At 46.5% G+C, this 134,833-nt stretch overlaps 4 protein-coding genes and 1 pseudogene across 6 annotated transcripts in view; 2 read left to right on the top strand and 3 right to left on the bottom strand.

Moving 5' to 3' along the window:
• The window catches only part of Pde6a (phosphodiesterase 6A), a 66,193-nt gene extending 54,842 nt beyond the window's left edge, over positions 1 to 11,351 (bottom strand). Inside the window, exons 1-2 of one of the 2 annotated variants that reach the window (XM_021150535.2) lie at positions 10,878 to 11,351; positions 642 to 794 (exon numbers count right to left, since the gene is read on the bottom strand). In XM_021150535.2, the coding sequence (XP_021006194.1) occupies positions 642 to 794; positions 10,878 to 11,351 (627 nt within the window). The remainder of the gene's footprint in view (positions 1 to 641; positions 795 to 10,877) is intronic. The other variant, XM_029471997.2, reaches the window with a different exon arrangement.
• Positions 11,352 to 21,406: 10,055 nt separating this feature from the next.
• Slc26a2 (solute carrier family 26 member 2) lies at positions 21,407 to 38,748 on the top strand. Its single transcript, XM_021150720.3, has 4 exons — positions 21,407 to 21,591; positions 31,353 to 31,488; positions 33,552 to 34,274; positions 36,332 to 38,748. Exons 3-4 carry the CDS (start codon positions 33,576 to 33,578, stop codon positions 37,850 to 37,852), a joined length of 2,220 nt encoding a protein of 739 aa, XP_021006379.1. The 5' UTR covers positions 21,407 to 21,591; positions 31,353 to 31,488; positions 33,552 to 33,575; the 3' UTR covers positions 37,853 to 38,748.
• A 19,703-nt stretch (positions 38,749 to 58,451) lies between these two features.
• Hmgxb3 (HMG-box containing 3) lies at positions 58,452 to 104,548 on the top strand. Of its 2 annotated transcripts, XM_021151164.3 has the most exons (21): positions 58,452 to 58,900; positions 63,172 to 63,307; positions 64,077 to 64,251; positions 67,738 to 68,235; positions 69,822 to 69,920; positions 73,059 to 73,190; positions 78,390 to 78,536; positions 78,633 to 78,808; positions 80,693 to 80,865; positions 81,000 to 81,097; positions 83,908 to 84,006; positions 85,831 to 85,980; positions 88,843 to 89,144; positions 89,860 to 89,987; positions 94,573 to 94,704; positions 95,346 to 95,530; positions 98,578 to 98,797; positions 99,859 to 99,992; positions 100,642 to 100,758; positions 101,944 to 102,153; positions 103,239 to 104,548. In XM_021151164.3, exons 2-21 carry the CDS (start codon positions 63,174 to 63,176, stop codon positions 103,692 to 103,694), a joined length of 3,765 nt encoding a protein of 1,254 aa, XP_021006823.1. In that variant the 5' UTR covers positions 58,452 to 58,900; positions 63,172 to 63,173; the 3' UTR covers positions 103,695 to 104,548. The 2 variants fall into 2 exon arrangements, with proteins under 2 accessions (XP_021006823.1, XP_021006822.1); XM_021151163.3 differs by having other exon boundaries at positions 78,390 to 78,808.
• LOC147000308 (large ribosomal subunit protein eL37-like) lies at positions 73,446 to 76,125 on the bottom strand (annotated as a pseudogene).
• Positions 104,549 to 104,685: 137 nt separating the features above from the next.
• On the bottom strand, positions 104,686 to 129,957 carry Csf1r (colony stimulating factor 1 receptor). The gene is made up of 21 exons (XM_021151165.2): positions 129,812 to 129,957; positions 126,000 to 126,257; positions 125,369 to 125,653; positions 123,793 to 123,929; positions 123,016 to 123,175; positions 120,928 to 121,114; positions 118,704 to 118,819; positions 118,448 to 118,568; positions 118,138 to 118,328; positions 116,776 to 116,891; positions 111,587 to 111,713; positions 111,335 to 111,439; positions 110,995 to 111,105; positions 110,149 to 110,311; positions 108,064 to 108,152; positions 107,852 to 107,949; positions 106,904 to 107,026; positions 106,712 to 106,823; positions 106,017 to 106,116; positions 105,600 to 105,708; positions 104,686 to 105,508 (listed from the first exon to the last, which is right to left on the bottom strand). Exons 1-21 carry the CDS (start codon positions 129,858 to 129,860, stop codon positions 105,344 to 105,346), a joined length of 2,922 nt encoding a protein of 973 aa, XP_021006824.1. The 5' UTR covers positions 129,861 to 129,957; the 3' UTR covers positions 104,686 to 105,343.
• Positions 129,958 to 134,833: the final 4,876 nt, after the last annotated feature.

The raw sequence follows: 134,833 nt of genomic DNA, 5'->3' as shown, positions 1-134,833 counted from the left end.
CTTACTTTCTCTTTCTCTTCTTGCTAACTCCCCAGCACCATGTCTGCCTGCATACTGCCATGCTTCCCACCATAATGACAATGGACTAAGCCTCTGAGCTCTAAGCCAGTCCCAATTAAATTTTTTCTTTTATTAGAGTTGCCATCATCGTCGTCGTCATTGTGGTGTCTCTTCAGAGCAATAGAACCCTAACTAAGACATAAAGTGATTTGTCCAATAAAACAAGATTTCAAGAGACCCAGACCAATCACCTCTCCATTCCTAACACGCAAATTAAGTGTCTGCACTGTTATCTTCCCCTGCCTCTCTCAGAGACTAGCAGGTAAACCCTACACCCCTCTTTCTCTCTCTTTTAGTTCTGAGACAGGGTCTGATCTGTAGTATATGTTGCCCTGGAGCTGAAGCTCATTATGCAGGCCAGGCTATATAGTTATAATTACGGGTATGCACCAAACATATGACAATACTCCTGCACAGCTTGTCAAATACTGAAATTACAGGCATGGACCACTGTGCTTGGCTGTCCCCCAGCCTTATATTTGGAAAAACTAAAACCAAGCCAAATAGCAAGGTTGGAGAATTCCGTGAGCTGGAAGAACAGGCCAGCATGGCCTCCTCAGAGGTATCTCAGGCAGCCTTACCTCTTCATCTCTCTTGGTGAAGTGGGGTTCATCTATTTTATTCACAGCCATGATTATGGCTACCACATCCTTCCCATTCATGATGGGGGAAGCCAGGATGTTCTTGGTCTGATATTCTGTGAGATTGTCCACGAAGTCACAGAAATGCTCATCCTGAAAGAGTCAAGGACAGAGAGACAGATGAATACAAAGAACAGGGAACATCTCAGAGACCCTGCTGACAGGGGGATGATGGAATCATCTGTTCCCTTTTAGCAAGTTCCTGGTGACCTGAGGTGACCACGTACACCTCCAGCATCCATTAGAAAAAGGAGGGGGGGGGAGGAGGAGAAAGAAGAAGAAGAAGAAGAAGGGGGAGGAGGAGGAGGAGGCAGCTTGACAGGCACTCCATCAAGGGCCATGGAGGGCAAACACATCAGGGCAGTGAAGCCCAGTGGGAGCTGTGAGGGAGTTAGAGGCATTACCATGGTGACTGCCAGTGGGCATGGCATGTGGTACTCTACGTCATCCCTTCATCTTCAACCTCCCAACAGCCTACGAGAGAGGGACCAATAGCCTATCTCAGAGAAAGGAGATCTGCAACTCAGAGTTCACGTTGTGACTTGTGAGCGCTTAGAACCTGTCCTCAGCTCTGCTCGGCTCACATCGTCTCAGAGAAGCTACACTGGGGTCCACCTCATTGAACAAAGGCTTTGTTATTCTCAGCTCCACCCTCTTGTATCTATTTGGACACCATCTCACTACGTAGTGCAGGCCAATCTCAATCCTCCTGCCTCAGCCTCCCATAAGTGCTGGAATCACAAGCATATATTTTCACCTTTTTTGTTGTTGTTGTTGTTGATATTTTCTTTATTTACATTCCGAATGCTTTCCCCTTTCCAGGTCTCCCCTTTGGAAACCTCGTATCTCATCTCTGCCTCTATGAGGGTGTTCCCTCACCCACCCACTCCCATCCTCCTGCTGTGGTATTCCCCTACACTGGGGCACTGAACACCCTCAGACCTGAGGGCCTCTTATTTTCACTTTTTATAACAAGCTGGTTACCATCTACACAGTCATTTCAATGGTCATTCCCATCCTCCAGATCCATATGAAACTCCACTACACATCAGGCCTATACCAAGTGGCTAAGATTCAAGGTCTTCACTGATGAATCACCAACAGTAAGTTTGATTGGCATCTTGACTGGGTTGAGAAATGCCTAGGAGCTCAGTGAAGCAAACCTCTGTGTGTGTGTAACTTCCCAGAGAGGATTGCCAAAGAGGGGACACCGGCCCTGAATGTAGAGCTGGACCAGCTAGAGTAAGCAGCAGGGTGGGGAAAGCTGACCCGGGACATTCTTTTTCTCTGCTCAACAACCGCCCTATGAACTGCCCTGTCCTTTCACAATGTCCCCACAACAGACTACCAGCCCCAAACCATGAGCCAAAGCGATCTCTCTTTCCTTCAGTTAAAAATATTATGTATTATCGTTAAGGGAGAGGCATGGTGTTTGTGGTGAGGGACGTGTGCCAGGGCTCATGTGGCAATCACAGGATAACTCTGTGGAGCAGTTTCTTTCGTTCCACTTTCACATGGGTTCTGGGGTCAAACTCAAGTAGCCACCAAGTCATGCCAATGACCTCTTCTCTTGTCTCTGTCGCATATTTGGTCACAATAGCACTAAAGTAATACAGGCCATAAAAGCTTAGCTGAAAAAATGTAGCACACAGAGATCCACACATCCTGACTCCTAAACCCAAAGGCACCCGGAGGGATCGTTAGAGGCTTTGGTACAGTCTATGTGGTCAGGGAGAGGAGACACAGGCTGGATTGTCTATCGTCAAAAGAACCCACCTTTCTGTCTCCAGTACCATGGATACATTTCCTGACTGCCATGCCTCATGGGACCTGAGCCAGCCCAAATACAGTGTGCACTGTTCTGAGAAGAACGATTCATCTACACAGCCAATGCTAGAACTTTTCTACAACTAAGGTGGCATCATTTTCCCTGTAGCTCACTTTCCTGGTGCGGTGCTCTGGATGTTGGGATTTCTTCCCAAAGACAGTGAGATTCAATAAATAGGCAATGGCATAAGGTCAGGGAAGTTGACTCGGCCCAGTGAAGGGTAAAGGGATTAAGATAAACCAGTCATGCTCCACTTGAATTATCAGTTGGGGGTTAGAAAAGGCTAGAAGGCAGCAGCAGCCATGGATGGTTTTCTGTGTCACTCTCAGAAGACCCAGATGAGGGCCTGTGTCCAGGGTTGGGCAAGCTCAGATTCATCTCAGTTCAGCTTTGCAATATTCACCTCCAGCAAGGGAAGCCAGAATTTGGGCCGCACTTGCTCTAAGGCAGATGTCTGTCTCTAAATCTGCCAGAACCCTCTTTTCCGGTGTATTCGTCACGTTTCTCATCGCTGTGCTCAAATACCTGACAAATGCAACTTCAGGGAGAAAGGGCTTATTTTGGCTCCCAGTTTGAAGGGACACAGTCTGCCATTTCCAGGAAGGTGTTTTGACAGGAGCAAGGGGCAGCGGACCACATTGCAGCAAGCAGAGAGGAGAAAATGGCTATACTCTGTTTGCTTTCTCCTTGGTAGACTGTCTGGAACGTCAGCCCATGGAAATGATGCTGCTCACATTTAGGGTGTGTCTTGCCACCTCCATTAATCTGACTGAAATACTCCCTCACCGACAAGCGCAGAGGTCTGTGAGGTGAGTCTAGATCCTGTCACGTAGATTACCATCACACACACTGAGAGTGCCCAACCAAGGAACTCTTCATGGACACTCCGTCTCCCAAATGACTGGAGTCTACATAAGCATTGCCAACCCTGTATTCATCCCATAGTAAATACCCCAAACTACCCTGCTCATGTGTGTGTGTGTGTGTGTGCGCACACACACATGCACGCGCATGGAATTGAGCTGGAGGTAAAGGACAGCATCTGTCTCATTCCCTTGAGACAGAGTTTCCTATTGAACACCAAGCTGATCAATTTAGCTAGGTTGGGTGGCCACTGAGTGCTAGGAATCTGTCTGTCTCTGTCCTCCCAGTGCTGAGGTTGTAGACACAAATATCTGACATTTTGTGTGTGTATAAGTGCTGGGGATTTGAACGCGAGTCTTCATGGTGGTAAAGCAAGTTCTCTTACCTACTGAGCCATGTCCTCATTCCCAAACCAGTGATTTTAAAAGCCAGGCATAAGAGACTTACTTGGTTAAGGAAGGTCCTGAATCCTTCATTCACTCAGGACTGACAGAATACTTTCTGAGTGACGCACTGCTCTGAACCCTGGGGCCCCAGTAGAGAACGGGAGACTTTTATTCTGGTAAAACATAGTTAAATAGAGGAGACATGAAAAGAAAAAAGAAAAGAGGGGCCTGGAAAGATGGCTCAGCAGTTAAGAGCACTGGCTGCTCTTCTAGAGGGCCTGAGTTCAATTTCCAGCAACCACGCGGTGGGTCACAACCATCTGTAATGGGATCTGATGCCCTCTGCTGGTGCATCTGAAAACAGTGACAGTGTACTCATATACATAAAATGAATACCTCTTTTTAAAAAATAAGAGTAGAGTTCAGCATTTACCCTGCAGCCTGATAGCATCTGCTCTGAAGGATCCAGGAATACCTTAATAGTGATGGGCGGGTGGTAGATTGAAGCTGTTCAGGTTTGAATGGGAATCAGGAAGGCTTCTCTGAAAGGTAGCACTGAGCTGGGGGCCCAAGGCAGAGGAGCAGGGGTGTGAGCATTCATTCTAAGGAGGGGCATAACTACAAAGTCCGGAAGGTAGGGATGGGCTTGGAAGATATGGCAGTTTGAATAAAAATGGCTCCCATAGGCCCATAGGGAGTAGCACCATTAGGAAGTGTGGCCTTGTTGGAGGAGTTGTGTCTCACTCTCTGCTGCCTGTGGATCCAGATATAGAACTCTCAGCTCCTCCTCCAGCACCATGTCTGCCTGCATGCCACTATGTTTCCCACCATGATGAAAATGGACTCAACCTCTGAACTGCAAGGCAGCCTCAATGAAATGTTTTCCTTTATAAGAGTTGCCAGTGGTCATGGTGTCTCTTCACAACAATGAAACCCTAACTAAGACAGGGGACTCAAAGAAAAGATCTGTGTACCTGAGGCATTGAGAGGGAGGGGAAGAATGGAGGGCACAGAGTTGGAGTGGCGAGCCTCAGTATTCTTTCATTCATTCATTCATTGTGCAGGAGAGCTTCTATGTGTCTACAGCTGGCTTATAACCCTAGTGTGGCCTCAGACTCACCATCTTCCTGTCTTAGCCTCCTGAGTGCTGGGATTTCAGGTATACATCACCATGCCTAGATTTAAACTCTGCTTCTCATTCCCTATCCCCAGTTTCTCCTCTCAAACACTCACAGTGATAAATTCTGTGGGACCCATGGCAGGATCTGTTAATAGAATCCATTACGTATTGAATAATAATGGTGTGCTCTGCTAAAAGCCAGACGACTTACATACATTATCAAATCTGCCAAACATAGCTGCTCCTTCTCAATCGTGGACAAGTCCCTTGCCTATAAGTAGCGCAGCTGCTTACCTGTTCATTGGGTGTTGGTTTATTCACTGGTTAATGGGTTAATTCATTCATCCATCCATCCATCCATCCATCCATCCATCCATCCATTCATTTGTATTTATTGAGCCTTGGCTCTGTGTTAGGCACTGGATATGTCAGAGTCTGTGTGGAATTACCTTTATTGCTAACTAAGATAGGAAGACCTGTCCACTGTGGGCAGCACTATTCCCTGGCTGGGATCCTGGACTATGTAAGTAGAGAAAAAGCATTCAGCAGCAAGCATCCGTTTATCACTCTCTGCTTCATGACTGTGAATGTGTTGTGACCAGTGCTCAAACTCCTTCTGCCTTGATTTTTTTCCCCACCATGGTGGGCTGTACCCTTGACTTCACCATGATGGACTGTGCCCTTGAACTGCAAGAGAGCATGTGATGGCTATTTCCAGTTGTCAACTTGACTATATCTGGAATGAACTCCAATCCAGAGATGGAAGGCACACCTGTGACTCAGATCTTGAGGCTGGAAGACACAGGCTTTTGATTCTGATCTTGAAACATAGCATCCATGAAAAGCTTATGTCTAGGCAAGGTGGTACATATGTTTAATCCAAGGAGACAGAGGCAAACATCTCTGAGTTCAAGGCCAGCCTGGGATAGAGCAAGTTCAAAGAAAAGGACAGCTTAGGTCCAGGCATGGTGGTACACACCTTTAATCTGGGCCATACCTTCTGCTGGAGGTCTACATAAGGACAATGGAAGAAGGAAGGCTTTCTTCTTCTTCACCTGCTTGCACTTACTTGCCAGCACATCTGTTGTATCCTACTTCCTCAAGATTCCAGGTTATACAGAAGACCAGTTGAAACATCTAGCTTTGAGAGACTGAGCAACTACTAGATTCTTCGACTTCCCATTCACAGCTGCCCATTGTTGGGTTAGTCGAACAGCAGACTGTAAGTCATTCCAATAATTTCCCTTAATAAATAGAGACATTCCATAAGTCTGTGACTCTAGAGAACCCTGACTAAGACAGAGCACAAACCCTTTCTCCTTTAAGTTTCTTTTGTCAGGCTGTTTTATCACAGCAACAGGAAAAGGAAGGAAGACAACTGGTCACATGAGGTTGCTCTCTCTGGGTGTCATGGCATGGTGGGATATCATGTTCAATGGGAACCTCCAGTTCAAACCACAGTGTGAATCAGGATGGGCAACAGAGATTGAGAAGCTTGCCTGAGATTAGCTTCAGTGGTTACGTAGTACACTACCTCAGTTTCCCCTGAGGTGAAGTCAGAGTGATGGTTTAGGTTTAAGGTTTCTCTCCTGTCTAGTGTGGCCATTTCTGAGTCTCCAGAAAGGAAAGAACAGAGGTAGACTAGATCTGAGAGACTGCAGGTGATGGTTCTCTCAGCTCTAACAGTCCTTTCTGTCCTGAAGTCTTCAGAATGGAATTGGTTGGTGTTGAAGAGGGGCTGCCCCTTATTCACTCACGCATTGAGTAAGTACCCTACTCTACCCCAGGTACTGGATGAGATGTCAGGGACAAACAGTAAAGAGGCGAGCTGAGGACAGACACCTCTTGGAGTAGGAGACTTCAATACCTCACTCATTCCAACAAACAGGAACATTGGAGCTAACTGATTTAATAAATCAAATGGACTTAACAGATACTTACAGATTATTTCACCCAAACACAAAAGAATACACGTTTTCTCTGCACTTCATGGAAATCTCTCCAAAATTGATCAGTCACATACCAGGACACAAGGCAAGTCTCAACAGATACAAGAAAATTGAAAATAGCTCTTGGTATCCTATCAGACCACAATGGATTAATACAACAACAGAAACAGGCTGCCAGGTTAAATCTGAATTTCAAGTAGATGATAATTATTTTTAATCATAAGCATATCTTAAGTATTTCATGGGATATACTTTTACTAAAGCATTCCCCTTTGTTTATTAAAATCCAAGCTTAGATGATCACCTTCCATTTTACCTGTCAATGCTGACCTCATCTTTCATAACAAGCACAAGAATGAGCAAAGATTTGCCATGGGATGCGAGCACGCAGGAGAGCCCCTGGAAAACAAGTTTGCAGCTTCACAATGAAGCAACTGTAACCACCCCCAGACTCTCTAGGGCAGTGAAGGCTCAAAATATAACTTTAAAGATATTCAGAGACAACTCAGACCCCAGTCCACACCATCTTCTCCCTCTCCACTAGTTACTCGGCTTCTTTAGAAAGACCACGTCCATCCCAGAGCCTAGAAGAGAGGGAGATTTCCCGTGTATGAGAGCAGCAAGCAACATGCAAATGCTAAGCACTCGGGACTTCCTGGTCTTGGCTGAACTTGTGTGCAGGTCTGAGTCACTCACACCCAGGGACACTGCCCCAGACTTAAAGACTTCTGGGAAAGCCTGGGTGTGGCTGCAAGGATGAACTTTGAGAGCTGAACAGAAAATAACAGATCAGCACAGAGGCTCATCACGCTGGTAGGCCTGAATCTTCTGGAATCAGACCTTCTCAAATCCTCAAGTCCACAACGCCAAGGCCTATGAAGGGCTTAGCGCTTCCAGAGACTAAAGGAATCTAAAAGGAAAACTCCAGAAGGAAAGGTTAGATTTTTTTTTTTTCCCCATAGTCCACACAGATGTGGTGTGGCTCTGTCATTTAGAATAAGTCCTTACTGACAGCAATGGGATTGTAATAAGGGACAGGAACTGCCCATGTAGGCTTTGTGTCAGGAGGCTAAGGAAATAGCTTAATGGATAAAGCACTTGTTGTACAAGCTGGATCCAGAATTCAGAGTCTCAGACTCATGTAAAAGATGGGTAGGTATAGCAGCCCACCTGAAATCCCAGCATGTAGGAGGCAAAACCATAGTACTGTCAATGTTTTATATAATAAGAGGGGAGCCCAATTAGGCTAAATGATTTGCCTAGGCTATGTTCTAACAAGAGCCACACCCAGCTCTGACCTCAAGACATAAGGTCATAACTCCTGAAATATGATTAGAAATAAACTATCTTAAGTAACCCTCCATCTCCTGACCTCATTTTACACCTAAGGAGGAGGTATGGGGTTATCAGAGGGTTCGAGCCTGGGCTCAAGGTCAGTGTCCCTGAGTTTAAATTCCATCTCTGCTTTACACCCGTGTGACCATGAGCTAGAGTTTCCATATGTCATCTGTAGGCCTGAGATAGTGAGATACTACACAAGAATCTGCGAAGGTAGAGTGTACCAAAGACAAGGGAAAAGGAGACAAACAAGTGGGCACACAGGAAGCGATTATCCTCATGCACTCTGCCTGGTGTTGGTGTTTTCCAGAGAGCTAGTTTCTTGGTAGCCTAGGCTGGCCTGAGGCTTGACCTTGTAGCTCATGCTGACTTAGTATGCTCAGTGGTCCTCTAGGCAGCTGGATATTTAGGAGAAAGACCAGGTGATCACTGTTTGATGTCCCCCTTGAATTCGTGTGTTAACTTGGACTTAATGCTTACTGATTTTGGTGCAAGCCCCTTATTAAGACCTTTGGAGTAAGGTTGGAAAAAATGGATTTTGACGTTACCTCTTTTCTCCCCTCTGGAGTGTGTGTGTGTGTGTGTGTGTGTGTGTGTGTGTGTGTGTGTTTGTGTGTGTTCTCGTGCATGCGCATGCATGTTAAAGTACACTAGCCTAAAATTCCTTGACTTAGCTAGGCTAGTGGGTCATCTGCCTGTCTTTACCTCCCCAGCTCTGGGATTACAGATACATGCCACCATGATTGGTTTTTAAAATTTTTTTAAGTGTAGGTTCTAGGGATTGAACTTGGCTTCTCATGCTAGCCCAGCAAGCACCTCACTGTCTTCCCAGCCCCTCCTCTTCCCTTTTCAACCTTAAGACTATTGGTCTGAAATAAATACAGGAGTAAGATAAAGACAAAGTCACAAAATGTGCAGGAGGCCAGGCATGTGGCCCATGGAGGCCAGAGAATCTCCATGACTTCAAAGCCAGTCTGGTCTACAATGCAAGTTCTAGGCCAACCAAGGCCCTGTCTCAAAACAACCAATCAAACAAAACAAACAAACAAACAAACAAAAGGGACACAAAATATCCAGGAGCTGGACCTCGGAAATGGTTAAACATGATTCCTTAGTATGACTGGTGTAACTAGTAAATGAGGCCTGTGTGACCCTAGAGTTTGGGGATTAACTTGCTGTGTAATGAAGGGAAAATCACTGCAAAGTTCCTAGGCTTTAGGCTGTGTTTATTGACCACTAGCTCTGTGCCTGACATTGTGTGGGATCCTAGGATAAATATTGAGTCAATATGGTTCCCTGTGCCAGAACCTTGATTGGTGACTTCAGGAAGGGGACAACTCTGACAGAGGGTGTTCCCAAGGAAGAGACTGTTGAACTGAGATCTGAAGGCACGTGGGGTTGGCATGGACCAGGGAGATCAAGTGGGACTGCTTTGCAGCCTCCAATGATAATATAATGATATCCAGCAGGCACATGGATCAAAGGGATCTTTGTCAGAGTTTCCAGTAAAATCCCAGGAGCTGCAGGATTTGGTTGGTTTGGTTTGGGTTGGATTTTTGATGTGGAGGCTCTCTGTAGCCCAGGCTGGCCTGTGATTTGAATCTGTAGCCCAGGCTGGCTTGGGGACTTGACTCTGTAGCTCATCTCTCAGTGACCCTCTAAACTTCTGGGTTTTTAGGAGAAAGATCAGGTGATCAACGTTAACATTTTCAGCAATGGGACAATCATCTCTGTTTCCAGTTAGAAAACATGACGAAAAATAACGCTACCTTTGTGATACTTCTGGAAGAACGTGAAACTCAATCTAATTATGAAGGCCTATCAGACAACCAGGCGTGGTGGCTCATGCCAATAATCCTGGCACTTGGGTAGCTGAGAGAAGAGGATTGCCAAGAGTCTGAGGCCAGCCTGGGCTACACAGTGACTTCTAGACCAGCCTGGGATGCCAAATGAGTCTTTCTCCCCTTCCCTCCTTCCCTCCTTCCCTCCTTCCCTCCCTCCCTCCCTCCTTCCCTCCTTCCCTCTCTTTCTCCTCACCTAGAGTATAGTAAACTTTATCTAAAAACACTCCAATAAATATATGGTGGTGATGGTGGGGGTTCAATAAGCCAAAATAGAAAGGCATTTCTGTAAAATATTTGTGAGTTTGTCCAATTTGGCATAAAATATTTCTTCAAATACACCAGCTTTCCAGAAAACAGTCTCAGACAGGAGTGGACTAAAGAGACAGGGCTACATTAGTGTACTTGAGACACCTGGAAAACACTGGATATACACAGGTAGATGATGGTACTGTGCGACTGTTATGCTCCCCACATTCAACCATTGTACTGTGGTTGTGGAAGAAATGTCCTGCTCTAGAAATACTGACCAAAGGCTGTATGCTCAGGGCATGCCTGCAACGTCCTTCTAGCAGACCATGGAAATAGAGAGAGAAGCAGATATGGCATAATATCAATAATTGGTGAATATGAATAAAAGATACACAATTCTTTGTAGTATTTTAAATTCCTGCTAGTTTTGAGTCTTTTTTTTTTCTAAATAAAATGTTCTAAGTATTTTTTATAAATAGAGAGTGGTATCGCGCTATGACTAGCCCAGGTTTGGTGGCCAGCAACAGCCCAGCCAGCTTGGACTCCAGAACCCCAGAGAACAGTGCATTCGTACATCCATCTTATGGGGAAAGCGTACCTCTTCTGTGTTGGGGACATTGGCAATCTTTTTGGAGTGTGCGACGTGGCCCACGACACCCATGTCCAGAGGGAAGACAATCTCGGAGTCGGGCATCACCAAGCAGTCCTCTAGGACGGCATCCTTGTGGACATTGAAGAGCCTAGTGGCCAGCTCGGCGATGCCGTTGCGGGTCCTGTACATGAACAGGCTCATGCGGTCGGCCCGCAGGAGGAAGCAGAGCTTCTTCATGACATTGAATGTGCATTTCTCAGCCTGTAAGTTCTCCTGAACGTCCCGCAGGAGGTCAAAGATGATCTCACTCTCCTCTACGCTGTTCACATCGTGGTAGTTGCTGAAGTCCACGGCTGCCTCCTTGGCCCCGAGGAGGTCTGAGATGACCTTCCCCCGGTAGTGAAAGTTATAGTATTGTTTGGCAAAGCCAATATTTGAATCCAGGAACTTTTCTACCTCCTCTGCTGTCACCTCACCCATGGTGAAGACTCCCTTTAGCTGCTCCCAAGGAGAGGTTCAGGCTCTCAGCCTTTCCTGGGCAGTTTCCAAGCAAATTGAGTTCAATAGGCCCCACCTCAATCTGAGGTTCTCTGGGTCTTGTCTGCAAATCACAGGGAGAAGGCCACACAAGAGCAAGGGGCCAGCCAAGGGATTAAGTTATTAATACATCTTGAGAAGATCATGAGGATCAGCGTGTTCCAGATACTGCTGGGGCCTGGAAGAGAGAATGGGTGTGGCTCCTTTTCACCCTGGTCTGATAAGGGCCAAGAGGAGACATCCATACTGAACTTCACTCGTGCACTGCATGGGTTAGGAAGCAGCCTAACAGTTTCCTGTAAATGTATCCTCTCTGCCCTCGCTGGCTTTCTTTGAACCCATGACATCAGTTCCTGACAATGGCTGTTTAGGTTTGTTCCGACTTCTTGGACAATAAGAAGAGCTAACAAGTCTAACTACAGTCCTCCATTCGGGAAGGACTAGAGTTTGGACACAGCCACCTGCGAGCGCCCCTCATCCCCATCCCTGCCACTGGAACCTTCCAGCCTTTGGCTGTGATAAAATAGCCTGACAAAGAGCAACTTAGGGGAGAACGGGGGGGGGTATGTTTATGTTCAGTTTCAGGTTACAGCCCATCCTTTGTGGGGGGTGGGGGGGTAGGGGTGGGAGTGGCCTGGCAGCATGAACTTGAGACTGCTGGTCCCATTACATCCACAATCAAGAGGAGAGAGAGAGAGAGAGAGAGAGAGAGAGAGAGAGAGAGAGAGAGAGAGAGAGAGAGAGAGAGAGAGAGAATATGAATGCATGCAATCATTATCACTTGCTTGATTGCCCTTGGACTTGATTATCTATCCTTCCTTCTACAGTTCAGAACCCCTGCTTAGGGAATAGTATTGCCCTAAGTGTGATGTCTTCTACACCATTCAACACTCCCAAAAGACATGCCCGTATTGTCAATCCAGTGTAGAGAGACGATCCCTCACCGAGACAATGTTCCCAGGTGGTTCTAGGTTGTGTTGATTTGACAATGAAAGTTAACCACCCCACACGCATCACTTCTCTCCCTAAGCCTCTCAACTGTGGGCCATGGTTGTTGTCAGGCTGCCTGGATCACTGTACACAGGTATATATCATAGTCTAAGTTCTTCTTGGGCTTGGATTTTAACGATGTTTGAATTTTAGTATTTTAATGGCCCTTATAAAAACCAACACACCTTCCATAGTTACTCTTTTATTACAAAAATTTAATACATGCTCTGTAAAAAATAATGGAAAAGAACAATTAAAACCACATGTAGTCCTATTGCTCAGGGGTAACCTCCACTTAACAGTGTAGTTGTGGCCCTTTCCAGAGAGGCTCACCTTTAAAAGTCTATTTCCTTTCAACTTGCTCTTTCTCCTGGTGCTTTAATGTGCCTTTTCTGACTCTACCCTTGTGCTTTCTTGGGTTGTTAATCAGAAATGCACACCACTATCCGTAGGCTAGCAACTTCAGAGACTCTAGAAACACCAGCATTCTCGTCAGTGTGCCTCTCCTACACAAAAAGCAGTAGGAAAGAGCACATCTTCTCTGTCCAAACCTTATTTTGGCTTCCATGACAGCCCTATTCTGTGCCTATAGACACTGTGGAATGCATGATTATAAACAGTTGCTGGCCCTTGAACTTTGTAAAGGGACTTCATTATAAAGTGGATTACTTCCTTCGTCGTTGTAGAGTGTAATAAACTCTCGGGGGTATTGCGCTCATTTAGTACCATGTACAAAGGTGCCCCTCTCCACCCAATGATAAACATTGCGACTTCTGCACAGGTGAGATTCACAAAGCTCAGCTCAGCTCAGCATGTTTGTGGTTTTCATCCGTATCATCATGTGTGGGGGTAGGTCAATCATTATTGTTGCTCTTCAGCTTTTCAGTAATGGCATGAGCAAGTCAGAAATATTCACCTATTGTTTTTAAAGGGGAAAAGAAAAGGATGCCCCTTACTTTGACAGTCCATATGACAATCTGACCTTCTCCCAACCAGCTGCCATATCTCACTGGAACACTTTGTTCAAACACTCTTACCCAGTTCTGCACAGTCTGCAGACTGGAAAGTTTTAGTACTGCTTATCACGCCTCGTTATCTTAGCCCAAGGAAGCGCCACACCATCTTCCCTCGGTTCCTTCCCATCACCCCATCCTATCTCCTTGATTGTGCTTATTCCTTCTAGAAATTCTCTCAGCTTCTCTCTCTCGTTCTCTCTCTCTCTCTCTCTCTCTCTCTTGTCCTTCCCACTGGACTCTGTCCTCCCCACCTGACTGGAAGATTCACTCATGAGGGCAAGGACCTATCAGGGTTTGTCCTCTAGGTCTTCCAGGGTCACCTGGCACATCCTTGGTGTTCAGCCAAGTATATATATAGTATATGAGAGTATACTGTAGCTGTCTTCAGACACACACCAGAAGAGTGCATCAGATCCCATTACAGATGGTTGTGAGCCACCATGTGGTTGCTGGGAATTGAACTCAGGACCTCTGGAAGAGCAGTTGGTGCTCTTAACCACTGAGCCATCTCTCTAGCCCTCTACCAAGTTTTTGAAGCCATTTTTGTAAGCCATTTTTAAAAAATGTTTTTATTTAGAATTTTATATGTCCTTGACTACTGAACTTTAGAAAATATAGGATCACAAAAAGAGAAGATCAAAATTAAAATTCATTGCACAATTAAAGTTTTTTAGAGTACTTCCATATGCCAGACCATTACATGCTTTTTCCTTCTTTACTGACTATCATGAATGTCTTTCAAAGGTATGTCTCATTCACCGTAATGACTGCAGAACTGTCCTCTGTGCTGTGTCACTGTCCTCTACAGCAAGGGTTCCTAACCTTGACCCCATTGACCTTTGGAGTCCAGTAATTCTTCATTGAGGGGGGTTGTCCTATATACCAAAGATCCTTACCTCAGTCTCTACCCACTAAATGCTGGATGACTCCCCTGATTTTGTGACAATTAAAAATATCGTTGACATTTCCCTATGCCCCCTGAGAAGCAAACAAGTCTCCATAGTTAGATGTTTTGACTTCTTCCAAAAATATTTATTTTTTTATTTTTTCAAATGTGTATGTCTGCATGAATGTTTATGCATGTGTGTGCTAGTACCCACAGAGGCCAGAAGAGGGTGTTGGAGTCCATGAAGCTGGAGTTACAGGCAGTTGGAAACACCTGGTATGGGTGCTGAGAATCTAAGTCCCAGTAGGAGAATGCCAGCTTGTTCAGGAAGGTTTCAGAGAGCAGGACAATCTACTATAACGAAGATATAAGTTTCTGTAGGAAACTGGAGGAAGCTGGGTACAGTACACATGGCCGTGACTCTAGAACTCAATGGGGTTAAAGAAGGAAGATTTCTATTGGAAGCCAGCCTGGGTTTCCAATAGTAATCCATAGGAAACTTTGAGGCCAGAACAAGCTATAATATACAGTAAGGCTCTGTCTCAAAAACAGAAGGCAAAACAAGACAGAAGGTGGCTAGGCATGGTGTTGAATAGCTGCTATCCTAGGACTTAGGAGGCTGAGGCAGGGGAATGAGAAGTAGAGACAAGCTTATACCATTTAATAAGACCATGACATGCCTTCCATACTATGTTAGTTATTTAAAATTTCCAAACCTCACTGTGCCTACTTATAAAATTAGACTAAGTTTACATGACTATTCTGGAGATAAAATGAGATAATATAATACCATACAATAAATGAGATAATGTAATATATAAGACGAAGCCATGATGTGAACGTTAAGCTAAACCATACAAAACTGACAGAAATTTTGTTTCTTTACACAAATGGCAATGTGTTCAATGTGATAGTAATTAGTCAGCTATTTCTAGTTATTTTGACCATAAAATAATTGTTTCACCATATAGGTAGTGAGCTTCATGCCAGTGGTACCAAGTTCTATCTTAGTCACTGCTCTACTGTGAAGAGACACCAGGACCAAAGCAACTCTTTTAGAGGAAAGCATTTAGTTGGGCTTAGGTTACAGTTCCAGGGTTTAGTCTATCATGGCAGGGAGCATGGTGGCATGCAGGCAGTCACTAGAGCAGAAGCTTGAAAGCTGTATCCTGATCAGTAGAGAGCCTGAGACTGGCATGGGCTTTTGAAACCCCAAAGCTTCCTCTAACACCTTCTCCAACAAAGCCACACCTTCTAATCCTTTCAAATAGTGCCACTCCCTGATGACTAAGCATTCAAATATATGAGCCTAAGGGATACATTCAAACATGTCAAGGCAAGGATCACCGTTTATACCGGAAGCTGGGCTAGGACAGCAGTAAAGAGGCTGTTGCAAGAAGGAAATCGTGTGAGCCATGCTGTGTGATGGGAAGAGGGCGGCCTGAGATACAGTGGTAACCTTGGCTAATTCCACGTCACTGGGATTCTCTAGGCATCAGCCAGTGTCCCTGCATGGGACAATTCACTGGTGGTAGGTGCTGCTTTAGCTTGCATTTCCTGATAAAAGACCTTTCTCCCCTGGACTTGTCAAACCCCACCTCCTCCAGGAAGCCACAGAGGCATTCTTCCCTGAGAGCATAGCTGCCTTTAGAGCTACTGAACAACCTTTCAGGGCCTCCGCCCCCACTTTACACACACCGGCTCACCCTCAAATGTCACCTACTCTTACCCTTGACCTAGAGTTGATGTCAATTCCTGTCTGGCCACATGTTACTTAATTTTATTCCAGCTAGATGAGTTTCCTGCTGGGTTTGGAAATTTCTCTGTGTTTTACCTTGAGGGTCTAGCCTGGAGACATGTCTTGCCAAGGCTTGCCCTTATTTTCACCTTGCAGCATTTTTTTCCTCCTTAAGCTCAAATTCTCAAATATATATGTGTATATATATATATATATATATATATATCTTTTAAATTAGGAACTTTGGGAATATCATAGTTTTCTAGGACAGCAATAAAGTCCTTGAGACTGGGACTTGCAAAGAACAGAGGTTTGTTGAGGTCACAGTTCTAAAACGTCAAGAACACAGTGCTTTGGTAAAGGCCTTCTTAGCTCTTGGCTACCATGGACTGGGAGTGGAAGGGATGAATACAAGAAACCAGAGGTTTTCAAGAGCTTGGTTTACTTGTTTTAGGGGATCTGTTGCTTAAGAGTACCTCAGAAATGACATCCTGGACAAGGAATGTTCCAGGTATCTATGCCCCACCACCACCCCCTCAAGGTCCCACCACCTCAGCCCCACCACACTAAGGACCAAGGTTCCGGCATATGAAACGCATTCATAGCAACTCTCATGAGGTGCAGCCAAAACAGATCGTAAGTACACCTTTGACAACAGCCCAGAAAGACGGCAGGTGAGAGCACACATTTAGTCAGCATCCAAGCCAGAGAGAGCTGAATTGAACCCTGTTCCTTCTGTGAACATTTATTTTATTTTATTTTTTTTTACTTTAGAGGAAGTTACTTAAACTACTGCGTCAGTTTCTTTATTTGCAAATGATAGATAACAGTGACATTTATTAACAGAACTGCTGCAAGGCTGACATATTGAACAACAGACAGCAGGGTCTCAGTAAACACAGCTATCAAAAATGATCACGGAAGCCAAGTGTGAGGCAGTGTTCATTTGCTTGCTGTTGCTGTGATAAAACAGCCCTGGCCAAAAGCAACTTAGGGGAAAGGGGCGAGGGGGGGGGGGGACGACGGGGGGGGGGTGCTTATCTGGCTTCCACTTCCAGGTCACAGTCCCTCATTGAGGGAACTGGAGCAAGGACTGCAGCAGAAGCCACAGAGGAGAGCTGCTCAAAGGCTCCTGCTTAGCTCCTTTCTGCATCACAGCCCCACCTGCATAGAGTGGGCGGAACCCTCCCACATCAATTATCAATCTAGGCAATGGCTCACAGAACAGCCACAGGCCAGTTTGGCTACAGCAGTTCTTCACCCTAGGTTGTTTGAAGTTGAAAATAAAGAGTAATGAGGACAGACAGTGACAGATAAGCCCATCTCTCTAATATTTTCTTATTTTTTTTTGAGATAAGGTCTTATAACATATAGCCCAGGCTATCCCTTGTCTGTCTCCCAAATGTCATCTCACCTGGCTCTCTTCCCTCCTCCCCTGTGCTCCTCCCCTTTAGACTTCTTTGGAGACAGCGGTTCACCTGTTGGTTCACCTGCCTCGGCCTCCCGAATCCTAGAGCTGTGCACTAGCATGCCTGGCTCCTTTTATTGAAATAAACTTTTATTATTTTCTCTCTTCAAGGTGCATGGATCACACAGAGGTACATTTTCATGATATAGGAGATTTGAAAACTGCAGACAGATAAGAAGAATACAGCAGTTGTTGCCCAGAGACTTATCTTCCTTCCCCTTTTCTTCCCTCTTTTTTCCTCCACACCCTTTCCTTTCTTTCTAAAAGTGACTCACCCACCTCAGGCTATCTTCGAACTCACTACATAGCTGAGGATTCTATGGCTTTGATCCTCCTGCCTCTGGTGCTGGGATTATAGGCATGAGTCACTATGCGGTGCTGGGGATTGAACTCAGGGCTTCCTGCAAGTCAGGCAAGCCCCCAACTGAGCTACATCCTTAGCCCCCATCTTTCTTTCCCAATTATGCAATTTTTAAAACGAAATTGTGTTGTACAATACTTTGTTTTTGGTTTTGGATAGGTTTTTTGTTGTTGTTGTTGTTTTGGTTTGGTTTTTTGAGACAGAGTTTCTCTGGGTAGTCCCAGCTATGTGGTAGAACTGGCTCAGTAGACCGGGCTGACTTACAATTTAGAGATCTACCTGCCTCTGTCTCCTAAGTACTGGGATTAAAGGCATCACCCACCACTGTCTGGCTTACTTTCTAATTTCCTTAATCAAACTCTTGACCAGAAGGAGAACAAGTCCATTTCTAACGCTGTAATATGTTGTCATGGCTATCTGGCAGAGCTCAATCAAATAATTCAAAAGTCAATATTTTAATGCCAAGATCACATTTCACTTCAAGTGTCCATCTCCTACAGTTCTTAGCCTGTGTTCTTGAAAGCAACCTGGACTCTGTAGCTTGTGACTGCTTATTTTCTGTATCTAAATATTTATAACAAGCGATGTGAACTCCTTCACAGTGGGTATGAGAATCACATTTCTATTTTTTCTCCAAATCAGATTTTATATATTCCAAGTGCCCACCCCACAGTGCTGGCAGGACATTCGATCCCAATCCTGATAACAGGCAGTCCACCTTATGATCATGTGACGCTTTGCTTGGCCAGCCCCATAAGAACCTTCTGGCTGATACTCCACGTTGATGGCATGGTCCCCTGAAATGCACTGAGTCTTCTCTCATCTGGGGTTCGGAAGCCTTGCAGTGCTTGGCCTTCCTAGTATAGGACCCCCATTCTCTGGAGTACCAACAGCACAGGAGCATAAGAGACGCAGCTACCTCTCCAGTGAAGGAAAATCCCAAACCCATTTCATTCAAAAAGCCTGCAAAGGTTTTTTTCCTTGACCATAGAGAAGGTTCTTTAATTAAAAAAAAAAAAATCGTATTTTTTCCTAGCTAGTTGGCTTTTCCACTCAAAGGAAAATTTCTTCCAAGACTAATCATGGAAATGGTTGCTTTATTAACCCTAAGAATGTTGCTTTTTCCCCCTATTATCTAATAGCCCCAAGTGGTCCTGAAAGGCCACACCCCTTTTAGGGACTGAAGGTGAGGGGTGGAGGGGAACTATCTATAGTTATATAAAGAACACTAGCAGAACAGGGGCAGAGACCTTGACTCAGGTGCCCAGTACCAAAAAGAAAAGAAAAGAGAAAAAAAGTGTCCGAATCCCTTCTGAACATCAGTTAAATCTTTACATTGTCTTTAAAAAGTTGCAACATTGTATTATGTGTAGCCTCAACTGAGCACTGATGAGATAAATTGAACAGGGAAGGCAACAGAGGAAGCCGCTGTTGAAGGTGTCTCTAGAAAAGGACAAAATGAATTAGTAAGAGGGACTGTGAGAGAGACTTACTTTTCACTGATGAACATCCAGGACTTTTACACATCCAAAGGACATGCTATCCTCTAAACTACATCCTCAGATTCCCGTTAATCTTTAGTCTAACTTGATTCTGTGTCAACTATTTTTAAAAGCAATGAGACTGACTTTCTTCTTTTTTTTTTTTCAAAACGGAAAACAGCTATATAGACCATTAGGACCAAACAGATCATTAAATAGTGAGTCATCCCAACATCAGAGGGCTTTAGAATACAGTAGCCTGTCCCCACTGGGTGATCAGGAAGTGCTGAGGGAGGAAATCCTGATATGGTCCTTAAATGAAAAGGTTCTTTGCCTGCTCATAATGCCCAAGGCTAACATACATCGTGAGTTACTCTTTGGTAGAGATTTTTAGGGAAGAATACATTGTAACTGATACTTGTTGCTCTCAGGCTGCCCCGCCCAACTTCCAGGACCCGAAGGGCAAATGTTCCGGCTTAGACAGGAGGTGAAAGAGATCTAGGTGCTAAGTGGCCAGGCTGCTGACCCGTTGTTAAAGCAGATTATTAGGGAGCTCACGCAGCTCAGCGGCAGCCTGGAAACTGGTTATCTTCTCCTGGTGACGGGAAGATGGGTATTCAGACCAAAGTCCAGTTCCCTGGAATGGTGAAACGGGAAGAAAAGCCACAATAGCCGGGAACAGTGAAATGGGAAGAAAAGCCACAATGGCTGACCTACGGCTTCTTTGCCTCAGTCCCTGGCACTGGACACAGTTGAGAGTTTTTCGGTTTGGGCATCTAATAGCTTCTTTCAAAATCCATATCTGTCCCACCACGACCTATTGGTGGCAATACTGACAAACAATATCTTCATGAATATTGTGACTCTCAATTTCTTCATCTGTAACAAAGATTGACACAGACTGACAGAAGCTAAATTTGGCCAGTCTTTACTGGTTTCTGTTAAGTTCAGGAATGAGAGGAGATTTTTTATTCTCTAGGGTTGTGGTTTAAGAAAGTGGGCTTCGCACTCAGCTGTGACGGGGTTATACTCAGTCACTCATTGCCTACAGGACTGCAGCAATCCACCTGCTGTCTGAGTCATATTCCTTCACTATACAAAGGGAGTCACAGCCAGCTGTGGTGGTTCACAGCTGTAAGCACTGGGAAGCAGGGTTACTACAAGTTTACTGCAGAGTGAGACCTTGTCAAAAACAACAAACAACAAAACCACAACAACAAAACACATCCAACCAACCAACCAACAAAAACAAAAGATGAGGCCTGTTAGATGGTTCTGTCTGTAAAAGTGCTTGCGGGCAAGCCTGACATCCTAAGTTTGGTTCCAGGATCTACATGGTAGAAGAGAGGCGAGAACCAATTAGACCTCCACACACATATCCTCTACCTCACCCCTACAAATAAATGTAATAAAACCTTTTAAAGCATTAGATATTTTAAAAGAAGAAAATCAGAATGCAGTAAGGACTTCCTTAAGCTCTGAGGACTGAATAAAATGTGTTGAGCTCTGAGAGTGCACACCTGAACCCCGGCACTTGGCTCGTAGATACACAAATCTCTCTCCTCCGAGTAGAAGAAATGAACATTTGGTGTAGGACCAGCACAGAGACCCTTTGATTTTTCTCCTTAACAGTCATGGAAAGGTGTCAACAGGGGTTGGGGTGAAATTTCATATTTATCTTTACACTTCCATTTACAACTTTAAAAGCACTCTCTGGTTTTTGGCTTTTGGGTGGAGAATGAGTCCTGCGGCGAGAGCCTGTGGCCATTCGAAGCCTTCAGAGGCAAGCTGGACTCGAGGCGCGTCCCCACAGGCCCGAGGATCTTCGGCGACCCAAGAGCTCCAGCCCAGCGCAAGCCCGCAGTAGATCGCGGGATCCACGGAAGACTCACAGACATTGATGTGTGGCTTGTAGTCCAGAACAGCCAATCGGGAAGAAGCAAGCTGCCGAGGGGCGGGGCTGCCGCCGGCGGGCCCCGGTGATTGGCCAGCGGCCATGCCGCCACGCCACGTGACTGCCACGCCGCGGGCCTTGCCCAGTTACTTCCGCACCTTTACTCCGGTGACTGGGGTCCGCTGCCTCCTCCTCGGGGCCGGGCCATGGGCGGGGACGGTTGCCGGGGTATTAAAGGGAGGCTCGGCCGCGGCTGGACTGCCTGTATCCGTGCGGCGGCGATCCCGCAGCCCAGTCTTGCGGGAGGACGCGCCGCGGGAGCCCGTGTACGGCGGCCCGGAGCGTTAAGGTGAGGACGGGAGGCGGGAGGGCAGCGCCGCGGTCAGCAGGGCGTCTGCAGCCGAGACAAGGACAGGTGCTGACCTGGAGAACCTGCAGTGGCCCAGGGTTAGCCCGGCCACCTCGGACCTGATGTGTCCGGGCTGGACCGAGGCGCTATCTCCACCTCCCACTCCTAGTTAGAAGCAAAAGTGCAGAAACCCTTTTTACACGTATTAGAGTTTGGATTCTTTCAGTAGTTAGGTGGACGGACACGCAGAGACGATACCTAAAATGACTGAGTAAATCCCTAACAGAGCTAGTAAGTGAACCCTACCTCTCCCCAATGCTGCGTCCTTTTCTCTCACAAATCCCACAAATTGGGGTTCACAGGGCTGTAAGCGTTCAGACACCAAGTTCCCTTTTTGGCACTATACTACTGCTACTTCTCCTCTTTGCTCTAGGGCTCTCTTTGGGTGTAGGGGTGCTGCGAATTGAACCAAAGTCCTCCTCCAAGTATTCTTTTGAGCTATACTCCTAGCCCTAACTCCACGATTTTTTTTTTTTAATGAGACCTCTAGAACTAGTGTGATATAGTGTTGGATATAGAAGAAATTTTTGTTTATGGAATTTAAATAAGTAAAAAGTGTGGGATCGTTTAGGAATGTTAAGGATTGCAAGAGACAGAGGCTAATATCAATTATATACTGCATAAACATGTCTCTCATGTACCATACTATTCTGAGATCTTCATTTTTGGTAGTCACTCCATTTTACAGGTCAGAAAATTGATGCCGAGTGGTTTTCACCCAGTACCATCAAGCTGTTAAATAGTAGTAGCTGGGATCTGAGTGGCTATTGATCTTGCCTATTGATTTGCCAGCTGTGGTCCCAGGCTCGCCAGCTCAGCATCACCTGGAATACAGAGCCTTCTGTTTCCTGTGATTTGCAGGGGCAGGCCCAAGAACCTGCACTTTTATCTGAAATCTATGCTGAAAAATCATTGTATAGTACTGGGATGTGCTGCCTCCTAGAGGAGAAGCTAGAGATGGACATATCTGGGGCTTTGGAGATCTCCAAATTGTATTTTAGGATAAGTTTTTAAAAGTAGACATTATAAGCCTTGAGTGAGCAAAACCCCAAGTAGATGCTTAACAAACTATAGTGTTTTGATGCAGGCTTGGTTTTATGTCTTATGGAAAGAGGTGCCCGCACTTGGTGAGTTAGATTGAGAATAAAGGCAGTGCCCTTTTCCCCCCCTGCAAAGCTCTTAAACCATCGATGTCCACTTTACAGACACTTGTGAAGCACTTACTAGGTGTTATGCAGGCAACTGGGGTTACAGCTTAAACAGAATGAGTGGAGGAGCTGGAATGATGGCGCAGTGCTTGAGAGAATTCACTGTTCTGCAGAGGATGTGAGTTAGACCCACAGGGGATGCCTCACAACCACCTGTAACAGATGAGGTTCTCATACCCTCTTCTGGACTCCAAGGGCACCTGTGCACACACGTGTGTGCGTGCATACACACACACACACACACACACACACATATATACACATAATTCAAATGAATCTTTTTTTTAAAAGATTTATTTTATTTATAGAGTACACTGTTGCTGTCTTCAGACACACCAGAAGAGGGCGTCAGATCCCATTACAGATGGTTGTGAGCCACCATGTGGTTGCTGGGAATTGAATTCAAGTCCCTGCTCTTAACCGCTGAGCCATCTCTCTAGCCCAATAAAAAAAAGTTTTTTTTTTAATTAAAAAGGCATGTACACTATATAGCATGCACATATACACACACAACTATAAATTTATTTTAATTCTTAATTAAAATATATCATTTCCTCCCTCTGATTTTTTTTTCCCTTCAAACCCTCCCATGCCCCCTCACTTATTTTCAAATGCTTGCCTTCTTGTTCTTGGTTACTGTTACATATATCTACAGATGCATACCTATATTAGCTCAGTGTGCTGATATAGCTGTAGTGTGCTGAGTCTGTTTAGTGTTACCTGTCTATGTGTGATTTCAGGGCTGACCATTTAGTACTGGGTAGTACATTTGGAGACTCATCCCTGGGGAAGACTAACTCTCCCACATTCAGCATTCCTCAGTTACCTGGGGTTCTTTGTCTAGGAGTGGAACTCAAGTGAGAGTTCCTCCTTCTATTGGTGTCATCCTTATTCAAGTCTCGTTTAGGCAGCCACCCTGTTGAGGTGTCATTTCTGTAATGCCGGTGGTCTCACAGCCCAGTCCCCAGTCCTCTGGCCCTCTTTCTGCCCCACCCCCTCCCATGATAGCCCCTGAACCTTAGGTGCAGGCGTTGTGTTGCAGATGTGTCCCCTGGGGCTCTACACCCCACAGTTAGTTGTTCTCTGCCTTTTGACCTATTGTGGTTTTCTGTAATTGCATCCATCTGCTGCAAAGAGAAGTGTCTTTGATAAGGGGGGAAAGCTACACTTGTCTGTGGGCATAGGACAGTATCTAGAATGAAGTTAGGCACCATGCTGGATTGGTAAACTGTCAACAGTAAGTCCTTCTCTGAGACTGATGCCTTCACTAGCCCTGAGTAGTTGGCTAGTGTGATGGTTTGTATATCCTTGGATCAGGGAGTGGCACCATCTGAAGGTGTGGCCTTGTTGGAATAGGTGTGACCTGGTTGGAATGGGTGTGTCACTGTGGGTGTGGGTATAAGATCCTCACCCTAGTTGTCTGGAAGTCAGTCTTCCACTAGTAGCCTTTGGATGAAGACAGAACTCTCAGCTCCTCCTGTGCCATGCCTGCCTGGATACTGCCATGCTCCCACCTTGATGCCTTTATGATAATGGACTGAACCTCTGAACCTGTAAGCCAGCCCCAATTAAATGTTGTTTTTATAAGACTTGCCTTGGTCATGGTGTCTGTTCACAGCAGTAAAACCCTAACTAGGACAAGTTGGTACCAGGAGTGGGGTATTGCTGTGATAGGCCTGACCATGCTTTTATTTGAAAGAATGTGGATTTTGGGACTTTGGATTTGGAAAGCAGTGGAATGCTTTAAATGGGGCTTAATGGGTCATCCTAGTAGGAATATGGAAGACTTTGTTGCTGGGATTGATTTGAACTGTGTTGACCTGGCCCAAGAGATTTCAAAGGAGAAGAATTTCAGAATGTGGCATAAAGCCTGGTTTTGTGGTATTTTGGTGAAGAATGTGGCTACTTTTTGCCCTTGTCTGAAAAGTTTGCCTGAGGCTAAGGTAAAGAGACTTGGATTAATTGCATTGACAAAAGAAGTTTCAAAAAAGCCCGGCAGAGACTTTGTTCTCTGGTTAAGTCTTATGAAGAAAAGTTTGAACAAGCATAGCAAGCTTAGAAAGGAAAAATATAAAATATACGGTTTGAGTATTAAAGGAGTACCAGGAAGTGAAATAGAGCAAAATCTTGTGTTCTAGGAGATAAAGATTAAGGGAGTGGGACCTTGGGGCAAGATCCTACCCAGCTAAATTAGATCCAGGCATGGTGGTACACACCTTTAATCCCATGAGACAAGCATGCTGATCTCTACATTCAAGGTCAATCTACAGAGCAAGAACCAGGATAGCCAAGCTTAGCAGTGAAGGATTTAGAAAACATAAAGCTAGTGATAATGTAATAATACAAGGGGATCATGTTCTAGTTCCTGTAAGCAGCAGAACTCGGCAGCTTCAGCCATGTGCCTCTGGCTCTAGAGTTAAGAATGGAAGGATCTACTGGGAAAATTGATGCTGGTTAGCTGGAGCTAAGGAATTAGCGGTGATTAAGAAGAGACCAGCATCGTTGAGGTGAAATCTTCTGGAAATTGTTTTCTGGGATCACAAAGAAGCTGTGTTCCAGAGATACCCAAGGTTGTACCTCATGCTGCGGCTGGACTTGGTAATGTGTAAGAGTCACTCAGGTGGTACTGCTTGTGAAGGAATGCAGGGATCATGGAGAGAAGCTGAGGCTTAGCACTGTGAGAGGCAAGGGAAGCCCATTGGAGAAGGTGAAGCCTCAGCTGTAGTTGATGGCTCAGGATTGAAGGGGTCATGCAAAGGATTTGAGGCTTGGCACCCTGAAGAGAGCCTATGAGAGGCTATTGGTGAAGCCTAGTTGGAGTGGAACACCCCAGTGTATTGAAGATGTCAGTACCATGGGATGATCACCAAGAACAGCAGCCGTAATAGAGTGGATCAACCTGAGCATAGAGTGCTACAGAGGACAGAGATGGAGAAGTGATGCCAGCCCTTAGGCATCAAGTGGAATCCCCGACACTGAAAGAAGAAGATGTAACATTGAAATTGCCTTGGAGACTCAAAGATGTTAAAAATGCCAGAGCCATGGGATACATGCTGAGGAAAGCTGCTAACAGGGAGTGGAACCAGCCCAGGAGGAAGCAGTTTGTTGCAGTCAAAAAAGATGAAAAAGGAGTGGAGATCTGAAGACCACTTTGACATCAGCCATGGAGATGCAGAGTTTGGAGTTTGCCCAGCTGGTTTCCTGCCTTGCTTTGGGGATTACACTTAATTAAGTTGAATGAATCTCAGAAGAGACCTTGAACTTTGGACTTTTAACATTGTTGCAACTGCTATAGACTATGAGGACTTTGAAAGTTGCACTAAATGCATTTTGCATTATGCTATGTTTAAGTATGGTCCCCATAGACTCAAGTTTTTGAACAAGTCTATGGGGACCAGGGAGTGGAATGTGATGGTTTGTATATCCTTGGATCAGGGAGTGGCACCATCTGAAGGTGTGGCCTTGTTGGAATAGGTGTGACCTGGTTGGAATGGGTGTGTCACTGTGGGTGTGGGTATAAGATCCTCACCCTAGTTGTCTGGAAGTCAGTCTTCCACTAGTAGCCTTTGGATGAAGACAGAACTCTCAGCTCCTCCTGTGCCATGCCTGCCTGGATACTGCCATGCTCCCACCTTGATGCCTTTATGATAATGGACTGAACCTCTGAACCTGTAAGCCAGCCCCAATTAAATGTTGTTTTTATAAGACTTGCCTTGGTCATGGTGTCTGTTCACAGCAGTAAAACCCTAACTAGGACAGCTAGGTTTACAATATTGGGCATAGATTGCTCCTGTCAGCAGGCCTTACGTCCAATTAGACAGCTGTTGGTGACTCGCAAAGATGTGTCACTACTGCACCCCTAAGGGTGTCTTGCCGTGCCCATCATTGTGGCTCACAGGTAGCCCAGCTGGGTGCGACTGTTGGTTTTTTCCCTTCTTTGGAAGCTTGCATGGTTCTATGGATGCTGGTCCTCAGGGAGACTGCTGTCAGGTCTGATCAAGCTAGGATCCTCTGGGCCCTGTGTCTGAAGTGCACACCAATAGAAACTTACCTCCATGGGCAACAGCAGTCGCCTGTATTGTTTTGGGTGACTCTTGGACTCCATGACTTAGTTAGGGTTTCATTTCTGTGGAGAGACACCATGACCAGGGCAACACTTACAAAGGAAAGCATTTCATTTACAGTTGGCTTACAGTTTCAGAGGTTTCCCCCATGTCATCATGGAGAAACATGGCGGCATGCTGGCATACATGGTCCTGGAGAGCTGAGATCTTGATCCACAGGCAGCAGAAGGAGACTGTGTACCACACTGGGAATAGCTTGATCATAGGTGCCCCCACAGTGACACATGTCCACCAACAAGGCCACACTTCCTAATAGTGCCACACCCTATGGGCCAAGCATTCAAACATGAGTCTGTCGGGCCATACCTACTCAAACCGCTACACTGACTAACAAGTTGAAACCTATCTCCTGCTAGTCCCCTCTCTAGGGCTCCACCCCCTCCTCCTAGAGTCCTTTTTGACATTGCCAGTTTCTGTGGTTACTCTGGGTTATGTATACTCACACATGAAGATCTGGGGCTAGACACCACAGGTGAGAGAGAATATGTGGTGGTCTGGGTCTGTCTGGGTTACCTCCCTCAATGTAATATTTTCTCATTCCATCCATTTACCTGAAATTATCACAATTCCATTTTCTTTACAGCTGGATAGTATTCCACTGAGTATATGTATCATAGTTTTATTGTCCATTAATGTGTTGAAAGAAAGTGAGATTGTTTCCATTTCCTAACTATTGTGAACAGAGCAGCAGTGAACATAACTGGAAAGTAAGTCCTCCCTGAGGTCTAGCTATCATTATACCATGCAACATGGGAAGCAGCCAGTAGTCTTGCCCAGGCTAGACCCAGCTCAGGTCTTCCAGGTAAGCAGCTGTGTAAATAGGGTGTTGAATCCCTTCAGGCATAGGCAAGGAGTGGCGTAGCTGGGCCATAGGGTAGATTTATTCCTAGCCTTTAAAGAGTCCTCCACATGGATTCTCAGAGGGACTGGATCAGTTTGCAGCCCCACCAACGGACTCCTCCCCCGCCCCAACCCTTTCCAGCATTTGTTGTAAGTGGTTTGTTAGTGGTAGCCATTCTGATTGGGGTGACATTAAATCTCACAAGCTGTTTTGGTTTGCATTTCCCTCATTGCCGAGGGTGATGAGCATGATTTAGATAGTTCTTAAACATTTCTAATTCTCCTTTTCTTTTTCTTTCTTTCGTTTCTTTTTTTGAGAACTTTGTTCAGATTCCCAAGCCCATTTTTTTTTTAAATGGGTTGTTTGGGCTTTGTTTTGTTTAGTTTTGTTTTTGACTGTTTTTTTGTTTTGTTTTGGTTTTTTTAGTTATTTATATATTCTGGATCTTACCCTTGTGGTTTGAATATGCTCAGCCCAGGGAGTAGCACCATTAGGAGGTGTAGCCTTGTTGGAGGACGTGTATCGCTTTGAGGGTGGGCTTTGAGACCCTTCTGGCAGCCTGGAAGTCAGTCTGCTCCTGGCTTCCTTTGGATGAAGATATAGAACTCTTATCTCCTCCAGTGCCATGCCTGCCTAGTCACTGCCGTACTTCCTGCTATGATGGTAATAGACTGAACTTTAGAACCTGTAAGCCAATTAAACGTTGTCCTTTATAAGCATTGCCGTGGTCAAGGTGTCTGTTCGCAGCAATGGAAACTCTAACTAAGACTCCCTTGTCAGATATGTAGCTGGAAATTCCCTCCCATTCCATGGGTTTCCTGTTCATCCTGTTGTTTCCTTAGCTGTGCAGAAAGCTTTTTAACATTATGAGAACCCACTTGACAATTACTGACCTTAATCCTTGGGCAAATGCAGTCCTATTCAGAAAGTCCTTTGCTACAGTTATATCTGTAGGACATTGCCTGTGCTTTCTTCTACGAGTTTCAGTATTGCACGCTTCATATTGAGGTCTTCAGTCCATTTGGACTTAGGTTGTGTGCAAAGTGATAGATACGGGTCTGAGTTCACTCTTCTGCATGCAGACACTCAGTTTTCTATTTCTATTTCCACACCATTTTGAAAGATGCTGCCTTCAAGGTGTGTCTTCTGTAGGGCACATGCTTAGCATGTATGAGGACCTGGGTTCAAACCCCAACACTCCACTTGCTCACCTCCCAAAGAAATAGATGGAGATGTCAGGAAAAGGCATGGAGTCTGAAGGCTCAACCCAGCACTGGCTGCTTAATGTTGTTCATGACTGCTGATTGAACATGGGTACACAGGGGAATAAGAGGCTGTTGGGGTTTGCTCTTAGAGGGCGACTATACCAGTGTTTCTGTTTAGTAGTAGAGAGAACCTTCGCGGGATTCTGAAACATACATAAATATCTGTGTTTTCCAATAGTCTTAGGTGACCCCCAAAGGGGTCAAGACCCTCAGGTTGAGAAGCAGTGGACTCAATGCCTACTGAGACTTGATGAAAGGACTGGACTGCTGAAATAATGGTGGTAAATCACCAGGTAGGCTGTTCTTGCCCTTCGATCTTCTGGACAAGTAGGAAAGTAGACATTGATTAGTGTGGCAATAGGCATCAGATATGTGTCATGTCATGTTTAGGATGAAGATATAGGACATATTTCCAATAGCAAGGTAAGATACATATGTTTGTTTGTTCGTTTGTTTCATGTAGCCCTGGCCTCAGACTTAATGTATAGGTTGAGGATAACCTCGAACTGTTGATCCCCTACTTCTACCTCCCAAAGTGTTGAGATTATAGGTATGTAATATATTAGTTATATACAATGTATTTATTCAGCAGCTGCTGAAAGACCAAGAAGTAGGACTCTTTCCAGGACAATCCCTGTAAAGGGGCACTGTAGTCAGGTCTGCCCAGTTTAACCTGACGGTTATGACACAAATGGCTCAAAATGGATTATACAGCTTACTGGAGTCATGGCTGTCTCAAAGAATGTTCCATTGACGTTGGCTATGCGATGCTCTGGGGATCTGAAGTCTTTCTGTTGAGAGTTTGCTACTCCAGACTTTATAGCACATATCTCAGAGTTGATGGAGAAATTTAGAATCACTCTATTGACACTAGGCATCGTTCTCCAAAAATACTCTCCTCTCCACAAGTCTTGCCGTGGCAGAGACTTTGGGTGTCATTTGCTGCAGGCTGAAGTGCACAAGGACCCGAGTGGTGGTTGGTGTACACGTTAGCACACTCACACAGCCGTGAGCAGCAGGCTTGCAGGACACAGGCTTGCTTCTGTGCCCGGTCTCTACCAAGTATGCCTCACCAGAAAAACCTGTAAAGAAGCACTGAGCATTTGTTGCCAAATTCATCATAAAACCAACCTTATAATTTTTGAGGTTAATAAGATAATTGTATTTGTTTTGTCTGAGTGGCTGATTTGAGGTTTTAGACCGGACTTGAAATAGTGACAGCAAACGAGCTTCTACAGGAACGTAAGTGTATCACCATGGAGACATAGAGGAGCTAGCATGAAGTGTTTCAGTTTTCTGTGTCCTGGTTCTCTGTGTTATACTGAATCGTCCAGGATCTGATCATCAGCGTGTGGGCAGCGCTGTAATGCCTGAGCGGCATGTCTGTGTGTGCAGGGGACGAGCTCAGACTTCATGTCTTTTATACTTCGAAGGAAAAATATAAAAACCTGTCATATATGAGAGGAAAACAAGTAACTGTGTAAGTTTTAAAAAGCTGTGTCGTGAGACTAGGCATGCGCACTCCTGGGTCTCCACCACTGTGGATTGCCTTAGCTCTTCTTACTCCCCCCCCAATGCCTTCCTTTGCAAGTGTGTTAGGCTGTTGGGTCAGCATTGTAGTTCCCCGCTGAGCCACATACTCAGAGGACTGCAGCTCTGTAGTGTCTTTTTTAAACAAGAAATGACAGCTATAAGAATTTAATTATCGGGTCTAAAAGAAATGGCCTAGCAGACAAGAGCACTGGCTGCTCTTCCAGAGGAGTAAATTCAATTCCCATCACTGACCTAATGGCTCACAAGCTTCTGTAATTACAATTCCAGAGGACCCAATGCTCGCTTCTTAATTCCACAGCCACTGACAGCAAACAATGCACAGACATGCCTGCAGGCAAAGCACACACATACATGAAAGAAAATGAAAGTCCAGCTTAGCATGGCGATGCATCACTTAAATCCCAGCCCGTGGGGGAGGCAAAGGCAAGTGGATCTCTCTGAGTTTGAAGTCAACCTGGTCAATATAATTAACAGACCAGCCAAGGCTACATACTGACTAATGTGGATTTTTACTTTTTTTTTTTAGATTTCCAACATTGGTATATTTAAAGATGAATACTGTCCTAATATATCGTTTAAAACGGACCCTGGGGTGAGGGCTGAGCGTGCATGCCCTCTCACTCCCGCACATGTGGACACACACTGATCTCAGGTAATAAATTCAGTGTCTCCATCTTTTAAAGGATTCTGTTTTGATTGTGCATTCTAGGCGTAAAGTTTCTGCTTTAAAGACATCATCTTCAGGATTCCATCATTTCCATGACATGTGCTGTAATTCCTGTCTTTGCTCCTCCGTAAGTGATGTGTGGCTGTCTTCAGAAGTGCCCTCTGAGCAGCAGTGATTGGTAAGTGGCGGTGACAGTTGGGGGAGGGGGTTGCTTTTCTGCCTGTCCTTCTGGGTATTCTCAAGATTTTGGGACCTCTATGGCCTGTTCTCTGTGTTCTTCTTTGGGGGTTTTAATTCTGTGTTTAAATACTTATGCCACATACCAAACTCTTGGCTGTTCTATTACAGTTAACACGTCTTTGTTGTTGTTGAGTTGTTTCACATTTGGATAATTTCTATTGAGCTGTCTTTTGAGTTCATTGAGTCTTTCTTTGACTGGTGAGCCTGTCAAAGGAATTCCCCGTTTCTATTGTCTTTCTCACTTTTAGCACTTCTGTTTGTTTCATTCTTGGTTTACTTTTTCAGACATTTTTTTAAAATTTTGCTTTTATTTTCCTTAGCGCCACAGAAGCGAGGTTTGGATCTGGCTATTATTAGTTACAGTGTCTCAGTGTTTCTTTTTCTTACCTTAGAAAAGCCTCTTGACCAAAGGCTGCTCTAGGCAGGCTCAGGAGAGCAGGAAGTGAGAAGACAGACAGATGCTAAGTTAAAGACCAGCCCAGGGACCTGTTTGAGTTGCTCAGGGTCAGTTGTCCTCCTGATCTGACTTTCCTCCTAAAGACCATCAAAATAATTATTACTTTTCTCTTGCTCAACCTAAATAATGGGTAACTTTTTGCATCCCGTGTTTGTGAATAGGATGTGGACTCTTAGATTATAACACCTTGGTAATGATAGGTCTATTAATCCTGACAGAAGTTCTTTTGTTTTGTTTTTCAAGGCAGGGTTTCTCTGTGTAGTCCTGGTTGTCCTGGACTCACTCTATAGACCAGGCTGGCTTTGAACTCAGAAATCTGCCTGCCTCTGCCTCCCAAGTGATGGGATTAAAGGCGTGCGCCACCACTGCCCAGCTCAAAAGTTCTTTTTTTTTTCTGTCAATTCAAACTTCCCGAGTTGTCCATCTATTTTGTCTCTATTTGGCCACAATCACGATGTGTTTGTTCTTTGAGTGAACATTTCTGGGAACCTGCTAAAGTTGTGTAAATCTCGGCGATACACTTGGTGGAGATCACACTGGTGGACAGAAAGGCAGCCCTTCTGCAGGAGCTGCAGACGCTCCTGTCTCTGTTCCCAGGTACAGAATGCCACAGGGCACACAGAGAGAACTGCAGTCTTGACAGAGAGGTGGCCATGCTAGGCCAAGCTCAAATTGTGACATGTTCACTGGACAATTTACTCTGCTCCTTCAGGAGCCTGGTGGTGGTTATTGTTGTTGTTGTTTTTCCTTGTTGTAAGGCCATTTGTTGTCTTTTTGGTCTTATTGCTACCGTTCTGTTCTGTTCTAGTTCCGAGTGGTTGGTCGGTCCTTTGGTACTAGAGGAGCAGTTTCAGGGCAGAGATGGGGGGCCTCTTGTTTGTCTTCCAAGTGGAAGCTCTGGGCAGCATTATCTCTCTGCTTGGCCTGTGAAGACCATTGATAGCATATGGACAGGACAGAGGCTACCTCACCTCATACTTTTGCCCTGGCTGTGCTAGAATTCGCTCTGTAGACCAGACTGGCCCGGAACCCACAGAGATCCACCTGCCTCTGCCTCCCGAGTGCACCACCATTACCTGGCTCGGGGGATCCAGGAGGATGCACGGGAGAATCCTTAGTGGCTACTGTCTTTCTTTCTTGAGAACGTAATTGAGAAGTTCTGTACCAACTCATGATTTATCTTGACTTGCTGTTTATAGTCTACTTCTGGCCTTTCTCCCTCACCTCTCTCAGGCCAGGGCCAATGAGCCTCACTTAAGGAGTAGATATACACAGGTTGTCTGTCCCCAGTTTGGGCATAGTAGCCCATTCTTTTAATTCCAATATGAAGGAGGTAGAGGCAGGTGGAGGTCTGTGAGTTTGAAGCTAGCTTGATCTGCATGACAAGTTCCAGGTGAGCCAATGCTAAGAAAAAGCCTCCCCTCCCCCCAAACTGAATTCTTTAACCTCACATATGATAAGTATGACTGGTAATATATGTGAGCACTGAGAACTAGTTTATAAATTAAGATATATATATATATATTTTCCCCCCCCTGGGATAGGAAGTGAACCATCTGTCTCCTGAAATGTCTTCAGAAAATAAAGAGCAACATGACCTCTCACCGAGGGACTTACCTGAAGAAGCCTTTGGCTTCCCAGCTGAGCTCCCCCTGGAGGTCCAAAGAGGATCAAGCGCTGACTTGAGGCAGCCTGAGACCGGTCATCGCCGGAGAGCTTTTCATAGGATCCACATGGAACTCCGTGAGAAGCCAGATGCGAACATCAAACAGTTTGTCATCAGAAAGCTGCAGAAGAGTTGCCAGTGTAGTGCAGCCAAAGTCAGAAATGGGGTTTTTGATTTCCTTCCTGTTTTGCGGTGGCTCCCAAAATATGACCTGAAGAAAAACATTTTAGGTGATGTGATGTCTGGCCTGATTGTGGGTATCCTGTTGGTGCCCCAGTCCATTGCTTACTCCCTGCTGGCTGGCCAGGAGCCTATATATGGTCTATATACATCATTTTTTGCCAGCATTATTTATTTCCTGTTTGGTACGTCCCGCCACATCTCTGTGGGCATTTTTGGAATACTGTGCCTTATGATTGGTGAGGTTGTTGACCGAGAACTACATAAAGCCTGCCCTGACACTGATGCTACGTCATCTTCGATAGCAGTGTTTTCAAGTGGATGTGTGCTTGTAAACCAGACATTAGACGGACTCTGTGATAAAAGCTGCTATGCAATTAAAATTGGCAGCACTGTGACCTTCATGGCTGGAGTTTATCAGGTAAGAAATGGTGAACGTTTAGGCTCGGCATAGTAGCCGAGAGGTACTATGAGGTACTCAAGAGGTAGGGGCAGCGGCAGGGGAGGAGTTTGAGGCCAGCCTGGTTTCATAGCAAGGTCTAGGACTACATAGTGGGAGCCTGAAGAACCGGGGGAACAAGAAAGAAGGAGGGAGACGTAGCAATTGGTTATTTCTGGCAAAAGCAATCATTATACAAGAAGTCTCTGGTATATAGGCTGCTAGGGGTTGTAATAAGGCTACCACTTACTGAGTGCTAAAGAGATGAATGGTAGAGCCCAAAGCCAAACCATACATTCCACTGTAAAATAGGGCTCTTCCTAGACTGCATCTTAAGCAGCAACAGTCTTTTTCTTTTTTTAAAGATTTATTTATTTATTTTATGTATATGAGTACACTGTAGCTCTACAGATGGTTGTGAGCCATCATGCGGTTGCTGGGAATTGAACTCAGGACCTTTGGAAGAGCAGTCAGTGCTCTTACCTGCTGAGCCATCTGTCCAGCCCTGCAACAGTCTTTTATTATTAAAAGGAAAAAAAACCAAAAAAAAAAAAAAAAAACCAAAAAGGACCAGAAAGGGTCCTCAGGCCAACTAGTACAATTCTTATGTTGGAAACACTAGGTTTGCTTAAGATTATGTGTGCCTGATTATTGGCAAAATCACCATGAATAGTCAGACAAGAGGGTGGGCGGAAGGACAGGACAGGGAGCGGGGAAGGGCAAAGAGGACGACCAGGGTCCAGAGTGGTTGGCATTATTTGCTAGCCCCTGCCTTCCCTAAGAGTAGCTGCTTTACTGAGAGACTTCTGCTAAATTTAATAGTTCTCTTGGATTGATGAAGGGGGAGAGAAACTTGAGGACCATCACTTTAGCAGCCAAGAGACAGGATTATAAATTAAAACCTCCTTGAGTATCCTATAGAACCCACTAATCTGTTGTTATGATTATGTCCCTGCCTTTAGCATTCAGAAATCAATACCAGCATTAATGAAACCTGTTCTCTATTACAGGCATTTTGAACCAGGAGAGGAAGGGGAAGAATAGCTGGCTTTATTTGGTATTAGATGAGGTAGGAAAGACAGAAGGAAGAGGCAGTGGGTTATATTCCTAGAGTACACATTGACTTCTTGGTCTCACCAAGGAGAAAGAGGTAACAGGACCCTGAGGACGTGGGCAGGGAAGGATGTAGCGTTATTGCTAACTCGGATGCACGGCAGAGTGGGATTCAGTTTGGGTGTGAATTCTCGTTTTCCTACCAGTTAAATTTTACTTTCAGTTGTAACATGATCCATGCCTGTAATCTTAGCATTTAGGAGGTGGAGGCTGGAGGATCAGGAGTTTTGGGTCATCTTTGGCCAAGTTCAAGGCTACCCTGGGACCATGAGACCTTAACTCCAGAAATAAAAAACCTTCAGTTTAATGGTAATAATTGTTAATTTGGAAATAATGTTTTCTGAAGTAGAAGAATTTCTCTGATTTGAGTTTGTTTGCTTTTTGTTGACTGGTTGTTTTCTTTTGGTGTTTTTTGGTTTTTGTGGGGGGTTTTTTGTTTTTGTTTTGTTTTAGTTTTTGTTTTTGTTTTGAGACAAGGTGACTCCGTGTAGCCTGGCTATCCTGGAACTCGTTCTGTAGAGGAGGCTTTCCTTGCCTTGACCTCAGATCCACCAGTCTCCCCAGTGCTGGGATTAAAGGTGTGTGCCACCACTGCCTGGCTCCAATTTGAGTTTGTAGACATTTGTTTGGAACCTTGAAAACAATTCTTTTTGGAAGCATTCTGAATGGTGTTCCAGTTTTAAATTATTGTAGCAGGTAGGAATCCCAGGTCCTTGCTAGAGTTGGGCTAATGAGTTTGATCAGAGAAGCTTCCTTGCATGATCTGGAATGTATGACACCGGAACTGTAATGGAGGATTGTGTTTCTGGTAGCTCTGGCACTCTGGTGCTCTGACAGTTTGTGGCTGGGCATGGAAGGCTGAGCTGGTACAGAGCCGAGGAGCTCGGCCCCATTTCTGGCTAACGCTTGCATATGCTCCCTTCCAGGTAGCAATGGGCTTCTTTCAAGTGGGCTTTGTCTCTGTCTACCTCTCCGATGCCTTGCTGAGCGGGTTTGTCACTGGCGCCTCCTTCACCATCCTCACGTCCCAGGCCAAGTACCTCCTTGGGCTGAGCCTTCCTCGGAGTCATGGTGTCGGCTCAGTCATTACTACCTGGATCCACATCTTCAGAAACATCCGTAAGACCAACATCTGTGATCTCATCACCAGCCTTTTATGTCTCCTGGTCCTCGTGCCGACCAAAGAACTCAATGAGCACTTCAAGGACAAGCTCAAGGCTCCAATTCCCATCGAGCTCGTTGTCGTTGTGGCGGCCACATTGGCTTCTCATTTTGGAAAACTAAATGGGAATTACAATTCCAGTATTGCTGGACACATTCCCACTGGGTTTATGCCACCCAAAGCACCAGACTGGAGCCTCATTCCTAATGTGGCTGTAGATGCAATAGCTATTTCTATCATTGGTTTTGCTATCACTGTATCACTGTCTGAGATGTTTGCCAAGAAACATGGCTACACGGTCAAAGCAAACCAAGAAATGTATGCCATTGGCTTTTGCAATATCATACCTTCCTTCTTCCACTGCATAACCACTAGTGCAGCCCTCGCAAAGACATTGGTTAAAGAGTCAACAGGCTGCCAGACGCAGCTGTCAGCTATAGTGACAGCCCTTGTCCTTTTGTTGGTCCTTCTGGTAATAGCTCCTTTATTCTATTCCCTTCAAAAGTGTGTCCTTGGTGTGATCACTATTGTCAATCTCCGGGGCGCACTCCTGAAATTTAGAGACCTGCCAAAGATGTGGAGGCTGAGCAGAATGGATACAGTTATCTGGTTTGTGACTATGCTGTCCTCTGCTCTGTTAAGCACTGAAATAGGCCTGCTGGTTGGGGTTTGTTTTTCAATGTTCTGTGTGATCCTCCGTACTCAGAAGCCAAAGAATTCACTGCTCGGTTTAGAAGAAGAATCTGAAACCTTTGAATCCATTTCCACTTACAAGAACCTTCGGAGTAAGTCCGGCATCAAGGTTTTCCGCTTCATAGCCCCTCTCTACTACATAAACAAAGAATGCTTTAAATCAGCTTTGTACAAGAAAACTCTTAACCCAGTCTTGGTAAAGGCAGCTTGGAAAAAGGCAGCAAAGAGAAAACTCAAAGAGGAAACGGTGACCTTTCGTGGGGACCCGGATGAAGTTTCACTGCAGCTTTCCCATGATCCCTTGGAGGTGCACACTATCGTGATCGACTGTAGTGCCATACAGTTTTTAGACACAGCAGGAATCCACACACTGAAAGAAGTTCGCCGGGACTATGAAGCCGTTGGGATCCAGGTTTTACTGGCGCAGTGCAATCCTTCCGTGAGGGATTCCTTGGCCAGAGGAGAATATTGCAAACAGGAGGAGGAAGCCCTCCTCTTCTACAGTCTGTCTGAAGCAGTAGCTTTTGCAGAGGACTCTCAGAATCAGAAGGGGGTGTGTGTTGTCAATGGTCTGAGTCTCTCTGGTGACTGAGAGAGTCAGCCTGCGTCTTCCTGGTAACTGGGCAAGTTAATAAGAGGAAGACTAGTGTTTTGCCTGTTTCAGTGTGGAACGTTTTCTACTGTGAAAGGAGAAAGCGGTGCACACTTGAAATAGTTCTTTGAAGCTAGCCTTTCGATAGTCTCATGAGCTTTTGGTTGGGTAGAATCAAAAAGAAGTAAATGTTGTGGCTTCTGGCTTATGCAGATAGCATTCTTGGGGTAAAGTATAAATGGAATGGAACTGTAAAGCAGCCCCCAATTTAAGTGCCTTACTTAAGTGCTTTGCCTGACACACACTGCAGCATTTGCACTGCTCTAGAGAGGGGATGAAGAAAGGAGGCAGTGCTGCTGGTACAGAGACTGGCAAAGCACAAGGGCCTACGGAGCTGAGATCTGACCCTGCTGCTGTGTCTCTGGATTTTGCTCCCCAGACAGTAAGAGCTCTTGCTGATAGTTGGAAATCACCATTTTTCCTTTCCTTCATGCAAGAACTGTGCCATAGTCTCAAGAGAATCTGACCCTCACAGCCGGCCTGATACTATTGTACAGAACCCATATTGTAAACATCTAATGTGTTAGTCTTCCCTTTTCGTTTAGAATAAGTGGGTAAGGAAAGAGTTTAAAACAAGAATGGCAGTGGAAGTCTTTGTCTCTCTTCATCTCTGTCTTTGTCTTTGAGAACTTGTCTGCTGTTACGCGCTCTGTCTCACCTTTGACTTATTCTCGTGCTTCCCGTGGGAATCCTTGCTGAGTTGGCATCTCTGAACACCAGTGGCAGAGTTGTCAGAGAAATCAGCGTATTGGCTCAGCAGCTTCTTAACAGCACTGTGAATGGGCTTGTGGTGCACATTCAAGGAGAGATCGTAAAAAAAAAAAAAAAAAAAAGAATGAACGACAGTTCCCCTTAAGAAATGCCACCCTTGGGGACTGGAGAGATGGCTCAGTGAGTAAGGGCACTGACTGCTCTTCCAAAGGTCCTGAGTTCAAATCCCAGCAACCACATGGTGGCTCACAACCATCCGTAATGAGAATCTGACTCCCTCTTCTGGGGTGTCTGAAGACAACTACAGTGTACTAATAAATAAATCTTTAAAAAAAAAAAAAGAAATGCCACCCTTCCACCACTGGGGTATCTTAGGCAGTCTTTCTTTATAGAAGTGGCTGTTTGTGGATGAGTACAGAGGTGATGGGGTGCTTCCAAAAGGACATCCATCATTACTTTGCAGATGGGAAAGCAGTGTTGATGCTTATGGCCACGCACCCTGTTGGCATATGATAAATATTGATGCCAGTGACCACTTTTAATGCAGGACTTGGAGCCTTCACAGGGCCCTAGATGTACTGGGGTGTCATTCTCAGGAGCTGGCTGCAGGTTAGGAGTTGAGTAGTTTCTTCAGAAAAGGACTTCAACAGGTAAGAAAAGTTCTCCCAAGTGCGGAATAGAGGACTCACATGAGATTAAAACATTCAGCCAGGTTATTAAAGTAACAGTTTCTGAAGTGTACAATCATTTTTAGCCTGTTCTTACATGCAAAACAATTTAAAATATTTATGGGAAGCACTCTGTGTAACGAACCTACTGAGGTGGAATGCTTTCAGACATTTTACACATGAGAACTCCAGGAGCTGCCCCTGTGGTTCTCCTAGTGACAGAGCACGCCTGCTTGCCTGTGTGGGAAATAGCTTTCCATGATTCCAGTAAAAGCTTCAGGGTAGAAAATGTGCATTTCTGGTGGTTATGTTAAAATCCACACTGGACTCTGTCCTAGAGTTCTGCAAATATTGACTGCTGCTGGCTTGTTCTTTTGTCTCCCTAGCTTTATGAATAATTGAAAAATCACAGTATCCTAGCCATTTTTGAAAATCCCTCTTGCCCTTTCCTCAGGCCATGTTGGAATTAAGCCAGTTAGAGATGTTTAATACTCAGGGACAGACTGGTAGGGAGGTACATGGTCAGGAGTCAAGAGCACTTGCTGCTCTTGCCGAGGACCCAAGTTCAGTTTCCAGCACCCACATTAGGCAGCTCACAGCCACCTGCAACTTCAGCTCCAGGCAATCTAACCCTCTTCTGAACTCCATCACACACACACACACATTTTCTAAAGCACTTGTTTAAGATAACTGTATAATCTATTCAACACCAGCGTAGAAAAAGAATTTTAGTTGAGTGTTTGGAAAGTCTCTGCCCTCTGACATGTAAGGTCACAGTGTGGACCTAACTGGTTCAGGAGCTTTACATATGCATTAGCAAATTCTCGAGTTCTCTTCTGATTTGTGTTTGTCCCACAAAAGCGAACAGGAGCCAACTTTTCAGTAGCCATTTTAAAATGCAATTGCACTGGAGTCTGCTGCTGCCTTTCTCTTAGGGTTGATCTCTTCCTAAATCGAACATTAAAACTGTTTTTGATTGCTGATATTTGAAAGAATCAAAATTTAGAACCAAAGCCTAATTTACCACCAGCATCAAAAATCAACAAGCCATTTTCATTTCCTTTTTGATTCTTTGAACATATTTATAAAAGTTATCTTGCTCACTTTAAACATTAGAGTGTAAAATATTTCCTGGTTGTTTGCAGAGAAGTAGAACCCTGAATGCTGTTAAATGACTATCATTTATTTGAAATACAGAGTGTACATGTGTGTGTATTTTATGACAAGGTCTTAAATAGCACAGGCTGGCCTCAAACACGCTAAGTAGCCAAGGGTGATTGTAAACTGTTGGTCTCCCTGCTTCTGCCTCCAGGTGCTGGAGTTAACAGGTCCTAGGGATGGAGTAAGCTAGTGTGTATACAGACAGGCTATGAAAGGAACACAGTTCAGGGGAGTAAAAGGTTAGATCACCAAGATCTGTACTGTCCAGAAAGGAAGAGACCTGGCTGGATCTAGATCCTGGTAAACCCCACAATAAGATCAGAGTTCAGGAGCTTGCCTCCAAGAGCAGTATTGAAAGTAGGTTCTGTTTCTAGATGGGGAGAGTCACAGGTTCACCACAGCTCCAAAGAGCTAAGAAGCATTTGTTCAAGTTGTAGCCAAAGTCTGGGTGAGCCTATTCAGGAGTACTGTCCTCCCTGTGAGCTGAGTGGCTGTAGTGCTGTGTCTCAGACAGAATGAGACTGGCAGGTGCCGAGTTAATTCTAAGCAGGGTCAATGGGACAGGTATGATTTATATAAAGTCTTTCAGCACAGTGAATGGTGAACTTTGAGACTGCCTGGAAGTGATAGATGAGTTCATTAGACTAATGCTTCTGGCTACATTGTAGCAAAACCAGTGAGCCTCTGCAGGGATGTTCTGGCAGTTTGACATTTAAGAACATGTTACCAGGATTAACTCCCAAGCTGCAAAGGACAGAAAAGAGTAGGTTTGGGGACTAATGCCTCTTCATTTACGGCGATGGCTCGAGCTCTCCGCAACACCCATCCACCCACACACCGGTTAGTGTCCTCACTTCTGAGTTCTCAAGGAGGTGCTGTAGGGATAGCTGAAGACTCTTTGCATGGAAGTGAACCCTTCCGCATAGCCCCAATGTCTAGGAGTCTGGTGTCCAGGGGAACTTAGAAGTGCTTCATGGAGAGTACTTGAGCAGAGGGCAGATGGAGGCCTGAGGTGGAGGAGTGTCACTCTGGTATATGCAGGCAAGACTGAATCTCCAGAAAAGTGGAATTCTCCAGGTGAGAATCTTTACAGTTTTGCCTAATTCTTTTGTTCTCTAGTGCTCTTCTTGGACTCTTAATTCTGGTGGTGTTTTAATTTGGGCTTTAAGTTGGAGAGGATGAATTTTGCCGGGTGTGGTGGCACATGCCTTTAATCCCAGCACTCGGGAGACAGGCAGGCGGATTTCTGAGTTCGAGGCCAGCCTGGTCTACACAGAGAAACCCTGTCTCGAAAAAAAAGAAAGAAAGGATGAATTTCTACTTAGACTCAAAATGAGCACAGTGGCCTGTGAGGCACTTGACTTGGAGGCTGGGGCAGGAAAAGACTTCGAGGCCAGCCTGAGATAGCTGGTGAGACCTTGCCAAAAGAAGAGAAAAGAAAACTAGCTAGCTGTGGAGACCCATTTGTCCTTCAACTCTTTTATATATATATAAAGATTTTAGTAAATTATTGATCATAGTCCATTTGAGTGCTAAGTTTAAGCATGAAAATTATAATGGAACAGGACAAAACAGTGCACCAACTGGCTTGTTATAGGCTATTTCGTAAAGTAAAATACAATTGAATTATTTTGTGTTAAAAATAAATTTTTAAGGTTTTTATAAAAAAAGTAACGTGTAAATGGAGGCTTTAGATGTGAAGGGGGTATATTTAATAAGGTAATTTTTATCATGTAAGAACTATTTTTTTACCAAAAGTATTTTGTAACTGAAATTTTAAAGTAAATCTGCTAAGTACAATTCAAAACTCAAACATTATGCTAGTGTATTTTTGAGTATGTATTTTATACCCTATGACTTAGTTTAAAATAAGAGTGTATTGAAGTCTGCAGAGTAAGAGTGAGAGAGACACAGTGGTAGAGGATGCAGTGGTATTCTAAGTCTGTCATAGCTGCTAGGTCACAAAGGGTTTTAACCTGAAACTTGAACAGACTTACCTGGGAATAATCCCACACCCTGTACTGCATCACTAAGGAGAAATACAGAACCAAATAGCTCCTTCCTCCTCCTCAATGCGAATCATTTGGGAAATCGGGATCTGAGTCCTGATGCTGCCCTGGCTTCTGTGTCTTAGTGAGTGTAAGAATACCCACAAGCCTGGTCTGACCCCTTCGTAGCCTTGTGTACAAAACCAGACAATGTGGAGGAAGGGTTTAGTCGTCGCCAGCCTCTACCTGGCCTGCTTACTATTGGGAATGCATTTTATAGTAGGCTTTTTAATTCAAGTAAGTGCCTCGATGCTGATCCTCAGATCAGCGCTCAACCATCCTTCAGACAAGAATGAGGTGTTTCCTGTTGGGGGGAGGGAGTTGTTAATCATTTCCTTCTGGAAGAATATGTTTGTATTGCTTATTTTACAACGTCTTCTATGTGTTTGAGATTTAAGGGTGCCATTTCTTTTGTTAATAAGTTGTTGTAATAAAATATTACTTTGTAAATTATTTTAGTGCTGGGAGTTCTGACTAAAACATTTAGAGATTGATGGATTTGATTTAATTTTTTTTTAACTTTTATGCCTTGGGGTGTTTCTCTTGCATATATGTCTGTGTACCATATCCCTTGGAGCTGGACTTACGGACCATTGTGAGTTTCCATGTGGGTGCTGGGCATTGAACCCTGGTTCTCTGGAAGAGCAGCCAGTGCTCTCAATCACGGAGCCACCTCTCCAGCCCCAGTTACCAGTGCATTCGAAAGTGCTCTTAGTGTGGTGACACAGGCCTGCTTCCCCAGCACTCGGAGTAGAGGCAGGGGCAGGGAGACAGGACGGTCAAGGTTGTCTCAATAAATAAATAGTATCTCATTCACCTGTTCACAGGCATCTAATGATAGACAGAGTTCAATGCTGTCCCTCTGGGACTTGGTTACTCTGTTAGTGAACACAGAGCATTAGATTGCTTCAGGACCCCTCAGAGCTCTCATAGTGCTGGACTCCTGTGATATCAATCAGGAAGCCCAAATCTGCATGGTTGAGCAAGAGATACCCAAACTGCACTTTCATATCAGAGAAGAGATGAGAGTACCTCAGGATGACGGAGAACTTAGATTCCTAGTGGCACACATTTAGACATTGTACTGGTTTTCTGTCTCTCTGACACAGGGCCTCGGCCAAGTAGACCAGACTGCTGCTGCTCCTGTCTCAGCTTCCTTCATGTCAAGGTTCACAGGCATGCACCATCATGTCTGCCTGGAAGGCACTGGTGCTACCACTTTCTGTACCTGCTTCCTATGCCTTCTCAAATGAGCCAGTGTGGGCACAGGGCTACGGATGGTTTCTAGTCTTTTACAGCAACTTAGGTGTCCTATCCTCTTCCCAAGCCCATTAGCATTCAGCAGAGTGAAGGAGCTCACTATACAAGCCATTCTGGACACAGACTCTGCACAGCACCAAGCATCCTGGACCCTGTAGAGAACACTTTCATTCTTTGGTGTCACATTCATATAAACTAAAAAGAAATCTTACAGAGATTTTTTAAAAGGACTGCAGCCTACCTGTAACAGTAATTTATCTGCATTTATCCCCAGATTCTTAATTGTTCAGATTATAGGTATGTGCCAACACGCCTGTACTGGCTAGTTTTGTGTCAACTTGACACGGGCTGGAGTTATCACAGAGAAAGGAGCTTCAGTTGAGGAAATGCCTCCATGAGATCCAACTGTAAGGCATTTTCTCAATTAGTGATCAAGGGGGCTGGTAGTCTTGGGTTCTATAAGAGAGCAGGCTGAGCAAGCCAGGGGAAGCAAGCCAGTAAAGAACATCCCTCCATGGCCTCTGCATCAGCTCCTGCTTCCTGCCCTGTGTGAGTTCCAGTCCTGACTTCTTTGGTGATGAACAGCAGTATGGAAGTATAAGCTGAATAAACCCTTTCCTCCCCAACTTGCTTCTTGGTCTTGATGCTTGTGCAGGAATAGAAACTCTGACTAAGACAACACCCAACCCTAGTTAGGAATTACTTAACTTAAAAAATGACAACTCATCGGTAGTTCCTCGGTGTTTTCAGGATAAGCTCGAAATTTAAGAGGCCTAGCGACCAGACCTAAAAATCTCTGGCCTTAATTGGGCATGGTGGTGCGCCTGTCATCCCGGCATTTGGCATGGTGGGGTGGGATTTCCTGCTTGAGACCAGCCTGGGTTACATACCAAGATACCGTCTCCCCAAAAAGGAGAGGAGAAAGAAGACAAGCTCTGCCGTTAGTTGCACCTCTAGCCTTTGCTCTGCCATGCAGTCTTTGCCTAACCTGCCAACCACTCACTCACCTTAGGTGTGGCCAAATGGAACACCCTAGGTCTTTACACTGTTCCACCTTGAGTTGCCTGTCCTTTGCTCTTAGCGATATTTTCCTCTTCATCCTTTGGGCTCTGACTGCTGCAGTCCCGTGTAGTCTGTACATAGTGAGTGAAATGACGTTTCTCACTCATTCCCCCAACTTGTATAGCTGAGTTTCTTGAGGGTGGTAGTGCAGAAAGCAAGCAGTACCTATACTGTAAGATAAATTATTATTGCAAGCACAGGTATGTTTGCTGGACAGTTATTTCTTCAGTTCATTTAGGAAACATGCTACATTTCCAATAATATCCATAGATTGAAAAATAAGTCTTCAATGGAGAGATATGTAACCGGGTAGGGTAAATGGTCTCAGTGTCTTAGTTTGGGTTTCCATTGCTGTAAAGAGACAACTCTTTTGGTTTTTTGTTTTGTTTTTGTGGTCTTTCGAGACAGGGTTTCTCTGTATAGCCCTGGCTGTCCTGGAACTCACTTTGTAGACCAGGCTGGCCTCGAACTCAGAAATCCGCCTGCCTCTGCCTCCCGAGTGCTGGGATTAAAGGCATGCGCCACCACCACCCGGACCAAGGTAACACTTATAAAGGACAACATTGAATTGGGGCTGGCTTACAGTGTCAGAGGTTCAGTCCATTGTCATGGTGGGAAGCATGGCAGCATGCAGGCAGATATAGTTCTTTAGAAGGAGCTGTGTTCTACATCTTCATCCAAAGGCCACCAGGAGAAGGGTCTCTCTTCTGCACTGGGCAGAGCTTGAGCACTAAGAGCCCTCAAAGCCTGCCTACACAAAGACACACTTCTCCAACAAGGCCACACCTCCTAATAGTGCCACTTCCCATGGGCCAAGCATATTCAAACCACCACACTCAAACACAGTTAAAACTTAAGTTTTAGTCATCTGAACGAGGCCCACATTTTGTGTCTCCTATTTGCTTTCTTTTCCCTGACATCTCTACTTAATCAAAGCAACTAGGGCTGGATGTTCCTAAGGGTTCTTCAAGCTTTCTCCCTTATGTAGTCCACCTTTGCCCTCTAGTGGCTGAAGTATGCAACTACACTCTAAAGAAGTATGCCCTTGAAATAGTACTTTTGCATTGATTTTTCTAGAAAGATTAGATGATCACAAATTAAACAATAATTTAATAGACATAAATAGGCAAGCAATAAATCTCAGTTTTCTTCCATTTGGATAAGAGCCCAGCAAATAGAATTCCTAGAACACCGTATGGGGGGGGGGGGGGGGAGGAAGGGAATGATAGACAGACAGACAGACAGACAGACAGAATGCATATGCCACTGTGTATGTGTGGGAATCAGAAGGCAACATTGGGGAGCGTCCTTCACCCATGGGTTCTGGGATTGGTTGAGCTCAGACTGCTAGGACTGCACACAGCAAGTACCATTACCCACTGACCCACCTCACTGGGCCTCCCTTTTTTTTTTTTTTTTTTCAGTAAAAAAAAAAAAAAAAAAAAAAATAGGAACTGGAGAGGTGGCTCAGCGCTTAAGAGCACTGACTGTTCTTCCAGAGGTCCTGAGTTCAATTCTCAGCAACTACATGGTGACTCACAGCCATCTGTAATGGGATCTGATGCCCTCTTCTGGTATGTCTAAAGACAGCTACAGTATATTCATATAAAATAACTAAATCTTGTTTTAAAGTTTAAACACATATTTACTGTGTTCAGGGCACTTAGATGAAGCCTTTCTGATTAAAGTCCTGTCTGAATAAATGGAGGCAGGAAGCCGTACCGTAATTTTGATGGAAGGACACAAGTTTAATGCTATGCACTAGAACACATTATCAAACAGTGGGGTTTCATTTGGATTGGAAGTTATGATAACAGAAAACTTAGGCCAACCCTTTCCAATTGAGTACAGCCCTAGTGTAATGGCTATTTCTGATTTTCTACTTGACTATATCTGGAATGAACTACAATCCAGAATTGGATGGCTCACCTGTGATCCAGATCTTGAGGCTGGGAGATACAAGTTTCTGACCTTGGTCTTGGTGTGGAGATCTTGAGGCATAGTGGCTATGAATCTCAGGAGACTAAAGCAAAGAGATCTCTGAGTTCAAGGTCATCTGGGACAAAGCAAGTCCCAGATCCAGGCATGGTGGCACACACCTTTAATCTGGGACACACCTTCTGCTGGAGATCTACATTAGGACATTGGAAGAAGGAAGATGTTCTCTTCTTTGCCTGCATGCCTTGTGGGACTGAGCAACTGCTAGATCCTTGGACTTTCATCTACAGCTGCTGCTGACCATTGTTGGGAGTTGGACTACAGACTGTAAGTCATCAACAAATTCCCTTACTCTATAGAGACTACCCATAAGTTCTGTGACTCTAGAGAACCCTGACTAATACACCTCACTATATCCCCACAGCCCTAGGCAAGGCACCATTAAGAACGGGCTGGTTGCTCCTCTCACAGAGCTCAAACTAATTAAAGTGTTACAGGGTGGGGGCTGGAGAAATAGCTCAGTAGTTAAGAACACTGGCTGCTTTTCCAGAGGACCTGGGTTCAATTCCCATATGGAGGCTCACAACTGTTTGTAACCCCAGTTCCAAGGGATCTAACACTCTCACACAGACATATGTACATACAGGCAAAACACCAGTGCACTGAGAATAAATAAGTCATTTTAAAGAAGTGTTACAGAGCGCTGAGAAAACATCAAGGGACAGGATGTGGTTTCTGTTGATGCGGACTTCAAGAAAGCCTGGAGACGTCTGAAAGCAATGGTTCGCAGCCTGTGGGCCACGACCCCTCCGAGGGTCGAAAGACTGTTTCCCGGGTACCACGTAGCCTGCATGTCACAGGTTTACAATACATAACAGTAGCAAAATTACAGTTCTAGAATGACAATGAGATGATTTTATGGTTGAGGGTCACCACAACATGAGGACCATATTAAAAGTTCAAGTCACTAGGAAGGTTGAGAACCACTGTTGCAAAGAATTCAAAGTGTCTAGCTTGATAGCGAGCGGTGAGGCACCCAGGCAAAGGCAGGTAAGTGGAGGTGGTTACCGGGGAAGGACGACAGGGGTCAGCTCAGGGGACATCCTAACACTATCGTGCTGAGCCACCAGGCTGGAAGTGGAGGTTCAAGTCAACTATACAGGGTATAAAAACTCAAGAGGAATGGTCTGATTTGGTTTTTTGTTTGTTTGCTTCTTTGTGTTTGTTTTTGAGACAAGGTTTCCTTGTGTAACATCCTGGAACTTACTGTGTCGACCAGGCTGGCCTTGAACTCATAGAGGCCCACCTGCATTCTGACTGCCCAGTGCTGGGTTTATGCCACCACTGCTCAGCTGTGATTTTGTATTCTTGTAGGTACTTGAGAGCCAGCACAGAAAGTTGGTCAGGGAAATGGCAAGAACCCTAAAGAATTCGCAGAACAAGCAGTAAGGACCACAGAAGAGTGGGCCGGGAAGGACTTTGAATTAACCCTGACACAGGCAGAAGAGGACAGCACTAGATACAGCCATGGGCTCTATCCAGGAGACATTGTTTTTACTCACCAAGTGTTTAGAATCTAAAATGTAAGACAGTCATCAGCATACACACCTATAATCTCAGAAAGCTGAGGCAGGGGGACTGCCAGTTCAAGGGTAGGCTAGCTTGAACTACACAATGAGAACCTGCCTCAAAAACATTAAAATATATTCAGTACTTCTGTTTCAAAAGTTCATGTTGGCTTGTTAAAGAGAAAAAAAATCTAAACATCTACTGTGTTTTTGTTGACTTGCCTTATTCAATATGGAAGTGCTTTTATAATAAATCTGCTTTATGTGTCTGTTTCAATTAACAAACTGCAGAAAGAAAAATAATGGGTGTGGGTTTCTGAAAAATCCACTCGATTACCCATAAGGGAGACTGGCAGAACACCACCAAGCTGCTCCATCAGGATGGCTCGGGGTAAAAGCAGCTGCTATCAAACCTGGTGAGATGAGTTAGAGCATAAAAACACAAATGGCGGAAGGAGAGAACTGACCTCTGACCTCCACGCGTGCGCCATGGTAGGTGTGTACTCACAGGCAATAAGTAAGTGCACAAAATAAAGACAAAATAAAGACAAGCAGAGCCAGTGAGGTAGCTCGGGGTGATGGCGCTTGCTGCATATGTCTGACAGGACCCGGGTTTCATCCCCTGTAACCCACAGAACTTGTCCCCTGACTTCTGTGCACACACACACCCATGAATAAAAGAAAAGAAGTTTAAACAGTAAGGGCTGATGTGAGGCACAGATAGGGCTCAGCAGTTAAGAGCACTTGCTGCTCTTTCAAAAGGCCCAAGTTTAGTTCCCAGCACCCAGGTCAGGGAGGTCAAAGCTCCTGTAAACCCAACCCCAGGAAGTCCAGTGTCCTCTGGCCTCCTTGGGCAGGCACAAATACATACATACACATAAATAAAAACTTAAATATTTTTTAAAACTATCCTAACATTTTAATAGGTACTATACGTGCTCTCTCCGGATGAACTTGATATTTCTCTAACTTATTAGTAATAAGTACTAAGGCTATAAAAGATGTCAAGAAGCCGGGCGTGGTGGCGCACGCCTTTGATCCCAGCACTTGGGAGGCAGAGGCAGGCGGATTTCTGAGTTCAAGGCCAACCCGGTCTACAGAGTGAGTTCCAGGACAGCCAGGGCTACACAGAGAAACCCTGTCTCGAAAAACAAACAAACAAACAAACAAACAAACAAAAAGATGTTAAGAATATCTCTGTATGGGAAAACATGTGGATTTATATGACTATAAATGTAAACAGATATACACCGAGGGAAGAAGGTAAGTTCAGGTCGGTGTACTGCAGGGCAAATGTAACGCGTCTTCATCTTAATCTCCGTTACAGACTGGGTTACTCACAGGCATTAGGAAGCAGTGGGCAGAACCCAATCATAGCATGATCCTCCATCCAGCACTCGCACATACATCAGGTGCTCCATTGGAAGGCCAAAGGTTCACTTCTTGGGCACAAGTGGACTCCCTACTCAATACTTGGATGTCTATTGGGAGTATTCAAGAAGATTGTAGAGTTCTCTATTAGCAGAGGGGAGAAAGGAAGCGGTGGGTCTGGAATGAGCACAGCTTATGCTTTTTATTTTTATTTTTTTTTTTTTTTGAGCAAGTAACTGACAACAGAATACATGCAAACGGCCAGCTCCAGAAGTGTGAGGGTCCAGCTACACCAGCAGTTCTCAACCTATGGACCCAGGACCATCAGGAAGGGACCTATTTGAGAGGCAGAGGCAGGCAGGGATCTGTGAGTTTGAGGCCAGTTTGGTCTACACAGGGAGGCCATCCAGGGCTAGTGTCTGGGCTTTGGAATTATCCTCGGGTACTCCTGATGTGTAGGCAAGTTTGAGAAGCACGGTATTAGTCAAAGGAAAACACACAAATTGGACAAATTCTATTTCCCAAATTCTACTCTAGGAAGTTTTATTATCTCAGAGTACTGTGCATGCTGTCATAATAATATCCCTTTGTTTAAATTAATTCACTATCTTATATGTATTAAAAACACCATGATCAAGGCATCTCATAGATAAGTGTATTTTGGCATATGGTTCCAGAGAAATAAGAGTCCGTAATAGCAGAGTGGAAGGATGGCAGCTGGATCTGTGAGCTGAAAGCTCACATTAAACAGGAAGCAGAAGGAGCACAATGGGAAGCCAAAGCCTGTCCCCAGTGACATACTTCCTCCAACAACGCTACACCTCCTAAGCCTCCCCAAACACAACCATCAACTGGGGACCAAGTTTTCAAATGCCGGAGACCATAGGTTACATCTCATTCAAACCACAACATTAGTGTGGTGGTTTGTATATGCTTGGCCCAGGGAGTGGCACTATTAGGAGGTGTGGCCCTGTTGGAGTGGGTGTGGCCTTGAAGTAGGTGTGTCACCGTGGGTGTGGGCTTTCAGACCCTAATCCTAGCTGCCTGGAAGCAAGTCTTCTAGCAGCCTTCAGATGAAGATGTAGAAGTCTCAGCTCCTCCTGCACCATGCCTGCCTGGATGCTGCCATGCTCCCACCTTGATGATAATGGATTGAACCTGTAAGCCAGCCACAAGTAAATGTTGTCTTTAAAAGCCTTGCCTTGGTCATGGTGTCTGTTCACAGCAATAAAACTCTAAGACAATTCCTACTCTTCTTGATATGGGGTTCCATATTGCCCAGATGGTCTCCAACTCACCATGACCTTGGTGCTAGTTCCATCTCCTATACTACCAGGCCAAGATTACTGGTGCTGGGGATGGAACCAGGGTTTATGTGTGTGAACCAAACACTACACCACCCTTTCCTGTATTACTGTGTTAGGAAGGAATCCACAGTGTTGGTATCAGTAAGACTCTGAGTCTTTCTTTCCATTAAATATTTGTCTATAACATTTAGCTATGCAAAAACAGTATCTCTCACAGTGGAGAACTAAGTTTCTGTCCATTGAAGATGGCTTCTGTGGTGGGGTTGGGCCGCTCTGATAGGGAAACCTCATCTTCTCTTCCAGCCTTACCTGTATACACCATCCCCTGATCATCTGTGTCCATTTGCTCTAGCGGAATGACGAGATCATCTTCAGTGAGAGAGTCCTGGGAATCTACTTCACTTGGGACACATGTGGCAATAGCTGCTAAGTGCCAAGATGTTTTTTCAAAAGATTTTATTATTTTTGAGACTTTTAAATGTTACTTTTAAATGTTAAATGTTTATTCTGACTGCGAGTATATCTATGTGTGTTTAGTGTCCCAGATCCCCTGGAACTGGAGTTACAGACAGTTGTGAGCCATCATGTGAGTAATAGAAATTGAAACTGGGACCTTTGGAAGAGCAGTCTATGCTCTTAATCACTGAGTCATCTCTCCAGCCCCATCAATGCTAGAATGTTGTTTTAAGAGTATTTTCTGCTGTTTGGGTCAAACCTATTGTGGTAGTGTGAATGAAAATGACACCCATAGACTCATAGAGTGGAATTATTGGTGGTGTGGCCTTGCTGTGTTACTGGGGATGGGCCTTGATGGTTCAGAAGCTCAAGCCTGGCCCAGTGTCACTCTCTCTTCTTGTGGCCTGCTGATCCTGATGAAGAACTCTCAGCTTCCTCTACAGGGCCATGTCTGCCTGTGTGCCACCATGCTTCCCTCCATGATAGTAAAGGACTAAACTTCTGAAACCGTAAGCAAAAGCCAGCACCAATGAAATGTTTTCCTGTGTAAGAGTTGCTGTCATCATGGTATCTCTTCACAGCAATTAACCCTGACTGAATCAGAAGTCGGTACCAGGGACCGGGGTATTGCAATGATAGGCTGGACCATGTTTTGGTTTGGAGGAATAGGGAACACTTTGGGACTCTGGACTAGAAGTATGATTGGACATTTTAAGTGATCCTTAATGGACATCCTAATGGGCCCATGTAAGACAGTGGTGCTGAAGGTGCTGAACCAGGGGAGCCCAGCTCAGGAGGTTTCAAAGGAGAAGAATGTTAATATGTATTCTAGAAACTGGTTTTGTTCAGTCAGCCTGCACTTGCTTGAAAACTGTCATAGCCAAGCACTGTTGGCCAAGTTTTTCTGATTAACAGAGCTAGGGAGGAGAATGTCGTTGGCATGAATTTCTTGAAACCATGCCAAAAAAAAAAAAAAAAAAAAAGCCTGCTGGTGCCATCAGAGACTCCATTCCTCGTCCTTTCCCTCTGGGGTCCCACAAATGTCTCTTGCACTTTTTAAAAAAAATTGGCACAATTGTTTAAGAAAGTAGAAAGGGTAGCAGTGATGCCTAAGGCTTCCAAAACCTTCCTTCCCTCCTCCTGGGAGAACTGCTGAAGTTTCTTGTTCCCCTTCCTTGCCACTTGTAGGGGAGAAGGGGTGGGGCCACAACTAAGGGGGCTGTGGCTGCTCCTCCTCCTCTCACCACTGTGGAAAACTAAGAAACCTAGATGAGGTTTTAGAATGTTAAAATTTCTAGTAGGAAAAATCAGGAAAAGACAGGATTCATGGCACTGACTTTTGTCAGTAGTGGACTGCCAGCAGACTCAAACATTTAAAAAAGAATGGATCTTGAAGAAAATCTATTTACCTAAGTGTTCCAAGCCTGACTGCTGTGAGAATACATTGAAATAGGCTGCAAAAGTTTGCAAATAACAAGTGTGGTGGTTTGAATATGCTTGGCCTAGAGAGTGGCACTATTAGGAGGTGTGGCCTTGTTGGGGGAAGTGTGTCACTGTGGAGGTGGGGCTTTGAGGTCTTGTGTGTGTGTGTGTGTGTGTGTGTGTGTGTGTGTGTGTGTGTGTGTGTATACTTAAGTCTGGCCAGTGTGATCCAGACTCTTCTCCTTCTGTTGCCTTTGGATGAAGATGTAGAGCTCTCAGCTCCTTCTCCAACTCCATGCCTATCTGCACGCTGCTATGCTTCCTGAAATGATGACGACTGAACCTCCGAAAATGTAAGCCTGCTCCAATGTCTTAGTTAGGGTTTTACTGCTGTGAACAGACACCATGACCAAGGCAACTCTTATAAGGACATTTACTTGTGACTGGTTTACAGGTCCAGAGGTTCAGTCCATTATCATCAAGGCGGGAGCATGGCAGCACCCAGGCAGGCATGGTGCAGGAGGAGCTGAGAGTTCTACATCTTCATCTGAAGGCTGCTAGCACTATACTAACTTCCAGGCAGCCAGGATGAGGGCCTTAAAGCTCACATCCATAGTGACACATCCAGTCCAACAAGGAGACACCTGCTCCAACAAGGCCACACCTTCTAATAGTGCCACTCCCTGGGCCGAGCTTATAGAAACCATCACACCCAATTCAATGTTTGCCTTTATACTGTATAAATTCAAGGAGCCTTGTTTTATAGATACAAAAACAGGCCAGAGGAAGAGACTAGACCAGAGCCACAAAGATTTCTTAACTCAGACCACTGAAATATCTGGCATGGCATTGCCCTGCTCAAAACTCAGCTAAGAGGAGGACTTCAAATTCTCTAACCATCAATCTGAAATGGATTTCCACTGCAGGAGGATGACTTAGGTGTCACACATTCACTTTAATGAACATTTATTTATAGGTTCCAAGCAGTGAGGACACAGTGATGAACAACAGAGTGGAGTTATACATCCCAGGGAAGATGAAATGGAGGGAAACTGTTGATTAGCAGGTAAGTAGGCAATCACAGAGTGTAGTAAGTGCTATGAAGAAAATAAAGATGATGGGAGAGAATAAAAGAAAAAAAAAATCTGTCTGCTGTGGAGGTGTGAACCTGTAATCCAGCTACTGGAGAGGTCGGGGAAGCAAAGCCAGCTGGCAGTAAAATAAGTGAGACTATTTCAAACATTTAAAAGGCCAGGGGTGTAGCTCAGTGGTAGAGTACTTGTCTAGCATGCTCAAAGCCCAGGCTTCAGTCCTCATTACTGCAAAGGTGTGTATGTATGTATGTGTGTGTGGGGGGGTGTTGGAATGTATTTATAAAGTTATACAGAAGCTGGCATTTGAGCTGAGATCTCCACAGAGAGCATCGGGGCGGGGGTGGGGACAGTGCAAACAAGGACAGAGCATCAGCAAAATCTCAGAAGCAGGAAAGAGTCTAAAGTATTCTGAAGGATTTGCATGACTCCACGTTCGTCACAAGAGGGGGGAGTCAGAGCATCAGATGCTGTGGTAAGCAGCAGATCTTTACTCCGTGTGCGACAGAAAGTCACTCACATTTTTCAGGGAATTTGCTGAGAGAATGTTCATTCATTTTCCTTCTCATCCATATTTTCCCTGGGTTTCTCTGTCTCTCCTCAATGTAGCAGGCTCCTCTGACACTGGAAACCAATCCTCTTTCCTCAGCCTCTCCCAGGGCCAGGAGGGTCACTGTCCTGTACCACTATTCTCTGCCTGCTTTGCATCTTTAAAAAAATAAAAATCAATCTCAATGGGCAGTGGTGGTGGTGGCAGTGGTGGCGCACACCTTTTATCCTAGCACTGGGGAGGCAGAGGCAAGTAGACCTCTGAGTTTGAAGGTAGCCTGGTCTACAGAGAGAGTTCCAGGACAGCCATGGCTACAAGGAGAAACCTGGTCTGGAAAAACAAACAAACATCAATTTTGTTATTTTGTGGGCAATGGATGGGATATTTGGATGCTATTGCTGATGGTTTGGGTAGGAGATAATGACGGAAGTAATGGGTGAATGATATACTGCAATCCCTCTCTCAGCGTGCTTCCTGTGTTATAATGAACTTAGGCATAGCAGCACATGCTTTTAATCCCAGCACTGGGGCTACCAAGGCAGGAGGATTGGGAACAGTTAAGGCCAGCCAAAGCTAAATAATAAGACCCTGTCTCAAAATGACAGATAAGTAAACAAACAGCCTTCAGACTCAACTAGGGAGGGCACATTCTGTCTGATACGCAGGCTTGATCTAGTACTTACTGGATGAAATCTCTGTGAGGACATATGTAGTTTTAGAAGCTCAAAGTGTTCTCTGTTATGCTGAATATTTGAAAACTGTTGGAGGGTATCCCTTTCCAGAGAGAAGACTTCTCAGACAGGGGTTTAAGCCAATACAATGTCTGTATTAGCTAGAGACTACACTAGGTGTTTGGGAGCCCAGTATAGCTTTCTCATGGTGAGCTTTTAAGAACAAAAATCCATATTCTGAGTTGACATACTTCAGTTAACAAGAAGAGTTAGCCAGAAGCAGAACTAAGCAAACCCAGAAATCAAGGTTAATAGATTTTAGGTCTCTGTTCTCATGTTGGCAGATGCTGCTGTCTACATGCGGAGTTTTGTGGCCTGAATGGTACTTGCATCATGGAGTCAGTTGTGCTCAGGTCTAGAGGGCTACTAAGCCCCTGTTACAAATCCCCCCAGGGCCAGATGCCTCCCAAAATCCTTTTCAAGTTAATGTACTCAGCCTTAGATAAATGCTGTAAACTCAGTGCTTATAGGGGCAGGGTGGTGGCACAAGTGATCAAGTGAGGGATAAGCTACTAGGAGAAGCTGTAGACTAAGGGCCAGACCTAGAACTTTGAAGATCGAAAATAAATGCCTCTGCTGCTGCGTGTGGTCAGACAAAACACCATCCCACAGGAACAGTTTGGAATTTGTTTGTTTATTCAGTATTTATTTTTGCTGTACGGGGAAATCACCTATAAAATTTGGAGGCTAATTTAAGTGCAACTGGGAGTTCCAAGACTGTGGCTTAAAGAACTGGTGTCAGAAATAGGAATCCTAGAGTTAGGAGTGTAGCCCTGCAACAGGGTACGTCACAAAGCCCTAGGCTGGATCACCAGCACTGAATGGGGACAGGGTAACAACAGCCCAGATCAGATATGGGAAATTGGTTTTCAAAGACAGTGGCAAGTATTCAGGTGGCGCTGGCTGTTTTTGTGCCTTGGTGTGAAGTGAAGGAGTAAAGGGTAACTCTCACATTCTAGTGGATGCTGATGTCACTTACTGAGATGGGGACCACTTCCTACGTGAAGCACCTTCTACGACTCATAGAGCTCCCTTTTAGCAGGATGAATGTACATGCTCCAAATTGTGAGATCCAAAGGAAACTCCACTTTCCAAAACTCCAAAATGCAGTCCAGATATCCAGAAATGGGCTCAGTCTGGACTACAGGAGGATTTCTGGTAGTAAGAGAAATGCCAGAGTTTCTCAGGAACTTGTGAAGCCAGTTTCCTCCTACCAAAAGAAGTCACTTTGCTTATCACTGGCAGAAGGCACCACGGTGCCTATTAGCATATTAAAGCAGATGTTGACCTTCAGGCTCCCTCAGTGTCACAAGTGCTTGTTAAACATTTCAAAGTCCTGCTGACCCCTCTCACCTCTTCCCCAGCCCTAAACTCCCTCCAGCTTAAGGGCTTCCCTAAACCCAGGTACTCATTCCCCTTAGAACCCTGCTATGTTCATGCGAGCACCTCTCTCTCCGTTCCTCTCTTTCTACCTCCCTCCCTCCTTCCCTCTGGGTCTCTCTCTGAGAGTGTGTGTGTGTGTGTGTGTGTGTGTGTGTGTGTGTTCTGCTTCTGCTTTTGAATAAACTGACAATATAACCACCACTCTGTGGTATGGTTAAGGGGAAGGCTTTTATTGTAGATAATAAGAAAGAGAAGAGACAGAGGCATCTTGAAGAGTCTGGATCAGAGAGAAAGTAATAGACTGAACTTGGCCATCAGATTAGACCTGGCCATGAGAGACCCATGGAGCAGAGCAGAGAGGTTGAGGTGAGGGAAGGCAAGGTTATTGAAAACAGCAGGGCTATGAGAATGAGTGAGGCAAGTGGGGAGCCTCTGAGTTGGAGGGAGTTTAGGGTAAGGGAGGAGGTGATCAGAGTTAGGAGGCTGGAGAGATGGCTCAGCGGTTAAGAACACTGGCTGCTCTTCCAGAGGTCCTGAGTTCAATTCCCAGCAACCACATGGTGGCTCACAACCATCTGTAATGGGGATCTAATGCCCTCTCCTGGTGTGTCTGAAGACAGTGACAGTGTACTCACATTAAATAAATAAATAAATCCTTTTTTGAAAGTTAGGAGGCTAGCACCAACTTTGAAATGTTTAGCAGGCACGTGTGATACTGAGGGAGACTGGAGGCTAGCATGTGCTTTACTATGCTAATAGGCATCGCACATAGCCATTTGTCTCTTTTGCCTTTTGGAATCTGGGGAAATGGAGCTTCATTGAACCTGACACTTCTTTCACCCAGGCCCAGTCTGTTGGCTATGTTCCGTCTACCTCTTTCTCTGCTCTGGACTCTTCTAGGTGCCTCTGAACGTTCTCTCTCATATCTACAATAAACCCTCCACCCCCACTCCTCGTTTAGGAATGGTCATGTTGTCAGTTTATACATGAATGTCATAACTTGTTTTGAAAACTACTGATGAGAGGAGACATGGGAAAATGAAGAGACGAGTTGCCTTGGTCAAATCACTATCATCCTGTTTCGGGGGAAGAATTGTCTCAGGGATTGAACCCAGGGCTAAACACGTGCTAGGGAAGCCCTCTACCACTGATCTACATTCCCTGGCCCAAAGACAAGACACCAGATCAGACTTAGCCATGCAAAAGGGTCAATCTGCTGTGTTGGCTGTAGAGACCAGAGTGGAGGCAGGAAGCGCTGCATGAGGTCAGGCAGATGATGGTAGCTCGAGAAGATGGTGACAGCGGTAGGTGGATATGGGAAAGACTGGCACTACATTTGCAAGCGGCCTTGCAGGAACTTGATTAAGTGTGGCACAATCTATCTTGTTAAAATCCAGTCCAGTCCTACGTTCTCAGAGCTCTACACTCCAGAAAGTCACTATTGTGACTGCTCACTGGAGTGAGGAGGGAAACGCGATGCAGCACTAAGCATCAGTATCCAGCTGAAGGAAAGAGAACGCTCTGAAAGGTGAGGCTGAGCTCAGCCTAGCTCCGCCCCTGTTACCTGATTGTCCCACGGCCAGGCCCTTGGGCCAAGTGGCCTCCTAGTTTCGCAACCGCAGTCCCAGCTTCCGGCTCTGGGAAGTTTAGCCGGAAGCAGACTGCCTTAACGACCCCGCCACTCCCGCCGGCCCATCCAGCTCCTAAGCCTCCAATCGGTTCCAACAGAGGCCCGGTCGGTTGCGCTTGCGCGAGGGTCGCACGCAATCACGCGCGCCGGCCGCTTCCGGTGCGCCGCGAGGGCCGCCGGGACGGGTCTCCCTGGCGATCAGTGGTGTGCTGTCGCCTCTGCCACCAGCGCGCCGGTGCCGCGGAGACTCGTGTCCTTGCTACCTTCCTCGGGCTTCCCGGGGCCTGATCCCCGGGGCCCTCGGCAGGCGTCGGCCGAGCCTGTGCGCGAACCTGCGGCCCTCCGCTCGCCCTTCACGACCCCGCAGCGCGACTCGGACTCAGGGAGCGAGAGGGACTGTGGCGACTCCGCGCCGTGTGTCGCCGGGCGGGGCCGCGGGGCCGGGGCTCCTCCAGCCCCCGGGATGCGTGCGCGAGCTCTCGCCTCCACTTTCTCTTTACCGCTGTCACGCGTGGAGCCGCCTCTCGCCTACAGCGGGGAGCGCGAGTGCACAGATCAGCAGCACCCCTGTCGAGCCCCGGTGCCGGGTACCCCCGGGAATGTGAGCCGCGAGGCTCGCAAGCTCCTCCGGGTAAGTCCCCGCTCTCTAGGCTCACCCCGCCCCGCCGAAGTGCCCAGGCACCTGAGTGTGGGATGCCGCGGCTGCCTCTCCAGCTTCTGTTTGCCCGGTGCTATGCGGGGAACCATTCCCATTAGTCTCTAACTTAGGGACAGCCCAGAGAGGGAAAAAAAGAGCCCGTGGCTAAGTTGCTAAAAGCTATCCTCTGAGGTTCCACGGAAGGTTTGGTAGGGTAGTTAAAGTGTCTCATTTCAGGTGTGGCCTGTCTATTCTACAGATGAAAAAAGAAAGATTTAAAGAGGAAAAGTAGCCTGTTTAAAAGGTCGTATAGGGATCTGTAATAGTGCTATTCAACCCGGGGGGGGGGGGCGGGCGGGAGCTAAATTAGGGCTCAGACCTTAAGTCCTCCAAAGTGCCCTCTTCTTAATTTTCTTGCTTTGGTTTTTGAGACAGTGTCTCATGCATCCCGGGCTGGCCTCAAACTCAACTATTGTAGGTGAGGTGAGCTTTCAACTTTCTGTCCTGCTTCCGTCTCCTAAGTCCTAGGACTGTAGGCATTCCCCACCACACCCAACTCACGGAGCTGTTTCTAACCTTCATATTTTTCAGTATCTCTTTGCTCTACTGAGGCCTAGGAACTGAACACAAACTTACTTGGACCCAGATATAGGGCACTGTAGTCAAACAAACAGGAACCCAAGATGGTCTTTTCTTGTCCCCAAGGTATGGGCTCTTAACTTGGTTAGTTCTAGATGCTAAGATACCAGCTCTGGGTTAGTTGTGGCTGTTAAAACATGTTCCGTCCTTTACACGCTCACTCCTTAGCAATACTGCCTTGTTCCAGAGGCTTTAAAGGGCCAGGGTATCAGTTATATATAGGACAAAAAGTTTGATCCCCATGTTCTTGGTGTGCAGCTGCCCATAACCAATTTGCCTTTTGCTTACAGAGCCACATTGTGGGCTGTCTTCTTGGGTTTCACTGTGACTGTTAAGAAGCAAATCTCTTTTTTTTGTTTTTTTTTTTTCTTTTTCTTTTTCCTCTTTGTAAGGTTTTAGGGAAGGACGGCAGAAGAGAAGTCACTTAGAGCTGACACAATTAAGTCACTTAGAGCTGAGACAACTATAAAATAACTAAGGAATATGTTCTTAACCTGGGGTATATCTTTAAGATGGGGACTGGAAAGATGGCACAGCAATTAAGAGCATTAATTGCTCTTTTAGCGGTCCCCAATTCAGTTCCCAGGACACACATGGCAGTTCACACTTGTCTGTGACTTCTTTTCCAGGGCACCTGACACCCTTACACAGGCATACATGCCGTCAAAACACCAGTGAACGTTTAAAAAAACGAACAAAAAAACGGGACTGTAGAAATGGCTCCGTAGTTTTTTAGGTTTTCCTCCTTTTTCTATGTATGAGGGAGTGCTGTGCACATGCATACTCATGTGTCATGGATGGAAGTTTGCAACGTGTGGAGATCCAAGGTAATGTCCAGAATCTTACTAGATCACTCTCTTGTTTGAAGCAGGGTCCTTAACCAAAACCAGAGATGGACAACATGACAACTCATCCTCCTGGGGCCCCGTCTCCACTTCCCAAGACAGTTAGCATACACATAGGCTATCACTTCCACCCAACATTCATGTGGGCTCTGGGAATCCTGACTCTCACCCTGATAGCTGCTGAACAGGTGCTAGCACCGAAAGAAATACTTTTGACAGATGTCAGAATCCCTCCTCTACAGCACTCAGACACACAATATTTCACCCCCATTAAAAAAAAAAACAAAGCTATTTTACTTTGTGTGTATGAGTGGTTTTGCCTGCGTGTCTGTCTATGTACCACATATGTGCCGGATGCCCACAAAGGCCGGAAGGTGTCATCAGATCCCCTAGAACAGGAGTTACAAATAGTTGTGAGCTGTTGTGCAGGTGCTGGGAACTGAACCCGGACCCTCTGGAAGAGCAGCAGGAAACCTCTCTGGCTTTCCATACCTCTTTGAGACATGCACACGTGTATGTATGTATGCACATACGTGCTCACATTTGGGGACTGGGGAAAGAATGCCCTTGGTGTACGTGAAGGGAAGGTTTCACGAGCCCTTGTGAGTAACAGTGGGGGCAGGGTTCTTCCCTCCCAAAGCTTTGGCTCAGTTTATTCATCATCCTTCTCTCCTAGGAGAAAGAGCTGAGACTTAGGTACGAAATACACTTGACTCTGTTCAGGTGGTAAGAATTTCTGCTTGCATCCAAGTCTTCCGGATTTCCCCTTTCTCTTTTTCTCATCAGATATCATTTCTGAGGTCTAAGTGAGTTGTGTGTGGGCAAACATATTGGTATGTTTACTGTTCATGTTCACTGTCACAACTCCTTCTCCTAAGATTTGTTCTCTAGATTGACAAGAGCAATCGTGTTTCCTTCTCAAAAAATTCAGGTGATTCTGGGACTTCTCCCTCTAAGGATCGAGTTGGTGAGATTCCATTTTAGTGCTTGACCATACTTAGCTCTTCTTGAACTAGTCAAGTATTTTATGCTTGTCTTTTCTTAGACCAAAGAAACAAAACAAGAAAAAAACCCTAGCTCCAGAGAACTGTGTTGGTTTGTCCTGTTACTGTTTGTTTGTTTGTTTATTTTTGTCAGGGTCTGATATACTGTGGTTTGGCCTTGAATTCCTGATCCTCCTGTCTCTGCTTGCCAAATGCTGGGATTACAAGTGTGCCCCCAACACACCAGCAAGGGTGCCGTTTAGATCTGTGCTGGCTGACACTACAGCCATACAGTTATAGTTAAGTATACTGAAAATTAGTTCGTTCTGCCTGCGAGCCCTATTTCAGATTCCTAGTACGCATCTGTGATAGTGGCTACTACACTGGACAACATTGTCAGAGAACGTTTCCATCAGAGTTTGTTGAATAGTCCTAGTGTAGAAGATTGCCACTCAAGGTGAGTGGCACTGTGACATTGTGAAGAAGAGAACCAGGGCTCAAGTTTTGGATTAAAACCCTATTTTTGATATTTGGGCCTCGTGGGTGGGCGGGTTGTTAAATATCTTTACTACAGATGATGGTCCTTAATAATGAGCTCTTTCATTAGTGCAGTACTTGGCTGTTTCCCAACAGTTACGTGATCTAAATCCTTGGAGTCCTTCATGTAAATCTGTGGGAATGGGCCTCACTGGTGAGACAGTTACCACGGGTTAACATAAGGATCCAAGTTGAAGCTTCAGATGTTTTTAAATAGTGGCTGGCTCAGTGCTAGGCAGTCCCTGGGCTCACCAGCTAGCCAGCCCACACAGTGTGCTGAGCTTCGGGCCAAGAAGAGACAGACCCTGTTTGAAAAAACAAGATGGGCAGCGTCTAAGAAACCATACCAAGACTGACCTCTGGCCACCTCATGCGCACACGGACCCCTCCCATGCATGTTGTGCTGCTAGCTTTTATGTCAGCTCAGCAAAAGCTAGAGTCATTTGGAAGAGGGAACCTCACTTGAGAAATTACCCCCTACCAGATCATCCTGTGGGCAAAGCCTGTGATGTATTTTCTTGACTAAGATTGATATAGGGGGTGGTGGGGTTGAGCTGACTATGGGGGTGGTATAAGAAAGCAGACAGAGGAGCCAGCCAGTAGTAAGTAGCCCTCCTCCATGGCCTGACTCCCCTCAGTGATGGACTGTTAGGTGGAACCAAACTCTTAAGCTAAAGTCAGCCCTTTGCTCCATGAGTTGCTTTTGGTATTGGTGTCCTATTCTATTAGGTTTAATAGAAACCCTAGGACACACGTGCACCCACAGTAAAGCACCCTAACACATGAACACAAGGCTGAGAAAGGTGAGCCCACTATTTTTTTTTTTTAAACAAAGTTCCTATTATTACATGTTTAATTGAATCATTGGAACTTATTTAGGGCGGTGAAACTGTAAGGGTAGGGCCAGAACTTTTAACTCTTGGCCAGGCAATGTAAAAAGAAGTCTGGATCTTGACGAAGTTCTCCTTATATGGGACAGCTGTATCCCAGGAGGGAATGTAAAGGAAGGGTCTCAAAAACCTGTGGTACCAATCTTGCCTAAACAAAAGACTCGTTGGAGGCCTTTGGTTTTCTTATCCTCTAGAGCGTCTCACTCAGGAGGGCCCAGGTGGAGCTCTGAGCTCTGTAAGCATCAAGCACCACATGTGGAGTTTGGGAACCATCTAAACCTTAGACCCTAACGGTTGCTGATTTGCCCTGGAGTCTGCTGCTCTTTTACACTGGATACTTAAAACTCTGTGTTGACTTCTGTCTCCTCTAGCCATGGATGCCCCGTATGACGGTGCTGAGGTAACTGTCCTGATGGAGGAAATCGAGGAAGCTTATTACACTTCCCCTGGGCCGCCTAAGAAGAAGAAGAAGTATAAAATACATGGAGAGAAGGCCAAGAAACCCAGGTTAGCCATAGTATTTTGGTTGCTGATGATGCTTATCAACAGATTTGCTTGGGGAGCTGTGTTGAAGAAGACACAAGATTCATTTAGAGTGCATTTGTCAGAGTCGGCATTGATGTGGGGAAGAGAGACAGTCTGAGGGGCCATTGATATGGGAGAAAGGGCATTGACATAGTGGAGGGGGAGAAAGCGATAATGTGTGTGTGTCTGTGTGTTTGAGTGGTCACTGATGTAGGGCAGAGACTTGGGTTGCAGAGGGACAGAGTTTGTATATGTTACAAGACTGCTAGACTCTGTAGACTCTTTTGTATGTTATTTCTATTGTGCAATTACTATTTGAATATTTTAAAGAGGACATTATGAATATTTTAGTTAAGTGATGCCATGATTTCTCCAGATGTTCTACACTTCAGTTTCCTTCTGGCTGAGCTAACAAAACTGCACCACTTTGATAATTACCTGCTTTCTTGATGGGTTAGGTTTGGCCAGTTAGGTGACCAAAGGCAGAGTAGTGTAATGAGTGTGTGTAATAAGCCAGAGTAATCCGCCCCCACTGTCACCTTTGCCTGCGAGTACAATGACAGCAGCCCTGCATATTTGGCTGTATTTGATTATTTAGCGGGGGTGTTACAGATCTTCACCTGGTTTTTCTTGCTTGTTTAGAAACAGTGCTTTGAATGGAGAGCTTGGCTTTGCCTCGCTTTAGCGGCCTTTGGCTGGCACCCTGTTGCAGTGAGTGCGGCTAAAGTCAGGGAGGTTGTTGGTTCTGCAGGTCTGCCTACCTCCTGTACTACTATGACATCTACTTGAAAGTGCAGCAGGAGCTCCCCCACCTGCCGCAGTCCGAGATCAATAAGAAGATTAGTGAGAGCTGGAGGCTCCTCAGCGTGGCTGAGAGAAGTTACTACCTGGAGAAAGCCAAGCTAGAGAAGGAAGGCTTGGATCCGGTAAGTATTTTTTCCCCGGGTCCCCTTCTCCCTCATTGGTTTAATGGGTAGAGAGCTGGGGAGACCAGCTCCCCTGTTCTCATGACTCTTTACTTCTTGAAGAGCTGTTAAATTACCTTTCTTGAACCTGGCATTGTGTCTGCCTCCGTACCCATGATGTTCTCTCTGCCTTCTTTTACATTGCAGCAGAACAGAGAGCCGACATTCTCTGAGTTCTCTATGGTGAGCCTTTGGGTCCTTTTCTGAATTGTTCTGTAACTTGGAGCTCCTCCTGTACCCTCACAGTAACATTTTTCCTTTATGTAGTGGTTTACACAGGCATTTCTTCTGCACCACCTTTTCATGTGACTGACTGAGTGCGGCCTGCCCAGTTTACATGTGGTTGTGACTGGTGTTGTCATCACAGTCAGGAGGTAGCTTCATGAGGAGAGCAGTGGAGCCGAGCTGCTGTGTAATCTCTGTCGCTGTTGGTTATGAGCTGCACTGGAAGGAAGTGCAGGGTGACAGCCGAGGCTGCTGCTGGGGCCTAGGGCTTCGAGTCCTAGCAAGGGTGCACTTAGACTGATGTCTGTCTGCCTTGTGTTATCTTTAGTTCACAATGGCAGAGTACACTGATGACCACTTAAACTGAAGGTTCATTGTTTTGGTGTTTTGGGGCTGGTGAAAGAACTTAAGGTTTCATTTATAGTAGGCAAGTGCTCTGCCAGCGAGCTGTATGCCTCCCCTGGCTTGGCTTTTTAACAGACATTCCCACAGGAAACTCTTGTGATTGCTGGCCAAAATCTTTTGCCCTAAACTTTTTTTTTTTTTTACATTAGACATTCATTTCTAACTTCCTTTCTGAAAATGTGAAGAGCAAAGAGTCCGACAGCTGTGCAGTACCCGGACTGGATTTTTCCTTAATGGCGTCTCTCTGCCACTGCCAGTCAGATTCTCTGTCCTTGCTGTCTAGATATTCCTCCTCCTCCAGTAGCTTTGTGTCACCCACAGTCTGCAGGATGCTGGTGTATTCCTATCCCTAGATGGCTTGTTTATAACAAGTATGGAAGCTAACCTCAGCCAAGGCGGGACTGGGGAGGGAACGTGTAAGAGAAGTGTATCTATTCCGTGTGGCTTTCACAGTCTGAAATCTGTAGTCACAGCACTAGGGAGTTTAACTCACTGGCAGAGGATGCTTGGCATGTTTGCTATGAGTTCCACCCTTAGTGCCAACCTGTTTAAAAGAATAAAGGCATCAGTCTTTGTGTCTGGTAATCTCAGCTAATGCTGTGGTTTCTACCAAGATTTAATGCTGTAGTCATGTGCTTGGTGCTCATGTGCTTGTTTGTTTATGTGTACACTTTTTCACCACTACCCCCAGGACGCTAGATAAAGGACTTTCTCATCTACCAAAGGGAACTTGTAGCACTCATATACTTAAAGTATACAATGTAGGGCTGGCCTGATGGCTTAGTGTTGAAGGACAGGTGACCTGGGCTAGGCTCCCAGCACCAGTGATGCTGGGAGCCAAAGATGGTGGCTCACAGCATCTATGACTTGAGGTCCAGGTGAACTACCCCCTGCCCCAGACACACCTAAGCATACATGTAATGCATAGCCATGTAGGCAGAACACTCACACAGCTAAACAGATAAAATAGATAAAGTAAATCAGTTATGATCTGCTCCATAAGCTACTCTTCAGTAGATAAAAAATTCCAGAACTGGGACGGAGAGATGGCTCAGAAGTTAAGAACGCTTGGCTGTTCCTGCAGAGACTCCAGGTTTGATTTCCAGCACCCACATGGCCACTTACAACCATCTGTAACGCCAGTTCCAAGGGATCTGCTGCTCTTTTCTGACCTTCTTAGACACATGCATACATACCAGCAAAACATTTACGTAAAATAATTAAATCTAAAAAACTGTTTTTTAAAAATCCAGTACCGTGTGCTGAGCCATGGCTAAGGTTTCTGTACTGAGTTTTTGACTTCTTGATTGTCTGGTGTGCACCTTCACAGACTGTCACGAGTCCTCTGGCACCTGTCTGTCTTGGTGGCCCGTCGGCACTCCTGTAGGACCTGTGACTCCTGTGTCTAGTGCTGTTTGGTTTCAGTCAGGACCTCTCTATTCACTTGCCACCATTTAATCACACTGCCCTTGTGAGACTTCCGAGGTGTTTTGAAAGCGCCATTTCCCTTTCCCGCTCCAGTGAAAGCACACAGGACTCAGCAGTCCAGCCCACCTCCCTTCACACTTGGTCTGAGGCCTTGTTTCCTCTTCCCTCTGAGCCTTGGGTACTCCCAGCCACTCTCCCTCTGACTTTTCTAAGATGTTCTTGTAATTGATTTCCGTGTGCCTTTAAAGGGTGCTTTGAAAGCTTTTTTTTTTTTTTTCCATTAAACTTGGGTTTTTATTTAGCTATTCACTTTGTTCTGTTTCTCTTACTGGCTGACTTTTAAATAGAAAAAAAAAAAAAAACAAATCAAACACAGTTCTCTTTTGGACACTGATTGCTGTGCAGGGCTGTTTCTAGTACCTGACCTTAATCTTTAAAAAACAACAACAACAACAACTGGTCTGGAGTTCAGGCTTTTATTTCTTCGAAATTTTGTGTCTTTGGACTTTTAGCCTCATGAAGTTTGACCTTGATTTCCTCATGTATTAACTGGTAATACTAACAGTGCTGTTTTAAAGTTAAAATTAAGTTACAAATTTCAGTGTATTTCTGAGTTTTAAGATGCTAGGTCTCTTCCCCTGTACTCCCTTAACACATTCAGCTCCTTACCAGATAGTTCCTCGGCGTTTATCGTTTCTCTCTCACAACGCTTTCTTAGCTCGGTAACCTGTTTATCCCTGTAAGCCTAAATTACTGAGACCCAAATCCTGAGTGCCAGCATGTGTTCCATTTCAGTCTCTGTTCAGTTGCATTTCATGCTTTTTTGAGTTTTCATTTAAATTCAAAAATGAAATCTAATAATCTAGTAGGACTCAGTTCGGTATTTGAAAGAATCAAAGCTTAAAAGAAATTCACAAATTGCCAGGTTCCTTTATAAAAACTCCAACAAAAACAGACAGGTGGTTGCTAAAGGCTTCAAGAGGGAATAGAATGTGTTCAAGACTATGCAGACCTGATGTTCTGAGCAGGCCTGATGTTCTAGCTCAGTTTTAGATGCCAGGATCTGTGCCCCCCTCCAGAGTTCAGTGCCACACAGATGTAAAGCATTTGCCTTGGATGCACAAGGCCCCCAATTCAATGCCTAGCACTGCAGAAAGACCTAGCAACAGAGTCTAATTCATTTTACAGTTTCTTAGGCAAGTAAAGTCTGTTGATTCGAATAAAGATGGCATTGCTGTTGATCTTTGTGAATTAATCAGGCAGTAGAGTTTGGTTCGTTTTGCAGACAAAAAAAAAAAGAAAAGAAAAAAAGGAGCTCATAAAAATGACTTGATGAGCTGTTTAGCCATTTATCTGTGTTTATCTCCCTCTTGGTTCCCTCATTCTCAGAACTCTAAGCTCTCTGCACTGACTGCTGTGGTTCCGGACATCCCAGGTTTCCGAAAGATCCTTCCCCGATCGGAATACATCATCATTCCCAAGAGCACCCTGCAGGAAGACAGGAGCTGCCCGCAGCTAGAGCTCTGTGTGGCTCAGAACCAGATGTCCCCTAAAGGATCTGCTCTCATGTCTAATGCTTCCCCAGATGTAGTAGCCAGCCATGCCGGCATGGCAGAGCAGTGCCTGGCTGTGGAGGCCCTGGCTGAGGAGGTGGGAGCCCTTCCCCAGCCAGGTACTGTGCAAGAGATTGCCACCTCAGAGATCCTCAGCCACGATATGCTCTTGGAGGAGGCGTCCTTGGAGGTAGGAGAGAGCCACCAACCTTACCAGACAAGCCTGGTAATTGAAGAGACTTTAGTAAATGGCTCATCAGACCTCCCCACTGGAAGCCTGGCCGTGCCACATTCCCAGGTTGGGGAGAGCTTGTCAGTGGTAACAGTCATGAGGGTAAGTGGCTTTAACTGATGTCTTCTGCTTTGTCTGTATTCTTTAGAAGTCACGGTGTGGTTTTGAACAGAATAATGAAGGGTATAGGTATGGAATTTGTTTTGTTTTGTTTTTTGTTTTTTTTTACATTTAATTTATTTTATGCACTGGAGCTGTCTTTAGACACACCAGAAGAGGGCATCAGATCCCATTACAGATGGTTGTGAGCCACTGCATGGTTGCTGGGAATTGAACTCAGAACCTCTGGAAGAACAGTCAGTGCTCTTAACCGCTGAGCCATCTCTCCAGCCCATGGGTATGGTATTTTAATGTTTCTGGGCCTTAGACTTGCTCCATAGTTCTCAGTTTCTCGGGCATCTTAGCACCTCTCAGCCTGGCTTACTAAGATAACAGGTGAGGTACCTTAGGGGAGTGGGAAAGGGTACTTAAGCTGTCTGTGAGTCAAGCTTCTAGTGCCTGCCAGGATTTCGTGTCCTAAAATCTCTTTCAAAAAACCACAGTGATACCTTGAACTGTGTGTGAGTTCCTGAGTGAACTCTTGGCTAGAGATGAGAATAGGAGAACACCTTCTCTTCAAGGTCAGGGCTATGGAACTAGGAACTGAGAAACAAAGACAAATCTGGGGCCATTGAGAAGGCTCGGTGGGTAAAAGTATTTGCTGTCAAACATGGAAAGCCAAAAACTCCACAAGCTTCCCTCCTACCTCCCCAGGCTGTCATGTGAATACCCACATGATAAGTCAATTAAATGTAATAAAGTTTTTAATTAAAAAAAAAAGCAAGCCCTTCTCCACTGTACCAAGGGATTCTCGGCTAAGGTGAAAGTAAAAACTCACTGGTTATTACGCAGGGAAACTGCCACAGGTGACCTAGGTCTACCGCTCTTAACTAAAGTGTTTGCCCGGGTAGGCTAGCATCCTAGAGAAATGGGAGTCCTCTTCAGGATAAGATGACTGGGGTAGAAGCAAGCAGGTGCCCCAGAGCGCTCTGTCCAGCCCCCGTATATGTGTTCAGTATCTGTTTTCTCGGTACTGTCTCAGGATCATGAAGCATTGCCACTGGTAAGAAGGTGCTTTTTAAAAGATGTATGTGATGTGTGAGAGTTGCATGCATGCATGCCTGGGCACCACCTCTGTGCCCGAGACCCATAGAGCCAGAAAAGGAGTTGGATACTCTGGCATTAGAGTTCAGAGTGATTTTGAGCTGTTACGTGGGTTTGGGAAACAAATCCGTGTTCTAGAGGAGCTGTCAGTTCTCTTTACCGCAGAGCCATCTCCAGGGCCACTTGACACAGTGCGCTCCTAACATTCCTAGGTCGGAAGAGTGGAGTTTGCTTACAGGTGCTGATGTGGTCGGGGCTTCCTGACCATTACAGCTTTACTTTTCTCCCCTGTAAATGGCATCTTCTGTAGTCGTTTTCTCTTGTTTCTAAGTTCTCTTCTTAGTTTGAAATAACTGTCTATTTTGCCAAGCATATTGAATGTGAGCACATTGTTGGTGTTTTGTGCTTAATGCAGTCTTTAGTATTGCGGGTGACCTTGGGTGTTCTGCATCCTGTGTAAGCAACTGTCCTCTCGTTGCCCACAGGACTCCAGTGAGAGTAGCCCGTCTGCACCAGCCACTCAGTTCATCATGCTGCCTCTGCCTGCTTACTCGGTCGTGGAGAACCCTTCTTCCATCAAGCTGGTCAGTAGTGGGGAACTGGGGCTCCACAACAGTCTTTTCTATTAACGTTCTTTTCCGAGGTCTTACAGCCTTAGGACATGGCAGCCCGCAGTGGTCTTTGGGGGTTTCCTGGGCCACACATTGATGATCAGGAGCCTTGTAGGTGCAGCTCCAAGGTACTGTGACCTCCCCTAAGTGTACAGACTGAAACGCCCAGTTTTGTAGCTATGGCAAATTCTCAGAAGCATAATGACTTCAGAGCACTGGAGCCGCTGACCTGGTTAAGTGTTATCACTGCACAGCCCAGAGATCCTTGAGGATGTGAACAAGCCAGGATTCTGGCTTTTTGACTCAGTTGATGTTTTTCCATCAACCGAGGCGGGTTCTCAAGTACATCAGGGTTTTGGTGCTATTATAAGTAGCATTTTGAAAGTAACTATTTAGTCCCTATTAGTATGTGGTAAGAAAGGGATTTTTTTAAAGTTTGTATTTCATGCATGTGGGTGTTTGTTGGCATGTGTGACTCTGTACTCAATGTTACGGGTGCCTGTGGAGGCTAGGGGAGAGTGCTGTTTCACTTGGGACTGGAATTACAGGACCCAACCCAGGTCCTCTAGAAGAGCAGGGGTTGCTCTTGTGCTGGGTCAGCTCCCCAGCCCATGAAGTAGATCTCTCACACTGCATCCATGTCCCGCAAGTTGACCAACTCAGTAGTTCTAGTGGCTTATTTGTAGATCCACTGGGATTGTCTACATAAACAGTCTGTTGCAGATTTTGTTTAGTTTTTGTTTGTTTTTGTGTTCTTTGCAGTGCAGGACATAAAATGTGTTAGGCATGTCCTCTGTGGTTGAAGCTGCATCCCTAGCCGTTATCCTTTTCTTCATCATCTAGATCTTCTGCTGTGGTACTGAATAGATAGATGTGCTAAAGACAGGTACCTGGGTCTCGTTCTTTACCTTAGAGAGCAAGGGTTCAGTCCTTACTGTTAAATATGATCACTTAACAATAGAATTTTGTGTTGTGGTTGTCCCTTATCAAGTTTAGGAAATTTCCTTCTATTTCTGATTTGCTAGGAGTTTTTTTTTTTCTTTTCTGTCTTTTGTTTTTTAATCAGTGGTGTATGTTAGATTTTTGTGTGTTTATAGAGGTGGTATGGGTTTTCTTCTCTAGTTGGTTGAAGTGGTAGATTTCTTTTGGGTTTGTTTTGTTTTGAGACAAGGTCTCACTTTGTGACTCTAGTTAGCCTCCAACTTTGTAGACCAGGCTGGCCCGAACTCACAAAGGTCCACCTGCCTCTGCCTCCCAAGTGCTGGGATTTGAAGGTTGATAACACCACTCCCAGCTGGAGCGGTCAGCTTCATTGTGTATTAAATGCTAATGCTAACCTGCACTTCTGGGGTAAACTCACTTGTAGTCATCTACAAATATGAACTTGTAGTTCACCCTCTTACATATTTGACTTTTGGGGTTTTTTTTTTTTGTTGTTGTTGTTGTTGTTGTTTGAGACAGGGTTTCTCTGTAGCCCTGGCTGTCCTGGAACTCACTCTGTAGACCAGGCTGGCCTCAAACTCAAGAAATCCACCTGCCTCTGCCTCCCAAGTGCTGGGATTAAAGGCGTGTGCCACCACGCCCGGCTCACATATTTGGTTTTGTCTTGACTTCATCAGGGTATCGGCCTCACAGAGTGAGTGGGGAAACAGTATTTCCTAGATGAGCCTGTGTTAGAGCCTCAGTATCTCTTCCAGAATTGTTTAATGACCAGACAAGTCAGAGAAGAGCTTTGTGGACAAGTCTTTAATTTAAGTCTTAATTTTAAAACATGCACAGAAGTAGATTGCTTATTTACTTATTTGGAGTGTTTGAGATGGGGGGGTCTCAGGTTGGCCTGGAATTAACAGCAATTCTGCCTTAGCCTTGAAAGTGCTAGGATTATAGGTATGGGTCACTGGGTCCCATGAGTTTTTAGTACTTTTAGGTTTCTAAAAAAATTTAATTCATCCATTAGGTTGTTAATTTTATTTATTTATTCATTCACTCAGGGGCTCTAGTTTTGCTACATACTGTCTGGCCTCAGAGATGGTCTGAAACTTTGCTGTAGGCCTCTGTGTCCCTATAGCTCCTGTATTTTACATGGTGCAGAGCCATTAGACAGTGCTGCTCACTCAAGACGCCGTCCTACCTACATACACCGGAGCTTTAGTGGCCTCTATGTGCCTTGGCAGTTGAACATGGGAAATGTTCATGGGTGATTATTTTTGAGTAGGGAACTCCTTCAGCAACTCTCCCAGTCCAGACTGTCTTCTGAGTTTGTATTTTCAAGAGTTGGAGCCTTTGAGGTGGGAGTTTTGCCTTCAGAGGATCTTGGCAGTGTCCCAGGGTAGAGCTAAAGGTTTCTCTTTACCAGTTACAGCGACGTTGTCCACGTCTGCCTTGCTTTTTCCTCATCCCTCACTGTAGATCTGAGTAAGAGCCGTGGGCAGTGGCTGTGCCATAGCCTAAATACTAAGCTTCTCTGCTAAAGAAGTGGCCGTCACTTCTGTTCAGTCTCACCCAAGTTACCAGGCACAAGCAGAGTGCAGACACACTTTCTGAATATAATGCCCCGGATTCTAGCCCAGTTCCCAGTAGAGTCCCTGATCTTTTCTGGAGCCTGACGACTCGGGCTGTCCTCTCTGCATTCTGTTCTTAACTTGCACCAGAATTGCTCGGTGAGCTCTGCTTACTGAGCTATAGGTTTTGGGTTTGTTTGTTTGTTTGTTTGTTTGTTTGTTTTGCCCATAGGTTTGAACTACTTGATTTCTCACACAAAACAGGCCTAATGGCCTATAAACCACATGGTCATGTAGTCTAGGAATGGCTCCAGCTCTGATAGTGTTTTATAGAGCAATGGAACCTCTGTGTGTGTGTGTGTATGTATGTATTGCCTGCATGTATGTCTGTACCTGGTGCCCAAGGAGTCCAGAAGAGTAATACCCACTCTAATGGCATCGCTGAGAGATTGAATGAGCTTCTGATACAGTGTTGAGCACTATGGGCTACCCTATTCAGCTGCAGCCATCGCTGCTGGCACCTCTGCAGCCGTGGGGAGTTTGTTCTAAAGAGTCAGCAGAGTCTTGGGCTGGATTCTTGGTTTTAACTCTAGTTTGTTTGTGTTTACAGACTACAACATACACCCGTCGGGGCCATGGGACATGTACAAGTCCAGGTTGTTCTTTTACCTATGTCACCAGGCACAAACCACCTAAGTGCCCTACTTGCGGTAACTTCCTAGGAGGGAAGTGGATCCCAAAGGTAAGGTCTATTCCACAACAGGTCCCTAAGAACAGATGTTTTGTTTTTAAGTTAATACTGGCTTGTTTTAAACCTTGAATGTGTCTGTGATGCACATGGGTATATGTGTGCGCTCGTTTGTGTGAGTGAGAATGTGAGTGCATGCGTGCAGTGTCACACGTATGGAGGTCTGTCAGCCAGTGCTTTTCACTGTCTGAGACAGGATCTCTTGGTCCCTGCCGCACATTTCAGGATAAGCTGTTCCTCAGGCCCTGGTCTGCCCAGGAGCACTGGGATCGTAGCTGCAGGTCACTGCACCTGCTTGTGTGGGTCCTGGCCTTAGAACCCAGGTCCTCACAGGTCCTCACACTCATGCTCTGGCACCTTGGCCACTGGGGCCTCCTCTTTCATCTTTTTTCCAAGCCAGAGCATTTATGACTAATTGAAATCCTCAAGATGACCTGGATGCTGTAACAGCTGCCTTCTTGGGTTTAAGTGTTCCTTCACGGAGTCCATGTCTGAAACTGGGATGGATGATATACAGAGGTTCCATCTGCCCGGTCCCCGTAGTGTTTCGTCTCCTAGCCTCAGCGCTCCAGTTGGACTCCTTGTGCTTGGTGGGGCAGCCACATTTGCCACAGGTCACCTTCTGGAGGCAGTAGGCCTTGGGGCCACAGTGGCGGGCGGCACAGTGTGCGTCTTATTGCAACACTTTCCACAGGATGATGATCCTTTGTCGTTTTGCTTGTACTGCTAAGGCCAGAGAGATCCGAACCGAAGAGTCACCTTTTTCATTTCTAGTTAGTGTCGTTAGTTTCATTTTCATTACAGATAAGTCATTTTTCTATTCAGCAGTTTCTTTGATGAAAAGAAACAAAATTAAAAAGTTATCCACAATCTCGTTCCATCAAAAGAAAAGCCATTATTAAAGGTCATTTTCTTATGTTTAAATTATGTGGCATTTTTCCCTCTTACTTTATGCCACTGGTTTTTGTTTGTTTTGTTTTTTAAGTACGTTTATTTATCTTATGTTTATGGGGGGGGTCTTTGTGCCACACATGGAGGTAAGAGGACAACTTTGGAAAGCTGGTTCTCCTTCTGTCATGTGTGTTCAGGGAATCACATGCATTAAGCTTGGTGACAAGGACTTTAACCCTCTAAGCAATCTTCTTGGCCCACCATTAAGTATTCTTAAAAATACTACCTTTAGCCAGGTGTGGTGGAGCACACGTGCAATCCTAGCACTAGGGAGGTAGGCAGGATTGGAAGTTCAGAACCACCTTGGGCTCTGTAGTGAGTTCTAGGCTACCTGAACTTTGCTGCAAACCTTTCCCATAAGTGACTACTGTTCCCTGGCAGTTAATGTTGAAGTATGGCTGTATACCCTGTGTTGTAGCTGCATAGGTACTATTCTCAAGCTAGCTTCCCACTCTTTAGCCCAAGATCCCTTTTTAATGCTGCTATTAAAAATGAAAGTCCTTCACCTGATACTCAGAGTTGATCCTGGGTTTACCCTCCCTCCCTCCCTCCCTGCACCACCCCCCTCCTTTCTTTTTTCTTTTTCATTCATTTGAGAGGGTGTCATGTATCTCATGTTGACTTCAAACTGGTGAACTTCTAAACGTCCATCATGCCCAGTTCATGTGTGACTTTACCAGGTACCTCCTTCCCATTATCCCTTCTTCCCATATCTATCTGATAATATAGTCAAATGTAGTTGGATTTTATGTGCTTAAAACCGTTTTTTTCTGGTTTCCTCTTCTCACTCTGTTTACCCAGGTGTATTTTGCCAGCCGCACCAGGGATATTGACTTGTAGTCTTGGTCTCCCTTCACCAGCTCATACGGGCCTCTACAGTGCCCTGTTTCTATGCTTGTTCATGGCAGAGCATGAGCAGGCATGGGAGGCTTTTCGATCCCTTAGCTTCCAGGTTATTTTGTGTTTATAATTTTGGAGTGTTTGTTGTTTGCTTGGATTTTAAAACCTACTTTAATAAGGGTCCTTAAATACTCTTTAACCTCCCTGCTAGGCCACCACGCCCCAGAGGCAGTGGAAAGGAAAGGTTAATAGGGCAAAGGGAGATGTGGACCTGTTTAGTGCTTTGGAGCAACTCCAGTCTTCGTTATCAGGATATCAGCAGTTCAGGTCACACAAATTAGCAGCGGTAGCTGGATCCACTCACAAACACCATTCATGAATCAGCCACAGCATTTCAATTCAGGAGAAACCACAAGGCTACGTGGAAGAGGCCACTACTGGAATATCTTTTGGTTTTTCTCTACAAAGTCATGACTAATTATGATGAGTGAAGAAGGCCAGGTGAACCAGTGCCGTAGTATCAGTCAGTGAAGACCAGAGTCAGCAAAGCCCAAGGAAGACCAGCAAAGAGTGGCAATGTGAGCCAGTAACACAGTGTCATCCACCGTCTGTCCTGTTGTACTTACACCCTTTCCAAACATCACGTGTTCACGTAAGGATCCACTCCAGCAGAGCACCACATGCCCGTTTTCTAGGCAGCTTCCAGAAAAACACCAGGTGTCTGTTCTCAGCAAAGCATCCTCTCAGGACAGTTTCCATCGCATGACACAACTGAATCTCCAAAGAAACCAGAAATTTCCCCTTCGTTTTGTTTGTTCTTGAGATAGTTCTCGTTATGTGGCAAGAACTTGCTATGTAGAGCAGGCTGGTCGCAAACTCACAGAGATCCATTTGTACAGCCTTTCGAGTGCTGGGATTAAAGGTATGCTGTGCATAGTGTGTGTGTGTGTGTCTGTCTTGCGTGTGTACTGTGTGTACATGCATGTGTGTATCGCTTGTGCGCTTTGTGTGTGTGCGTTCACTTGTGCTCACTTCACCTCAGCATGCATGTGGAGATCATAGGACAGATTGTAGGAGCAGGTTCTCCCTCAAGGACTAAACTCAGGTTCTCCGGCATGGCCTTTACTCACCGAGCCATGTCACTGGCCCCCCAGATTCTGGTTTAACGTCGACTTTTCTTCATTAAATATGTATGCACTTGTGAGTACATGTGTGCCCCTTGACATAAGATGCCCATGGTTTACTTATCACCCGAGAACATTCTGTTTAGCTTCTTTATCTTGACTTCCTGAGTCAGACTTCTTTTCCCTGACCAACAGAGTAAGTATGAGAAGAAAGTGTAGCATCTATGTAACAGATCATTGTAGGTGTAAAGGCGGCTTTGGTTATCGGCTACTTCAATTGATGACACTTTTCTGAGGAAAATTAAAGAGAAGTAACTTGCTAAATTCCCACAGCTAATTATGTATGCAGCACCTTTTCCACTAAACCATACTTTCTCAGGTATCATGATCTTATTAGCTGCAGAATCTAAGACAGATTTTAATTTTTGAGTTAGGCATAAACTGTTTTTTGAAGTTACATGCGCACACATGACAGTTGGAAAATGATTGGCCCTTTCTTCCGTTGTCCTTGGGATCAGACTGGCTAAAGTTAGCCTGAGAAATACAGGCCCCGGTTCCCCATGAGTTAGTTGGAATAAAAGCTAGTGAGTAGGGCTGTGTGGCTCAAGACTTCATTTTCATGTGCTTTGACAGTGACTATTTTGCTGCGTGTGTTCAGTTCCACCTTAAAGCAACATTTAAGCAGTTCAGGTTGAGTCAATGACAAATGTGAAATTGTCTGGATAGTGCTTGTTCAATTTTTCTCATTATCTCTCCACTAACAGTTTTAAATAGCCTACTTGGTAGGCAGTGTACTGCTCAAAGATTGCATCTTAAGAGGTGAGTTTAGGCTGTTGGTTTTGGTTTGACTTTCCCCTGTGTTGCCCTGAATAGGCTCTGCCATTTACTTGGTCCTTAATTTTCATGCTTGTTCCTCCAGAGCTAGTCTGTGTTAGAATCTGAGAGCGCTGTGCTGTAAAGCTCCTGTAACCGTCACTGAAAGGTCATCTGTTTCTGGTCATTAGCCAGGAAAAGGACACTGTCCAGATGGATGGAGAAGTCTGAAGGGATTGTGGTTGAAACTTTAATGACATTAGCCACAGATAATGTATTTCATACAGCGTATAGGCAGGCCCTGCGCAGTGAAGAATTGGGCCACCCAGAGTGCTATCTTGCTTTGTCGGGTTTTCTAATATCCAGTGTCTTTCAGAACTGAAGTCAAGAGACCTGAAGTGACTAATGTCAAGTCCAATAGAAGCCAGAGGTAGTCAGTGCTGGAGCTGAGTCTCTAGCCACCAGCCAAGGCTTTTGTAGGGACCACAATTTCTCTTCCTAATTACGTATGGGCTTGGCAACTAATGCTTGTATTCCCTACCAGCAAGAGTCTAGTACACCTCATGGAGAACCCAGTTCTGCCATTTATGAGAAAATAATTCAGATAAAGCTTGCACTAGATCACACACATAATTAGGAGTGGAACCCATCTTTAGATTTTCTCTTAGTTCATGAATAGGACCTTTCATAAAACCTAATCCTGAGACAAGTGTTTAAAAAATTAGTATACATATTTGTATACGTGTGTATTTGTGTATAACTGCTGTTATTCCCACAGTTGTGCTTACTGAATAAAGCAGAGGTTGCAAGGACTTTAGAAGTAGATCTGACAGGCAGGAATGGCATCTCATGCCTATGTCTCATCATTCTGGAGGCAGAGATAGATGAGCTCTTAAGAGTTTGAGGCCAGTATGGTGTATGGATCTGTATAGCAACCTTAGGCCTGTAAACTTAGGCCGGTTAGAGCTCCACAGTGAGCCCCTGTCTAACTTCTGACATAATGAGCAGGTATGGGTTAGTTTGACTTTTTGAAGTTAGTGACTTATGTGTAAGTCATTCCTGTTGTCTCACCCAGAAGAATCTGGGACTAAGGTTTGTGCTAATGGAGTAAAAAGAGTGAACTTGAGCACATTGGGACAAACTGAACCTCATAGAAAAGCTCCCACGGCAAACCACGAGGTGCTACAGAGGTCAGCTCTTTCTAGATGGGGAGAGCCTGGCGATGAAAAAGAGGCATGTTGGGAAGGGCTTTTTCCACCAACTCCTGCGGTGTCCAGTGCTTGAGTGAGAAGATCCTGAAGCCGAAGCCTTAGATAAAGTCACTTTATACTCGTAATCTTAACTCTTCTCGCTGGACTCATTTCCTTATTTATTACCCATGTGTTTTTAAAAAGGGAATCAAAAGAGAATATTTGTCAGCTATAAAATGCCTTTATGCATACAAGCTCTTTTATTTTTTTTCTAGGAAAAGCCAGCCAAAGTCAAAGTGGAATTGGCTTCGGGTGTCTCCTCCAAAGGTTCTGTGATTAAAAGAAATCAGCAGTCTGTCAGCACTGAGCAAAACCCCTCTAAGGAAAATGCTTCAAAACTGACTCTGGAGAACTCAGAAGCTGTAAGCCAGCTCTTAAACGTGGCTCCTCCAGGAGAAGCGGGTGAGGCCAGAGAGTGGGAGGAAGTGATTGTCTCCGATGCTCATGTTTTGGTCAAGGAAGTTCCTGGGAATCGTGGTACAGCGGTAACTAAGATGCCTGTTGTCAAGAGTGGTGCCCAGGCTGAGATCTCTCTGGGGACAACTGAGAATGACAGTCCTGGACCGGACATACCGCCATCGGCTGAGGGGACCAGCACCTCCAGTTTACTCCAAGCTCATAAAAAGTCTCCAGGGTAAGCATGCGAGTATAATTACCTGTTATGGGGACTATGTTTAGAACAGCAGCTAAGCAGAGGCCCACGTTTGCTCTGTCAGGGATCCTTACAGCAGTCCCGAGAGGGGCAGCAGAGCCCAGAGAGGCTCAGCACCACTGCCTAGAGAGACGGCATGGTCTACCGACTGCTCCGCCATGCGGGCCTTGTACATCTTTTCTTGTTAGTCTTCCGAGCAGTAGTCCTCAGCTAGTCTTCCTAGCAGTGGCTAAGATCTCACTGGGACAGGTTGTGCACAGAGTTTTAAAAAAACCAAACCAAACCAAAACACAAAAACCCACATGGTTACCAATCCTGAATATGGAATAGAAAGAGAGGGCTTATTTTGGCATCCTGTGCAAAGATTCTTTGACTGGTGGTCAGAGACTCAGTTGGACCTGATCTCTGGCTTCTGTTTGACCTTTGGTATATAGTCCCTTGATGTCTTAAGACTAGTTGTGAAAGGCCTTGAGCTGTAAAGAATGTATCTCACAGATTATATGTGACTGATTATACACACAGGACAAATTGCTTGTAAAACATTCAGGCTGGCGCCTTACAAAGAGGAAGGCGGAAGTGTGGGCTTTTCTCCCCCTTTCCTTTCTTATTAGAGGCTTAATTGGCTTCTTCATGTAGTGTCGCAGGATCTGTCTCTCATAACTGAAGACTCCTTGCTCATCTCAGGAGTTCTCAGCTGGAGCAACTTTGCCCACAGGGGCTGTTGTGGCGGTGCTAGGAGGTATTGTGTTGTCACCGCTGCGAAGAGGTTTGCTGCTAACTAACGTGTCAGTGGGGGATGGACTGCTAAACATCCCGTAGCACAAGGGTAGCCTCCGTCCCTGGGGAACTGGCCTCTGTGAGACATCACTAGTTCCACATTTGGTTTCTAGTAGGATTCGTAAGGTGGTTTTTTTTTTTTTGATTGAATGACTAGGAAATATGTTCACATAGTCCATATTTTAAAAGTATAAAAACACATTTTTTTTAAAAAAAAAATCTCCTTTCTGTCCCCTTATATAGTCCTTATTTCCCAGGGTCAGTCAATATTTCCAGTTCTCTACTGTGTCAGGGATTATTTTAAACATAAACATGCATTTGTATGCATGTATTTTCTACGTTTTTGGATTTACTGTTATGTGTATGGGTGTTTTGCCTGGACGTGTCTGTGAAACCTGGGTGGAGTCTGATGTCCTTGGGACACCAGAAGGGAGCATCGGATCCTTGGAGGTGGAGTTGGAAGCTACCTTGTGGGCGCTGAGGATCGAACACGGGTGCTCTTCAAAAGCAGCAAGTTCTCTTAGCCACTGAATCTCTTTGGCCCATTTTCTACTTTCTGCACAGATGTTAGCAGTGTGTGTGTGCTGTCAAGTCCACACCCTCTCTTCTCCTTAAAACAGTATGTACACTCTGGAGATAGTGTGGTATGCCAAAGATGAAGGCCACGACATCAGTGCTGGCCTCATGGGAGCTTGATAGGCTGCAGGTAGCACTCGTTCTACTTAGAGGCAAATTTGAGAGCTGTACTGCCTGTTGTTATCACACACCGTAGACAGTGCTTTCTACTGGCATAGTACTTAGTTATTTGGGCTGTTGAGACCTTTTCACGGAGCCTAGCCTACCCTTGTCCTCACCGTGGAGCCGAGGATGGCGTGAATCCCTCAGCTTCCTTCTAGGATTACAGAGGTCTTTGTGATGACTCACTGATACTTCCTTCACCAAATTTATGCTTAAAACCTTCAGGTCAGCAGGTCTACAATTTCACTCAGTTTATCTAAAAGTGTTATTTGGATGTTATACTTTGGCTTCCTTCCTTTCTCCAAGTTTTCCGACTTTCCTTCATGGTTGTTTTTTTTTTCCTCCCTCCAGAGTTGACCTGTTCACCACTGGACCCAAAGCCCCAGAGCTGAAAGGCAGAGCACGAGGCAAGCCCTCCTTGCTGGCTGCAGCGAGACCTATGAGAGCAATCCTGCCAGCCCCAACAAGTGTTGGGCGGGGCAGCGGCGTGGGACTGCCCAGGGCCAGGCAGGCTTTCCCCCTGGGTAAGAGCTAGTTCTGACGGGGAGCAGGGGCTGTCTGGTGGTAAGGAGCCAGGAGTGGTGGTGGAGAACAGGAAGGAGAGAGCTGGGGAAACCGAACGGCTTTAAGTCACCAGGTTGGTTTCTGGTTCTCTCAGATAAGACTCCCATGGTGAGGACTTGTGGCCTGAAGCCAAGCACGCTGAAACAGCTGGGCCAACCCATCCAGCAGCCACCTAGCACTGGTGAAGTAAAGGTAAGACCAGTCCCAAAAGGAGTGCTGTGTGGACGTGTCCTCAGTGTTGGATGTTTGAGTCACAGGGCACAGACTAAAGGCAGACGCTGGTTTCTGCAGTAATAAGCCTCTAGGAGGAGTAATAAAAACTGAAATTTCACTTCTAGGTGAATACATACTTTTAAGCCTTTTATTTGGATATCTGTAAGTTTTAAAATAGACAAAAACAAAAGCATTTTATGAGCACCCATAAAATCTTTACCCATAATCACCTATTAACATGTGATCCTGCGCCAGGAAGCTGGCTCAGCAGGTAAAGGTGCGCGCTGTTAAACCTGACGCTCAGCAGGTAAAGGCATGGCACGTGCTGTTCCCACATGGGAGAAGGAGGCCACCAGCCTTTGCATGCATGCTCCTCCGTGTGCACACAAGACAAATAAGTGCAATTCTTTAAAGACTTACTGTATTTTTATTTATGCATATTATCTGTGACTATAGATTTGTACACTTGAGTGCAGGCATTCTTAGAAGTCAGAGGCTTAAAGGCAGTTGTGAGCTACTGATGTGAGTGCTAAGAACCTAATGGGTTAAGAGCAACACATGCTCTTAACTACTGAACTATATATCCATCCCCATCCCCAAATATAATTAATAACAACTTTAATTATGTGAGTCCCTGGAACTCACTTTGTAGACCAGGCTGAACTCGAACTCAGAAATCCGCCTGTCTCTGCCTCCCGAGTGCTGGGACTAAAGGCGTGCGCCACCTCGCCCAGCTCTCTTTGTGTATTTCTTAAGGACAGGGATATTCTTTTGCTAAATGGTAGTGTTCTGTTTTTAGATTCATACTCCAACTTGGTCTTTTAACTGGGCTTGATTCCCATTCCATATAGGTCAGGATCTTGCTGAAAGTCCAGTTGCAGGTGTGGCACACACACACAGTAATCTCAGTGCTTGACAGCCTGAGCTAGAGGATTGAAAGCTCAAGGCTGTATACACTGCACTGTGAGTTAGAGCCAGGGTGCACTTAGCAAGACACAAGCGGAGTGGGAGTGAAGGAGATGCATGCTTATCATGAAATTATCAAAGAATACATTTAAAATGGGAGAAAAGTGTAGAAATTTTTATATAAAAGAGGAAAATAACTTCTGTCATGACCCTCCTTCCAGAACTAACCATCTTGAAACTCTCATAGGCTGAATTTCAGTGTTCCAAGTCTTGTTTTTAATTTGTGTTCTTAAAAAAAAAAAAAAAAAAAGTGTATGTGTGTGAGTGTTTTGGAGTTACAATGGTTGTGAGCCTGCATGTGGTTGCTGGGAATTGAACCTGGGTTCTCTGCAATAGCAATCAGTGTTCCAGTTAACCACTGGGCTCTCCCAGTAAGGTGTGTTCCTAAGATGGTTTCTATAAACCACAGTATGGTTTTTAACTGTTTATTAGTTTGTGGCCTGTAACTTTTATTCAATTTGGTGATTTCCCCTATTTTATAATTCCATGTACTTAAGAACATGTATTTGGTTTTTAATTTTAAGATAGGATTTTGCTATATAATTCAGGCTAGTCTCAAACTTGTGATCCTCCTGTGCCGACATACCAGGTATTGGAATTACAGGTGGGTGCTACCATACTTAGCTTTCCCTGCTATATGTGTCTAGAGTAGTTTTTTAAATCCTCTGAGCCAGTATTTTCCAGACATTCCTGTGGTCCTCAGTGTTTTGTTTGTTTGGTTGGTTGGTTGGTTTGGTTTTGGTTTTTCGAGACAGGGTTTCTCTGTGTAGCCCTGGCTGTCCTAGAACTCACTCTGTAGACCAGGCTGGTCTCAAACTCAGAAACTCAGAAATAAAAGCTGCCTCTGCCTCCCAAGTGCTGGGATTAAAGGTGTGTGCCACCACTGCCCAGCCTACAAGTATGTTTTTATATTCCAGCTCAGTCAGTGCACACATGGAACAGTTAATGGAGGTGTGCCCTCCTGTGTGCTCACATTGGTAATTCCCCTTCCCACTTACAAAGTGGTGTCTTCAACCTTGTGACCCATAGCTCGAAAACTGTCACAGTAGAGATTGAAACTAGAAAACCCACCCACCATCTTTCTTCCATGCTTTTTGCTGGGTAACTTTCTCCGACTGCTGAATTTGTCTTGACAAGTTTAACTGGACAGTGTTCTGTTCATGGCCCAGTTGCAGTGACAGCTGCTGTTGTATATGGGTCTTGGGTACAAAGAAGTCCAGTGAGACTCCTGCTGTCACTTCAGTGCCTCTGTCACTGGACAAATCTTCAGTCCTTTGGTGAAGAGTTCCTTTTGCTCAGCAACATTGTTCAGTTTGAAAAGTCACATCTCTTTGTTTCTCATAAACCAATTATCAACTTAAATTCGCTGTTAGAGAATCGTTTTAATTTACAATGCCATATCTTTTCATTATATAAGTATTATATATACATTTATTATAAACTATTTGTAGATCTTGGTAAAGGGGGAAAACAATCTTCCATTTGTTTCGTGACAGTTTAGCAGATAGACCTCAGACTTCCTTCTGTGCTAACTGCATTTAATTATGTATTTATATGAACAGCTATTACAAATCTTATTGCCTCAAAGCAGGTGTAAATCTGTAGTTCAAAGCTACACAGAAGTGTGGCAACCCATAGACCTGAATCTGACATTCAGTCTTTGGTGTACTGGTGACTGCCAATAAGCATTCTTACGGTGCATTTGGAACATAGGTTTCTGTGGTTTGTTTTCAGAGGTTATTTCAAGTTGTTTCAGGACCCAGGGTCTGATGATTTTGTGTAAGGCACAGAGCCAACACTGACTGACTTACTCTGATCCACAGCTATCCAACTGCGCAAGCAGCAGGACCCCACAGTTGAAAATCGTAGAGGTCAAGCCTGACCTGTTCCCTCCATATAAGTACAGCTGCACCGTCACACTGGTACGTGAATGTGTCCTACTGCTGGGAAGTTGTGTTCATTTGTGCTTGAAGGTTTGTTGGAATCTGGGGAGCCAGGATGGTAACAGAAAGTGAGTGTATCAGGGGCAACAGCCCATCAGTGACACAATGGTAGTTGCTGGGGAGATGTGCTGTGAGTGTGTGTGTGTGTGTGTGTTTTCAGGTAGATATAAAGTATGGGCCAGGACATTTTTAAAGAGTAGTCAGAGATCAGAATCCAGTCTAGAGCTAATATGTTAACCTAGAAAGTGGGTTTTGGGACTAGAGAGATAGTTCACTGATTAAGAGCACTGCCTGCTCTTCCAAAGGATCCAGGTTTGATTCCCAGCACCCACATGACAGCTCAGAGCTGTTAGTAACTCCAGTACTGGAGAATCTGACACCTACTTTTGGCCTCCGCAGGCACCAGTCACACATGTGGTGGTGCACAGACAGACAGACATTCAGGCAAAACACCCCCACCCATAAACTAAAGTTAAATTAGAGCCAGGGAGCGGCGATGTTCCCAAACAAGCTTAGGCAGTAATACGCGTTTCTTCTCTAAAGCACAAAGATAAAACTAATCACCTTAGTGGGTCTGAGAGCTTTTGAAGCAGCCTGTCTGGCTCACCGCACAAGAGTCTCCCTGCCTCGATGTCGTACTGTTTCCAGAGCTGGGGTTGAACCCATAACCTTGCGCCATGACCAAACTGCACTACATACACCCTTAACACCTTTTGTTTTGTTTGGTGTTTTTGAAGACAGGGTTTCTCTTTGTAGCCTTGGCTATCCTGGGACTCACTCTGTAGACCAGGCTAACCTCAAACTCATATACAGATCTGCCTGCCTCTGCCTCCTAAGTGCTGGGATTAAAGGCGTGCGCCACCACCTATTCTCAGTGCTTTCTAAATGATTTTGAGACAAGACTATGTTTTTTAGGCTGGCTTTGAACTCACTCTGTAGCACTAGCCTAGCCAGCCTTGAAAGTGTGGTTGGTGTGTAAGAGACAAGAGACAGATTGACAGACAGACAGACACAGGGCCAGAGCCAGCCCAAGGTTGATGCCAAGACCTTTTAGAGGTCCCTGATACAGTTCATCCTGCTAGCTAATTTGCTCTGGGAAACCCCATTTCTGCCTTCCATTGCTGGGGTTACAAGTACACCACTTGGTATTTATTTGGATTCTAGAGTTCTGACCTCTGGGCATTTTACATCACTGCTGAGCCATCTGTCTCTTCCTTTTTTTTTTTTTTGAGGCAGGGTCCTATGGAGCTCAGGCTGGCCCTGAGCTTGCTGTGGAGTCATTGGGGCCAGCCTTGGATTCCTGATCTTCTCTCCCTTCCCAAATGCTGAGTACAGCTGTGCACTACACACCCAGGGGCTTGAGTTTCTGAATGTTGGAGTCAACTCCCTTGTTTCACAGATAGAGAAGGACTAGACTTGCATCTTTTACTGAAATAGAAAGAGGAAGAATCTTTAGAAATTAGGCTAAATCTGATTTGATTTGTCATTTCTTTTACATAATACCTGGCCATCCTGGGTTTTGGTTCTGTTCAAGTTCAGTCTAATTTTTATTTATTTATTTATTTATTTATTTATTTATTTATTTATTTATTGGTTTTTTTTCGAGACAGGGTTTCTCTGTATAGCCCTGGCTGTCCTGGAACTCACTTTGTAGACCAGGCTGGCCTCGAACTCAGAAATCCTCCTGCCTCTGCCTCTCGAGTGCTGGGATTAAAGGCATTAGCCACCACCGCCCGGCTTTCAGTCTAATTTTTGTAGTTTAAACATAGGTCTTGGCTTTTTTTTTTTTTTTTTTTTTTTTAGGATTTGGGCCTGGCTACATCAAGAGGACGGGGAAAGTGCAAAAATCCCTCCTGTAGCTATGTCTACACCAACCGACACAAACCTCGGATTTGTCCCAGCTGTGGTTTCAACCTTGCCAAAGACAGGACTGAGAAAACTCCAAAGGCCATTGTGAGTTCCTTCCCTAAACACTTACCTTGGACTTGAGTTGTGCTTTGGACTTTAATACATTGTTGGTGGTTACTGTCAGGATCAGAACCAGGTTGTAGGTTCTGAACTTGACAAAATACCTTCTCTCTGGGCCTTGTCCTCAATGCCAAAATGGGACTTGGTTGATGACCTAGTCCGCTTTATGCTTCTATAACAAAGTATCCTGAATTGGATAATTTAATACAGAGGTGGGTTATGTACTTACAGTTTTGGAGGCTGAGAATTCAAGAAGAAGGTGTTGGTTGAGATCTGCTTAGTGTCTGATGGGGGTTTTCTCTGTATTGTAGCATGGTAGAGAGAAGAGCTCACTTCATAACAAAGGTATCCTAAAGTAACTTGGGTCCGTTAATTTATCATGGATTAACCCATTTGTAAAGATAGAATCTTTGTACCTTTCAAGTTCCATATATGACCTGTACTTGCAACTCTTGTAATTAAAATTACCATCTCTTGGCCAGAGTGGCCTTCCGTCCTTCTGCTCTCATCTCTGGTTCCTAAGGAATAGTGTGACTCGGTCTCATTGCAGCAGGGAGTCAGGGAATCCGTGGCCTTCTAGCCCATTCTGATGATATGTACTCTTTCACGGCCATTCATTCATCCATCAAGCATATGTTCTATGCCATATGAGCCAGGTGTTCAGAGATGACTGCCAACTGCCCCTTCCCTGAGGCACTTTCAGTCTAGTGCAGGAGAAAAATAAGGAACCATACAATTACAGGCAGGGAGGGAGACAGAAGTTGTTCTTAGCAAAGAAAACATCCTCTTGTTATTTGGCAGTTAGCTTCTACAGAGGTCTATAACCTAGGTCTCTTGCTGGTTTGGAGAATCAATAGGCAAGCAGATCCCTGTGCTCGTCAGTCGGGGTCACTGACTGTATTAGTTACCTCTCCTCACTGCTCTGACCAAATGCCTGGCAAGAAGCACCTTAAAGGAGGAAAGGCCTAGCATGGTAGGGCATGTCTTTAATCCAGCACTTGGTGGATCTCTGGAGTGTGAGGCTAGCTTGATCTACGTAGTGAATTCCAGGACAGCCAGGGCTACATAGTGAGACCCTGCCTCAAAAAGAAAAGAAAAAAGAAAAAAAGAAAGAAAAAATAGAGGAGACTTTGTTTTGCTCAAGGTTTGGTTTAAGGGCTACAGTTTGTTGTGACCAGGAAGGTGGGGTGGCAGAATAGCCTGAGGCTGTGCCACTGCGACTGCGATGATCAGGATTCAAGAGGAATGCTAGTGTTCCCCTGACTGGGACCTTACAGCTTATGGGGTGTATTCTCTCCTTCCACCATGTGAGAGCTACTGGGACCAAACTCGGGCTGTCACAGTTGGTGTCCAGTGTCTTAACCTGATGAGCCATCTCTCTGGTCTCCTTTCCCTCTTATTGAGTAGGGCACTCAGCTTGTGGGTTGGAAGAAGGGGGTCTGTACATTTTCAGGTTGATCTTCCCTCCTCAGTTAACTTCTATGGAAACACCCTTACATCCAGAGGGGCATCTCCTAGGTGGGTTCAGATGAGTTGTGTTGACTGAAGATGACAGTGAAGGGCTGCATCAGGGAGCATGGGGAAGGCAGGAGGTCCATTCAGAACCCTGTCCCGGAAGTGTCCAAAGCTCTTCTTACCCTGGAGCCACCCAGCATTGAAGACAAAGACTTTCTGAGGTCCAGATCGATAAGTGTTGATACTTCCACTCCTAGTCCTCGCTGAGTCACAGGCACTTTGCTGCTTGGATGACTTGCCATATCTAAATGAATTTGTACAGTGGTGCTGAAAGAGCAGTAGAAAATGTTTCTTTAAATAGAAGAAATTTGTATTTTAGAGTTGCGGAAGCTGAAATATCCAAGATGCTAGCAGAACTCAGTGTCTGACTAGGGCTCACCTTCTAGCTTCTGTGTGGCACCCTCTTGCTTTGTCATCACACAATAAAAGGTACAGAGAGCTTCCCTGATACATTCGATTGGTTGAACAGCATTGGCCTTAAATCTGTGGTCTTCCTGTCTTGTCCTCATGAGGCTTGGCCGTGACTCATCACCTCCTGAGGTCCCACCTCTACCAAGTGGTATGATTTTGACATGAATTCTGGAAGGATATAAACCACCAAGATTATAGCACAAAAGACCCATTCCGGAAAAGTGCATGGTAAAAAAGCCGACTTTGAGCATCCTTTGTAGGAGGTGTGCAGACCTTTTCACTGGAGCAGGGACAGTGGCCTCAGTACCTCAAGATAGCGATGAGTGAACAGAACTTCCCCCATTCAATTCACTCACTCCCCCTGGGCTTGCCTGCCTCTCTGGAAGGTGGGTTTGGGGTTGCTGTCCATCTCTAACAGTGCAGTCGTGGTAGCCCTTAGGTAAGTCTGCCTGCATGTTGCAGTGCCAGCACCAGAACACTGTTTTCCATGCCTGGCAGGAGCAGTGAGCAGAGGGAGGGGATTCAGACCCTTGGATGTGGGTAGGAGCTTCTAGAGAATTGCCCTCATCTCTGCCATCTCTTTGCACGCCTCCTGCGATTGCTTGTATTTTTGTCCTCTGTTTCACAGATGAAGATACTAAGTTTCTGAAAAATCAGACTGCCTCAGGGTCCCACACGTATAACCACAGTGTCCTCCCAGTGAGTGGGAGCTAACAGTTAAGTCTGTTGCCAGGAGATATGCTTTATTGGTAGAAAACCTGAGTCCCAGAGAGCTTTTAGCAGTATGAGGAGTTATTAGCAGAACTAAGAAACGTTATTTCCCACCCTGAGTCATGGCCACCCCTCTGCTCTTTGTTCACTGATGACTCTCCTGAGGCCATCTCTAACCTCTGCTTGGTGACTTGACCTGCTCTTCCTCAGGAGGCGAGCTCACCACACCCCGATGTGCCAAGTACCACAGAAGCCCTGAACCCAACCCAGAGGGAGGTCCAGCGTCAGTCCACGCTGCAGCTGCTGCGGAAAGTCCTGCAGATTCCTGAGAACGAGTCAGAGCTGGCTGAGGTCTTCGCCTTGATTCATGAACTAAATAGCTCTCGACTTATCCTGTCCAACGTGAGTGAGGAGACAGTCACCATCGAGCAGACCTCTTGGTCGAATTATTATGAGTCTCCATCCACGCAGTGCCTTCTCTGTAGCAGCCCATTGTTCAAAGGGGGACACAAGTAAGCATCACCCCACTCTGCCCGTGCTGCCTCTCTCTCAGACAGCGTTACAGTTAGAACCTGAGGAGACGTTACCTTGTGCTCCCATAGATTTCCATCACCTGCTCAATGGCTGATGGGAAAATAATTAGCAAGTAGGGACTGGAGTTTGCTCTGAGGTTAAGAGCAATTTTTGCTCTTATAAGGGACCGCAGTTCAATTCCCAGCACTCCCATGGCAGCTCATAACTATCTGTAATTCCAGTTCCAAGGAATCTGATGCCCTTTTCTGACCTCCATGGGCACCAGACAGCATGCACATGGTATACATACATACATGCACATGGTGTGCATACATACATGCAGGCAAAACATACCAATATGATAAATATTTTTTACATTTTTCTTCTCTTGAATTAGCAGTCAATTTAGACATGCCTAAAGCTTGTTATCACCAGCCTGCCTAGGGTTTAGATTATATCTGGCCTGCTTAGCATAGAATTTGTTTGAGTTTGACGTGGAAATCACTTGAATCATATAATAACGTGAGAGTTAGAATTCCTTGTAAGTACAGTTTCAGAGCTTAGATCTCAATGAAATGGAGACATTCACCTAGAATATCTTGGAAACAAAGGTCAGCACATTCTTTTGCTGGTTGCAGAGTTTTGCTTCTGACCATAGCCCGTGACCTGCATAAAGAGGCTGATTTTTCCTTCTGGTTTTCTTCTGGGTACTAGCTCTCTGGCCGGGCCCCAAGAATGCTGGCTCCTGACAGCTAACCGGCTACAGGTGGTGACTGCCCAGGTGAAGATGTGTCTGAACCCTCATTGTTTGGCCTTGCACAGCTTCACGGACATCTACACAGGTAGGTGCCAACCTTCTATGTCCTCAAGCACCCCAGATCAGGTTTGGGAACCACCTTACTGGTCTGTGTTTGGTTCCTCCATCCACTGCACCCATCTTAGCAGCTTCTGAAGAATCGGTTTTGCCCTGACTGCCTCTGCTCCAGCAACAGTCAGGGGTTGGGAAGTGGAGCAGTAATAACCCTTCACAACCAAGTTAGTTTAAAAATAACACCAGTCGCCAATCAGTACTGACATAACCTTTAATCCAGCACTGGGGAGACAGGGGCAGGCAGATCTCTGAGTTTGGGGCCAGCCCGGTTTATAAGTTGAATTGTAGGACAGCCAGGGCTACACGGTGAAACCCTGTCTTGAGAAACCAATAAAATAAAATAAAATAAAATAAAATAAAATAGAATAAAATAAAATAAAATAAAATAAAATAAAACAACAGCTCTCAGCTCACTTTTAACTCCAGCCTTCAGGAAGCACAAGTGGAGTTCTGTAAGTTTGAGACCAGCCTGGTGTGCTTAGTGAGTTCTAGGCCATCTACTTAATGAGACCCTGTCTCAAAGCAGATCTTCATTTTAGGAAAAAAGCTGGTAAATCCACAAGTTAGAGAAACCAGAGTGATCCTACCTAAGGAAAAGCTCTTGCCACAACTCTGTTCTTCAGGCATGTTCAGTGTCTACAGAGTCAGAGCTAGAGAAGTGTGTAGCACTCTAGTTTCTCTGAAGAGAGCACACGGGGTATGTAGAGCATGCTATCTTAATTTAATGGTTAAGCATCAACTTCTTCCTCTGCCAGCGGATAGAGAAACAACCTCTTTAAAAAGGATAACGGGGACTCTGCTCTACAGTCTTTACTGTTGAAGAATTAATGCGTGTCTGTTTCTTGTGGACTCATTCTCAAAAGTGGCGTTGCTGTATTTCTGCTACCCTTTATTCACTGTGCTAAACTGTAGACAGCTTTTTCTTTCCTCTTTCCCAGGCTGCCTTTCTCTGGTTCTCTGGTCTCTTTCCCTGCAGCTCCCTCCAAACACATGGTTGCTTTCCTACTTTGTGGCTGGCTGACCTCCATGTCAGCTCAACTCCAGGCTTGGCTTCTTTCTCCTCCTGCGTTCTCCTATAGGCAGCTGCCGAGATTTACAACTTCCTGCCCTGGGGTTTTTCTTTAAATGCACAAATAAAATTGTTTTTAATTAAAGTTCTGTTTAAATTTACATAGAGTACCCAGCACTTGGGAGGCAAAAACAGGTAGATCACTGTGAGTTCTGGGCCAGCCTGGTCTACATAGTGAGTTCCAGGACAGCTATAACCACATTAACCCTGTCTCAAGAAATCAAAAAATAAAACCAAAACAAATAAAAGAATTCCTTTGTCGTATTTTCCGTGAGTCCTGGCAGATGTACTGAATCCCGAGGCAGTCGAGCCTCTTGTTACATTGAACTCACCTTGTTTGGGAGCTGTTAACTCATTCTTGTGGTGCCCTTCACTCGAGAGCAAATCTACTATATCATGTAAATATAGCAGCAGCTTGTGTCCCCTGACCCTGGTTCCTGTGTTTTAGTGTGCAAGAGCCTCTTTATCAGTGAGTAATGAATTCCCCTCCCTGTGGATGTGCCTGCTAGTCTGTCCTACCTGCTGACGATGTTTGATTGCTACCACGTTTTGGCAACTACAAATTTGCTATAAGCACTTGTTTACAGATTGTGTGTGAGCATGTATTTTCATTTCTTCTAAGGAAGTACATGATGGTCCAAATGGTAGGTATAGGTTTAGTATTATAGGTGACTGCCAAACCATTTTCCAGAGTGACTTTCCCTTCCATCACTGTGTGATCGTTTTGGTTTGAGCTGTATGACAGCACACAGTGGTGTTTTTAGCCCTCCCAATTATGTGTGCAGCGGTATTACATTATACTACCACAGTGACTAGTGGTGGATGTGTAGTTTTTGAAGTTTTGTTTTGATTTTACTCTTTCTCTGTGTATTTGTGCCATGGTGCGAATGTGGAGATCAGAGGAGACAACCTTGGTGTTGGTTTTCTTTCTACCTTGTTAGAGGCAGTTTCTTTTTGGCTGCTGCCTAGGACAGGGTGGGTCACCCAGAATTCTGTTGACTCTGCCTCCCATGTTCCTGTGGGAGAGCTGAGGCAGAGCTGATAGATGGCCATGCCCCCTTTACCTGGGTTCTGGGGATGCAGACTCAGGCCCTCAGACATGGCATTTACTTTACCCACAGAGATCTTCCCAGTCTTTAATGTGTTTTTAGCCTGGGGTTTGTTCTGTGCCCAGGAAGGCCGAAAAATCTCCGGGATAAAAGGTGTGCTACTCCATGCCCAGTGTCTTGTTGGTTTGTTTTCACATGGCTTCAAGGGTTGAGCCTAGATCAGGGCATTACTGTACTGATGGAGCTGCCCTCCCGGCCCCTGTGACTCATCTGTTTAATTGTATAAAACGATGTATTTATGTTTATGTCTTGTGTGTATATATGAGTGCCTGCATGAATGGCATTGGTACCAACGGAGACCAGAAGAGAACGTTGGATTCCCTGAAACTGATGGTGTAGGTGGTTGTGAGTTACAACATGGGTGCTGGGAACTAAACCCGGGTCTTCCGCAAGGGCAGTGAGTGCTCTTAACTGATGTGATGAGCCATCTCTCTCCCCAGCCTCTATACCTAACTTCATTTAGGTAAAGTGTAAGGTCCGGACATGCGCATTTGTTGCATATGAGTGGTCAGTGTTTGCACTAGACTTTGTAAGAGGGACAATCCATTCTCTGTTGATTTGCCACTGTTTCCTTCCTGAACCTCACTTGCCCTATGTCTACGAGACTGCTTCAAGGCTCCAGAATGTCCCATTGTTTATCTTTGCCAGTGTACACTGTCTACTTGTTCCGTCTTTTTGGTTTTTTGAGACAGTGCCTTAGGGTTTTACTGTTGTGAACAGGGACCATGACCAAGGTAACTCTTAAAAGGACAACATTTAATTGGAGCTGGCTTACAGGTTCAGAGGTTGAGTTCATTATCATCAAGGTTGAGCATGGCAGCATCCAGGCAGGCATGGTGCAAGAGAAGCTGAGTGTTTTACATCTTCATCTGAAGTTCACTAGGAGAAGAATGGCTTCCAGGCGGCTCAGACAAGGGTCTTAAAGCCCATGCCCACAGTGACACACTTCTTCCAACAAAGCCACACCTCCTAATAGTGCCATTCCCTGGGCCAAGCGTAATCAAACCACCACAGGGTCTCAATGTAGCCTTAACTCTCATGAAGTTTGCTATGTAGACCAGGTTGGCCCTGAAGTTGCTGAGATCTATCTGCCTCTGCTTGGATTAAGGGCACATACTTCCATAGTGGGCCCCAGTACACACTGCCTCTGCCCTGCAGCCACAGAACAAGTCCTGTCAGATAGCTTGAGTCCTCCAACTTTGTTCTTCAGGAGTCATTTTGGCTAGTCTGTTTATCAGTGTGTATAGTCCCACTAGAAACTTCATGGAAGCTTTGATGAATTTATAAACCAGTTTGAGGAATGTTGTTTAAAAGTATTGAGTCTTCCAATCCAAATATGGTCTTTCCTTTTTACATTTTCTTGTATTATATTTTTGTTTTAATTTGCCTTGGAGACTATTTTTCTATTAAATACCTTCTCATTAAGAATTTTATATTTTGTTAGACTTATATCTACATTTGTTTTGTTTTAAGTGTTAAGCAAACAGTTGGATCCAGCTGTTTGTTGTTGGTAGAGATGCTTGTATGTTGACTTTGTATACGGTGTCACCAAACCCAGTTTTATCAGCTCTGAGAGTGTTGGGGAATGCTTTTCTAAAGTTTGCCAATTACAGATTAAAAACTGGTATGTTGTTTATTGCTTTGTTTTATTTCTTTGATTAATCAATAGGGCAGAGATCTTTTACATAACCCTAGGATGACATTACTCTATTGTGAATTATATTTGTGAACTTTTTCATTTCCCTTGGCTTTTTGTAAGATTTCTCCCAGTTTATTGTCTTTTCGTGTGTGGTGATTTGGAGAACACCAAGGGTTTCATTTGTTTGGTTGGGTTTTTTGTTTGTTTGTGTGTTTTGTTTTTGGATGGCCAGAGCTTTGATGCTGTGATTTCAGCTTTCACCACTGTGCCTAGGAAGGCCCTCCCCACCCTGTGACCTCCGTGACTGGAGCATGTGCTCCATTGGTTTGTCACATTTGTGCATTTTGTTGTGTATAAGTGACCCTGAGTTGATCACATTTAAATTCACCTGAGTTTTTATCACCAGGGTGATCTTACGGCCTGTGTTAGGGTCCCCACCTTCCCCTGCTGAGGGCCACCCTGACGTCCATGCTGTAATTATGTAAGAGCTGGGGAGAATAAGCTGGAGATAGAGAACCCTTTCTTTTTTGAAATTGGGATAAAACAAAACATGTTACACACAGTGTTTCATTCAGTAGTGGCTTATGCACCACTTCATATGAGAGCACTTAGGTGCACTGCCCTCTTCTAAATGCATTGTTCTGTTTCGACTGTGCTGTGACTTACTCCTCTGTAGTAGACGTTCCTTTGCTTGCACTGTTGGTGCTACAGTGATCCTTTTGCTTATGTTAACCTGCAGGTCTCTTTAATGTGGGGAATAAGTTGCTAGTCAGCCTGGACTTACTTTTCGCAATCCGGAACCAGATTAAGCTGGGAGAGGACCCCAGAGTGTCTGTCGGTGTTGTGCTGAAGTCTGTGCAGGAGCAAACAGGTAAAGGTCTTGCCCTCTTTTCCAGTTCAGTCCTGAGTACGCTGACGAGCCTGGAGTTCCGAGTAGTACAGTCTTCATTCAGAGTTTTATAAATGCCAAATTGACTTTGGAAAATGTTTTCATGCATCCAGGGGCCTTTAGCTAGAAATCACAACTGACTTAGGATCATGTCCTTCAGTCCTAAACTTGGCTTTGTAGCCTGTTAGTCAGACTCAGTCTGTCTCCCAGTTTTAAGGCTCCTGTGGAGACCCAGGTGTAGGGACCACATCCTTTCCTACCTAGGAAGTCAGTCTTCTATCTGCAGTCCTCCTGTTTGCTCCTCACCTGTCCCATGTCTACAATCTCTAGTCCTGTGCTTTGTCTCAGGTGGGACAGATGAGACAGTTTAAGGCTTGGCTATGCCACCTGGTGGCAGTGTTGTTTTGAGCAGTTGGTTCTGTGTATCTATCTAGTCATAAAAGACGGCAGTACTAACTCCTGGTTCATAAAGAATTAAAATCACATAAGAAATAGCTAGGTAGTATGTTCAAAGCCCTCAATACCGACATCTAGTACCTAGACAGTATTACTGTTCTTGCTGGCTCCTGGCTGGCCCTAGTGCTTTTAGGGTCTTCTTCTGTGACTGGTTGCTGTCCTTCCAGAGAAGACCCTGACCTCAGAGGAGCTGAGCCAGCTGCAGGAGCTGTTGTGCAATGGCTATTGGGCTTTCGAGTGTCTCACTGTTCGCGACTACAATGACATGATCTGTGGGATCTGTGGTGTGGCCCCCACAGTGGAAACGGCTCAGAGGAATGAAGAGAATGTGCTGGCACTGAAGAGTGTGGAGGTAAGTCCCTCTCAGCCACTATAGCCACTTTTAAAACTGTCCTGTCACTTGGACAGCTTCCCTCAGGCTTCATGCTATCTCAAGGATAGATGGCTTCAGTTCTGTCTATGTGAAGCCAGTGACTTTTTCCTCCTACAGCCCAGTGTTTGATTTGAGAAACATCAGAGAGCAGCATAGTTTGGTGGTTTCTTTGTTTTGTTTCATTTGGGGTTTTTGTTGGTTGGTTTTGGTTTTTCGTTTTTGGTTTTTGGCTTTGGAGACATGGTTTCTCAGTGTAGCAGCCCTGGCTGTCCTGAAACTCACTTTGCAGACCAGGCTGCCCCCAAACTCACAGAGGTCCACCTGCTTCTGCATCCCTCGCGCTGAGACTGAAGGTGTGAGCTGCCACACCAGGCTCTGCTCTCCCTGTCTCTCCATTCCACACGCAGACTTACTTTTTGTGATGCTGGAGATTGACCCCAGAGCCGTAAGCATGCTAGGCAGACACACTACCTAAAGAGTTACACTCCTAGACCTTGTTTGTTTCCTTCACTAAGACTTGAACTGAAACAGTATAGGAACAGTATAGCAGGTCATGATGATGTAGGGAGTATTGAAGTATGTGAGGTTTGGGGGTGTGGGAGTGGACCCTACCTATATAGGCAACATAGCTCTTTAAGGACGGGTAAAGAGTGAAATGAAGAGCCACCGGAGGTGCTAGGCAGGTAGTGTGAGCCGGTATTGGTTCTGAACTACAGTCTACACGGGATGGTTTTGTAGGTTGTGATAAAAGTCCAAGGTACAAATGATCCCTGTCACAGTTAAGAGGACTTGCTGCTCTTGTAGAGAACCTGTGTTCATTTCCCAGTACCCACACTAGGCAGCTCACCATCACTATAACTCCAGTGCTAAGGGCTCTAGTGCCTGATCTGGCGTCTGAAGCACCTCACATAAGTGCACACACAAAAATAAATACATCTTCCTTTAAAATCAGACGTTTTAGTAGAAGAAACTAGAGCTGGTTATACATGAAAAATATAGATGCCTAAGTCATGAATAAAGTAATAGTGCATCCGGTCCAACAACAAATGGAGTAGTAATATACCCTGGCCAAACTTACTATCAGGGAGCAGAGCTATAATCTCTGTGTTTGCAGGTTAGATGGCTCAGTAGTTAAAAGCACTAGTAAGTGCTTGGTGATCTGAGTTACATCCCTTGGATGGTACTAACATGGTGGAAACCAACTACCACAACAAGTCCTCTGATCTCCACATTTTGCCCATGTGCGTGCGTGCGTGCGTGTGTGCGTGCGTGCGTGTGTGCGTGCGTGCGTGCGTGCGTGCGTGCGTGTGTGTGTGGTGACTTTCCTTTGATTACAGCAAGGGTATACGCTACTTGTGCTGGTCACTAATTGGATTAAGAATCACCATGAACACAAACCTCGGCATTTCTGGAAGGGGTTTCCTAGGCAGATCTGTAGTAGAAACACCCCCTAGCCGGGCTGTGCACGTGGGAGAGGGAAGCTGAGCACCAGCGGTCACCTGCTTCCTCACTGCTGGTGCGGCTCCATCGGCTTCTGTCTTAGGATTCTGCCACAGCCACAAGAGCGGGACTAATGCACTGGTATTACCTTGGCGTGAGGTTTCTGTCTCTCATTCCACCGTGGTGACTAGAGGGGTGGCTCATGAAGTGGCAGGTGCAGTGGGGTGAATAGCCCCAGTGTGCTCGGCATGATGTTTTGTCTTGGTTGGTTTTGTTTGTTCATATTCCTATCTTAGCCTTCTTGGAGTGGGCATAGCTTATACTTGCACATATTCTTATTGTATGCTGATTTCTGTTCAAAGGATGGAATGGCTAGGACTTGCTTCATTGCTTCAACAGAAACATGCCACCAGCAGCCTAAGGAAGGAAGGGTTGCCTTTGCCTCACAGTTTGAGAGTATGCCTCGTACAGGTTGAAAAGTGGTCTAGCATTTACATTCCGTGCTCGAGCTTGATCCAGGGCTGTGTATATGCTGAGCCAGTTCTTCACTGCCAAGCAGCACCTGCCCTGCAGCTAGTGCGTCAGCCACTGGCTCTGATCAGAGCAGTACAGCTAGAGCCACACTTGGAGGACCGTGTAAGGTGCCGTGTCCTCCAACAGCACAGCACAGCACAGCACATATAATGACCCAGAGATTAGTGTAGCCCTTGCACAAGGATGATATGTTAATTGAAGCAAAAACTAAACTGCTTGTAAGAAAAGTTGCACAGCACTAAGACTCGGTGGTAGGATGCTTGTCTGTGCTCTGTGTGAGGCCAGGTAGATGGTGTCCGTGACTGCAGACACAAGGAGGCCGCTTAACATAAATGCTGGGTGCCTGTAGTAGTTACGGCTTTGCTCCGGGAGGGGAGGTAAAAGCTGAGTGTTGTCCATGTCCTGGAGAGCCTGAAGAAAGGCCTCACGAGGCCCTGGCCGACCATAGAGTTCTCCTAAGCCAACTTCAGACCATAGAGTTCTCCTAAGCTGACTTCTGTTATTCTTGGTGGCTAGGAACTGAGACTGTGGTTTGAAAATTAAACCTAAGTCAACATTCCTTTCTTTTTCTTTTTCCTTTTCTTCTTTTTTTTAATTATGTGGAGCTGCATCTCGTGTAGGTGTGTGTAGGTGTGTGCAGGTGCCTTTGGAGGGCTGAGGCTTTGGAGTCTCTGGAGCTGGACTTACAGGTGCTTGTGAGCTTCCTGATGTTGGTCTGGGAACCAAACTCAGGTCCACAGTAAGAGCAGTAAGTGCTTTTAACCACAGGACATGCCGTGAACAGAGCTGTAGAAGCAAGGGACTTATTATTATTTGGTCTGGGAGGTACGATAGTGCGAGAGGAAGAAACAGTGGCTTGGTATTGAATTGACAAATTCAGGGGTATCTTGGTAGTGCATAGCTGTCAGGTTTTGGTCTCCCAGAGTCTTGATTTCCTGGTGAGTTATAAAGATCATACTGTGTTGTTACTAATCTGTGGATCATACACTTTGCCTGTTTATCTTTGTTTTGCTTTTTTCTTTTCCTTTTTTAAAATCTTGACCACATTGTAGTTTACCTGGCCTGAATTCTTGGGCTCCAGTGAGGTGAACGTAGAGGACTTTTGGACCACAATGGAGACGGAAGTGATTGAGCAGGTTGCATTCCCCGCGAGCATCCCCATCACCAAGTTCGATGCCTCTGTTATTGCTCCCTTCTTCCCACCACTCATGCGAGGAGCTGTGGTTGTCAACACTGAGAAAGACAAAACCCAGGACATGCAGCCAGTACCTGGTAAGACCATCTGGTGGCTGTTTGAATTAAGAGGGTGGGTCAGTCAAGGACTGTGCCTAGCTGTGGCAAGGCACGGTAGTATACACCTTTAATCCTGGCCCTCAGGAGACAGAGGCAGGTAGATCTCAGTGAGTTCAAGGCCAGCCAGCCAGGACTACGTGATAAACCCTGTCTCCAAAACTGATGGAAAGAAATAGTTTTGGCACTATGACGCAGAATGACACCTACACTCCAGCGTGTGTCCCATCTATAGGTAGAAGCTTACACAATCGGTGGTTTTCCTGTACAAATATAATACATCTGTTCTGTTTTAATTTTTAAAAGTCTAGAAACACAAATTATTTTATTAATTTTGTCAGTGCTCTATGTGACAGGCTGGTTGTAAACATTGTTTCTTAGTGTTAGCTAATGAGGCTTCTCTCCCTTACTTCAGCTACTTCACTCCTGAGCTCTGCCCCCTGTGAGCTAGGTCAGGGGCATAGTATGTGGAGAACAGTTTTTAAATGACATCATTGGGCCTTGTGATCAAGAACATTTACTGCTCTTGCAGAGGAACCAAGTTCAGTGCCCAGCACCCACATGGTGGCTCATAATCACTGTGACTCCAGTTCTAAAGGATCTGGTACCCTTTTCTGACCTCCGTAGGCACCGGGCACGTACATGGTGCATATATGTGTGTGCATGCACTCACAGATAGAGATAATCTAACATAATAGCTCCTCTTCTTTTTGTTGCTACAACATCTGAAACATCTGAGCTCTTGCTTCTGAAAACAGACTGTTGGTTAAAAGGCGAGCTGTTGTGGGGTCTTAGCAATGTCTGTCTCTGTTATCAAATATAGGTGCTTCAGGGCCATGGTCTAGTGAGAGCCTTCACTAGCATCTACATTTCAGTAAATGCTTCAGATATCAGTGAAGCACACACATACGTGCACACATGCTGCTCCTTGCCTGCCACCCTGCGAGTCTCACCTCCCCGTTCTCAGTCTCAAGCGTGAGGAACTAGCCGTGGTGTTGCTGTCAGTCAGCAGTGCATCCCATCAGCACTGTTCTGTGTTTCAGGCAACGGCAGTGCCTTGGTGAGACTGCTGCAGGAAGGCACCTGCAAGCTTGAGGAGCTTGGCTCCTACAGTGGGGAGGAACTACAGTACCTTCTGGAGCAGTGCGACATCCCCTTTAGCCCAGAAGACTCGAGGGTGAGTGTTGGGAGTGGAGACTAGGGCTGTGGGAGCAGGCAGCTGATCTCCGTTTGGTATGGGATGTAAACCCTATATGATTGGGCACATGTATCGGATAGGGGATCTGGAACTCAGGAAACAGATAAGCAGCAGCCTTGTGGTGTCTGAGCTCGGGTTTTTGATCCTGGTTCTTACTCTGTATGGTGGTAAATCACATTTTAAGCTTGTTAACCCCATTTCTAAAATCAAAACGACTGAAAACTGACATAGCTCTTATAAAGGACACTTCACACACAGACTGAAAGACTGGTTTTACGCTCATAAAAATGGCTGCTGTGAATGTAGACTGTTGCCGTGTGCATGTATGGACTCTATCCATACCTCACTTTCTCTACTATTGAAATGAAAAGATGCTTCCTTCAAATTCAGATTCAAATGGTAACTCCACTTGGAACGTTTCTCTGACTTAAAAAAAGAAAAAGGACAAGCTCAGGTCAGGCAGCCTCCTCCCTTTGGAGTGTCCTGATGTTAGCCTGTACCTAGAGGAAGGGCCGCTGAGGCCTCAGGCCCAGCAGCTGAAGCCTTTGCTTTGGGTTCAGAGGGTCGTTTGATACAGGATACCTTAGCGTTTGTGCCTGAGTTTTATTCATCTTTCCCTTCTCTCCAGGATCAGCTCTGCTTCTCCTTATTGGCTCTCTATGAATCTGTACAGAATGGAGCCAGAGCCAGACCTCCCCCAGCTCATTTCACCGGGGGTAAAATCTACAAAGTGTGCCCCCATCAGGTAAGGGGAGCGTCGGGCAAGTCTGCTGATGTTGAATTGCCCACAGAGAATCTGAGTGATCCCTGTGGGACTGGGACTTGTATCACTGTGCAACCTGGAGAGTCATTGCCATTTGTGGGGCTGGAGAGGAGGTAGGATGTATTAAACATCCTACATGGTGCTGGCCCCGAGCTGCCTAAATGTCCAGTGGTAAACAGCAGGGAGGCCATTTGTGTCTAGTTGTCCTCCTATTGTCATGGAGTTAGGTTACCACAGCCTGTGATGCTGGCTCCAGAGGACCCAGACAAAGAGCTGAGGCAGAGAGTGGTGGCAGACCTGCCGGCTTTAGGCAGCCAGAGAAGGCCAAGGCCTGGGGACAAAGGAATAGTCCAGAGGAGAGCCAGAGGGGAGTGGCTCCTGAGACTTCATTCTGAAGATGGAGTTGAATGAGAAATGGGGAGGTAAAGTCACTGCAGATACACAGCTGTGGCACAGATGGCAGAGTTGGCCGAGGAAGGTGCCAGAATGGAACCCCAGTTCACAGTGCTGTGAGAGCCAGGCTGAGCTGGCTGGAGAAAGAGGCTGAGGCAGCCAGTCACTGGAACAAAGCTGGGGGGAGGGGCAGCTTTGACACTCTGTGACAGATCAGCACCTGCTCAGGGCATGGTGCTGTGTGCCCAGTGTCACCTTCTGAGAAGCAGTGGACAGTGCAGGGACTCAGTGCTGTCCTGGACCTGTACTAGGGAGCACTTCCCGTGGAGGTGACGAGATGGACGGTAAAGCACAGTTCTCCGGTGCACTCAGGCCTGGCCTGGCCCAGCAGAGGCTGCTGGTTTTCAGCCCAGTGAGCTCAGCACACTGGTAGTTCAGTCCGGAGGCCCTGAGCCTTGTGTTCACATTGCCAGGATGGTTGGTAGGGTGATGGGGTCGGGTTCAGAGATGTTTGAGGTGCTGCTGGTTCTAGTTGTTCTTAGGACAAGGATGAGCTGGTGACTCTTTTAGAATCCACTCTGGAAGGAGAGAACAGACTCCTGAAAAGGCATTCCTTGCCTTGTGAGTGTGTGTGTGTGAGTGTGTGTGTGTGTGTGTGTGTGTGTGTGGCTTCCATCACCAGGCTGATCTTCCTTGAGGGAAGTGAATGAGGACTATTGCAGCTGTCTGCATGCTGCTTCCTTAACTCTAAATGATAGCCTCCATCTCCCGCAGGTGGTCTGTGGTTCCAAGTATCTTGTTCGAGGTGAAAGTGCCCGTGATCATGTGGATCTGCTTGCCTCTTCCCGCCACTGGCCACCTGTCTATGTGGTAGATATGGCCACACCAGTGGCCCTATGTGCTGACCTCTGCTACCCAGAGCTCACTAACCAGATGTGGGGGAAGAACCAGGGCTGTTTCTCTAACCCTACAGAGCCAGTTGTGGTAAGTCACCTCCTAAGATCTGAAATAAATCCATGGGGAATAAAAGAGATGTCTACCCACCCCCGATTATTAGGAGGGCCTGCCTGGGAACTGTGTCTGGCAGCCTTCTTTCCCATCGGCATTTGATGCACCAGCATGTATGTACTGCAGACACATCACTAGCTGACCACAGTCCGAGGCCATTGTGTATCATCTAGTGTGCTCAGGGTTTTCCAAACCCAGGTGTCATGTGTGAAAACAGGCTGCTTTCCAGAGAATCCAGGAAATTGCCACCTCTGGGAGTCATTGTACACACTGGCACCCTGAAGGGCACTGCTAATTCCTGAGTCTTAGACTTGGCTGTGGGTGTGCATGCCTGTTAGCCGCAGGTACAGTGGTCTTAGAAGAAGGGACGCTGCATCCAGAACCATGAGCTAGTAAACCTCTGTTTTTTGTTTTTTAAGATTTTTAAGGGAGGTGGTTCTGGGGTTCAGCACTGATCTTCTCTGACCCTCTCCTTTCATTAGAAAAGGAAAATAAGACCCAGGGAGGAAACTAGAGCTGGTGAGGGTCACCCGACTGCTGAGTGATGGAGTCCTTGAATTTGTGTGTTGGTGCAGTGTACCAGGAGGTAGTTCCTGCTACATGCATGTGCGCTCAAGGCCTGCCTTTGGCCTTGACCAGACAAGGCACGAGAACTGATGCAGGAGAGAAGAGTCAGAGGAAATGAGGGCCTCTACCCAGGTGCATTATGGGAGGTAAAGGCTTGGCTCTAGACATTCATTCTCCTTAGCCCTTGGGCTCTCATGCTCCAAGAAATTGTGGTAGAGACCCAAAAGTGTCTGAAGTGTCCCTCTGAGCCAGATCCTCCTATTCCTCTGGTGCCCGCATTGTCCAGGTACAGTGATGGTATAGCTCTGAAACCGTCCAGCACCTGTGCTGGGGTGACCATCTTCTTATGCCCATTCTTATATGAAGAAATGCGGCACAGGAGACACAGTGTACACAGCCTTTAGGATTTAAACGGGGCTGCCTGGCTTCTGGTCTCTCCAGCAAGGTTCTCCCTCAGTTATCCCTCTTACAGAGCAGCTTCTCTTCTCTTGTAGAGTGTGTCCTGCCCTGAACTCTTGGACCAGCATTATTCTGTGGATGTGACAGAGGCTGAAAACTCAGTGCAGCATCCAGTCACCAAGAGTGCAACACGTCGTATTGTCCATGCAAACACAAAGCCCGATCCCAGTGACCCCAGTGCTGGCCACCGTTGCTTATCACTGTGCCCAGAGCTGGCACCTTATGCCTCTACCACGGACAGCAAGCTCAGCAGTGTCCGCCAGCGGCCCATCGCCTTTGACAATGCCACCCACTATTACCTCTACAACCGCCTCATGGACTTCCTCACCAGCCGAGAGATTGTCAACAGGCAGATCCATGACATTGTGCAGAGCTGCCAGCCTGGCGAGGTGGTCATTCGGGACACCCTCTATCGCCTTGGGGTTGCTCAGATCAAGACGGAGGCCCAGGAGGATGGAGAGGAAGAGGAAGTAGCCTCGGTGGTAGAATAAGCCAGGTTTTTATGTACAGGGCCTGCATCATCTCTCTCAAGCCATAATCTGGCCCTTGCCCAAGGCAGTCCTATTGAGGGGACCTGCAGTCCTCTTTAGGGAGGGCCTCTGACTGCTGGAACTGACCAAAGAGCTTCCATTTCATGAGCACAGTGGGGCCTCGACCTCTGGGGCTCAGGAGAGGCGCTGGGAAGCCTCTCCTTGACCTGAGAGAGCACGTGGGGGCAGGACATGGTGTTCTTAAGGATCGGGTGCTGATGGGAAGGCCGGGGCCTGGTTGCCCAGACCACCACCACCCAGGGTCCTGCACCAGGTGGAGCAGCCATTGAGCTAAGCTGTCCCACGGGGAGGAGCTCTGGCTCCTGTCCTGTGGGCTTCCTAGCCTGCCTTGCTGGCTTATTTACTTTTGGGATCCCTTGGGGCCCTTCATTCTCCCTAAAGGAGGGGTGCATTCTCTTTTCCTCCAACTCTCCCTGTTCCCACACCTGAGGAGAAGGAACAGCTCCCTCCAGGACTCTCTCTGCCCCGGGTTTGGGGGAAGAGAATCCTTCCTCCTTTCTCTGGCCACTGCTACTGTACCCTACATCCTCTGGGTCCTCAGACCCTCACCACAGAGGGGATGTGGCCAGTGGTTGTGACATAGCTGACAAGCAGTAGGAAAACTCCCTTCTGTGAAGGGGAAGCAGATAGGGCCATAAGCAAACAGCAGCATGGGCTCAAGTGCCCGTGGTTTGCTTAGGGCCCAGGATTGGCCAAGTGCTATTTAATTTATTGAGAGGGTGGGATAGGTGGCTTTCCCTCTCGTTCTTCCCCCAACAAGAATAAAGTTTATTAAATTATCTGGTTTTGATGAAGCAAGAGCCTGTTCAGTGCTGTGTCCCTTGGCCCTGGAAGTGGGTGCTTGTTGGTCACTTGTCAGGAGGAATAGGTGGAAGGAGGCGGTCCTAGGGAGCTTGAAGGCACCTGTGTGCTGCAAAGAACCAGACGCTGCTGGCTGTGTTAATGCTGTTAGTTTAATGTTGACAGTTAATGAGGACGAGTCGGCTTGGAGAGGAGCACGCGGTGTTTGTTTGGTGTGGTCAGCCTTGCATCAGGCCCCATACCTTCCAGCCTAGAGTGACAGGGCACTGAGTAGAACACTTTTAGCTGCCGCTCAGTACAAGATCCAGGATGAGGCAGGACTATAGAGAGTGAAGGTCAAGAGTGGTGGCCACTCCTGTGAGCTTAGGAAGGGGCCACCTGCCCCAAGAAGCCTGTAGGGAGCATCTGTCAGGGAGTCAAGCCTTCAGCTTACCCACAGTCTTTGAGACCCTGTCTTTTGAGACATAAATCAGTCTTTCCATTGAAACATGAGAGTTTGGGACGGGTTTTTTTAAATGGGAATAAGATGGAGAAAGAGAACTAGGGGTGCACCAGTTGGCGTAGTAAATAGAGGCTAGCACTGTGAGAACCCCACTGGCAGTGATAGCCCAGGCTCTGGGAACAAACGGGGCCTCTGACCTCCCCAGACCCCTCATGTTCTCTGAAGTGTCAGAGCTGGGCCAAGCTGAGGGCGAAGTCCATATATATGTTCTCCCCATGTCGCCCATCCCATGGAGGAGGCCGAGCTGGGACGTGGAGAGCGGCAGGACTCGGCTCTCCCTCCCACTTCAGCAGAACTGGTAGTTGTTAGGCTGCAGCAGGGGCTGGGCGATGTCCCCTGGCTCACAGCAGGCCAGGTGCTCACTGGAGCTCTCCTCTTCTGGCTCACTGCTGCTGCCACCGCTGCTGCCACCACCACTGTCACTGCCGCTGCTTGGCAGGTTAGCATAGTCCTGAGGTGGGGAGAAGCCAGAAACAGCTGAAGTTTTCCAGACCTGGCCCAGCCTGCTCTAGCCAGCCAGGCATCTGCTCCATCCCTCTCACCTGGTCTCTCCTCTCTAGTCGGGCCTGTTCCTGGAGGAGGAAGCAGATCTGCTGGAAGGTGGGTCTTTTGGTAGGCTCCAGGTCCCAGCAGGACTGCATGATGCTGTATCTGGAAGCAAGACAAGTGTTGCCCATGTCAGCCTCCTCAGGCACATCCATCACCAGGGAGAGGTGTCTCGAGAAGGACCCCAGCACTAGTCAAAAGTAAGTATGAGGGCTAGAGATACGGCCCAGTGATACAGCACCTGTTAGCATGCTTGAGGCCGCTGGGGTTCAAAGCTAAGTAGAGAACCTCAATGCAATGAAGATGGAAACCTGGCGCTAGCACCTTGTACACAGAGACCAGGGCCGTGCACTCTTCCAACAACTACCGAAACCCTAGAACCACCCACCCCTGGGTTGAGTGCCTTTGCGTACATGTTCTTCGGTGCAAATACAGGCTGGGCCATTTGATATCCATCCTTCACCAGTTTGTAGAACTTGTTGTTCACTAGGATGCCGGGGTAGGGGTTCAGACCTGCAGAGTCCAAGATCACATAAGAGACCATACTTGCTTCCCGCTTCCCCAGCCACACGCTTCTCAGGCAGAGTGTAAAGGGCCCATCCCAGCTCGGACCCAGGGCTCCTTAGGTGCAGCGGAGTGCACTAAGTACCCTTGGGCTTTGGGAAAGCCACAGCCCTCATTACCAACCACACACAGTCCAGCAGGGGCTCTCGAAGCAGACGGAACAAAGCCTGAGTTGTGAATTGGAAAAGGGATCACTTGGTAGTACAGTTAAGGACTCAGCACAAAGGTGCTGAAAGTGACTGATCTTCAATAGCATATAGGCAGGTGTCTGAGGGGCAGTGGCATTCTGGGGCTACTGCAGGGCAGAGGCGAGTGAAGGAAGGACCCAGGAAGTGTACATCGGCCAGAGGGTCTGAATCCCACACAGGTGCTGCAGTGCTGGTTCAAGAGCCCTCACCATCCCATTGCTCCTGCCAGCCCTTGCTCTGTCTTGGACACCAGACATCTTTGAGTAGATTTCGTCCATGAGGTTCAAGACACCGATGGCATAAGCCAAAGACTGGTCAGCCCTAGGCTGCACCTGAAAACAGGTTTAGCAGCTCACCAAGTGAGAAGATCTCCCAGAGGAGGATGCCGTAGGACCACACATCACTCTGAACTGTGTAGACGCAGTCAAAGATGCTCTCTGGGGCCATCCACTTTACAGGCAGGCGGGCCTGACAAGACAGTACCATATCAGTCAAGGGCTCTCCACAGCCTGCCCAACCAACCACTCTCTCTCTCTCTTGGCACTCACATTGCCCTTGACAACATAGTTGGAGTCATTCATGATGTCCCTAGCCAGTCCAAAGTCCCCAATCTTGGCCACATGTCCGCTGGTCAAAAGCACGTTTCGAGCCGCTACGTCCCGGTGGATGCACTGAAGAAAGTGCAGAGAGATTATTAGTCTGTTTATCCTTCCCTGAGGCCTGAGGACCAGAGGAGGAGCATGAGGTCTTGGGTCTCTGTTGAAGTAGATGCAGGTTTGGGTAGTCTACTGTCTACTCCTGGCTAAACCTGTTGCAGGCCTGAGGTCTGAGACAATTTGATGTGGACAATTTAACATTTAGAAAGCCCCACAGCCCTGTTTCCAATGGCCCTCTGGCCCTCTGAGCCACAGGGCTGCTCCTGCCTCAGAGGCAATGAGTCCCTGTGCTGTGAGCAGCCTGTGGCCCACCTCATCCATAACACCAGCAGCTGCCACCTCCAAGTACACAATACCAGGTGCTTCCCCAAGCATTTGCATACACAATAACCCGTTAGACCCCTAAACAATTCCTGCGAATACCCAGTTTTGCAGACACAGACCCTGAGGCTTACAGAACCTAAATTGTCATAGCAAAGAGAAGAGCCAGAAGTCACACCATTGCCCCTGTAAACTGCTCTGAGGGTGGTGGTCTGAGCCCCAACATCCTTACAGCTCATCCAACAAGACTGTTTTATAAGGAGAAACAGCTGTTGTCTAGCTTGCTTGGCTGAGTGAGACCATTGTTAAGCCTGTTGGTGGCCACATAGGGAAACAGGCATACCAAGGCTGAGGCTAGACCTCCAGGAGTCTGCCCTGGGTACTGCTTCCTCCCGCTGCCTCCTGAGGCCCTCTGTACATTCCTCTTATTCCTCCGTTGCTTCTCACTGGGCCACCTCCCCTCCTCTTCCTCATTCCCACAGCCAGTAGGAATTCACCCTTTCCCCCACCCAGACTCACGTTTTTAGAAGCAAGGAAGGCCATGCCCTGAGCCACTTGGCTGGAGAAGTGGAGCAGGTCCCAGAGCTCCAGGGGCCGGCTGGCCTCTTTGTCCAGATCTGTAGAAGGCAAAGGCATCGGGGCAACCCTGTCACACCTTGCTGTTCCTCAGCCCCAGTTCCTGGCCCCTAGGCCCATTCACCCTTCTCTCCCTCATCCTGGTACCTCCGCACCTTGCTTAAAGAAGGAGTCACTTGAAGAAGTCGAGACAGGCCTCATCTCCACATAGGTGTCTATGCCCTGACTGGAGAAGCCACTGTCCCTGGGTAGGAAAGAGAAATGAGAAAGATCCCATCACTGCCTAGCCCAGGCATTGCCCTCTAGCTGCCTTGTGGATTCCCTTAGTCACTCAGCAGAGGGGAAGAAACCTAAAGGTCAGCCGAACATCCCTCTCTGATAAGGGAGGCCCTATGCTACATTCGACTTGAGCAATCACTGTGCCACGTTTAGCCTTCCCAGACACACCCTTTAGCCAGAGACACCCCTTTCTGTCATTAGACGGCTCTGCCTGCTCAAAGTTCTTCCTTGCTCCTAATGCCAGCATGCTCCTGGGATTTTCTTCTGATCTTCATCCTCAAAGGCAGGAAGACTGTTATCTCTAGCTGCCCCGCTGGGATGTGAGTCCGTCCCAGGCCCCTTCCCTGATCTCTCTGCACAGCATTGCACAAGTTAGCCTCTCATTCAAAGTTCCTCGAGGAGGGTGGCACTATGGCTCCGGGAGGAAAGGTACTGACTGCCAAGCCTGAGAACCTGAGCTCAATCCCAGGGAGCCATCGCGTGGAAAGAGAGAGGCCCAGCTTATCCATTACAGATAAATAAGGGCAAAATCAAAAAGTTTAAAATCACACAAGAAGAGGGCTGGAGAGATGGCTCAGCAGGTGAGAGTACTTGCTACTCATTCAGAGGGAACTGGGTTTGGCTCCCAGCACCCACATGGTGGCTCACACCTTTAACCCCAGTCCTAGGGTAGCAGACACCATCTTTTGGCCCATTGTGAGCAGCGGGAACACAGGTACACACAGACACACACTCATACATGTTTTTTTTTTAATCGCTTGGAAAGGTTTGAATATTCCCCATGACCAGAGCAGTCAACTCACAGCATTAAATTTGCCCAGATCTAGAGCAGAACTTAAATTGGCTCAGGGCATCTAAGCCCCAGAGAGTCTCATGTCCCTGTAGGTTTGGGTAGACAGGCAACACCCAGAAATACCCAGACACTTGCTATGGTGACAGGCCACCTGGAGAAGCACAGTCCTACCCCAACAGCCACTACTGCGGGTCAGCCAGACAGGCCTGGTTTGTCAGCAGCTGCTCAACACCTAAACTTTGTCCATGTCCTGAGGCTTCTAGGAGGAGAAACTAGGATCTCCCATTAGTGTCCATGGTCCCATCAGTCACCATCTCTTTGTTCTGGAAGCCATACTTCTTTAGTAGCATGACTTGGGATCCATAGGTCGAACCTGTTGCTTTGCCTGTCTATGCACTTGGAGAAGGGAGCCAGCCAAGCCACCTCTTCTCCCTTTAGCTCCCCAAGTCTTAGCAGCTGTACACTTCCCTGGTTCTGAGTGCAGCCTGATCCCAGCACTAGGGCACAAGCTACCATGACCCAATACTGAAACTCCAACTTAAAACAGCAGGCTTAGCCCAGGTTCCCCCTCTGCCCCATTCATGGGCAACATGAAACTTGTTTCTCCCCCTCTCTGCTTCCCCATATGGCTTTGTCCATAGCCTCTGGTGGCTTCCAGGAATCCCAGAACAGCAGAAAACCCTGAAGGTTAAACACTCTGTTGTCTGAACTGGAACTGAGGCCCGAGTGCACTAGGAACCTCGCCACAGGCCAGGATGTTCTGCTACCTCCATCCAACAACTAATAAACTCTGTTCTCACTTCCCCTCGGGGGTGTAGAGACACATCAGCCACTCCTCACTGGAATATGTGTCCTGTGGCCCCCGCAGACATACTGTGGGACAACCAGCATTTCCTCCAACCTCTGGCCAGGGATCCAAGTTTGGGCCTGGGAAAATCTTTCCACACATGAAGGTCATGTGTCCATGAACCCATCTCTCAACTTTGAGCCTACCATCTTTGTCCTTCACATTCCTGGAACATGGTAGGTATGCAGATATTTATGGAATGATGGAAAAGTGTGGTAAGAAAGCCTTAGAACCTGGGGGTAGGTATTCTTCATAGCCCAGATTGGGGACGGGGCTTCCCATCCTGGCTCCTCTCTATCCTGTCCTATGCCAGCGAGCTACCTGCGCACATATTTCTTCTCCAGGTGGATGTTCTTGTAGCTGGAGTCTCCCTCAGGGTCCTGACCAGGACTCAGGCTGGGTCCTAGCATAGCCTCGGCCTTCCTTCGGAGAAAGTTGAGTAGGTCTCCATAGCAGCAGTATTCAGTGATGACCAGGACAGGTCCTAAGGCAGCCAGAAGTGAGGGTGAACGAGGTGCACCACAAGGCCCCACTGCCCACGTGAACAGGGGTCTTTGGCCTGGGGACCAGTATACCTGAGTTCTAATCTTGCAAAAGCCAATGACAACTTACAAAGCTTTCTAAAGAGGAGTTTAGCCTAGCCTAGTGTGACTGTGCTTGAGGCTGAGACAAGAAGATCTCAAGTTTAAGGCCAGCCTGGGCTACATAGGAAATTCCAAACAAGCCTGGATTAAAATGAGGCTGTCTCTCCAAAAAGGGAAAAAAAAAGAAAATTTTACCTCAAAAATTCTTTCTTCAGAGGAGGCCCATGGTAGTTCATTATAGAACAAAGCCACTTCATAATGAAGAATAAGGGATGACTTATAGTCTTGGTGCATGTAAGTGTGGGGTAGGGGCTTCTTAAAAGCTGGATTTGGGGTTTCATGCTAAATTCCCTGTTAAGTGGGCTCAGGGGGCTACACATGGATATCTGCCTCAGCCATGAGCAGCTCTTGCTCTGTCTGAGTCCAGACTGGGAGTAACAGAGATTTGGAGGCAGGGATCTTGCAGACACTTGAGCAAATGAGAAGGGGAACTTGGAGCCAGATGTCCAGGGACCCTTGGATACTCAAGACCATGAGTCCCCCCCCCCAACCCCACCCCACCCCACTCCCATTCAGCTCTTACCTCCGTGAGTACAGGCTCCCAAGAGGTTGACTATATTCTCGTGCTGTCCCAGGTGACTCATGATCTTCAGTTCTGACATCAGGGCCTCCTTCTCATCAGCATGAGCCGTGGCTGGGAGATGGGACCAAAGTCAGAGCAAACAGGGGGGCCACCCAGAGACCCAAAAAGAGGAATGAGAAATGCAGGCGTGCAAATGGGAGGGAGGGAAGGAGGGAGAGAGGGAGAACCGATCCCAACGGGTTAGACATATGGGAAGCACCTCTTGTGACAGCAGAGCCAGAGTATTTGCAGCAGGTACCACTTCCCATCCCCCCATCCCCTCTGCATCTCCCCCACTCACACTTTAGCATCTTCACAGCCACCTTCAGCACTGCATCTTCTTTGCCCAGACCAAAGGCTGTAGCCTCCACCACCTTCCCAAAGGCACCAGCTCCTAGAGTCTTACCTATCACACACACATGGGCTCCTTAGGTTCCTAAGGCCCACAGGGTCCCTGCAGGCCCCATATGCCCTATGATGGGAGATCACAGAGAGCTAAGCGCTCTCTCTCTCTCTCTCTCTCTCTCTCTCTCTCTCTCTCTCTCTCTCTCACCAAACTGCAGGTTGTTCCGAGGGAACTCCCACTTCTCATTATAGGGCAACTGGGTAGGGTCAATGAAGGTGTAGCTGTTGCCTTCGTAGCTCTCGATGATCTTCCAGCGCACCTGGTACTTCGGCTTCTGCAGGAGGAAAGGGAGGCATGGGGCTGAGGGTCTAGCAGCCCGACCTTGCACCTCACCTCCCAGGAGCATGGGAGGACAATCCAGAAGCTGTCAGCCTGCTATGTGCTGAGAGGGACCATGGCATCTTGTGGACAGAGCATCCAAAACTAATCTGTGCTTGATTCTGCCTTACTATGTGACCTCCCCTCCTTTGTCAAGGCTCAGTCTCATTTAAAACTGTTCACTCAAAGACTCAGATGATTCCCAAAGCTCTCCCTTGATGACTCTGTATTTGACATTTCCTGGGCCAAGGTGGAGGAGGGTAGAAGTTGAGAACTAGCCACTCATCCATGGACCTGTCCACTTGCTCACCCAAATAGTTTATGTTCCTAGTTCTGTTTTGGGTGCTAGGGATTGGGCCAGGATCTTATATATGTGTAAGTACATACTATACAACTAAGCTATTCTCCAGCCCTGCTTTCATTTTCAATTCTAGTGAAATACACAAAACAGATAATGGACCATCCCAAACATTTCAAGCATATACCTGGGTGGTATTGAGTTTATTAGCAATGATAGGAAACCGATATCTAGAACTCTACTGACCTTGTAGAACAAGCTCTGCTGTGTCCAGTGAAGAGCACTCCCATACTCCCCCTCTTTCTAGCCACTGGAAGGCATGAATTTATTTTACTGTTCTGAGTATTTTGTATCAACAGTCACGTGACATCTTTTGGGACCGGCTCCTTTCGCTGAGCGTCATCTCATCATCTCAACTACCCTGAAGTCAAACTTTGCTCTCTTCTCCAGGCTGAACAATACAGCCTCCCAGACATTTTACTGAGCATGTATTTCTTTGTTTGTTTGGTTGGTTGGTTGGTTTTGGTTTTTTGAGACAGGGTTTTTCTCTGTGTAGCCTTGGCTGTCCTGGAACTTACTCTGTAGACCAGGCTGACCTTGAACTCAGAAATCCGCCTGCCTCTTGAGCATGTATTTCTATCATCATGCATGATCAACTCATTGTTAAACAAGGCAGCCTCTTGGCCCCATGGGGCTGGCATTTGAATGGCTAAAAGAGACATTCAACTTAAATACATAAATAGGGAACAGTCAGATAATGCCTCAAAAGACGTGCAAATAGTGTCAGGTCTGTTATTGGAGTGTCTGGACACTTTCTGATTGACATTGAGGCTACAGGTTGAAGCCACATCTGGTACTGTAATTTTGGTCAAAAGCTCCTGGCTAGGGAGGGTATTAGCCCTAGTGGGGACTGTCCAGCTGCTGTTTTGCTAAATGGATACAGTAGTGCCTGTCAACTAACCTTCTAAATAAGTCTGCTTGTCCCCATAGATAGTGCTGTTCTCGGCTTTCCTTGGAGAAGCTGCTGTTTGCAACCGTCAGCAGTAACTGCAGAGACTCATGACTGACAAAGTGCTGAGAGTGAGAGACCAGTGGACACTGGGCCATAAAGGAGACAGCCAGCTGCATCGCTCCGGGACTCAGGGGACACCATAGAAAAGAATACAAGAGCTGGCATCGGCTGGACAGTTAGGCACTACTGTCAGCTGGGCGTGATGTGCCTGCTGCCCTGAACTCACAGCAGCTGTGGGTACCTGCCTAAGATCCGGACAGGATCAGTCTTATCAACATCCCGTCGTGGAGGAGGGAGAGGCTCACAAGTGCTCCCCACCCTGAATATCTGCAGGCAGTTAGTGATTACTGGTGGTGGGAGAGATGTTTTCTTCAATTGTATAGCTTAATCTCTATAAATAACTCACCTACACTCCTGCAAGCAACCCTAATGATAGATATTAGAACATATGCATGCATATATACAAGCACACAAACACACAAATATATATACATACATACATATACATACACCTGCGAGCGAGCACACACCTATTCACACACATACACAAATTAAAGTGAAAGAGGAGTTTGGGGACAGAAAGGGGAACATCAGATATGAGCAGGGGACAAGAGAGGGTAATGGGAGGTGAATGTGAACATTATCATCAATATACATTAGGTACATGTTTGAAGATGTCACATGAAATTCATTATTATATATTATAGTATATAATCAATACATACTAACAAATGCTATTTTAATTTTTTATTATTTTATGTATATGGGTGTTTTGCCTGCATGTATAACTGTGCACCACATGCATGCCTGTTATCCAATGGGGTCAAAAGAGAAGTTTGGATCCCCTAGAACTGGGCTTACAGATCATTTTGAATCAACATGTGGTTGCTGGAAATTGAGCCTGGGTCCTCTAGAAGAGCAGTCAGTGCTCTTAACCTCTGAGTCATATTTCCAGCCCAGAAACAAATGTTTTAAAACATTTGAAAAAAAAATAACATCATGAAGCCAACGAAGCAGGGTGACAGGGCAGAGAATGGTATAAGGAGAGTCCCTGAGGAGGCAGAAGTAAGTGTTCCAGGCATAGAACCCACAGATGCTGGGCAGCCTTGAGATGGGTACGATCCTGACAAACTCCGGAAATAGGTAGGTGACCATGTGACTTAGTATATAGAGGGGAGCCTCCAGGCAGGAAGGTCAGAAAGCCTCTAAGACAGGGGCTGTCTCCTAACTCTAGAAGAAGGAAAGATGCTGAGGAAGTGCCCTCCGACAAAGGGGGTACCCTGCACATCACACATTCTGCTGTCTCCAGTTCCCTCTCAGGTTCTCAGTAACAGAGGGAGGGAGTACTTCACCTTTCCCTGCCCCAGGGGCAACTGCATGAGAGCATCATGCCAAGAGCTGCCCTGAGAAGAACTGAGGGAAGGCCACATATATGGGACAGTGAAAGCTAGGCTGGGGTGGTGGAGGACACCAAGACTTTCAGTCCCCAGACCAACTTGTGTTCAGTCAGGCCTTGGGGACAGGGACTGGGCTGTGTCCAGCAACCAAGGTCCTTCCTTCAAGGGTGCTTAGCAAGAGGAGCTAAAGGACGCATGAGTTAGTGTTGGGGAGGAGGTAGCCTATTGCTGAAGTCTTACAGGCAGAGGAGAGTTCATGTAGCTACAAGGAAGACCTTGCAGCTGGCCCTTTAAGAGAGAAGACTGTAGTTAGACATAAGGAAGGACAGCCAGTGGGCATGAGGGCACACACTGGCATCCTTGGGAGATGGAAGCAGAAAGATCAGGTGTCTATGGCCAGCCCTAGCTACAGAGGGAGTTTGAGGCCATCCTCAAAGCTATAGGAAACCCAGTCCCCAAAACAAAACAAAACCAACCAACCAACCAAACAAACAAACACAAAACACCACTTCTAGTAACAGCAACAATAAAGCAAATGCATGTTATGGCTTGGGCAAAGTGGCTGAAGTGAGCTCTGGAGAGGAACTCCCTCTGGCTGGGTGACCCCTCCCGTCACTTCCATCTTCCATCTCCAGGAGTTTCTGTGGCTGCAACTGTTTTCCTCCTAGCCACTTCTGCTTCCCTTGTTCCTCTGCAGCTGGGCTGAGTCAGCCCTCCCACCTCTGCTAGGACCGTGTTGGAAGGGATGGTCTGAGGGGGAAGGGAGGTTCAGCAGGAAGCTCCCATGGCCGAATCCATGATTTGGGCACTGAGGCGCTGCCAACCTCAAGAATTCTTTCCATCCCCGGTGACTCTGGGGTCCCGTCCTTGTGAAGGTAGAGTGGCCTGCGAGGTCCCTTCCTAGAAGGAGGGATGGCTGGAATGCTTTGCTCTCTTGGGAGCTGGGCCTAGCTAAATCCTCACTGCAGATCAATTCACTGGTTGCTCATTGCTAGCCCTAAGTTGAGGCTCTCCACTGATTCCTGGACAGAGATTGAAGAGGGCTTGGGAACATCAGACCTTGGCCACCCTCCCCATCAGGCCCTTGGTCTGTGGGGTAGATATTGAGCCTGGGGATGGTAAAGACCTGGGCACTTCTCCCTGGAAGCTCTCCAGACCCTCCTCCTTCAATTTAGGCCTGGGCCTAGAATCTGTTCAGTGGTTTCTTTCTGAGTCTACCCTTCCCTTCTCTCTGCCCATCATCCTCCGTACCTTTTCCCTATCTCTGGGGCCAGCTGACTCGGGTCCTTTCCTCTTCCCCTGTGCCTTCCCCACTGTTGCGGTTTCTCTGGGGGACAGAAGGGGATGACTCAGCCCTTAGCAGAAACAACCCTTCCATAGACAGGCCATGTCTCACTCAGACCTGGGGATAAAGACAGGTGGGGCCAAGTCCCCTACCTACAAAGAGGTTGAGCAGAAGAGAGCTGCTAACTAGACTGCCTCTTTCAGGTCTTTCTTTCAGGATCAACTCAGTCAATGGACATCTAAGGGTGAAGGAGAAAAGGCCAGCCCGAGGCTGCAGGTCCCCTGGCTTTGGGCTACGTAAGAAGCAGGTAAGTTTCCTGGATGGGAAATGAGAAGGTACCCGGAGTGATATATTCAGAAAATGGTGTTGTAGAGAGAGCTGAGGTGCCTTAGACCACCATTAGGTGAGGCCTGTCAGTCAAGGCAGAAAGAGCTCTGAGATCCTGGTGCTTGTGGAGCACCAGAGACAGCTTTTAGTTCCATATGAGGAAGGGTTTTGTGTTTCTCCACGGACAGGTAGTCACGGCAGTGACTAAGCTATGTCTGAGTGGCAAGTAGCAACCAGAAGCCACTTTGGTGTGTGGTCAAGGAGATACCAACTTCAGCCACACTCCCATCCCAATGTATGTGAGCCAACTGGATCTGCAGACAACTTCCTCCTTGCAAGGAAGCCCACTGACTACTGTCTTTGACACCTTACCCCTCCCTTATACATGCAAGTTGGAGAATCTTGGTAACAGCCTGCCACCTTGAACTCCATTTTACAGATGGAGAAAGGAGCTTTAACATACCCACTGTCCTATGGTCTCACAGGCACACTCATTTTTATACCTTCTCCTGCCCCCAACAGGAAAGCTTAGGGTTACAATGTTAGGAGCTCCTTGGTGTTAGCCCATATTGATACACAGAAAACTCTTACTAAAGAGCTCTAGTTGCATGACAGCCTGTCAGAATGAGCAACCATGAGCAGGGGCCATCCACATCTGGCTCCCTCAGATTCCTGGCCCAGTTCTGCTGCCCAACTCACCTGTTTGTACTTGTACAAGAGCAGCAACAACAGTAGCATCAGCAGAGACATAACAGACATACAGGCCACCACCACTGGAGTGAAGAGGGACTCATCAGGGAGCTGCTTGCTTTGTCCTTGAAGAGGGAGACAGAGGAGTGAACAGGTGGGGAGATGTGTATGTAGTCTCACCCCTCAGCCAGTACTCAGCCACTGCTTGCATGCAAACCCCAGTGAGGGGGCATTATCACTCCCCCTTGTGGGCAGAAAGGCCTTCTGGGGATTGCACCTAAATTCTCCTCAGCTTTCCTGTGGTTTCTCTTTGTGTCCTTAAAAGCTCAGCAGCCTTCTGAGTCTGAGGAGTAGCTCAGGGACACCAGGTCTCACCTTCCTGACCTCTAATCCTAGTTATCTTGATGGTGTAGAAAGGACACAGTTCATTTCTGTGCTCAGCTAGGAGCTCAGGTCTCTTAGTAGATGAGTGACAGTAAACTAGGACATCTCTGAACATGTCATGTGTGTCATCCTTCCAAAATGAAGGATGTCCAAAACAGGACTTTGCTGCTAGAGGAGTGAGGGGCAGTAGAGGCAATGCTTGGTACAGCAACAGCATTCCTCACAATGACTGCTCCACCACTTAAAACAGCCACAATCAACAGTGACACAGAGCATTCACAGACAAGAGGGACAACCAGTCTGGCAGCCAACTGCTCCAGGTTACTGACTGGAGGACATAATGGGCATGATCCCTCCTTAGCCAAGCAGAAGCCAAGGGTCTGCCCTGTTCAATTTGGATTGAGAGCCTCACCGAGGCCCTGACAAAATAGGTGCCTAATCCTAGCTGTTTAAGGGCCTGAATAGGCTGTGGGCTTCTGAGTGAGACCAAAAACAGATGCAAGCTACATATCAGCACTGGGCAAGCCCTTGCATGGTGTCTCAGGATTGGGGAGTGACAGGGAACAAGGAGGGAACTGGAGAGAGATGGAGAAGCATCCTCTCTAGCCCTGGACTTGCAATGAGCTGTATTTCTTCATCCAACTCCTCTCTCCCTCATACAAAGAGGAGCAGGAGCCAAAGGATCAGGCTCTGTGTCTCTCTGTTTCTCCGTCCTTTCTCAGTCTCTGACTGTGCCTCTTTACCTCATTCTTTTTTTCCCCCCGCTCCCTGACTTTGCCCTTTCCTCTTCAGTCCCCAACGAGGGACACTGGACCTCTCCATGTAGCTGTGCCTGGAGCTCTGTGGCTCAGGATTAGCCAGGGTGACCCAGAGGTGAAACTCAGCATGACTAGAACCTTTTCCAAGTAGGAATCCCTGGGTGAGGGAGCAAGTAGTCTCTACATGCCTGATGTCCATTCTTGCTGAGGAGGTGGAACGATGGATTACCTAGGGAGAAGGCCCTGAAGTACTGAGAGCTGTTACCCACACTGTTGTGGGTTTTGCAAAAATAAGTCATGTTGTGCTTTAAGGTCCCAATGGGCAGCTGGCTCTGAATGGTCACTCTGTCAAAGGGCTTCTGACTCAGGACTTCAGGGTGGGTGTCATTCCAAACCTGCAAGGCCTGGGCTTCATCACACCTGGAACAACAGACTTTGATTCAGGCTTTAGGGTCTCCCGAATCAGTATGCCCTTCCAAGTCATGGGTACCCAACCCAGACTTAGGCTCACCCTAAGGAGGAAAACCAAGCCCACTGACCTATCGGTGTGGCCCCTGCACTCCATCCATGTCACGCTGGGCTGAGGGTACCCAGAGACGTCACAGAGCAGGACATCAGAGCCATTCACAGGCATCCATGTAACACTGACCTCTGGGGGATCTGAGGAGGAAAGCAAGGATGGAGGAGGGCAGGCTCTGCCTTAGGGGTGAGGGTCTCAATCTCTTGACCACCTGCCCTGCTACCCTCACCCCTCCCAGTACACCCAACCCTGGGCAGCCTGTCCCTATCACTCACATCGCAGGGTGAGCTCAAAGGTCAGATTATTCCAGCCTGCCTCGTTTTGTGCCATTAAGGAGTACTGGCCCGCCTCCGAGGCCTTTACACGGTTCAGAAAGAGCTTGAATGAGTACCTGCAAGACAGTTAAGAGATGCTGCTGTTATCATCAGGCATCCTGTGCAGGAAAGTGGCACACCCTTTGTTCAAGTTTCAGGGCACAGAGGCCTTGTTTGAGAGCCAGGTCCTCCTCAGAAGTGTACCACGGAGACCAAAGAAACTACCTACCCCAGGCCGCCTCTGTCCTCTCATCTAAGAGGATGCTTTGCCCCCTGCCCCCAGAGGTTTATTAGAGATGATGTTTGCAAGGTCCTGGGAGATACATGACAAGTCCCCCCGTGCCCCCTTCTTATCACTGAACTAAGTGTTCACAACACCAGGACCCCTACTGAAAACCCCCCTCTCCCAAGGGATGGTGACAGAGACAAGAGACCGCACTGCTTCTGATCCGTGCTATCCTTGTTGCCTGTGGGACTTTAGACTTTCAACTGCTAAGGTCTTCCTTTAGCTCTGAGAGTGGTGCTGATTTTTTCATGGTTTTTGTTTTGTTTTGTTTTCACAGGCTTGGCCCGAGGGTTGAAGGGATGTGCATTTAGAATGCTGGACAAGAACCTGACTCATGATAGGGACTTAATAATTTAACAGTGTCCTTTATTACAGAAAAGTCTGAAAGCAAAAGCTGTTTTCTTAGTTTCTAACTGATCATGTGCCCATTGTGCATAGAGTTATTGTTTGAGACACGGTTGGATACAGCCCAGACTGGCCTCAAACTTGAATCCCGATCCCTTTGCTTCTGTTGCCCATAGTAACCATGTGTCCTCATGCCCAGCTAGTGAGTGCATTATTTAGGTAATAAACACATTTTACAGGACTAGGGAGATGGCTCCGTGGTTTAGAGCACACCCTCTTGCAAAAGATCTGGGTTTGGTTCCCAGCACTGACATGGTGACCCCTCTCCCAACCTCCAGTTCCAGAGGATTTGACCTCCACTTCTGACTCTGCAGACACCAGGCACACACGTGGCACACATGTATTCATGCAAGCAAAGTATACACATAAATTAAAATAAATATTTAAAATACACTTTTCCTCCTTAAGACAGAGTTCCTCTGTGTAGTCTTGGCTGTCCTGGAACTCACTTTGTAGTCCAGGCTGGTCTCAAACTCAGAGATCCACCTGCCTCTGTCTCCTGAGTGCTAGGATTAAAGGTGTTACAATACATTTTAAGATTGTGTTTTGCTTTGTTTCTTGGTTTTTTTGAGACAAGGTCTCTCCATGTAGTCCTGGCTGTCCTGGAACTCACTCTGTAGACCAGATTGGCCTCAAACTCACAGAGTTCTGCCTGCCTCTGCCTCCCAAGTACTGGGATTAAAGGTGTGTGCCAACACCGCCCAGCTTAAGATTTATTTTTATTTTACTTTATGCAAGTAAATGCTTTGCCTGCTTGATTGTGTGTGTGCCCAGTGTGTGCCTAGTGCCCACAGAGGTTGAAAGAGGGTATAGGATCCACTGGACCTTGAACCCTGATCCTTTGCAAGATCAGCAAGTGCTCCTTAACCATGAAACCATCTCTCCAGCCCTAATGAGAGCAAAGTACCAGGTTTTGCTTGAACAGGGCCTCTACAGCCACTGCTTGACTAAAATTCCCTTATTGAGAAGACATCCTCGGACTGTAGGGTTGGCTTACCTAACAACCTTCAGGTGCTGCAGTAGGAGAGTAAAACCCTCAAGGACACAGTCCATTCAGAGATAGGCAGCATAGCTTTACAGTGGTGGTCATGTGACCAACCCAAGTTCTAAGAGTAGACTGGTGCCAGCAGAGGGGGTGCAGAGGAAACATGTCCCCGAAAATATCCCAGGGCCTAAGGCGAGGACTTCTAGAAGGGGGTTCTAAGGACAATTACTTCTTTGGCAAATGTATGATTGTGTCCCTCTGCCCCCTCCCCATGTGACTTTGGCAGGTGCCTCCTGTGATTGCTGTCTCAGATACATCTTGGGGTGGAAGTCTTGGTCATTTCCTACATTGGCCATAACGAGGACAGGTGAAGCTGAGAGGTTCCCAGGAACCCTGACAACATGTAACTCCCAGAAATGGTAGAGTAGCTGAGAAAAGCACTGGACTCCCCAGTGACACAAGGCACACACACACACACACACACTTGTGTGGGGGCTGATAAGCCGTACCTGTATATGGTCCTTTGGGTGATAAATTCAAGCTTGTGCTGCTCCTCAAAGAATGGCCCTAGGTAGGTCCAGTTGTAATGCTGTAGGCTAGGGTAGGCATCTGCATGGACTGTGAGGGTGAGGCTGTCACCCACAGACACCTCCTGCAAGAGGCTCTGCTCAGAGGTCAAGTTTAAGTAGGCACTCTCTGGAAATCAATGCAGGAGATCTGGCATCAGTGGGGAGATGCCCTCCTTCACGTGTTCACTGGACCAACCACCCCTTGACGCAGGGTCTGAGCACATCTATGCATCAGGTTTAGAGCCTCCACCCAGCCAGGACTCACCTCTACTGCCTCTTTTCCCACCACCATCCATTCATCCACTCAACTGTGCAAACTCCTCCCACAACCTCGATGACCTCTCTAGTCTGGACTCATCCATCACCTTGGACCACTGGGAAAATCTAATTTAATTTACTCTCTCTTTCTCTCCGGGAGCACCAGGAAGTCCTGTTGATCCAAGTCTGACCTAACCTTCCAACTGCTTCTCACCTCCTCCAGGAGAAGTTCTAGATCCTTATATGGGATCTCAGGGCCATCAGACCAACTACCTGCCCAGTTTACCTCTCTGATCTCATGTGGCACCTCTCATCTGTGCCAACCCAGCCCCACTAGCCATCTCCTTCCTTGAATCCAGCCTGTAGAGCTATCTTAATGGCACAACCGCTGCTCCGTGAACTGGAGCCCTCTTGCCCAAGTGTCTGAGCTTGCTCTCCATCAACTTCAAGCCTAAACACACATCTGGGCAAAAGTAGTATGAGCACACACATTTATGGAATTGACTCCTGAATGCCTGCAGTAGGAAGCAAGTTGGCTGGTGGTGTAACAGGAGGATAACCTTGCATGAGTTCTGCCTCTCTTCCCTTTACCTGGCAGCGTTCGGAGGAGCTCCCTGTGTGTGTGCTCTGAGGCCACTGACTTGTGCTTCCCCCATCTCCTCCCCTCTGACTCTCACTCAACACATGGTCCCTTAGCCGGTCACACTGCTAGAGCATACTCCGAGCCCCTTCCCACCCTGTAAAACTGCTGTGCTGTGGGCTTCTCAGCCTGTGGAATGCCACTGTTCCCAACTCAATAGCCAGGCAATGGGAGGGCACATTAAGCCCATCATTCTTCATCACCATGGTTGGCATCCTCACCACTTGGTCCATCTTGATCTACATTCACGATTGTGGCTGCTTCCAGCATCCACTCCCCCCTACATCCAGCACCAGGGTGAGTCTTCTAATGCGGTATTTTCTTGCACACTCTAGCAGTGTGGATCTCACCAGGGCTTCTTCCAGGTTTTCTAAATGTACTCATAGACTATTAATACCCTCATTCATTTTGTTTTTCAGATAAAGGAATTGCGGCACAAAGAGGTTGTTCGATATTGATGTTTGGCAGAGCCAAGTTTGATGACATGCAGAAGTGTGTACTCCTGGCTGCCAGTCCCTTTTGTGTAAGCTAAGCCCTGTGAAGACCTCAGCCCTGACCTCTCTACAGGGTAGGGTGCAAATTCTCCACCCACTCCATTAAAGCTCCATCGCCAGCAGCCTCCTGCCTCAGCTTCACTTCCTCATCGCCATTGTACATACTCCGTATGTCAGATGTTCTTAGCTGCTTCAGTGTCTCAGAGATGCTTGGGTTCTCTTCCCTTGGGCCTTGCACATGGTGTCCCTCTTCTAGATGTTCCATTCCCTTCCTTTCTCACTGAGGACCAACAATTACACTACCACCCACCTTGCCCCAGCTTAGAGACCCTGGTTAGAGGGACCGCTGGTGTTTAAGAATACAATCACTGCAAAGAGGCACTGTCTGTTGGTGTGTCCACATGATACCCTAATGCTCTCAGAAGTGACCCACATGAGCTGCAGTAGGGAACTGCTGGGCTCTGATCCCAGCCCAGAACAGAATACATTTAAGTAAACCATGACCCACGCTCTGCTGGAGGAAGTTGAGTGTCTAGGAAGTCTCCTAAGTTGGAGCTCCTGGATTAAGCCACCCTCTTCCCATCATCACCTTCATCTCCCAACAGCCACAGGCCTCCCCCATCACCTGATGCTCACCTACCACCTGGAAGTTCATGGTAGCCGTGCGTGTGCCAGCATCATTGCTGGCCACACAAGAATATATGCCAGCGTCTTGGAAGTCCACAGTGTTGAGACTGAGAGCCCGGACTTTTTTATAACAGTTATCTTGGAAGTCACTGTTTAGGGGGATTTCCAGCTGTAGACAGAAAGAATTGAGATGACTTAAGCAATCTAAAATTGTTTAGGATCTGAATTCAAATCCTCCACCTTTAAAACGATGGTCTGCCTGTGCACAGCAAGGGACTGAACTCTGAGTCTCAATTGCTTCATCTACAAAATGGGGGAGAATTTTGGTCCCCTGCCCTCGGTTAAAGTGAAGGCAGACTCACAAAGCAAGGGCTCTGGACTGACTGGACCTGACACATGATTAACATCGGGGTGAGGAAGCTAAGAGGTAGCCTCTCCATTCCTTCCAGGGGGCTCCTCCTCATCTTCATTCTCACTCAAAGTCTTTCTGGACTAGCCACCATGCCTCCGTGCGTCTAAGGGAGCCTAGGAACTCCTCTTTCTGTCAGAAGGAAGTACTCTTCAAGCTGCAGCAAAGGTACAGGGTAATCCCTGAAAAGTGTTAGATTGCCACCCCTATCCCTTAACAGCCCGAGTCAGCTGCTGCTGGCACGGGGTCTCAGACCCCTCTTCTCTAGGCCACAGCCATGTCCCCTGCCCAGAAAGCTAGACTGAACAGAAGATGCCTCTGTGCTGAGGGGGATGGACAGACTTCCCCTTGTCATCTCCTTCCCCCCAGGGACTGACCTTGGTGTCTCCACGTTTGAGGATAACGTTGAATCCAACTTCGGCATTAGTGGCCGAGCACACGATCTGCGCAGCCTCCCCTCGAATCCGCACCAGCTTGCTAGGCTCCAATTTTATGTGTGGGGGCTCTGGGTGGACTGAGAACAGAAACACAAACCATGAACCTCCAGGCTCGCTGACATTGCACCCAACACCATGGGGCAGGATACTTGGTCAGGGTCCCATCATTCTCCCACCCCAAACCCTGGAGGCAGCCTTGATACCTCCATGTTCCCAACAAGCAAGTCACTAGTAGAGTCCACTAGCTATATTACCCACGAGTCCTATTTCTCAACAGTGTTTCAGCCTCCTCCTGCCTTCCATGTCACCCACCTCCTGGCAGACAAAGTCAGGTCCCTCTCTTGCCCCCCCCCCAACCTGAGTAAACATTCACCCTCAGAATAAAGCCAGTCCCTGGCTGGTCACGGTGACACACATCTTGACATTTAGCACATAGTAGGCACAAGTAGGAGTTCTAGGCTAGCCAGAGCTAAAGAGTGAGACAGGGGTCTCAGAAAATAGGGGGGAGGGGTCCATGGGATGCTTGCTGTACCTGCTAGGCTTTGTATCCTGCTCTGCAGCTGTACTAACCTAGTCCATCACAGAGCTAGCATCTGCCCTCTTTCCTATAGTACTTAGCTTTCTATGCCTTTGAATGATGGCTGCTCTTGTACTGTCAGTTTGCTGCTGCTGCTGCTGCTGCTGCTGGTTGTTAGTTTGCAGTGCTGTATATTAAACCCAAGGACAGAGGTACGGAGGGTAACTGCTCAACTGAGTTATATCCCCAGCCCGTGTGTGTGTGCATGTGTGTGTGTGTGTGTTCATGCACGTGTGAGTGCAGGTGGCCACAGTAGTGCCCATGTGAACGTCAGAGGACAACTCACTATAGTAGATGTTCTCTCTTCTACTACAAGAGTTCCAACTTGGTCACTAGCCTTGGTGGCAAGTGACTTAACATACTGAGCCAGCCCCTGGTGTTTTTGATACTGGCTATCATTACATAGCTCAGGCTGCCTAATGCTGGGATTACAGATGTCCTCCACCATGTCCAGTTCCAACTGGTGATCCTTAAGCCCCCAAGTTCTTCGAAGAGCTCGTGTGTAGCAGAATTAGCCTCCCCACTACCCCTCACCCTGGCCTTTCCCATTGCTTCTCCTACACAGTCTGCATCTACCTTCTAATCTGCCTTTCTAGTATCATATCTAGTCTAAGTAGATGACACCGTTGGCTATCAGCACCATGCCTGACACACAGAAGTCACGGGGCAAGCCTAGAAATTGAGTCTAGTATCCTGAGGGGTGGAGACAGCCTGGACCAGGACATATAGAGGTCTCCCTACAGTGAGGATTTCTATGCCAAATGCTCTTTGGTCAATTACCCTGTTTAGCTCATCACAGCTGGTGTCATGGTCAGAGTCCCACCCTGCACACCTCACCCCACTTGCCCTGGAGAGAAATGAGTAGTTGAAAGAAGAGAGAAGAATTGTTTCTGTCTTCCCCACACCCATGCCTGGCTGGGTTTTTCCCATCCTACATACCTCGATTCACCTTAAGCCGGATGCCAGTGGAGATGGATTCCCTACTATTCACCATGGTCTTGCACACATAGGTATTGCTGTCAAGGACTTTAGCCTTGTGGATAATGAACCCTCGCCATGGCGAGAAGGAGTAGACCGTTTTGCGTGAGACCTGCCTGCCCCACTCACGCATCAGTGAGACACTGTCCTTCAGTGCGGGGTCAGTGATCAGACAGGGCAGCACAGCTTCCTGGCCCTCAACCACTGTCACCTCCTGTGCCAGCAAATTCCAAGACTGGGCCGGATCTGGGAAGAAGAGAGTTCAAGGTGACAACTGAACATTCGTGACGGGAGGATCAAAGGCCTGAGCATCTGCCCGATGCTCTGTACTGGACCGTTCCAGGTTGGCTTCTAGAGCAAGATGCTCCTAAGGCCCTTGTTGCTACATGACCTCAGGCAAAAGATTCAAGCCCATCGAGACTCTGGAGAATGGGGGTAATCATAGCATCTGCCTCACAAACATTAACATTGCTATAGGTGCTTAGTCACGGCCAATGCTTACCCTTGTAAACTGAGCCCTGCCAAACTATGCATGTTGATGCCAGGAGCTAGCCCTCCTGCCCAACCAATATGGGGAATTTGGAGTCCTCACCTTTGACATACAAGTGAATGGTGGTACTGCCCGCCGTGGGGTCTTCAAGCTCGGTACAACGGTAGGTCCCAGTGTTTTTGAAGGTCGCGTTTCTTGTGGTCAGGATGCTTCCAGGAGATTCAGGGTCCAAGGTCCAGTAGGGAGAGATGGGGCCATCCCATTCCACGCTGCCATTGCTCACACATCGCAGGGTCACCGTTTCACCCGGCTCTACAACCAGTTCTGGGCCACTAGGCTCGATGACAGGGGCCCCCTGACCTGAAGGAGGTGGCAGACACAAGTGAGGCCCAGGGTGCACCCCAGATGTCCCCCAACACTGGACTATGCTTTGGAAGGGATAGCTCTGGTTCTGGAATGAGTCTGGACCCTTCAATCAGCTTCCAACTCTATTGACATCTGCCACTCTCAGGAGGCTCATCCCTGAGACCTGCCTGGGCGCCTCCTTAGCCACACATGTGGGCTTCTCCACAAAGCCACAGAGGCCCAGCCTTCAGCATCGTTTCCCATCCCAGGAGAGGACACCATCAATCTCGTGTACTAAGCAGGCCAAGCCTGTGTAAGCAAGACACGTTTCGAATAAGCCAATGGAGAAACAGATAGCCAAATCCTGGGCCATCTTCCCTCACATGGGAAAGAAAAAAAGACACGTGAGTTCTTAGCCCAGTAGAAAGAGATCTTCCAAGTGTCTCCTGCTGCCCCCACTCCTACCACTGGGCATCAGGTCTGTGCGCTGTGGGGTGGCCTAAGACCATCCATCCATCCTCCTCCCTTTTGTCTTTTCACCCACACGTGCAGACAGTGAGCACATTTCCCCGCCATGCTAAGCTGTTCAGATGCCAGGAAACCTTTGTATCATCCCCTGCTCCAGTACAGACTCATTGGGGGCTCAGAATGCCATGCTTATGAAGGAGACTGCTGAGGTACCCAGTCTGCCCTCGCTTCTCTGAGCCTGCTGGGTTTCTTGGCAGCCAATCTCTTTTAAGGAAAATTTGCTTGAAGGCGAAAGGAGAACTCAAACCCCCTGTCAGGTCTTAGGGAAGGAGGCTCGTTGCCTGTGTGGTGTCAGCATTTTTCCCAGGCTTGAAATAGGGGGGAAGGGGGGAAGTGAGAACTGATTCACAGCCTCCGAGGGCCTGGCAGGCACCCCCGGCCTGTGTGGGCGGAAACACATTGCTGGCACCCGGCTGGCCCTGGTTTCCGCCCAGCCTGTGGCCCTTCGACACTTGGGCTCTCACTTCTGCTTCCCTGGCCTCCTGGCCATTGTCCTTCTCACACACTGAGGGACTCTTGGCGATGAGTGCTGGGTCTCAGAGCACACTGGGCACAGTCTGTCTGTGCTGTGCCACTGTCCTGTTTGCTGACCCCGCAAGTCAACCCTTCCTACACAGTGACAGGGCAGCCCTAAGGGCATCAAGCCCTTAGAGGACTCCAGGGTTTCCTACAACCGCTCTCAGTGGGTCACACACACATACACACACGCACACACACACACACACAAGCCCAGAAATGAAAGTCTCGTCTCACAAATGATTTCAGCCTGGTTTAATGTCTGCTCACTCTGATTCAAACCCTTTGGAAACATGTGGCCTGTCTGCCCAAGCCTCCAACCAGCCAGAAGTGGAACAAAGGAGAGCAGGGTGCCGCTGCTGATGTAGGGCTCTGGCTCTCCTGGGCAGTGATCAGCAGGAAGAGGGACGAGCTATTTCACCCTGGGCTCACATTGACTATGGCTAGAGACCCTGATAGCCATTGACCCTCTGAGCATCAGATGTTCTTCTGTCCTGTGAGAACAATCCCAGCGGCCACCTAGAGGGCAGTGGAGCATGAAAGTCCTCCTGACCCGCCTGCTGCTCTCAGGCCGTACTGCTAATGTCCCTCTTGGGCCTGCTACATGGTAGCTAAGACCTTAACCCTAAAGGTCACAGGACACATCTTTGGGTTCTATGACTCTGCTCCTGCCTTATCCCCCAGACACTTCTCCCGGGCTACTCTGCTCTGCTTATCTTTGTCTCCTGTCTTGGCCTCCAGGAAATGTGCTCCGGGAGAAGCTTCCTTCTTATTTTCTGCCTAGCCTGTTGCCCTGGATATTTACACGGAACAGGGCTGACGCATTCCACGTAAGCCGCATGACGGTCTCACTTCCCGCTGGCAGGGTTGGTGGGAGGGAAGCCCGCTGATCGCTACCTTCCCTTGGATGAGCACTTGATGGCCACTGATGCCCTGATCCTGGCCATTCTTCATCTCACATCTCCTTTCTGGAATTCTCCCCATGACCCAAACGTTCTCCTCTTTGTACTTGCGAACTGGACTCTTCCACCATCAGCTCCAGGAGGCTCCCCAACCTCTTGCACTCCTGACTACCACTCAAAGAGAAGAGGCCAGTCTCTTTCTCTTTCTTTCTCTCTCGCTCTTTCTCTTTCTCTCTCTCTGCCTCTAAATGCTTCAACACTATTCCAGCTCCTACAGAAGCCCTCATGGTCCCACCCACTCACCAATAATCTTCCAGGTTAAAACCCCAGGCTTCCCACTGATATCTCCCAACTTCTCTTCCTTTTGGAGCTGGATACAGACAGACACACACACACACACACACACATACACACACACACAGGCACGCAGGCACTCACACACTCACACACTCTGCCCCACAAGCAGCCCTCGAGATAAAGACTGAAAAGCAGTGAACCAAAAAATCACAGGATTTTCTGGCATGAGAGGAATAATAATTGTCTCTTTCTTAGCTGAGTCAGGGCTGCATTGACACACACATCTGTCACATGCCCTTTAACAGTATTCTTAAGAATGTGTGCTTTCTCATGCATACATACCAATCCCATTCTACTAGGAATGTGCCAGTGCACGAGCCAGTGAGATCGGCTGAGCCAGCAAAGAGCCTTCCACGGACTGTCATCTCACCAATTCCCCAGGGACCAGAGTGAGCCTGTCCTTCCCCACCATCTTCCCTCAAGGTCTTTCCAAATAAGCAGTGGTGTGGTATAGAACATGTGTTAGGCCAGGTGGAGCCTAGATGGAATCCTTGCGCTGCTCTGAGCCATTTATGTTAGTTCTCACCCTCAGCCAGACCTCCTCCAAGAATGGGAATTCTGAAGCAGCTTCTGCTACCCAAGAAGTTGGGGGAGGGGGGAGATACCTAGGAAGACAGTGTCTGGGGAGACCATCTTCCTTGCTTATTCATAGGATCTCTCACTCACGGGTGTTCTCCTCCAACCCCTGTCCAAACTTTTCACCCTTGAGCCCTGGGCCATAAAGGCCTTTTCTTTCCTCTACCCTGACCCTTTTCACCCAAGCCTTCCAAGAACGGGCCAGGTCCTAATTAACCACACAGCCTGCTGGGCTGTCCAGCTGGTGGGACCACTCAAGGAAGAACAGCAAAAGCTCTTGAGCAGCCCTGACGCATCAGATTTGCTCAGAAATGCGAATCTCAGTCCTGACCAAGACCTATCGGAATCTGCCTTAAAGGAGACTCTCAGGTAACACCCGAAAGCGCTGCTCTCAAGGTTAGCCCACTACTGCCCTCCCTCCCACCTGCCGATGAGTAGATGTGGATAGTGGTCCTGAAAATACCAGGGTCACACTCAGAGCACACCGTGAGTCAAAGACTAGGCTCAGACACATCCGCAGCACTGGCCCTGGGTGGTTCCACCCACTCTCACCTACTCTTCTTGACAGATAAACACAAATCTGCACTCTTAGGCCAGAGAAGTGGAAGCAGAGAATGGGGCATCTACTGCAGGACAGCGATGCCCTCTTTGCAACACTCCCCCAGCAGCACTCCCCTTTTCTCCCCTTACCATGCCAAACTATGGCCAGCAGCAGGACCAGAGGAGGCCCCAACTCCATAGCCTCCAGGGGATAGCGTGGACCGATGCAGGTTGGAGAGTCGGCTGGGCACGGGGCTCCCAGCTGCTAGTTCTGTGAGGACGGGAACAGATGAACACGTTCCTGTCTGTTGCACTGGCTCCTCTTCCCCTTTTTTTTTTTTTTAGGTTGCCTGAAAGGGAACTACAGAATTTGGAAATATTGGGTCTCTAGAAAAAAACAAAACACACACACACACACACATACACACACACACCACACCACACACCAGAGGAAGAGGCAGAATCTGGGTCCAGGCTCAAGTGATCCTGAAGGGAGATGATGGAGTTTGAGAGACTTAGGAAACCACCACCTCTAAGGACACTTAGGAGAGAAGTCATACCCAAGAGCAGCAGCCGCTGAGTCAGGAGCATAAATAAGAGTCTCCGAGATGAGCAGTGAGCCTGGCTGAGAGAGGTCAGGTTAACCTACATTCTTCTGACCTTTCTCATCTGCCCTTAAGGCAGAAGGCCTCAAGGTAACTGGAGATTTGGACTTTGACAGTAATGAGTCTCCTATAGCAGCAACTGGAAGTCTCCACTGATTGTCCTAAACCAAACTTATTCTGGGTTCCAAAAATAACAAGTCCTGTAGACAAAGCACTCCATGATGACATTATCCCCCTAGGTGAGAGCGGTCACCCCATGAGAAGAAATGAGATTACCCCTAAATAGGAGCCATGGGGACCAAACTGTTTCCTCAAGCCGTGAAAGCCAGGAATGACTCCTCTGGAGCCAACTGGTAAAATCCAACAGCACTCACCGTGAGCAGGACTCTTGCCCTGCTGAACCAGGTCTTCTTACAGTTAAACCTGAACTCTTTCCCAGAGACAGGCCCTTGGACGCTTCAAGTCTGTTCCTGCCTCTAGCAATCACTTTTCATAGTTGATTTCTAGGGCAAGTGGTCAGACCCTGACTTGCTGAGATTGTCCTGGTTGTCTAGGATTTTGGTAATGATACTATGTCGCATGTGTTTGCTGAGACGCAACCCCCAGAATCTTTGTACTCTTCAAAGCTGTCCCTTTTATGAACCATTGAGTTGACTGGCAGCTGACAGCTGTTAGGAGGCTTCAGGATGGAGTGGGGTTACCTGAAAGACTGAGGAAGACTAGAAGTTTCTGGTTAAAGTAGACGTTCCTAGAGGAGGGCATGTCCCCTTGTCCCCAGATCTTCATTTGGGGGTCTCTAGCCCTTTGTCATGTCCTGTGTAATCAGTAGGAGGCTGGAGAGATGACTCAGTGGTTAAGAGTACATATTGGTCTTGCAGAAGACCTAGGTTCAAATCCCATCACCCACATGGTGGCTCACAACCATCTATAAACCCCAGGGCATCCAAGGCATGGGCGTGGTGCACATACGTGTAATGTGTTTAAAAGGTTCACACATAAAGTGAGCTACTCTAGTGAATTAATGAAACCCATGGAGGATTCTGGTCCCCTAATCAATAAGTAGGGTGAAGTGGAGGCTGGGTTCCTAACTTAGACGTGAGCTCTCTCCACACAGATGGTGTCAGCATCAGACAGAATTAGAAGACACTCAGCCGGCGTGCACTGCAGAATGCATAGTCTGTTTGCTGTGAGGCATAATCCACTCCCATTTGGTTACAGATTCTTCTCTGTTGATAGAGGAAACCGGAGTCCCCGGGGTGTGTGGATTTCTATATTCTCAGAGGTAAGCTCTGATTTCATTCCCATTTTGCATATGGAGAGCCCGAGGGAGGAGAGGTCAAATACCTGTGAGTTTGTTTACGGTCGCATGGCTACCAATGAGGTAAGGCTGTAGAACTGTCTGTGGTTATTTTTAACAAGAAATCTGTTACACTGGACTTCTATTTTTAAAAGATCATTCCCTTGCCTTCTTATTTCTGTATGTGTAATATATGTGTATCTGCGTTCATATATGGACACATAGGTGTGTGTGTGTGTGGCAGTACGTGAGAGTGAATAGAGAGCAGAGATCAATTCTGAGTGTCTGCCTCAGTGCCTCTTCACATGAGTGGCTAGACTAGCTGACCAAAAAGCCCCAGAAATCCTCCTATCTTGACCTCTGCAGAGCTAAAGTTACAGGTATGTGTTACTGGGCATGGCTTTTACTGGGTTGCTGGGATCCGAACTCAGAGCCTCATGCTTGTGTTGCAAACACTTTACTACACTTTACTAATTAAGCCACCTCCCGGGACATCCCTCACTTTTTAAAGACAGTCGATGGTGTGTGTTTTAGCTGGTTCTTTTACGATTTCATTCAGAAAAGCTCAGCGGAGCACACCATGCTGATAGAGCAAACACACAGTCCGAGGTGAGCATCCCCAGGGGTGTTGACAAAAATCCAACATACATTCAAAATTTTTAAAAGTTCAACCAAGATGGAGTGAAAGGGAAAACCCTCAGCATGATTTGAGGCTTTTTCGTAAAGGCATAGCTCATCCTGCGGCAGGACAGAAAGCTCTTCCTCTTAGATCATGGATACATCCTCCCCCTCCCTGTCCCTTCCCTCTCCCCCTCTTCCTCCCCCTCCTCCTCCCCCCCTTTAATATTGTGTAGGAAATTTTAGCCAGAGTAACCAGGAAGTAAAAGAGACAGAGGAACTCTAAATGAAAAGGAGCATATATATATATATATATATATATATATATATATATATATGTGTGTGTGTGTGTGTGTGTGTGTGTGTGTGTGTGTGTGTGTATGCTAAATAAACTACAAAACAAACTATTAGATATAATAAGTGAATTAAATAAACCCACGGAATACAAGCTCAGCACTCAAAACTAAGTTGTATGTCTGTATGCTAGCAGTGATCAAAAAAGGAAAATAAAAGTTTTCATTTTTAGTACTTATTTTTAGTTATACACGTGTGTGTAGACATGCGTGTAAGTGAGTGCAGGTGCCCACAGAAGCCAGAGGCACTAAGTCTCCGGGAGCTAGAGTTACAGGTGACGCTGAGCCCTATCCAATGTGGGTGCCAGGAACTGGGTTCAGGTCTTTTGCAAAGCCAGTCTTCTCTCTTAACCAGAGCCATCTATCTCTCCAGCACACCTTATCATAGCATCAAAAATTAATTTCAAATAAAGCTGGTAATGTGGCTCATTAGATAAAGGGGCTTGCTACCAAGCCGATGACCCTTGTTTAAATTAAGAAGTTTTCATCTTCTGGGTGACCTGAATGGAGAGAACTGACTCTTGCAAATTGTCCTTTAACTTCCATGCATGCATGCACCAACACACACATAAACAAATAAACACATAAACAAACAAGTAAATAAGCGTAACTACCCAGGTGGTGGTGACACACACCCTTTAACCCCAGCACGTGGGAGGCAGAGGCCTTCACAGTGAGTTTTAGGACAGCCAAGGCTACCCAGAGAAATGAAGTCTTGAAAAAAACTAACTAAATAAAACAAATCTTTTTTCAGTTGGGGATAAATGTAACCAAGGAAGTGCAGGACTTACATACTGACTCATGAAACAGGCCCGAAGTTCAGAAGACCTTAATGAAAAGATTTCATTAGAAGACAATCATGATTTCAAGACGGCAAACTGTGTGTCAATACAATTCCAACCCAAAGACCAGTAGTCTTTTTTTTTTTCCTGCTGAAATAGGCTGACCGAAATTTACATATAATTTGAAGGGGCATTAAACAATTAAACAATTTAAAAAAGAATGAGGCTGGAGGAGTCAAGTCTCAATTTCAAAGGTTCTAACGAACCGATTGGAATCCAAACGGCACAGCACAGGCGTGAGCATAGATACAGACTAAGGGACCAAAACCAGAAATTGAAATACAAATCCTCATAAGCGTGGCAAGACCATGTGACATGAAAAGAGTATTTCTTTCAACACATCTCTGAAGCAAACTGAAGTCCAAAGACCAGATATGGACCCTTATTTCCCACCATATGCAAAGAGTAACCAAAGATAAACCAATATGGACACTTATTTTACACCATATGCAAAGAGTAATCACAGATAAACCAAATCAAAGGCAGATGACAAAACTCTTAGAATAAAGTACAGGGGTAATATTCATCACTGAACTAAGAATAATTTCTCAGCCCTATCACTCAAAACACAGGCAATTAGAGAAAAATTAGATTAGGTAGACTTTGTCAAAACTGAACATCTTAGGGCATCAAAGGACAATGTGAAGAGAATAAAAAAGAATAAATAAACATAAGGAATGGAAGAAAATATTTGCCAATCACTGCTGAACAAGATTGTGTGCAGAGTGCACACACACACACACACACATACACACACATACACACACACATACACCCACATACACACACACACACACATACACACACACACACGTATATGAATAAAAGCTGTAATCTACAATGCAGTAACAAAAGGACAAACACTTCAAATTTAAAATGGGCAAAAAAAAAAAATTTAAGTAGACATTTCTCCAGAAAATATATACGAATGGCCAACCATCACATGGAAAGATACTCAGTCATGTAAGTCACTGAGGAAGTATAGACGAAACCACAATGAGATGATGTGTCATATTTACTTCATTGGTCATCCTTTAAAAAAAACCAGCCAGCAGCAGTGGACAGTGGACAGTGATACATGGCTTTAATTCCAGCTCTAGGTAGGCAGAGGAAGGCAAGTCTTTGTGAGTTCTAGGCTAGCCAGGGCTACATTGTAAGACCTTGTTTCAAAAAGAAAAGAAAAAAGAAAAAATATCAGAAAGTAACAAGTATTGATACAGATACAGAGAAACCAGAACCCCCACATTCCATTGCTAGTGGAAACATAAATACATGTGGCTTCTATGGAAATTAATTTGTAAGTTCCTTAAAAAGTTAGCACCAGAAGCCAGGCATGGTGGTGCATGCCTTTAATCCCAGCACTCTGAAGGCAGATCTCTGAGTTCGAGGCCAGCCTGGTCTACAGGGCAAGTTACAGAATAACCAGAGCCACCCAGACCGTTTTTAACAAGTTAGCC

This window comes from Mus caroli, unplaced genomic scaffold (genome assembly GCF_978045245.1).
Source record: "Mus caroli unplaced genomic scaffold, Mus_caroli_1 scaffold_19, whole genome shotgun sequence".
In the NCBI taxonomy this organism is placed as follows: Eukaryota; Metazoa; Chordata; class Mammalia; order Rodentia; family Muridae; genus Mus; species Mus caroli.
Note: the sequence above shows the minus strand (reverse complement) of the source record. Positions and strands in the feature narration are given on the sequence as shown.

Excerpts from the sequence above, each read along its gene's own strand:
- Hmgxb3 (XM_021151163.3), top strand. The coding sequence starts at position 63,174 with ATGGATGCCCCGTATGACGGTGCTGAGGTAACTGTCCTGATGGAGGAA. Across the intron at positions 63,308-64,076 it reads GAGAAGGCCAAGAAACCCAG|GTCTGCCTACCTCCTGTACT; the intron begins GTTAGCCATAGT and ends TTGGTTCTGCAG. Across the intron at positions 68,236-69,821 it reads CAGTGGTAACAGTCATGAGG|GACTCCAGTGAGAGTAGCCC; the intron begins GTAAGTGGCTTT and ends CGTTGCCCACAG.
- Slc26a2 (XM_021150720.3), top strand. The coding sequence starts at position 33,576 with ATGTCTTCAGAAAATAAAGAGCAACATGACCTCTCACCGAGGGACTTA. Across the intron at positions 34,275-36,331 it reads TCATGGCTGGAGTTTATCAG|GTAGCAATGGGCTTCTTTCA; the intron begins GTAAGAAATGGT and ends GCTCCCTTCCAG.
- Csf1r (XM_021151165.2), bottom strand. The coding sequence starts at position 129,860 with ATGGAGTTGGGGCCTCCTCTGGTCCTGCTGCTGGCCATAGTTTGGCAT. Across the intron at positions 110,312-110,994 it reads GGGAGCCTGTACTCACGGAG|GACCTGTCCTGGTCATCACT; the intron begins GTAAGAGCTGAA and ends TGGCTGCCTTAG. Across the intron at positions 105,509-105,599 it reads GACTAGAGAGGAGAGACCAG|GACTATGCTAACCTGCCAAG; the intron begins GTGAGAGGGATG and ends TCCCCACCTCAG.